General features: G+C 49.4%; 4 protein-coding genes and 1 non-coding gene across 5 annotated transcripts; 2 read left to right on the top strand and 3 right to left on the bottom strand.

Moving 5' to 3' along the window:
• The first annotated feature begins 13,463 nt into the window (after nucleotides 1-13,463).
• Nucleotides 13,464-14,708, top strand: LOC127574747 (G-protein coupled bile acid receptor 1-like). Its single transcript, XM_052024029.1, has 2 exons — nucleotides 13,464-13,500; nucleotides 13,582-14,708. Exons 1-2 carry the CDS (start codon nucleotides 13,464-13,466, stop codon nucleotides 14,706-14,708), a joined length of 1,164 nt encoding a protein of 387 aa, XP_051879989.1.
• Nucleotides 14,709-39,997: 25,289 nt separating this feature from the next.
• On the bottom strand, nucleotides 39,998-62,878 carry LOC127569718 (keratin, type II cytoskeletal 8-like). Its single transcript, XM_052014533.1, has 8 exons — nucleotides 62,648-62,878; nucleotides 57,905-58,174; nucleotides 56,939-57,034; nucleotides 53,977-54,141; nucleotides 48,798-48,923; nucleotides 47,816-48,036; nucleotides 43,867-43,955; nucleotides 39,998-40,966 (listed from the first exon to the last, which is right to left on the bottom strand). The coding sequence occupies exons 1-8, from the start codon at nucleotides 62,840-62,842 to the stop codon at nucleotides 40,962-40,964; spliced, it is 1,167 nt and encodes a 388-aa protein (XP_051870493.1). The 5' UTR covers nucleotides 62,843-62,878; the 3' UTR covers nucleotides 39,998-40,961.
• A 224-nt stretch (nucleotides 62,879-63,102) lies between these two features.
• Nucleotides 63,103-80,323, top strand: LOC127574698 (keratin, type I cytoskeletal 18-like). Its single transcript, XM_052023985.1, has 10 exons — nucleotides 63,103-63,364; nucleotides 63,465-64,144; nucleotides 64,396-64,566; nucleotides 68,989-69,071; nucleotides 70,367-70,523; nucleotides 73,196-73,360; nucleotides 74,100-74,225; nucleotides 75,754-75,968; nucleotides 77,010-77,053; nucleotides 79,678-80,323. The coding sequence occupies exons 2-10, from the start codon at nucleotides 63,899-63,901 to the stop codon at nucleotides 80,094-80,096; spliced, it is 1,626 nt and encodes a 541-aa protein (XP_051879945.1). The 5' UTR covers nucleotides 63,103-63,364; nucleotides 63,465-63,898; the 3' UTR covers nucleotides 80,097-80,323.
• Nucleotides 80,324-90,231: 9,908 nt separating this feature from the next.
• arpc2 (actin related protein 2/3 complex, subunit 2) lies at nucleotides 90,232-123,649 on the bottom strand. The gene is made up of 10 exons (XM_052014846.1): nucleotides 123,431-123,649; nucleotides 121,297-121,331; nucleotides 120,342-120,454; nucleotides 106,895-106,940; nucleotides 104,372-104,558; nucleotides 102,495-102,588; nucleotides 98,856-98,982; nucleotides 97,209-97,309; nucleotides 95,125-95,225; nucleotides 90,232-90,634 (listed from the first exon to the last, which is right to left on the bottom strand). Exons 1-10 carry the CDS (start codon nucleotides 123,502-123,504, stop codon nucleotides 90,610-90,612), a joined length of 903 nt encoding a protein of 300 aa, XP_051870806.1. The 5' UTR covers nucleotides 123,505-123,649; the 3' UTR covers nucleotides 90,232-90,609.
• LOC127579017 (small nucleolar RNA SNORD89) lies at nucleotides 90,933-91,043 on the bottom strand. Its single transcript, XR_007957627.1, has one exon. It is a non-coding gene; the product is annotated as a small nucleolar RNA SNORD89 (small nucleolar RNA).
• Nucleotides 123,650-126,064: the final 2,415 nt, after the last annotated feature.

The following is a 126,064-nucleotide window of genomic DNA, read 5'->3' as shown; positions in this document are numbered from 1 at the left end:
AACCCGGGTCGCTGGTGCTGTAATGGTGTTACCCACTCCCCTGATGTACTTATTTTTCAAGTATTTATCCAATTCTGGCTCGAAAGTTCCTTTTGAATCTGCTTCCAGTACCCCCTCAGGAGATGCATTCCAGGTCTCAAGGACTTATTGTATGTAAAATAGTCTCCTCTTGTCCCCTCAACTTTATTTGCTCATCATCTTCAATCTCTGTTCTCTAGTCTACTGGAAATGTATTTTTTCATTTATTCTGCCAAAGCCTTCATTACACTGAACACACCTTAAATCTCCCCATCAATCTTCTCAGCTTTAAGGAAAACAGTCCCAGCTTCCCCAGTCTCCCAATGTCAGTGAGGCTCCTCATCCTTGAGTAAATCTCCTGAGCATCCATTGTACATTGTAGGCCCAGTATTCACCAGAATATTCCACCTGTGAGATAACCCAGTTTAGCCTCCCGGCTTTTGTACTCTTGCTCTATTGATAAGATATCTTTATTAGTCACATGTACATCAAAACACACAGTGAAATACATCTTTGTGTAGAGTGTTCTGGGGACAGTCTGCAAGAGTCACCACGCTTCCAGCACCAACATAGCATACCCACAACTTCCTAACCCGTACGTCTTTGGAATGTGGGAGGAAACCGGAGCACCCGGAGGAAACCCACGCAGACAAGGGGAGAACGTACAAACTCCTCACAGACAGCGGCCGCAATTGAACCCGGGTCGCTGGCGCTGTAACAGTGTTACGCTATTACAAGGATTCCTGTTGATTTTTTTTTGTTTTGAAAGCTTTCTGAACTTGTGCTACCATTGTGATAGATTGTGGGACATTCTCAGCCTTTTAAAACTACTATTTAGTTCCCAATGTCTCCCTTCAATTTTCCCGCCAATATTATCTGTTAACCATCTGCCCTCAGTGTGCACAGTTCCTAGTCTTTCTCTGTCCTCCTGACATCTGTTACTGTCCCTTCATGTTTATTATGTCTGAGTTTTGTATCTTCAACCAACTTTGAAATTATGAGCAAGCCAAGCTACTAATGTACATCAAAGCGAGGAGTGGGTCTTTAATCATTCCCCAAGGGATGCCACTGTATTTCCCAGAAACATTCACCACGTCTATTTTCTATCTGTTGATCAGGTTTGTATCATACCATTGCTGTTCCAGAAATTCCATGTATTTTAATTTTACAACAGTAAAATTCCATTTAACCCAGTCCGCGCAGGACTTTTGTGATGATGCACTAGCAGATTTTCCACTAATCATGATTTTACAGACCTCGATCATATCCCCCTTACCCTGCTCTGCTCCAGGGCAAACAGACCTAGGCTCTCCTGCCTGAAACGCACCATCTAAGGCAACATCCTGGTGAATCTCCTCTGCATCCTCTCCAGTACTGTCACATTTTTCCTATAGTGTGGTGACCAGAACTGTTGCAGTGCTCCAGCTGAGGTTAATGTTTTATAAAGTTGGAACATAACCTCCCTGCTCTTGTATTCAATGCCCTGACTAATGGAGGTGAACATCCCATGTGCTGCCTTTATCTTTGCTGCCATCTTCAAGGATGAAACAAAATACTCTGCAGATGCCGGAACCTGGAGCAATACACAAAATGTGCGGGAGGAACTCAGCAGGTCAGGCAGCATCAATGGAGGGGAATAAACAGTCGACGTTTCAGGCTGAGACCCTTCATCAGGACTGGAAAGGAAGAGAGTGAGAAGCTGGGGGAGGGAGAGGAGCACACGCAGGCAGGGGATAGGTAAGTTCAGGTGAAAGGCGAGTTCAGGTGAGGGGGAAGGTAGGGGGGGAGGGGGAGAAGCTGTAATAAACTGAGAGGTGATAGGTAGAAGAGGCCAAGGGCTGAGGAAGAAGGAATCCGGTAGAAGAGGACAGTGGACCATGGAATAAAGGATAGGGAAGGAGAGGAGATGGGCAGGTCATCAAGGTGGGGGAAGGGAGCCTCAGGAATAAGGGAAGACAAAGGAGTGGGGGGGGGGGGGGAAGAAAAGGAAGGGGAGGGGTTATCAGAAGTTAGAGAAAGCGATGTTGAGGCCGTCAGGTTGGAGACTCCCAAGGCGGAAGATGAGGTGTTGTGTCTCCAACCTGCGTCTGCCCTCAACGTGGCAGTAGAGGAGGCTGTGGATGGACATGTCAGTGTGGGAGTGCGATGTGAAATTGGAGTGGGCAGCCACCGGGAAGTCCTGGCTGTTGCAGAGGACGGAGCGAAGGTGCTTGACAAAGTGTTCACCCAATCTGTGTCGGTATTCACGGAAGGGGAGCAACGAGAGAGGGTCACTCAAGGATCTTTGGATGTACACCGGTGTCCTGTTCATCAATACTCTTTGGGACCCTAACACTGATGGTACGTCCTAGATTCATTAATACTTCCAAAATGCATAACCTTGCATTTATTAAACTCCATCTAGCATTTCCCTGCCCATTTGACTAACTCATTGGTATCAGCCTGTAGTCCAAGTCTGTCCTCCACACTGTCAACAGCTTCACCAATCTTGGTGCCACCTGTGAACTTGCTGATCATTTCTTCTATATCCACATCCAAGTTGCTTGTGGGTATCACTGCAATGTTGAAAAGACACTTGGACAGGTACATGGACAGAAAAGGTTTCGAGGGATATGAGCCAAACGCAGGCAAATGGGGTTAGCTTGGATAGACATCTTGGTCAGCATAGGCGAGTTAGGTCAAAGGGCCTGTTTCCATGCTGTTGAATTCTGTCTGTATGACTCTGTTCACATATATTGCAAACTGCAAGGGTCCCACTACCAACCCCTGTGGAAATCGTAGTCAAGGCATCCAATCACAAAAGCAACCCTTTCCCTCCATAGACGCTGCTTGACCACTGAATTCCTCCAGCACTTTGTTTTCTGCTCCAGATTCCAGCGTTTGCAGTCTCCTGTGTCTCCTCTACCATTTACCAACTTGCTGTAGATCCCATGGGCCCAGACCAGTCTCCCATGTGGGACCTTGTCAAATACCCTACCGGAGTCCATGTTGGGATTGGTTTATTATTGTCACTTGTACCGAGGTACAGTGAAAAACTTGTCTTGCATACCGATCGTACAGGTCAATTCATTACACAGTGCATTGAGGTAGTACAAGGTGAAACAATAACAGAATGCAGAATAAAGTGTTACAGTTACAGAGAAAGTACAGTGCAGGCAGACAAAAAGGTGTAAGGCCATAACGAGGTAGATTGTCAGGTCAAGAGCCCATCTTATCGTACTAGGGAACCGTTCAATAGTCTTATAACAGCAGGATAGAAACTGTCCTTAAGCCTGGTGGTGTGTGTTTTCAGGCTTTTGTATCTTCTGCCCAATGGGAGAGGGGAGAAGAGAGAATGTCCAGGGTGGGTGGGGTCTTTGATTATGTTGGCGGCTTTACTGAGGCAGTGAGGTATAGACAGAGTCCATGGAGGGGAAGCTAGTTTCCGTGATGTGCTGAGCTGTGTCCACAACTCTCTGCAGTTTCTCATGGTCCCGGGCAGAGTAATTGCCATACCAAGCTGTGATGCATCCAGAGAGGATGCTTTCTATGGTGCATCGATAAAAGTTGGCAAGTGTCAAAGGGGACATGCCAAATTTCTTTAGCCTCCCGAGGAAGTAGAGGTACTGGTGAGCTTTCTTGGCCATGGACCAGGACAGGCTATTGGTGATGTTCACTCCTAGGAACTTGAAGCTCTCAACCCTCTCGACCTCAGCACCGTTAATGTACACAGGACCATGTGCACCGCGCCCCTTCCTGAAATCAATGACCAGCTCTTTCGTTTTGCTGACACTGAGGGAAAGGTTGTTGTCATGACATGAAAACCACATTTACTGCGCAGTCCTCATCCACACACTTTGTTACCTCTTCAAAAAGTTCAACCAGATTGGTTAGACAAGATCTGCCCTTGACAGACCATGCTGCCTATCTCTGATTGGTCCCTGCCTTTCCAAGTGATTAATCCTGTCCTTCAAAATTTTTTCCAATAATTTCCCTACCACTGATGTTAGGCTCACAGATCTATAATTACCAGGCTTTTTCCTGTGGCCCCGTTGAAAAGGGGACAACATTTGCCATTCTCCAGTCATCAGCTATCTCGTTTATAGCCAGCGAAGATTTAAAAATCTCAGCAAGTGCCCCAGAAATCTCACTGTCAGCAAGTCAAAAGAGCTGGTCACTGACTAAAGGAAAGGGGGCGGTGCACATGCTCCAGTTTACATCAGCGGCATTGAGGTCGAGAGGGTTGAGAGCTTCAAGTTCCTGGAGTGAACATCCCCAATAGCCTGTCCTGGTCTAACCACGTAGACACCACGGCCAAGAAAGCTCACCAACGCCTCTACTTCCTCAGGAGGCTAAAGAAATTTGGCGTGTCCCCTCTGACACTCACCAACTTTTGTCGATGCACCATAGAAAGCATCACGGCTTGGTATGGCAACTGCTCTGTCTGTGACCGCAAGAAACTGCAGAGGGTTGTGGACACAGCTCAGCACGTCACGGAAACCAGCCTCCCTTCCACTGGCTCCAGCTACCCTTCTCGCTGCCTCAGTAAAGCAGCCAGCATAATCAAAGACCCCACCCACCTTGGACATTTTCTCTCCTGTCCCCTCCTATGGGGTAGAAGATACAAAAGCCTGAGGGCATGTACCACTGGGCTCAAGGACAGCTTCTATCCCGCTGTTATAAGACTATTGAACAGTCCCCTGGTACGATAAGATGGACTCTTGACCTCAGAGACTATGCTATGGCCCTGCACTTATTGTCTGTAACTGTGAAACGGGAGGATCCGGTACAGAGAGTCGTGCAGTGCTGGTCTGAGGAAATAGATGAGCTTCTACATGACTGCTTTGAGACAGTGGACCGGTCCATGTTCAAAGACTCAGCTGCCAGCCTTGATGAGTATGTCACCACCATCACAGACTTTATCAGCAAGTGTGTTGAGGACTGTGTACCAAAGAGGACAATTCAGGTGTTCCCAAACCAGAAACCATGGATGAACCGGGAGATCCACTCCCTACCGAAGTCAAGGACTGCTGCATTCAAATCAGGTGATCCTGACCTTTACAATAAATCGAGATATGACCTCCGGTAAGCTTTCAGAGATGCCATGAGACAATACTGGTCCCAGACCAGCCGTCAGTTGTGGCAGGGCTTACATGCTATAACAGGCTACAAAATGAAGTCGGGCTGCATCGTCAACAACAGCACATCCCTTCCCGATGAGATTAATGCATTCCATGCATGTTTTGAACAGAAGGGAAGTGGATTGTCACCACCCACCCTGACAGCCTCCAATGACTCTGAACCCATCGTCCCTGTCGAGGATGCAAGGTAAGTCTTCAGAGAGTGAACACAAGGAAAGCATCTAGCCCAGACGGTGTCTCTGGCCGAGTGCTCAGATCTTGTGCTGATCAGCTGGCGGGGGTATTTGCAGACATATTCAACCTCTCCCTGCTTCAATCTCAGGTTCCCTCCTGTTTTAAGAAGACCACTGTCATCCTGATGCCATAGAAAAGCAAGGTAACATGCCTCAATGACTACCGACCAGTGGCTCTGACATCCACCATCATGAAGTGCTTCGAGAGGCTGGTCATGGCACACATCAACTCCAGCCTCCCAGACAACCTCAACCCACTGCAATTCACCTACCACTGTAACAGGTCTACAGTGGATGCCAACTCCCTGCCCCTACACTCAGCTCTGGAGCATCTGGACAGTAAAGACACCTACATTAGACTATTGTTTATTGACTACAGCGCCGCCTTCAATACTATAATTCCAAGCAAACACATTAGCAAACTCTGAGACCTAGGACTCAACACCTCCCTCTGTAACTGGATCCTTGACTTCCTGACCAACAGACCGCAATCAGTGAGGATAGGCAGCAATACCTCTGGCATGATTACTCTCAACACTGATGCCCCACAAAGCTGCATCCTCGGCCATCTACTCCCTATATACTCATAGCTGCATGGCCACATTCTGCTCTAAATCCATCTCCAAGTTTGCAGATGATACCACCGTAGTAGGCCATATCTCAAATAACACTGAGTCGGAGTACAGGAAGGAATAGAGAGCTTAGTGACATGGTGTCATGACAACAACCTTTCCCTCAATGTCAGCAAAACAAAAGAGCTGGTCATTGACTTCAGGAAAGGGGGCGGTGTACATGCACCTGTCTACATCAATGGTGCTGAGGTCAAGAGGGTTGAGAGCTTCAAGTTCCTTGGAGTGAACATCATCAATAGCTTGTTCTGTTCCAACCACATAGATGCCACGACCAAGAAAGCTCACCAGCACCTCTACTTCCTCAGGAGGCTAAAGAAATTTGGCATATCCCCTTTGACACTTGCCAACTTTTATCGATACACCATAGAAAGCATCCTATCTGGATGCATCACGACTTGGTATAGCAACTGCTCTGCCCGGGACCATGAGAAACTGCAGAGAGTTGTGGACACAGCCCAGCACATCATGGAAACAAGCCTCCCTTCATGGACTCTGTCTTTACCTCCCACTGCACCCTCTCTAAAGCTTCCACATCCTTTCTATAATGAGGCGACCAGAACTGAACACAACACTCCAAGTGTGGTCTGACCAGAGTTCTATAGAGCTGCAACATCACCTCGCAGCTCTTGAACTCAATACCTCAACTAATGAAGGCCAACACTCCATACGCCTTCTTAACAACCCTATTGACCTGCGTGGCAACCTTGAGGGATCCATGGATGTGAACCCCAAGATCCCTCTGTTCCTCCACACTGCTAAGATTTCGGCCACTAACCTTGTATTCTGCCTTCGAATTCGATCTTTCGAAGTGTATCACTTCACACTTATCTGGGTTGAACTCCATCTGCCACTTCTCAGCCCAGCTCTGCATCCTATCAATATCCTGTTGTAATCTGCAGCAACCTTCTACACTATCCACAACACCACCAACCTTTGTATCATCAGCAAATGCACTAACCCACCCTTCCACATCCTCATCCAAGTCATTTATAAAAATCACAAAGAGCAGGGGTCCCAGAACACATCCCTGTGGAACACCACCGGTCACCGACCTCCAGGCAGAATACGCTCCATCTGCCAAGATACAGGAGCCTGAGGGCATATACCACAAGGCTCAAGAACAGCTTTATCCCACTGTGATAAGACCATTGAATGGTTCCCTTATATGATGAGATGGACTCATGACTTCACAATTTACCCTGTTATAACATTGCACCTTATTGTCTACCTGCAATGCACTTCCTGTAGCTGTGACACATTACTCTGTATTCTGTTGTTGTTTTTACCTTGTACAGCCTCAATGCACTGTGTAATGAATTGATCTGTATGAACGGTATGTACAGCAAGTTTTTCACTGTACCTCAATACAAGTGACAATAATAAACCAATACCAATTCCAATACTTTATTCTGCATTCTGTTATTGTTTCACCTTATACTACCTCAATGCACTGTGTAATGAATTGATCTGTATGAACAGTATGCAAGACAAGTTTTTCACTGTACCTTGGTACATGTGACAATAATAAATCAATTTACCAATTTTATTCTTTTGACCTTAATATAAAACATCTTTGGATTTACTTTAATTCTGTCTTCCAGTGACATTTCTTGACCCCACTTTGCCTTCTCAAAATCCTTTTTAAGTGTCTCTCTCTGCTTTTATCTTATTAAATTGGTTTATTATCTTCACCTGTACTGAGATACAGTGAAAAGCTTTGTTTGCATGCCATCCAGACAGATCATTCCATACATAAGTACATAGCATTACAGAATATAGTGTTACAGTTACAGAGAGAGTGCAGTGCAGGCAAACAAATAAAGTGCAAGGGCCACAGTGAGGTAGATTGGGAGATCAAGAACTCAACTTTGAGAGGTCCAGTCAAGAGTCTAATAACAACGGGATAGAAGCTGTCCTTGAGCCTGGTGGTACGTGCTTTCACGTATGTTCTGTCCGATGGGAGAGGGGCAATGTCCAGGGTGGGAGGGGTCTTTGATCACGTTGACTGCTTTCCCATTATTGTAACGTGGCTTTTTCCTCCCTCATCCATCCTTCCGCCCCACCCTCGTGTTCCTGATTATTCTCCGCCCCGAAGCCATCTTTGTTTTTGCTTAGGACTTGAGACTAGGAACTTCCAACTGACATTTATCTCTGCAAGCTGTTTCTGCTTTGTCACTTTTGGGGAGTTCTATAAATATTTAAGTTCAGAGTTCTGCAGTCCAATCTGATAACAAAATCTTGCTCCATAAAAGGTCTGAATTCTGCTGTGCTGGTGGATGATGGAGTGACTCTGACCTATTTCCTGAAGGAATGTGTCCCACCGGTGTGGTCCAAGATATATTGTGTATGGCTAATAGCAAGTCAGAGCACTGGCATTTGTTTTTCTACTTTCTAATGTTCATTCTTTCTGATCCTGTAAGATAATCCACAATGCTGTCTTGCAGTCAACTGATCAATTTAACTGTTTGCACTCCTGTTCATTCTGAGTTCACTGTTACCAAATCCATATCTAGAATGTTATCTAGAAATTCCCATCCACAAAATCCAGGCTAATTCCATTCCAACTATTGGTGTACAAGTCCATTGATCTCTGAAGATGACAGCGCAGGTAGATAAGGTGATGAAGAGGGTATACAGGAGAGCCTTCATAGAATATAAGAGCTAGGAGGTCCGATTCATACAGCACGGAAACAGGCCCTTCGGCCCAACTCATCCATGCCGAGAGTGTTGCCCAGTGAGCTAGTCCCATCTGCCCGCATTTGGCCCATAGCCCTCTAAACCTCTCCTATCCATGGACTTATCTAGATGGCTTTTAAACATTGCTGATGTGCCCACCTCAACCACTATTTCTGGCAGCTCATTCCAAATATGCTCCACCCTTTGTGTGAAGAAGCTGCCCCTGATGTCCCTTTTAAATCTCTCGCTTCTGATCTTAAACCTATGCCCTCTTGTTTTTAGCTCCCCCTCCCTGGGAAAAAGACTGTGTGCTTTCACCCTGTCGGTGCCCCTCATGGTCTTATACACCTCGATCAGGTCACCCCTCAATCTCCTACAGTCCAGGGAATAAAGTCCTAGTCAATGCAACCTCTCCTTGTAACTCAGGCTCCCAAGTCCAGGCAACATCCTGGTAAATCTTTTCTGCACTCTTTCTAGTTTAATAACATCTTTCCTATAACAGGGCGACCAAAACTGTACACAGTGATCCAAGTTCACAGAGTACGCAGTACTCCAAGTTTTAAGAGATAAGATATCTTTATTAGTCACATATAAATGGAAACACACAGTGAAATGCACCTTTTGCGTAGAGTGTTCTGGGGGCAGCTCGCAAGTGTCGCCACGCTTCCGGCGCCAACATAGCATGCCCACAACTTCCTAACCCATACGGCTTTGGAATGTGGGAGGAAACCGGAGCACCCTGAGGAAACCCACGCAGTCACAGGGAGAACGTACAAACTCCTTCCAGACAGCAGCCGGAATTGAACCCAGGTCACTGACGCTGTAAAGCGTTACGCTAACTGCTACATTACCGTCCCTGCCCAAGTTCACAGAGTACACAGTACTCCAAGTTCACAGAGTACACAGTACTCCAAGTTCACATAGTACGCGTACTCCGTATGCAGTACTCCCATTTCACAGAGTACACGAACTCTGTACACAGTACTCGAAGTTCACAGAGTACAAAGTACTCCAAGTATAAAAGAGTACGCGTATGCAGTACTCGAAGGTCATGATACAACTTTACGAAGTTGGGCCAAAGGGTCTGTTTCTCTGCTGTAGAACTCTGACTCTAAAACTTCAGTCAGGCCACATCTGGAGCACTGTGTACGGTTCTGGTCACCACACTGTAGGAAGAATGTGACTGCACTGGAGAGGGTGCAGAGGAGATTCACCAGGATGTTGCCTGGGATGGAGAGTTTCAGCGGAATTGAATACAAGGTAAGGAGGTAATGCTACAGTTACAGAAGGCATTGGTGAGACCACATCTGGACTACTATGCACAGTGTTGTTCTTATTTAAGGAGGGTCACCAAGTATGGGACATAGGTGTAAGATAAATAGGAGGTCATTTAAAACCTCAGTGTGCAGAAATGTCTTCTTTCAGAGGGTGGTGAATCTCTGGAATTCTCTGAACTGCACTTTCTCTGTAACTGTGATTCTGTATCGTTTTCCCTTGTACTACCTCAATGCACTGTGTGATGAACTTATCTGTATGAATGGTATGCAAGTTTTTCACTGTACCTCGCTACAAGTGACAGTAATAAACCAATTCCAATCCTAATTCCCCCAAGGGTGGCGGAGACCAGATCATATTTAAGGTGGGGACAGATAAATGTTTGAAAGAGTGAGGAATTGAGGGTTCTGGGGAACTGGCACAGAAGAGGAGTTGAGGCCATGATGATATTGAATGGTCGGGTAGGCTTGAGGGGCCGAGTGGCCTACTCCTCCTACTTTCTCCTGTTCGTATGATGTTGGAGACACGAGACTGCAGAGGCTGGAATATGAGGCAAAGAATAAACTGATGGAGGAAGTCAGCAGGTCAGGCAGCATCTGTGGAGGCAGAGGGATGGTTGATGTTTCAAGTTGAGACCTTGCATCAGGGCTGAGAGTGTAGAGGGGAGGTAGAGGTGAGAGGGTGGGGTGAGATGGGGGCTACCGGGTTATAGGTGGAACTAGATAAGGGAGGGGTGATAGGCAGATGGAGCCAGGTGGGGGAGGGGATAGGAGGGGTGAACCAGGGCAGAAGATACCCAGGTAAGATAAGATAAGATCTTTATTAGTCACATGTACATCAAAACACACAGTGAAATGCATCTTTTGCGTAGAGTGTTCTGGGGGCAGCCCGCAAGTGTCGCCACACTTCTGGCGCCAATGTAGCACGCCCAACTTGTACGTCGTTGGAATGTGGGAGGAAACCGGAGCACCCGGAGGAAACCCACGCAGACACGGGGAGAACGTACAAACTCCTTACAGACAGCGGCCGGAATTGAACCCGGGTCACTGGCGCTGTAATAGCGTCGCGCTAACCGCTACAGTATGTGGGTGATTGGCAGATGGAAGCAGGTGGGGGAGGGTGATGGTTCTGGGTAGTGAGGGGTTTGGGAGGAATGGAAAAGGTGGACAAAGGGAGAGAGATCTTCGGTGGACCAGTGGGACTGGGAAGGAAACACAGGAGGAGGATACCTGAAATTGGAACATTCAATGTTCATACCATTGGGCTGTAGGACACCCAGGCAGAATATGAGGTGCTGTTCTTGTTTGTACTTGGCCTCACCATGGCAGTGGAGGACAGTCAGGTTGGTGTGGGAGCAGGAGAAGGAGTGGGGGTTGAGGATGGTGCTGTGATACATGTGCTCGGTCTACGGTTGGTCTCACTGGTGTAGAGGAGGCCATATTGTGGGCACCAGATCAGTCGGCGGGGTTGGAGGAGGTGCAGGTGAATCTCTGCCTCAGCTGGAAGGGCCCTGGATAGCGGTGAAGGAGGAGGTGTAGGGGCAGGTGTCCCACCTCCTAATGTCCCAGGAGAATGGGAGGGGTGGGTGGGGAGGGATGACTGGACCAGGGAGTCACAGAGGGACTAGTGGAAAGCAGAAAGCAGGGGGTTGGGGGGGGGGGATGTGACTGGTGGTGGTGGGAATGCCGAAGGAATATGGGGGCTAGTGGTGTGAAAGCTCAGGACCAAAGGAACTCTGTTCTGTCTTGGGAGGTGGGGGCGGAGGGGTGGGGGGCAGAGGAGAGGGAAGTGGAAGAGATACATGTGGGGGCTTCATCAGCTACAGGAGAGGGGAACCCACCTTCCCCGAAGCAGGAGGACATTTCAGAAAACTTCCCGAAAAGGGAGAGAAGTGTCAGAAAATAGTCCAGGTGAATCTGAGGGCAGGGTGGAGGTTGGTGGCAAAAGTGATGATGTGGACACATCATCTCTGTTTGTGGAGCCTACAGCCCTGTGGCACAGATGTTGAATGTTCCAGTTTCAGGAAACTCACTCCCCTGTGCTCCTTTCTCACTCCCAGACTCCTCCCCCTCCTCCACCTCGTCCCATCTGCCTATCCCCTACATACCTACCTACCTGGGCTTCTCCCTTGATTCACCTTTTACCTCTTCATCAGCCCCGCTTCCCACCTATCCCGAGAGAGGGTGGAGCTGTGGATGTCGTCTATATGGACTTCGGTGGGGCGTTTGACGGGGTCCCACATAATTGGTTGATCAAGAGGGTTTGGATGCGGGGGTCAGTGGAGAATTGGCTGTGTGGATCCAGAGCTGTCTTGCCCATGGAGGACAAAGAGGGTGGTGGTTGAGGGGACTTATTTGGGCTGGAGGCCTGTGGGTAGTGGTGTTCTGCAGGGATCTGTGCTGGGACCCCTGCTGTCTGTGATTACGTGGATGACCTGGATGTGTACGTTGATGGGTGGGTTGGTGGGTTTGCGAATGGTGCCAGGATTGGTAGAGTAGTGAACAGTGTAGAAGACTGGTGACGGATACATTGTGATATGGGTCGGTTGCAGATGTGGGCGGGGAGGTGGCGGGTGGAGTTTAGCCCGAATGAGTGTGAGGTGTTACATCTTGGTAGGACTAATGTCAAGAGGCAGTACACTCTTGAGGGCAGGACCCTTGGTGGTGTTGACGAGCAGAGGGACCTTGGGGTGCAGGTCCATGGCTCATTGAAGGTGGCTACACAGGTGGGTGGGGTGGTTGGGAGGGCTTCAGGAATGCTTGCTTTCGTTGGTTGAGGTGTTGAGTGTAGGAGTTGAGAGGTTGTGGTTAGGCCGCATTTAGAGTATTGCGTGCAGTTCTGGTCACCTCACTATAGGAAGGATGTCGAGGCTTTAGAGAGGGTGCAGAGGAGGTTTACCAGGATGCTGCCTGGATTAGAGGACTTGTGGTATCAGGAGAGGCTGGACAAACTTGGGCTCTTTTCTCTGGAGTGGCAGAGGCTGAGGGGTGATCTGTTGAAAGTGTATAAAATTATGAGGGGCATAGATAGGGTGGACAAGCAATATCTTTTTCCCATGATTGAGCGATCCAATACCAGAGGGCATGCATTTAAGGTGAGGGGGGTAGGATCAGAACAGACGTGAGGGGAACTCTTTTTTACTGAGAGAGTGGTGGATGCCTGGAATGCGTTGCCTGATAGGGTGGTGGAGGCAAATTCATTGGGGGCTTTTAAGAGGGGCTTGGATGGGCACATGAATGAGAGGAAAATAGAGGGATATGAGCATTCTGTAGGTAGGAGGGATTAGCTACCTGGGGACAACATTGTGGGCCGAAGGGCCTGTTCTGTGCTGTGCTGTTCTATGTTCTATCCCCTCCCAGCCGTCCCTCTCGCGTCTTGTGATGTTACTGAGTTGGTAGAATGCTCAAGCGGACTGACTCCTGGGTCGAGATATGAAGTGATTGGGAAATATTTAGATTTAGGTTCTTTTAATTTGGAATTTGTTCGTGTTTTTTATTTTGCGCGTCGAGATGACTCTGCGGCACCGAGAGGCAATGCGACGCGGTGGTGGGTTGAACTAACTCCTGACTAATCCCGGCCGCGGAGGCGGGCGGGGTCCGGCTCTGGGGACACGGGGTGTTAACCCAGGGGTGGCCGCAGCGAACCTCCCGGAGGGAGACATCCAGAGACACTCGGCGCAGCGGCTGCGGACCGTGGGACGTGGGTCAGCGGTGGGGAGCTGGACCCCCCCGGCCCGGGACATGAACGGCAGCGGGCTCGGCTGCTCCAACCACTCCGGAGGCTGCCTGACCCCGCACCAGGCGCTCATCCACTGGCTGACGCTGCCCCTCTCCGGCATCATCGTGGCGGGCAACCTGCTGGTCGTGGGGACCCTCCTGGGCAGCAGGAGGACGCACGCCGCCACCGACCGCTTCTTCCTGAGCCTGGCGCTGGCCGACTTGGCGACGGGGGTGGTCCTGCCCTCGGTGCCCGGCCTGGGCTTCGGCCGCCCCCTGGCCCCCCGCCTCTGCTTCTTCGCCCACCTCTTCCCCAACTTCATCCTGTTGTCGCTGATGGCCAACGTGTTGCTGGTTCACTGCGACCGCTACCTCTACATCGCCCGGCCGCTGCGCTACCACCGCGCCTGGCTGCGGCACCGTGCCCCCGCCGCCCTTCTGGCCGTCTGGCTGCTACCCCTCCTCTTCGCCTCGCTGCCGCTGCTGGGCTGGAACCGCTGGCCGGCGTCCGAGCCCCACCACTGCCACTTCAGCCTGGTCTTCCCCCCGGAGTACATCTACCTGGAGGTGTACGGTCTGCTGATACCCGCCATCCTGGCCAGCGGCGCCCTGAACGCCTGTCTCCTCCGGCTAGCCCGCGGGCAGATGCGGGACATCCAGCGGCAGTGCAGGGCGGTGCGGGGAAGGGCCCCGGCGCTGGAGCACCAGCTCAACCTCAGGCTCGCCAAGAGTGTCACGGGCTTCCTCCTCGTCTTCCTGGGCTGCTGGCTGCCTTACATCGTTCACCTGCACGCCCGCTTCCTGGGGCCGGCCGGCGGAGCCCGGGCGCACATCGTCCTGTCCTGCCTCGGGATCTGCAGCGCTGCCCTGCTCCCCTTCGCCCTGGCCCTGGGCAACAGGGAGTACCTGCGGGTCTGGAGCCGAGCCTGCGGCCGGAGGCGTCCCCCGAGCTTGGAGTCGGGCGCTCGCGGGCTTTGCCGTCCGCCCCCGGCCGGACCCGCGGGGTGCGACCCTGCCCCAGACGCGGGCATCGGGTGAGACAAGAAGCCCGGTGTCGCCAGGAGCCCTCGGTACCATCAGGACAATTCTCTCGGGCATCCACCAACAGAGGACACGGCCACCGTCACGTTGTTGGGATCTTGCTGTGCACAGCTTGGGTGTCCTCCTTTGTAATTGCGTGGTCCGGGAGCTCTCGGTGCCATCAGGACAATTCTCTCGGGCATCCGCCAACCGAGGACACGGCCACGGTCACTGTGGATGGATACACGGACGTGAGCAGCCTGGAGGGTCACTGACTGGGTTCAGGTCAATGGGACTGGCGGAATCAAGTTTGGGCACAAACTAGAAGGGCCGAATGGCCGGTTTTCTGTGCTGTAGTGTTCTATGGTTCTATGGTTGTTGGGATCTTGCTGTGTACAACTTGGGTGTAATTGCTTCAATTACTTAAAATCTGAAACTGAGGCAGAATGGTGGGAAGGCTCAGTGGGTCGGTCAGCACCTGCGGAGAGAGGAAGGGAGTTTGTGTTTCAGCTGAGCAACACAATCGATAGCTGCTTCTTCTCCCTCCACAGGCGCTGCCTGACCTGCTGAGTATCTTCAGCGTTTTGTGACTTTCAGGCAGGGTCCGTTCAGGTGCAGTGTGGCGATCGCCAGAGGGAGTGGGACCTACCCTGCGGTAAAATGTTCCAGGCCAATAAAAATCCTGGAGACAATCAGCAGGTCAGGCAGCATCTGTGGGGAGAGGAAGTGTTAACCTGGGGTTCTCCACCTGAAATACTAACTCTGTTTAGCGTCACAGAGTCACACAGCAGGGAAACAGGCCCTTCAGCCCATCTGGTCCATGCTGACCAAGATGCCTATCTAAGCTAGTTCCACTCGCCTGCATTTGGTCCATATCCCTCTAAACCTTTCCTATCCATGTACCTGTCCACGTATGTACCTTTTAAATGTTGTTAATGTACCTGCCTCACCCACTTCCTCAGGCAGCTCGTTCCACATACGGACCACCCTCTGGGTGAAGGTTTCAAGGGCTCTGGGCCAAACGTGGCAGATGGGACCAGCTCGCTGGGCAACACAGTTGGCATGGATGAGATGGGCCAAAGGGCCTGTTTCCGTGCTCTATGACTCTATGTTGCCCCTCAGATCCCCTTTGTTTCTTATTCTCTCTCCACAGACGCTGCCCGACCCATTGAGTGCCTCCAGAATTTTCTGTTACTGTTTTAGATATCCATCATCTGCGTTATTTTGCTTCTGGATGTGTATTTTATTTGTTCATTTCTCTTGAAGTTTTATTTATTGTGATTTGATTTGTTCTGAATTGGACAGGAGCAGATGAGTTTGTTAGTTTTTGTTCCTAGTTTGAAGGGAGATCACTCTCTCAACCTGCCCCTGACTGCTCTGTGTTGTATCAGAGGTTTGGGTATCAACAAGTGAGTCTGTTCCTGGCGTTAATACTTTGTTGCTAATACAATAAAACTCTTTGCATTTCTTCCTGGCTTTCCCCTTTTCCACTTATTGAAATATCCTGTAACCAGGGTAGTACAGCGGGTAGAGCCACTGCCCCACAGCTTCGGTGACCCAGGTTCGATCCTGACCTCCGGTGCTGTCTGTACATGTTCTCCCCGTGACCACGTGGGTTTCCCCCGGGTGCTCTGGTTCCCTCCCACATCACGACGACGTGCGGGTCGGTGGGTTAGTTGGCCTCTGTGAGTTGCCCACAGTGTGTGGGTGAGGGGTAGAATTGATGGGAATGGGGGGGCGGGGTCAGTTTTTTACACAGAGGGTGGTTGATATCTGGACTGTACTGTCAGAAGAGGTGGTGAAATCAGGTACAATTATTGGTGTTGGGATTGGTTTATTATTGTCACTTGTACCGAGGTCCAGTGAAAAACTTGTCTTGCAAACCGATCGTACAGGTCAGTTCATTACACAGTGCAGTTACATTTACAGGTTAAAAAAACAATAACAGAGTAAAGTGTCACAGCTACAGTTACAGTTAGTACATTTAAGAGGCATTTAGACAAGAAAAACTAAAGATAAGATATCGTTATTACTCACACATACATCGAAACACACAGTGAAATGCATCTTTTGCGTAGAGTGTTCTGGGGACAGCCCGCAAGTGTCGCTACGCTACCTAAACCATACGGTAATGTAGCAGTTAGCATAATGCTATTACAGCGCCGGCGACCCCGGTTCAATTCCGGCCACTGTCTGTAAGGAGTTTGTACGTTCTCCCCATGTCTACATGGGTTTCCTCTGGGTGCTCCCATTTCCTCCCACATTCCAAAGACGTACGGGTTAGGAAGTTGTGGGCGTGCTATGTTGGTGCCGGAAGCATGGCGACACTTGCGGGCTGCCCCCAGAGCACTCTGCGCAAAAGATGCATTTTACTGTGTGTTTTGATGTACATGTGACTAACAAAGATCTTGTCTTATCTTTGGAATGTGGGAGGAGCACCTAGAGGAAACCCACGCAGTCACGGGGAGAACGTACAAACTCCTTACGGACAGCGGTGGGAATTGAACCCGGGTCGCTGGTACTTTATTAGCATTACGGACCTAGTGCAGGCAGATATGATCAGTGTAGAGGGACACCAAGGTTTAGTGTGGCTATGGGAGACTGGGGGTTCATTTCGGTGTCTACAACTCTGAGACTCTAATAGATTACAAGGGAAATCAGTCCAGGAATGAGATTACTCTCTGAACTGGTGTAGATTTAATTTATCTTTCACATAAATTCCATAAGAATGTATTTTTATTCTGCATCTCGAATTTTTTTTGTAGTGGTTTGTGAATTCGCTAAGGGTGAATTTTGGTTGTCTGAAATGCAGTGATGTGGGGTACTCTGCACTCAGCAGGTCAGGGTGCATCTGTGAGCAGAGGAACAGTCAGTGTTTCAGGCTGGAGACCCATCGACAGAACTGGGAAGGACACAATGTAATGAATTGTCGCCATTTCAGGTTGAGACCTTGCATCAGGTGCTGATGTAGGATCTTGACCCAAACCGTTGACAATTCTTTAGCCCTCACTGATGCTGCTCGACCCACTGAGTTCCTCCAGCAGATTGTTTTTAACTAGATAACCATGTTTACAGCTTAACCCCATGGTCACCCGGGTTTCCCCTTTCAGAGACATTCCCCTTCCCCACCCTCTCTGCAGAGGGGTCATAGAGTCATAGAGCACTACAGCACAGAAACAGGCCCTTTGGCCCATTTAGTCCATGCTGACCTGATCTTCTGCCTAGTCCCATCTACCTGCACCTGGATCATATCCCTCCAAACCCCTCCCATCTATGGATATATCCAATCTTCTCTTAAATGTTACAATTGAACCCCCATCCACCACTTCCACTGGCAGCTCGTTCCACACTCGTACCACCCTCTGAGTGAAGAAGTTCCCCCTCAGATTCCCCTTAAATATTTCACCTTTCACCCTAAACCTCTAGTTCTAGTCTCACCCAACCTGAGGGGAAAAAGCCTGCATGCATTCACCCTATCTGTACACCTCATAGTTTTGTAAACCTCTATAAGATCTCCCCTTGATGAAAAACATGATGATGCTGGAGGAACTCAGCAGGCCAGGCAGCGTCCGTGGAGAAAGGAAGTCAGAGGTAGCATTGTGTTAAAAAGGAAGAAGTATGGCAGAGCCAAGCTGAGTGGGAAGATGGAAGATTGGGAAATTTTTAAGGTGCAGCAGAATTTAACTAAAAAAGTAATTCACGAAGAAAAAATGAGGTACGAAGGCAAGCTAGCCAGGAATATTAAGGAGGATAGCAAAAGCTTTTTTAGGTATGTGAAGGGAAAGAAGTTAGTTAGGAACAATGTTGGGCCCTTGAATACCGAATCGGGTGAAATTATTACGGGAAACAGGGAGACGGCAGTCGAATTTAGTAAGTACTTTGGATCTGTCTTCATGGGGGAAGATGTAAGAAATCTCCCAGAAGTAAGGATGGACAAAAGGCAGAGGGTGACAGAGGAACTGAAGTGGATTGACATTAGGAAAGAAATGGTGATGGGTAGACTAATGGGGCTGAAGACTAACAAATCCCCAGGTCTAGATGGTCTGCATCCCAGGGTACTAAAGGAGGTGGCTCTAGAAATTGTGGATGCATTGGTGATCATTTTCCGATGTTCCTTAGATTCGGGGTCAGTTCCTGAGGATTGGAGAATGGCTAATGTTATCCCACTTTTTAAGAAAGGAGGGAGGGAGAAAACGGGGAACTATCGTCCAGTTAGCCTAACATCTGTGGTGGGGAAGAAGCTAGACTCCATTATTAAGGATGAAATAGCGGCATATTTGGATAGCAATGATAGGATTGGGTTGAGTCAACATGGATTTACCAAGGGCAAATCATGCTTGACTAATCTACTGGAGTTTTTTGAGGGTGTAACCAGGAAAATAGACGAGGGAGATTCAGTGGATGTTGTATACCTTGACTTTCAGAAGGCATTTGATAAAGTGCCGCACAGGAGATTGGTGGGTAAAATTAGGGCTCATGGAATTGGGGGGCGGGTATTAACATGGATAGAAAACTGGTTGGCGGATAGGAAACAAAGGGTAGGGGTGAATGGATGTTTCTCAGAATGGCAGGCCGTGACTAGTGGGGTGCCACAGGGCTCGGTGCTGGAACCGCAGCTGTTTACGATCTATGTTGATGGTTTAGATGAAGGCATTGTGAATAACATTAGCAAGTTTGCTGATGATACAAAGTTGGGTGGCAGTGCGACATGTGTAGAGGAGGTTAGGAGAATTCAAGGTGATTTGGATAGGTTGGGTAAGTGGGCAGATACTTGGCAGATGAAGTTTAATGTGGATAAGTGTGAGGTTATCCACTTTGGGAGCAGGAACGGGAAGGCGGATTATTATCTGAATGGTGTGGGGTTAGGTAAGGGGGAAATACAAAGGGATCTAGGAGGCCTTGTTCATCAGTCACTGAAAGTGAATGAGCAAGTGCAGCGGCAGTGATGAAGGCTAATGGAATGTTGGCCTGTATTACAAGGGGAATTGAGTACAAAAGCAAAGAGATTCTTTTGCATTTGTACAGGGCCCTGGTGAGACCACTCCTGGAGTATTGTGTACAGTTTTGGTCTCCAGGGTTAAGGAAGGATATCCTGGCTATAGAGGGCGTGCAGCGTAGGTTTACGAGGTTAATTCCGGGGATGTCGGGACTGTTTTATGCTGAGAGGTTGGAGAGACTGGGATTGTACACGCTGGAATTGAGAAGATTGAGAGGGGATCTGATTGAAACATACAGGATTATTAAGGGATTGGACAAGATAGACACAGGAAATATGTTCCAGATGTTGGGGAAGTCCAGGACCAGGGGGCATGATTTAAGAATAAGGGCTAGGCCATTTAGGACAGAGGTGAGGAAAAACTTCTTCTCCCAGAGGGTTGTGAATTTGTGGAATGCACTGCGTCAGAGGGCAGTGGAGGCCAATTCTCTGGGCACTTTCAAGAAGGAGCTAGATAGGTTTCTTATAGATAGGGGAATCAAGGGATATGGGGACAAGGCAGGAACAGGATATTGATTGTTGAGGATCAGCCATGATCTCAAAATGGCGGTGCAGACTCGAAGGGCCGAATGGTCTACTTCTGCTCCTATTGTCTATTGTCTATTGTCTATAAAAGCAGGCGGTCAATGTTTCGGGTCAGGACCCTTCTTCAAGACTGAAGATAGGAAAAGGGGAAGCCCAATATATATGAGGGAAAAGCAGAGCAGCGATAGGTGGACAAAAGAGGCGAGGGCCAAAAGATCTCCCCTCCTTCTCCTGTGCTCCAGGGAATAAAGTCCTAACCTATTCAACATATCCCTATAACTCAGGTCCTCAGGTCCCAGCAACATCGGTGTAAATTTTCTCTGCACTCTTTCAAGCTTATTGATATCTTTCTTGTAGGTAGGTGACCAGAACTGCACACAATACTCTAAATTCAGCCTCTCCAATGTCTTGTACAACTTCAACATAACATCCCAACTTCTGTACTCAATGCTCTGATTTATGGAGGCCAATGTGCCAAAAGCTCTCTTTACAACCCTATCTACCTGCGATGCCACTTTCAAGGAATTACGGATCTGTATTCCCAGGTCCCTCTGTTCTACCGCACACCTCAGAGCCCTACCATTCACCGTGTGAGTCTTACCCTGGTTTGTCCTCCCAAAGTGCATCACCTCACACTTGTCTGCATTAAATTCCATCTGCCACTTTTCTTTGACTTGAGATGTTAATCTCTTCCCACAGATGCCGCCCGAGCAGCTGAGTATTACAAGCATTTTCATTTTCTTTTACAATTCCAGCATCTGCATTTTTTTATTTTCATGGAGGCCTGTTAACCACCTTCTGAAGGGGGTAGAAAGCTGCAGTACTTCAAGGAGAGGCTTAGCTCCACATTCTCAGGATTAGTAGGGATGGGTGTTAGACGCTGGGCTTGCCAGATGTTTCCACCGACTTGCGGGATTGTGCAAGCAGTTTCCGACTTCATTGTTCCAGGGCCACATAACGTCCTGGGAGAACATCAACCCAGGGTGCCTCCGGAAACCGTGAGCTCCCTACCCAAGGACACCCACGCATGGACGTAAGCCCGGAAGATGGGCAGGCAGGCAGACTGGCCGGAACCCTCGACCGCCCACCTCCGGGACCCGTGGATGGCCGGCTTGGCCATGCCCAGCAGAAGACCCACCAGGAGATCCCTAGACTGTCAGTACCGCCCCTCCCACAGTGCGACCCTCCCTCAGTACTGCCCCTCCCACAGTGCGCCACCCTGGATCCTGTGTGCGGCTCCCAGCGGTGGGACATGTATCCATGATCTCCTGACTGCTGCACCACACAGATTCCCATAAACCCTCGGCCGGGTCTGTGAATGACTTCTGTCCATCCCCACTGGCCTTGCGTCTTCCCCGGCTCTGCCGGTACCAGGACCAACGCTCCGTTGGGACTGGAGGAGGATCTGAGTGAAGGGTTTGGGTTCGGATTGGGATGGAACGTTGTCTCCATCCTGGCGGCATGAACATTGAATTCTTCAACTTCCAGTAACATTCTCCGTCCCTTATCTCCCTCCTCCCGATCCGCCAGCCCCCATCGCATTCTCCTTCCCGTCCCCCACCCTCCCCATCTGCCCCTCACCCACACACTCCTCCCACCGGTTCCCCTCCCCACCTCCCTCCCTTTATTCCCTGCTCCACCGTCCTCTCCTGTCAGGTTCCATCATCTTCAGCCCTTTGTCACTTCCACCCATCACCTCCCAGCTCCTGACATTACTCCCACTCTCCCCCCTCCCTCAGCTGCCTATCCCCCCCCCCCCCAGAACCTGGGTCCACCTATCACCTGCCAGCCCCCGCTCCACCCCATCCCTCCACCTCTTTATACCAGCTCTCTCCCCTGGACTGGATCTTTCAGTCCAGATGGAGGGTCTCGACTTGAAACGTCGCCTGTCCATTTCCCTCCACAGATGCTGCCTGACCCGCTGAGTTGCTGTAGTGATTTGTGGGTTGCTCCAGTGTCGGTGAATCCTGGCTCACATGAAGCTGTCATTTGCACACTCACTTCTTCTGGTATCAATCACCCTCCTGGGAACAGCTCATCTCATCCTGGGACACAGCAGACACTGGGAAAGATCCCACTAACATGTCCTTGTGGACTGTATTCTTGCCCTGACAGGAACCAACTCTCCCCCTGTAGAGATTCTGCTCTCCCTGGTCAGGGCACTCCCCACATTCCCAGCCCTGGTTTGAGCTGCTAGGATCTGCTCTGGTCTGGAAGTAGAACAGGAAGGATGTGGAGACTTTGGAGAGGGTACAGGGAAATGAGGTTTACCAGGATGCTGCCTGGATGAGAGGGCATGAGCTATGAGAGGTTGGCAAACTTGGGTTGTTTTCTCTGGAGTGGCAGAGGCTGAGGGGAGACCTGATAGAGGTTTATAAAATTATGAGAGGCACAGATAGGTAGACGGTCAGAATCTCTTTCCCGGGGTAGAAATTGTCCAATACTAGAGGGCGTGCATTTAAGGTGAGAGGGGGAAAGTTCAAAGGAGATGTGCGGGGGGCCAAGTTTTTTACACAGAGAGCGGTGGGTGCCTGGAGTGGGCTGCCAGGGGTGGTGGTGGACGCAGAAACGATAGAAGGTTTAAGAGGCTGTTAGACAGACACGTGAATGTGCAGGGAGCGGAGGGATGTGGAGCACGTGCAGGCAGAAGGGATTTAGTTTAATTTGGCATCGTGTTCGGCACAGAACATGGTGGGCCGAAGGGCCTGTTCCTGTGCTGTACTGTTCTGTGTTCTGGGTTCTATATTCTGTGAAGTGAGGGGGGGTCAAGTCAATTTTAGTGGAATCTTTAGTTTGAGAGGTTTGTTTTATTTTCAAAAATAAACTTTTAAAATAATAAATTTATAATAAAAAAATATACAAAGGAAGAAACCGCAAAAGCAAAAGCTTAACATTCACGTAGTGTAAACTTCCGGGAGTGTAAACTTTAAAGAGAAAAAACACAGCACCATTGCCCCTCATGTAACTCCCTGGGGTGATTCCCCTTTCATTGTTCGAGGGGCTTCCCCACCCCACTCAGCCCCTCCATGTAGGGTAGCGGAAGGAGCCCAGACTGTGGTCCTTCCCTATGGAGCCCTTGCGTTGGCTGCCCTGAGCTACAGTGCGTCCCTCAGCACAGACTCCTGCAGCCGGGACTGTGCTAGTCAGCAGCGTTCCCTCACAGACATCTCCCTGTGCTGGGAAACCAAAAGGCTTCGGCAAACTGTTTGAGAGTGTTGGATTGGAGGAGCTTTGAACGAAGGACAGTTTACCATCTTGTCCAGGACATTTGGGGGTGGAGAATAAAGGCTGGCTCTGTCTGCCATGCATGCGTCACGATAAAAACTGAATACACAACTACCTCAGTACTGGCCCTCCAACCATGCAGTGCCCCCTCCCAACACAATCAGTCCGTCTGACCCAGAGAATTAACAGATTTAAATCTTTTCATCTCATTCCAGCACGTAGCGAGTTGTTCATTCAAGAGACTGCAGACGCTGGAATCTGGAGCGACAAATAATCTGCTGGAGGATCTCAGCGGGTCGAGCAGTGTCTGTTGGGGGAAAGGAAGTATCGATGTTTCGGGTTGAAAACCCTGCACCAGGACTGAGAATGGAGAGGGGGTGGGGGGAGGTGGCCGGTATAGAGAGGAGAGGGGGAGGAGTATGACAGGAGCCCGAGGTGATTGGTGGACTGCGGAGGGGTGAAAGAGGCAGCAAATGGAGATGTAAGGATTAAGAATCAGGAGAGGGTAAATGGACCACCCTTTACCCCGCCTCAGTCCACCAATCAGCTCGGGCTCCTCTCTTGCCCTCCCCCTCTCTCAGTCCTGGAATCGACCCGAAATATCGACACCTCCTTTCCCCCCACAGATGCTGCTCGATCTGCTGAGTTCCTCCAGTAGATTGCTTGTAGTGAATCATTGTTTGAGATGTGAAAAATGTAAATTTTTATCTTTAGTTTCTTGCACTTCCGTTACTTCTCTCTGTTCCTGTTTCTCAATTCTTTGTTTTCCTGCCCTATCGACCCTCTGTGTCTTTCATATTGTCGGTGCAGGAGAGGACTGTTCCTGCTGGTCACCGAGATCTCCGATGTCCCATCTCCCTGTCAGTGTGTCATCGCCAGTGCGATTTATGGGGAAGCAGTGTCCAGGACAAAGTTGATAACAATTAGGTTTCCTGTGTCCCACAGAGAGCATTGTAGTGTTGTGGAGTCCCCACACACCATCAACCATCCATACACGCTCATCCCATTACATAACCCATTATACCGAGGGATTCTGGGGTGCAAGTCCATTGCTCCCTGAAAGAGACAACACAAGTAGATAGGGTGGTAGAGAAGGTGTATGGCACACTTGCCTTCAGCGGCTGGGGCGTTGACTATTAAAGTCAGGAAGGCATGTTGCAGCTGTATAAAACTTTGGTCAGGCCGCACTTGGAGTATTGTGTGCAGTTCTAGTCACCCCATTACAGGAAGGATGTGGAGGCTTTGGAGGGGGTGCAGAAGAGCTTCACGAGGATGCTGCCTGGATTAGTGAATATTAGTTGTAAGGAGAGGTTGGACAAACTTGGCTTGTTTTCTCTGGAGTGTCAGAGGCTGAGGGGAGACCTGATAGAGGTTTGTAAAATTATGAGGGGCTTAGATAGGGTGCATTATCAGAGTTTTATCCCCAGGATAAAAATGTCAAATACTTAAGGGCATACTGTAGGTTTAAGAACATTGAACATAGAACATAGAAAACCTACAGCACAATACAGGCCCTTCGGCCCACAAAGCTGTGCCGAACATGTCCCTACCCTAGAAATTACTAGGCTTACCCATAGCCCTCCATGTACCTATCCAACAGTCTCTTAAAAGACCCTATCGTATCCGCCTCCACCACCGTTGCCGGCAGCCCATTCCACACACTCACCACTCTCTGAGTAAAAAAACTTACCCCTGACATCTCCTCTGTACCTACTCCCCAGCACCTTAAACCTGTGTCCTCTTGTGGCCACCATTTCAGCCCTGGGAAAAAGCCTCTGACTATCCACATGATCAATGCCTCTCATCATCTGATACACCTCTATCAGGTCCCCCCTCATCCTCCTTTGCTCCAAGGAGAAAAGGCCGAGTTCCCTCAACCTGCTTTCATAAGGCCTGCTCCCCAATCCAGGCAGCATCCTTGTAAATCTCTTCTGCACCCTTTCTATGGCTTCCACATCCTTCCTGTAGTGAGGTGACCAGAACTGAGCACAATACTCCAAGTGGGGTCTGACCAGGGATCTATATACCTACAACAATACCTCTCGGCTCCTAAATTCAATTCCACGATTGATGAAGGACAATACACCATATGCCGCCTTAACCACAGAGTCAACCTGCACAGCCGCTTTGAGCGTCCTATGGACTCGGACCCCAAGATCCCTCTGATCCTTCACACTGCCAAGAGTCCTACCATTAAGACTATATTCTGCCATCATATTTGACCTACCAAAATGAACCACTTCACACTTATCTGTGTTGAACTGCATCTGCCACTTCTCAGCCCAACTATCTATATCCTATCTATATCCTGCTGTAACCTCTGACAGCCCTCCAAACTATCCACAACACCCCCAACCTTTGTGTCATCTGCAAACTTACTAACCCATCCTTCCACTTCCTAATCGAGTTTGTTTATAAGAATCATAAGAGTAAGGGTCCCAGAACAGGTCCCTGAGGTACACCACTGGTCACCGACCTCCACGCAGAATACGACCCTTCAACAATCTGTGGGCCAGATTGTGTGGGCCAGCCAGTTCTGGATCCACACTGCAATGTCCCCTTGGATCCCATGCCTCCTTACTTTCTCAATAAGCCTTGCATGGGGTACCTTATCAAAACGCCTTGCTGAAATCCATATACACTACATCTACTGCTCTCCCTTCATCGATGTGTTTAGTCACCACCCTGAAAAAAATTCAATCAGGCTCATAAGGCAGGACCTGCCCTTGACAAAGCCATGCTGACTATTCCTAATCATATTATACCTCTCCAAATGTTCATAAATCCTGCCTCTCAGGATCTTCTCCATCAGCTTACCAACCACTGAGGCAAGACTCACTGGTCTATAATTTCCTGGGCTATCCCTACTTCCCCTTCTTGAATAAGGGAACAACATCCACAACCCTCCAATCTACCGGAACCCTCTCCCGTCTCCATCGACGAGGCAAAGATCATCATCAAAGTCTCCGCAATCTCCTCCCTCGCCTCCCACAGCAGCCTGGGGTACATCTCATCCGGTCCCGGCGACTTATAGTCCAACTTGATGTTTTCCAAAAGTTTCAGCACCTCTTTCTTCCTAATATCTACATGCTCAAGCTTTTCAGGCTGCTGCGAGTCCCCACTACAATCCCCCAGATCTTTTTCCGTGGTGAATACTGACGATAAAGTATTCATTAAGTACCTCCGCTATTTCTTCTGGATCCATACACACTTTCGCACTGCTGCACTTGATAGGCCCTATCCTTTCACGTCTTATCCTCTTATTCTTCACATACTTGTAGAACGCCTTGGGGTTTTCCTTAATCCTGCCTGCCAAGGCCTTCTCATGTCCCCTTCTGGCTCTCCTAATCTCTTTCTTAAGCTCCTTCCTGTTATCCTTATACTCTTCCAGATCTCTCACATTACCTAGCTCTCTGTACCTTTTGTATGCTTTTCTTTTCCTTTTGACTAGATTTATTATAGCCTTTGTACACCACGGTTCCTGTATCCTCTTGTGACTCCCCTGTCTCATCGGAACATGTCTGTGCAGAAGTCCACACAAATATCCCTGAATATTTGCCACATTTCTTCCGTACTTTTCCCAGAGAACATCTGTTCCCAATTTAATCTTCCAATTTCCTGCCTGAGAGCCTCATAATTCCCTTTACTCCAAGTTAACACCTTTCTAGTCTGTCTGTTCCTATCCCTCTCCAGTGCTAACGTAAAGGAGATAAAATTATGATCACTGTCACCAAAATGTTCACCCACTGAGAGATCTGACACCTGACCAGGTTCATTTCCCAATATCAAATCAAGCACAGCCTCTCCTCTTGTAGGTCTATCTACATATTGTGTCAAGAATCCTTCCTGAACACACCTAACAAACTCCACCCCATCCAAACCCCTCACTGTCTGGAGATGTCAGTCGATGTTTGGGAAATTAAAATCCCCCATCACAACAACTCTGTTATTTTCACACCTTTCTAGGATCTGCTTGCCTATCTGCTCCTCAATAACCCTGTCACTATTGGGTGGCCTATAAAAAACACCCAGTAGTTATTGACACCTTCCTGTTCCTAACCTCCACCCACAGAGACTCCATAGACAATCCCTCCACAACGTCCACCTTTTCCGCAGCCATGACACTATCTCTGATCAACAGTGCCACTCCCCCTCTTTTGCGTCCCTCCCTGTCCTTTCTGAAACACCTAAAACCCGGCACTTGAATCAACCATCCCAGCCCCGGAGCCATCCAAGTCTCCGTAATGGCCACCACATCATAGCTCCAAGTATTGATCCAAGCTCTAAGCTCATCTGCCTTGTTCACAACACTCCTTGCGTTAAAATAGACACATCTCAAGCCTGTCTGAGCACGTCCCTACTCTATCACCTGCCTATTGTACCTACTACTAGCTTCCTCTATTTGAGAGCCAAACACCTCTTCCCCAGTCTCTCCAGTTCGGATCCCACCCCCCAACAATTCTAGTTTAAACTCTCCCCAGCAGCCTTAGCAAACCTCCCCGCCAGTATGTTGGTCCCCCTGGGATTCAAGTGCAACCCGTCCTCTTTGAACAGGTCATAAGAGGCCCCAATGATCCAGAAAACTGAATCCCTGCTCCTTACTCCAATCTCTCAGCCATGCATTTAACCTCCTCCTCATTCTGTTCCTATACCCACTGTCACCTAGCACAGGCAGTAATCCGGAAATTACTGCCTTTGAGGTCCTGCTTCTCAGCTTCCTTCCTAATTCTCTATAGTCTTTCTTCAGGACCTCATTCCTTTCCCTACCTATGTCGTTGGTACCAATATGTACATCGACCTCTGGCTGTTCTCCCTCCCCCTTCAGGATATCTTGGACGCGATCTGAAACATCCTGGACCCTGGCACCTGGGAGGCAAACTACCTTCTGAGTTTCTTTCCTGCATCCACAGAATCGCTTGTCTGCCCACTTAACTATAGAGTCCCCATCACTAGTGCCCTCCTCTCTCCTTCCCTACCCATCTGAGCCACTGTTGCTTCCCCTGTTTAAGGTGAGAGGGGGAAAGTTCAAAGGCAGGTTTTTTACACAGAGAGTGATGGGTGTCTGGAACGGGCTGCCAGAAGGTACAACAGCAAAGTTTAAGAGGCATTTAGACAGACCCATGAACAAGCTGGGAATGGAGGGATTCAGATCATGTGCAGGCTGAGTTTAATTTGGTATCATCAGTTTTGAAGGGCCTGTTCCTGTGCTGCAGTGATCTATGTTTCCACGTTTGACCCAGGGGAATCCCATGCATCACAAGGGGAACGTGGATGCTCTGCATCGACAGCATCGGAGGTCGGGATTGAACCCAGGTCTCTGGAGCCGTGAGGCAGCAACACTACCTGCTGCAGCACCGTGCTGCCCACATCTGCCTGGTGTAATCACCGGAGCTGGCGAAATGCAACATGTTCCACATAGTCTGCTGTGACTGGGGCTGTGACGTGGTCGAGGATGGAAACCAGTGGGGGTGACTCACAGCCCTGTTGCTACTGGGAACTCTCCGTCACTGCTGGTTGGGATCTCGCAAACCTCGTGGACAGTGAGATGTACCAGATGCCATTGCTGGGTCTGAGCAGTTTCGGAGCGTGGGATTGTGAGCAGACCAGTCTCTCCCTCCCGGGTCCCGTCTGAACTTCAGGGGCTCCAGCCCTGAGTGGATAGTTCACCTTCTGTCTCACAACACACGAGGCCATTTGCTCCATCAAGTCTATCAACTTACAACAATCTCATTAGTCCCGTTCCCCCACCGACTTCCCCGCCCCCCCGCCGGTAGATTTTACAGAATGCCATTTGGCCCATCATGTCCAGGATAGTCAAAACCCACGGGCCATTTCCTTTAAAGGGCAAGATGACCTTTCACATCCTTTCCTGCCTGTGAACAACTGTCGTCATAATGAAGGAACGCAGCCTCCAATTTCAACACAGCTGACTTACTAAAACGAGTAACAACTTTGTCATTTTTCAGTGACGTTACACTACAACCCACTGACTCCCAGCCTGTCGCTGGTAAGGATGCCGTTCCTGTTTCTCAGTTCCTCTGTCTCTGCCACATCTGTTCTTGAGGTGAGACCTTCTACTCCATGGACATCTGAGATGTCCTCCATTATCAGAAAACAGGGTTCACCCCCCCCCCCCCTCTGTTACTGACAGAGCCCTCACCACATCTCTTCTGTTTCCTGCACTCTGTCCTTATCCTGTCTCCACCGACAGAACAGTTCCCCTGGTCCCCACCCACCACCCTACCAGCCTCCGCATCCGGCATGTTGTCCTTTGACATTTCCGCCAGCGACAACACGACCCCACCACCAGCCATGTCTTCACAGAATCATAGAACCATAGAACAGTACAGCACAATACAGGGTCTTTGGCTCACAATGTTGTACTGACCTTTAAACCTCGCCTAAGACTATTTAACCCCTTCCTCCCACATATCCCTCTATTTTAAATTCCTCCATATGCTTATCTAGCAATCTCTTGAATTTGACCAATGTACCTGCCTCCACCACCACCCCAGGCAGCACATTCCATGCCCCAACCACTCTCTGGGTAAAAAACACCCTCTGATATCTCCCTTGAACTTCCCACCCATTACTTTAAAGCCATGCCTTCTTGTATTGAACATTGCTGCCCTGGGAAAGAGGCGCTGGCTGTCCACTCTACCTATTCCTCTTAATATTTTGTACACCTCTATCATGTCTCCTCTCATCCTCCTCCTCTCCAATGAGTAAAGCCCTAGCTCCCTTAGTCTCTCCTCATAATGCATACTCTCTAAAGCAGGCAGCATCCTGGTAAATCTCCTCTGCACCCTTTCCAACACCTCCACATCCTTCCTATAATGAGGCGACCAGAACTGGACACAGTGCTGTAAGTGTGGTCTAACCACAGAGTTTTGTAGAGCTGCATCATTACCTCTTCCCCTCTCTGCTTTCTGCAGGGACCACACTCCGAGACTCCCTGGTCCACTCATCCCTCCCTCCCATCCCTCCCTCTCCCCTGTATCCTGTCCCTACACCTCCTCCCTCACCACCATCCAAGGTCCTCAACCACCCTTCCAGGGGAGGCAGACATTCACATACAAATCCCCCGCCGTTATTTGAGGCGTCCTGTGCTCCCGGTGTGACCTCCTCTACCTCGGCGAGACCAGACACAGATTGGGCCACCGTTTTCCCGAGAACTTTCACTCTGTCCACAGTGACTGCCTGGATCTCCTGGTGGCAGCCATTTTAATTCCCCTCCCCATTCCCACACCTGGACCTGTCTGTACTTGGCCTCCTCCACCGCCAGGGTGAAGCTAAACGCAAACTAGAGGAACAGCCCCTCGTATTCCCCCTGGGTTACCTACAACCCGACAGAATGGATAGTGAATTCTCCAGCTTCTGGTAACCGCTCCCCCTGTCCCATTCCTCTCTCCTCCTGATCCACCCAGTTCCTCCGACACCCTCCCCAGCCCCCATCGCCCTCTCTTTCCCCTCTCCCACCCTGTCTCCATCTGCCCGTCACCCACACACCCCTCCCACTGGTTCCCCTCCCCACCTCCCTTTATTCCAGGCTCCACCTTCCCCTCCTATCAGATCCCACCATCTGCAGCCCTCTGTCACCTCCACCTCTTTACACCAGGTCTCTCCCCTCTATCTTTCAGTCTCGATCCAAAAAATTGACTGTCAGTTTCTCCCCAACAGACGCTGCTCGACCCCCTGTTCCTCCAGCAGATTGTGTGTTGCTCCAGATTCCAGTGTCTGCAGTCTCTGGTGTCTCTGTGATTCCATTCGACCACTCTGTCTGCCTCTGCTGTTGCCTTCAGGGGTCCTTGGACTTGTACACCAAGGATCAGCTGTTCCTCAGTACACCCCAGGGTCCTTGTGTAATTCCCAGCCGTATTAGTCACAGAACACAGACCAGTACAGCACAGGAACAGGCCCTTCGGCCCACCATGTCTGTGCCGACTGCGATGCCAAATTAAACTAAGTCCCTTCTGCCTGCAGCTGATCTGTATCCCTCCATTCCCTGCATATTCATGTAAGATAAGATTTCTTTATCAGTCACATGTACATCGAAACACACAGTGAAATGCATCCTTACAGACAGCGGCCGGAATTGAACCCGGGTCGCTGGCGCTGTAATAGCGTCACGCTAACCGTTACACTACCGTGCCTGTCTAAAAGCCTTATAAACACTACTATTGTATCTGCGTCCACCACCACCCCCAGTAGCCTGTTCCAGGCACCCAGCGCTGTGTAAAAAACTTGCCCTGACCATCTCCTTTAAACTTTTCCCTTTTCACATTAAAGCGATACCCTCTGGTGTTTATCCATGGCTGCACATTCACCACCCTTCCAAAATACATCACCTCCCAGTTTTCGGATGTTCAGTACTGTTCAGCTGCAGCTGAAGCCTCCCCCTCACCGTCAACAACCCCGTCAACCTTTGTGCTATCTGCAAGCTTACTAGTTATACCTTCGACATTCACATCCGCATTGTTTATGTATAAATGAACAGAAAGGCTCCTATAGTCCTCAAAGTTGCCACGCGGATCGATAGGGTTGTTAAGAAAGCGCATGGTGTGTTGGCCTTCAGTAGTTGGGGGTTTGAGTTCAGGGACCACGAGGTGATGTTGCAGCTCTACAGAACTCTGGCCAGACCACACCTGGAGTACTGTGTTCAGTCTGGTCACCTCATTATAGGAAGGATGTGGAAGCTTTAGAGAGGGTGCAGAGGAGATTTACCAGGATGCTGCCTGGATTGGAGAGCATATCTTATTAGGATAGGTTGAGTGAGCTAGGGATTTTCTCTTTGGAGCAAAAGGAGGATAAGAGGTGACCTGGTTTTGGTATTGGTTTATTATTGTCAATTGTACCAAGGTACAGTGAAAAACTTGTCTTGCATACCGTTCGTTACAGATCAATTCATTACACAGTGCATTGAGGTAGTACAGAGTAAAAACAATAACAGAATACAGAGTAATGTGTCACAGCTACAGGGAAGTGCATTGCAGGTAGACAATAAGGTGCAAGGTCACAACAAGGTAGATTGTGAGTTCAAGAGTCCATCTCGTCGTATAAGGGAACTTCCAATAGTCTTATCACCGTGGGATAGAAGCTGTCCTTGAGCCTGGTGGTACGTGCTCTCAGGCTCCTGTATCTTCTGCCTGATTGGGAGGGGGGAGAAGAGAGAATGTCCCAGGTAGGTGGGGTCTTTGATTATGCTGGCTGCTTTACCCCGATAGTGAGAGGTATAGACAGAGTCCATAGAGGGGATGCTGGTTTCCGTGATGTGGTGTACAGATGATAAGAGGCAATAGATCCGAGTGGACCAGTCAGAGACTTCTTCCTAGGTGGAAATGGTTAATACAAGGCGGCATAATTTTAAGGTGATTGGAGGAAAGTAGGGGGGGGATGTCAGAGGCAACATTTTTTACACAGTGAGTGGTGGGTGTGTGGAACGCACTGCTGGCAGATGTGGTGGAGGCAGGTACATTAGGAAAATTTAAGAGACTCTTAGATAGACACATTTGGAGATAGAACCAGATGATAAGATAGAACATGAATGATAGAAAATGAAGGGCTATGTGGGAGGGAAGGGTTAGATAGATCTTAGAGCAGGATAAAATGTCAGCACAACATTGTGGGCTGAAGGGCCTGTACTATGCTGTAATGTTCTATGCTCTATGTTCTACACTGGAGATCACAGGCTTCCAATTATCAAAGCAACCTCGACCAACACCCTTGGCCAATTTTGGATCCAAGTTGGGGTCCCTTCATTAAAACTCAGAATATTCAGGCCCCTTCTTCTTATGTCCTCTTCTCGTTACTACCATCGGGGAGGAGGTACAGGAGCCTGAAGACCCACACTCAACGACTCAGGAACAGCTTCTTCCCCTCGCCATCAGATTTCTGAACGGTCCACGAACCCATGAACACTACCTCATTATTCCTTTTTTTGTACTATGTAATTATTTTTTGTAATTTATAGATTTTATGTCTTTCCGCTGTACTTCTGCCGCAAAACAACACATTTCACGTCATGTCAGTGATCATGGAACTAATTCTGATCCCTCTGGGATGGCAAATATTTGTGCATCATCTCCGTCTGCTGGCCGCTCAGAGAGCTGCAGAGAACGGCCAAATTCCAGTTGCCCGGTCACGGAAGAGACGGAATGGAAGGAGACAAGGAGAATGAGGTCGACCTTAACTAACACGTCCTTTATCGAAGGGACCAACCAGCACATCGGGACCTAATACTGAATTTAACAATTTCAGGTAATCTCTCCTTTTACCTACAGAGGAACAAAAAGGGGTAGATACGTTACAGGAAGATATAAGATAAGATTTCTTATCAGTCACATGTACCATCGAAACACATAGTGAAATGCATCTTTTGCGTAGAGTGTTCTGGGGCAGCCCACAAGTGTTGCCACGCAACATAGCACTCCCCACAACTTCCTAACCTGTACGTCTTTGGGAATGTGGGAGGAAACCGGAGCACCTGGAGGAAGCCCACGCAGACACGGGGAGAACGTACAAACTCCTTACAGACAGCGGCCGGAATTGAACCCGGGTCACTGGCGCTGTAATAGAATTACACTAACCGCTACACTACCGTGCCTGCCCTATTGATGATTTGGCAAGAGGAGCAGACCATTGGCCAGATTGAGTGTAATTCTGATATGTGGGAGGGTGGTGCAGTTTGGGAGGACTAGTAAGGGTAGGACCTACACAATGAGTGGTAGGGCTAGCAAGTTAGTGAGGAACAGAGGGACCCTGGTGTACATGTTCAAGCATCTCTGAAGACAGCAGCACAGGTAAATTGGTTTATTATTGTCATGTGTACCGAGGTACAGTGAAAAACTTTGTTTGCATGCCATCCACACAGATCATTTCATCACATCAGTACATTGAGGTAGTACAAGGGAAAACAATAACAGAATGCAGAATAAAGTGTTATAGTTACAGAGAAAGTGCAGTGCAGGCAGACAATAAGGTGCAAGGTCATAACCGAGGTAGATTGTGAGGTCAAGAGTCCCATTTTATCGTACTAGGGGACCATTCAATAGTCTTATACCAGCAGGATAGAGACTGTCCTTGAGCCTGGTGGTACGTACTTTCAGGCTTTTGTATCTTCTGCCCGATGGGAGGGGGGAGCAGAGAGAATGTCCGGGCTGGGTGGGCTCTTTGATTATGCTGGCTGTTTTACTGAGGCAGTGAGGTGTAGACAGAGTCCATGGAGGGGAGGCTGGTTTCTGTGATGTGTTGGGCTGGTTCACAACTCGCTGCAGTTTCTTGTAGTCTTGGGCAGAGCAGTTGCCGAACCAAACTGGGCTACATCTGGATAGGATGCTTTCTATGGTGCATTGATAAAAATTGGTGAGTGTCAAAGGGGATATGCCAAATTTCTTTAGCCTTCTGAGGAAGTAGAGGCACTGGTGAGCTTTCTTGGCCATGGCATATACATGATTTGACCAGGACAGGCTGTTGGTGATGTTCACTCCAAGGAACTTGAATCCCTCGACCTCAGCACCATTGATGTAGACAAGTGCATGTACACCACCCCTTTCCTGAAGTCAATGACCAGATCTTCTGTTTTGTTGACATTGAGGGAAAGGTTGTTGTCATGACACCATGTCCCTAAGCTCTCTATCTCCTTCCTGTACTCTGACTCATCGTTATTTGAGATACGGCCTACAACGGTGGTATCATCTGCAAACTTGTAGATGGAGTTAGAGCAGAATCTGGCCACGTGGTCGTGAGTATATAGGGAGTAGAGTAGGGGGCTGAGGATGCAGCCTTGTGGGTAGATGGTGGTTAAGAAAGCACACTGGAAACTTGCCTTCATGAGTTGGGGCATCGAATATAAGAGCCGAGAGGCCAGGGTCCAACTTTATAAAACATTAGTCAGGCCACAGCAGGAGCACTGTGTGCAGTTCTGGTCTCCACACTGTAGGAAGGCTGTGACTGCACTGGAGAGGGTGCAGAGGGGATTCACCGGGATGTGGCCTGGGATGGAGAGTTTCAGTGATGAGAGAGACTGGGTTTGTCTTCCTTGGAGCAGAGGAGGCTGAGGGGGACCTGAAAGAGGTGCACATGGAACAACACGGAGAGCGCAGAGTGAGAGACCTCTTTTATCGCAGGTGTCTACAACCAGAGGGTTCTGGATTAAGGTGAGAGCTAAGAGATTTAGAAGGAATTTGAGGAAGGAATTTTTCACCCAGGGTGGCTGGAATGTGGATCGGACTGACGAGTGAGGAGGTGGAGTTCTCGGATGCTGTTGAAATTCTGTGGCATAGAAGGCTATGGGTCGAGTGTGGAAAATGGGATCAGGTAATTAAAAACTGAAACTGCTGGTCAGGCAGCGTCTGTGGATGGAGAATCAGAGATGATGCAGTCTGACCTGCTCAGTGTTTACAGCAGCTTCTGTTTTTATTTCAGTTTTTCAGCATCTGCAGTGATTTACATTTCGTAGCATAGGGACAGCATGGGGGTACAGCAGCTTCTGTTTTTATTTCAGTTTTTCAGCATCTGCAGTGATTTACATTTCGTAGCATAGGGACAGCATGGGACAATGGGCCAAAGGGCCTTTACTGTGCCATATGACTTGATGGCCCGAATGGTCTACACTCACACCTTTAACCCGTGCCCTGAGCAAACTGCCTGACATTCTCCATCCAGAGGCAAAGCCACCAACTGCCCTGACCAGCAGGTCTACAAAGTTAATCAACTCTCCCCCAATCCTGTCCTGAACCAGTTCACACCCAACTGTGTGCAGAGTGGAACTCCCTGAATCCAACCACGTCAAAGTCAAGGTCAAGGTCAAGGTCAAGGTCCAGCTTATTGTCAGATGCACAAGTCCATGTGTGCACAGGTGCAATGAAAAACTTACTTGCAGCAGCATCACAGACACAGAGCATCAGGTAAGCAGCATTCACAAGAAAAGCATAAATTAACAACATAAGTTATACAAATTATACAAGAAAGAATTCAATTAGAACAAAAAATTAAAGTCCATTGTGGTGCCAAAGTGGTCCCAGTGTTGCTGTACTGAGGCAGTGATTAGGGGTGTGCCGGTTGGGTCAAGAACCGAATGGTTGAAGGGAAGTCGCTGTTCCTGAACCTGGTGGTGTGGGACTTCAGGCTTCTGTACCTCCTGCCCGATGGGAGCTGTGAGAAGATGGCATGGCCCGGATGGTGGGGATCTTTGATGGTGGATGTTGCCTTCTTGAGGCAGCACCTCCTGTATATACTCCCGATGGTGGGGAGGGATGTGCCCGTGATGTATTGGGCTGAGTCCACTACTCTCTGCAGCTTCTTACGTTCCTGTGCCTTCGAATTGCTGTACCACACCGTGATGCAACCAGTCAGGATACTTTCAACAGCGCATCTGTAGAAGTTTGTTAGAGTGTTGGTGACAAGCTGAACCTCCTTAACCTCGTAAGAAAGTAAAGACACTGGTACACCTTCCTGGTGATTGCATCTATGTGGGCCCAGGGCAACATGTTAACGCCCAGGAATTTAAAGCTGCTGACCCTCTCACCGTCGATCCCCCAGTGTAGACCGGCATGTTCGCCCTCCTTCAGTACAGAAGGTGGTGCCAGAGAGAGGCAACATTTTGCGGGCAGCAGTAACACAGTTATATATCTTGCCAAGTATTTCCTCCGCCCCTGGCTTCATGTTCGACCCCGAGATTTCTGGTGGTGTTTAAGATATATTTTTCAGGTTGTGATTCTCTGTCTGACACGTCTGTAGTCGCTGCAAGTGTCTTGTGTGTCTCTCAACCACTTGCCAGCAGCAAGATTACGTTCCTCTCCCAGCACATCACCTGTTGGTGTTTCCCCTGCCTGATGAGCCTGCAAGCTGTGGTCACAGTCTCAGAAGAAGGGGGTGGACATTCAGTTGTACAAGATGTTGGTGAGACCGCACTTGGAGCACTGTGTACAGTTGTGGTCGCCCTGTTATAGGAAAGATGTCATTAAACTGGAGGGAGAGCAGAAAGGTTTACAAGGATGTTGCCAGGACTCGAGGGCCTGTTATAGGGAGAGGTGGGGCAGGCTAGGTCTTTATTCCTTGGAGTGCAGGAGACTGAGAGCTGACTTATAGAGGTGTGTAAAATCATGAGGGGCAGATGGGGTGAATATGCACAGTCTTTTACCCAGGGTTGGGGAATCAAAAACTAGGTTTAAGGTGAGAGGGGAAAGATTTAGAAGAGACCCGAGGGGCAACTTCTTCACACAGAGGGTGGTGAGTACATTGAACGAGCTGCCAGAGGAAGTGGCTAGGCAGGTACAATAACAACATTTAAAAGATATCTGGATAAGTAGATGGATAGGAAAGGTTTGGAGGGATGTGGGTCAAACGTGGGCAAATAGGACTAGTTTTGTGGGTCGGCATGGACCAGTTGGGCTGAAGGGCCTGTTTCCATGCCCTACAACTCTGTGACAGAGACGAGAAGAAGCTTCTTCACTCAGGGTCTCAACCAAGAGGGCCGGAGAGGCTCAGAGACTATTCGAGACAGAAGTAGACAGTGGGACGTTAAGGTAATCAGTGGATGTGAGGTTCAGGCAGAGTGGTGCTGAGGTAGAAGATCAGAACTGATCTTATTCATTGGAAGAGCAAGCTTGAGGGGCCAGCATCATAGGAGGAGGACATTTGGCCATTGAGTCTGTGCCAGCCCACAGAGGAAGCCCATTCCCCCACTAATTTCTCTGTAGTCCATTATTCCCATCTACTCCTCCAGATTCTATCCCTCACCTATACACTAGGGACAATTTACAGTGGCCAGTTAATGTCTTTGGGATGTGGGGGGGAAACCAGAACTCCCGGGGGAAACCCACGGAGTCACAGGGAGAACGTGCAAACCCCACGCAGACAGCGCCGGAGGTCAGGACTGAACCCAGGTCTCTGGCGCTGTGACCCTGTGTCAATCATGATCCTCCCTCCCTGTCCTTGATGATGTCACTGGTCTGAATGAATCGGTGTGGAGGAACAGCTGAGTCTGCTCACGTTATATCAGCTCTCCAACCTACCTCCTCCACCGCTTCGCAACCGCAGGAGATGCTACACCAATCCCTTCACCTCTTCCCTCCCCACCACCCAGGGGAAGCAGTGATTCACTCGCACTCCTTCCAGTCCAGTGTACTGTGTCCACCATGTGGTCTCCTCTGCACTGGACAAACCACACACAGGTTGGGTGTTTGCTTTGTGGACCACCTTCAGGGGCAACCCTGAGCTTCCCGTTGCCCGCCACTGTAATTCCCAGTCCCACTCCCACACTGACCATCGGTCTGAGGCTCCTGCACTGTTACAATGGGGCACAACGCAAGCTTGAGGAATAGCACCTCTTCTTTTTTGACAAGGTCCTGTATAATTGGTTTATCGAGAAAGTTCGGATGCATGGGGTCAGTGGACAATTGGCTGTGTGGATCCAGAACTGGCTTGCCTGTAGAAGACAAAGGGTGGTGGTTGAAGGGACTTATTCGTGCTGGAGGACTGTGAGTAGTGGTGGTCCACAGGGATCTGTGCTGGGACCTCTGCTGTTTGTGATGTACCTGGAAGAGTATGTTGATGGATGGGTTAGTAAATTTTCAGACGATACCAAGATTGGTGGAGTTGTGAATAGTGTAGAAGACTGGCGACGAATACAGTATGATATAGATCAGTTGCAGATGTGGGCAGAGAAATGGCTGATGGAGTTTAACCGGATAAATGTGCGGCGTTGCATCTTGGTAGGACTAATGTCAAGAGGCAGTACACTCTTAAGGGCAAGACCCTTAACAGTATTGAAGAGCAGAGAGACCTTGGGGTGCAAGTCCATGACTCATTGAAAGTGGCTACACAGGTAGACAGATTGGTTAAGAAGGCTTATGGAATGCTTGCATTTATTAATCAGGGTACTTAGGAGTCAAGAAGTTATGATCCATCTCTATAGAACTCTGGTTAGACCGCATTTAGAGTTGCATGCAATTGTGGTCACCTCACTATAGGAAGGATGTCGAGGCTTTAGAGAGGGTGCTGAGGAGGTTTACTAGGATGCTGCCTGGATTAGAGGGCATGTGCTATCAGGAGCACATGTTTGAATTCAGAGATTTCCGTTCCCTTATCATCACAGACAGAATTACAACCCGGCTTTGTTCTCAACCAGCAACATCTCACCTTTGTCGCCAATTGCTGCATTGATATGTTTCTTTAAAATTGACACACCAAGGAGACCTTTAGTCTGAAGTAGTGCTCAAGGAATACACCTGTTACTCAAGGTACCAGCTAACAACTGACTACCGGAGTCTGGGTACAACACAGAATACAGACCAGTACGGCACAGGAACAGGCCCTTTGGCCCACCATGTCTGCGCTGAACACGATGCCAAATTAAACTAAATCCCTTCTGCCTGCACATGGTTCATATCTGTTGAGTTCCTCCAACAGTTTGCTTTCTGACTGTGGGTCCAGCACTATCCAGAGGGAGATACACAGCTCCGGAGGAGACCCCCTCATGTGAGGGAGAGCTCCACTGAGCATTGACTGAGATCATCTAATGACAACGAGAGAGAGAGAGAGAGAGAGAGAGAGAGAGAGGTTTGTTCAAATTCTTTATTATCCATTACCCACAATGATAAATACGTTTCTCTGTCAGGGAGAGAACATTTCACCAGAAGCATCCAATCCAAAGCCACAGAAATGTGTGTTGTCCCAGCAACAGAAGCACCAATCAAAGAGCCTTGTGCAACATCGAACACCCAGGGCTGAGGTGTGAGGCAAGGAAAGTGGAGGGAGGGGAGACTAGGGGAGTGGAGCCCGAGGAACTGCTGGCTGAGTTTGTAGTGCTGGATGGGATAGACAGAGGGAGGGAGACCAGAGGGATCCCACAGTTTGAGGGACTGAGGGAGGGGGATTCCACAGTTTGAGGGAGAGGGAGTCCCTCAGTTTGAGGGAGGTGGTGTCCCACAGAATGAGGGATGGAGCAAGGGGAAGTCCCAGAGTTTGAGGACTGAGGGAGGGAGAGTACCTCAATTTGAGGGATGGAGGGAGGGGGAGTCCCACAGTATGAGGGACTGAGGGAGGGTGTGTCCCACAGAATGAGGGATGGAGGGAGGGGGTGTCCCACAGTATGAGGGACTGATGAAGGAGTGTCCCACAGTATGAGGGACTGAGGGAGGGGTGACTGAGGAATGGAGTGAAGGGGAACTAAATAAGTAAGAGGTGGTTGAGGACACAGGGAGGAGGGAGTGTGGGTTGGATGAGGAATTGGAGATGAGGATGGGGGCCTGGGGAAGCGGTGCTGGGGATGGAGATGAGCAGATTAGGACTAAGTTAAAGAACGCATGAAAGGCCAGGAGAGTGAGTGTTGAGCATGGTTCTGAGGGCAGAGTTACTGGAGCATCTCCTACACGGCCCAGTGTTGGACTTGAAGTTGGATTCCAATGACCGTCTCGCTGAGGCCAAGCTGTCTGCCGTTGGCGAGGAGGCAGTGTTCCCATGTGTGTGCAGGCCGCGGGATCGTTCCATCCCTTTCAACGCCCTCTTTGGTATCCGAGGAGACATTAATCTAATTGAAAAATAAAAAGTTGTTTATTGATTGGGGATGAAAATGAACCCCTTCCCACTGGCCTGTCCTTGGAGAATAACCCTGGCCTCGGGCTCCTCTTGTCCAGACATATTTCACACCGAGACCGGGTTGGGAATAGATCTGTCTCCAAAAGGCAATGACCTGTTGGGACCTGCAGCCTAGCAGTTGGCTCCAGTTTGGTGAGAAAACACTGAGGAATTGGTTTGGAACCATGAGCAGCTCTTCGTCATTCATAAGCAGGAGTCAGAGGTGAAATGTGAGAGGACAGAGGTGAAAGGTCCCAATGGAATTTGGGACAATGGGACTTGTTCCCCAAGCCCCTCCACCCCAGTGTCTTCCTCACCTTGTGTCTGTTAGAGACAACAATTGACTGATGGGGTGGCCATTATCTCTGTTATTGTTGGATCAGGGGGTTGGGATATGTGGACCCCACCCACCTGGGACATTCTCCCTTCTCTCCTCTTCCATCGGGTAGAAGATACAGGAGCCTGAGGGCACGTACCACCAGGCTCAAGGACAGCTTCTACCCCACCGTGATAAGACTATTGAACGGTTCCCCTATACCATGAGATGGACTCTGACCTCACGATCTACCTTGTTGTGACCTTGCACCTTATTGCACTGCACTTTCTCTGTAGCTGTGACACTTTACTCTGTACTGTTATTGTTTTTACCTGTACTACATCAATGCACTCTGTACTAACCCAATGTAACTGCACTGTGTAATGAATTGACCTGTACGATCAGTTTGTAAGACAAGCTTTTCATTGTACCTCGGTACAAGTGAAATTAATAAACCTTGGTTCTTGGACCTTGGTTCCCACACATCTGAGGACGCACTGTGTTCTCCTGGAGTCTGGCACTGATCGTCAGAAGTAGCTCAAATGGCAACTGTTCTGAACATTAATTGTGATAAAATGGAATCTCTCCCCACCCCCTCCAACTCTCTCTGGAACCCCACCCCCTCAGTCCTGCCACCCCTGCTCAGGTTGGCAGCCCTGTCATGAAGAAAGGTGGGCTATTGGTGATGTCCACTCATAGGAACTTGAAGCTCTCAACCCTCTCGACCTCAGCACCATTGACGTAGACAGGTGCATGTACACCGCCCCCTTTCCTGAAGTCAATGACCAGATCTTTTGTTTTGCTGACATTGAGGGAAAGGTTGTTGCCATGGCACCATGCCAGTAGGTTCTCTATGTGTGAAACAGTGTGGATGGAAGGGAGATCTTGTTAGGGTAATGAGGGAGCTGATCGGGGAAGAAAGATGAAAAGGGGAGATCAGTACCATAGGGTTCATTAAAAAAAGCAACACTCTGTTATAAGAAAAGTATGGGGGAGAATTGAGGGAGGTGCCAAAGGCTTTTAGAAGCAAATATTCCTGGAACGTAGGAGATTGAGGGGTGACCTGATAGAGGTGTATAAGACCATGAGGGGCATAGACAGGGTGAAAGCACACAGTCTTTTTCCCAGGGAGAAGGGGGATATAAAAACAAGAGGGCATAGGTTTAAGATCAGAGGCAAGGGATTTAAAAGGGACATCAGGGGCAGCTTCTTTACGCAATTTGTAACGAGCTGCCAGAAAGCAGGGTTGAGGCGGGCACATTAACGACGTTTAAAAGCCATCTGGATACGTCCGTGGATAGGAAAGGTTTACAGGGCTATGGGCCAAATGCCGGCAGATGGGACCAGCTCGCTGGGCAACACTGTCGGCATGGATGAGTTGGGCCGAAGGGCCTGTTTCTGTGCTGTAAGCCTCTGTGACTCTATTACAGAAATATGAAATAAAAGCAGAGTTATGGTAACACTCCCCAGGTCAGGCAGCATCTGTGGAGACAGAAGAACAGTGACAATGTTTCTGGCCAATGACCTTTCCTCAGTTCTGATGAAAAGCCATTGATCTGAAACATTGATTCTGCTTCTCTCTCCACAGACACAGCTCAGTATTTGAGGCATTCTCTGCTGTTATATGAATGCAAAATGCCTCAATGGCGGGGGGGGGGGGTGAGGGGGTAGGGTGAACTAGTGAACTTGGGGGAAGAGCTGCTGGAGATCTTCAGTATTTGGGAATGGTTTAATTGGGTCAATGCAGAGATGTTTCTAGTTTGGGGTGACCAGAACCATTGGCCGTCAGTCTACAATGGCAATAAATGTGGTCAGGAATTTGGGAGAGAATTCTTTCCCCGGAGGGTGAGGATCTCTCACTGCCTTGGTAAAGCAGCCAACAAGGCTCTGACCTCCCAGCTCCTATATTCTATGAAGGCTCTCCTGTATACTCTCTTCATCTACCTGCGCTGCCATCTTCAGAGATAATGGACTTGTACACCAATAGTTGGAATGGAATTAGCCTGGATTTTGTGGATGGGACATTTTTAGATAACATTCTAGATGTGGATTTGGTAACAGTGAACTCAGAATGAACAGGAGTGCAAACAGTTAAATTGATCAGTTGACTGCAAGACAGCATTGTGGATTATCTTAGAGGATCAGAAAGAATGAGCATAATCAACAACCCCACCCACCCAGGACGTTCTCTCTTCTTCCCCCTCCATTAGGGAGAAGATACAAAAGCCTGAAAGCATGTACCACAGGCTCAAGGATAGCTTCTATAAGACTATTGAACAGTTCCCTAGTACAATAAGAAAGACTCTTGACCTCACAATCTACCTTGTAATGGCCTTGCACCTTATTGTCTGCCTGCACTGCACTTCTCTGTAGCTGTGACACTTTACTCTGCGTTTTACCCTGTACTACCTCAATGCACTGTTGTAATGTATTGACCTATATGGACGGCATGCAAAACAAAGTTTTTCACTGTACCTCAGTACATGTGACAATAATAAACCGATTTACCAAAAGTTGTGAAATGTTTTCACACTTACTGATTCTAAGCTGTGATCTGGTTGAGCTTGTCCTGGGACCAGCCACTGTGTTGACCATCCGGACAGTCCCACTGGTTGGAATGCCATCCCTGGAAGGAATGAGGGAACACAAGGGTAAGGATGGGTACCTGGGGTTCATACTTTGCTCTGAGACCAGTGAAACCTGGGAGTGAGTCAATGCACACAACCCGTCACTTGTCAAGTGAATGATTCCTTGGAATTAATTTAGGGATTGGCGTGTAGAAACTTGTCAGGTTGGGTTAAACTAGAAGGTCCATCAGAACCTGTCATGTGTCATCTGTATCTTACCACAGAGGGGAGTAACGGGGAGTTCAGGTCCATGGTCATCTGGGCAATGTAATGAGGCAGACATGCTTGTTTGTGTCAGGATTACAAATGACCTTGTAGGCAGAGACCCATCTGGTTGACCGACGGCATGTTTGGTATGGCAAGTACTCTGGTCAATACCGCAATAAATTGCAGAGCCCAGTCCTCACGTCAACCAGCCTACCCTCCAGTGACTCCATCTCTACACTTCCCGCTGCTTTGGGAAAGCAGCCAACATAATCAAGGACTCCTCCCAGCCCAGTCATTCTCTCTCCTCCCTTCTCCCATCAGGCAGAAGATACAAAAGCTTCGGAACATTTGCACCAGGCTCAAGGACAGCTTCTATCCTGCTGTTATCAGAGTCTTGAATGGACCTCTTGTAGGATAAAGCTGAACTCTTGATCTCCCAGTCTCCCTCATTGTGGCCCTTGCACTTTATCTGTCTACCTGCACTGCACTTTACCATAGAGCCATAGAACAGTACAGCACAATACAGGCCCTTCGGCACACCATGTTGTGCCGATTTTCAAACCACACCTAAGACTATCTAACCCCTTCCTTCCACATATCCCTCTAACTTAAATTCCTCCATATGCTTATCTAACAATCTCTTGAACTTGACCAACGTATCAGCCTCCACCACCACCCCAGGCAGCACATTCCATGCACCAACCACTCTCTGGGTGAAAAACCTCCCTCTGACATCTCCTTTGAACTTCCCACCCATTATTTAAAGCCATGCCCTCTTGTATTGAGCATTGGTGCCCTGGGAAAGACGCGCTGGCTGTCCACTCTATCTATTCCTCTTAATATTTTGTATACCTCTATCATGTCTCCCCTCATCCTCCTCCTCTCCAATGAGTAAAGCCCTAGCTCCTTTAGTCTCTCCTCATAATCCATACTCTCTAATCCAGGCAGCATCCTGGTAAATCTCCTCTGCACCTTTTCCAACACCTCCACATCCTTCCTTTAATGAGGCGACCAGAACTGGACACAGTAAGTGCGGCCTAACCAGAGTTTTGTAAAGCTGCTTCATTATTTCGCAGCTCTTAAACTCAATCCCATGATTTATGAAAGCTAACATCCCATAAGCTTTCTTAACTACCCTATCCACCTTGAGGCAACTTTCAGTGATCTGTGGATATGAACCCCCAGATCCCTCTGCTCCTCTACACTGCCCAGAATCCTGCCATTTACCTTGTACTCCGCCTTGGAGTTTGTCCTTCCAAAGTGTACCACCTCACACTTCTCTGGATTGAACTCCATCTGCCACTTCTCAGCCCAGCTCTGCATCCTATCAATATCCCTCTGTAAGCTTCGACAGCCCTCCACACTATCCACAACACCGCCGATCTTTGTGTCGTCTGCAAACTTGCTAACCCAGCCTTCCACCCCTCATCTAAGTCGTTAATAAATATCACAAAAAGTAGAGGTCTCAGAACCTATCCCTGTGGGACACCACTAGTCACAGCCCTCCAATCTGAATGCACTCCCTCCACCACAACCCTCTGCTTTCTACAGGCAAGCCAATTCTGAATCCACACGGCCAAGCTTCCCTGGATCCTTTGGCCTCTAACCTTCTGAAGAAGCCTACCATGTGGAACCTTATCAAATGCCTTACCACATAGACCACATCCACTGCACTACCCTCATCAATCTTCCTGGTCACCTCCTCAAAGAACCCTATCAGGCTTGTGAGGCAAGATCTTCCCTTCACAAAGCCATGCTGGCTGTCCCTAATCAGTCCATGATTCTCTAAATGCTCATAGATCCTATCTCTTAGAATCCTTTCCAACAGCTTACCCACCACAGACGTAAGGCTCACTGGTCTGTAATTCCCTGGACTATCCCTACTACCTTTTGAATAAGGGGACAACATTCGCCACCCTCCAATCCTCCGGTACCATTCCTGTGGACAACAAGGACTCAAAGATCCTAACCAACAGTTCAGCAATCTCCTCCCTCGCCTCATGAAGCAGCCTGGGGAATATTCCGTCAGGCCCTGGGGACTTATCTGTCATAATATTTTCTAACAGTTCCAACACATCCTCTCTCTTGATATCTACATACTCTAGAACATTACCCTCACCAACACTGTCCCCAGCATCATCAAGACCCCTCTCCTTGGTGAATACTGAAGAGAAGTATTCATTGAGAACCTCACCCACTTCGACAGCTTCCAGGCACATCCTCCCACCTTTGTCTTTAATCGGACCTACCTTTACTCTAGCCATCCTTCTGCTCTTCATGTACAAGTAAAAAGCCTTGGGATTCTCCTTAACCCTCACTTGCCAAAGCCTTTTCATGTCCCCTTCTCACTCTCCTCAGCCCCTTCTTAAGCTCCTTCCTTGCTACTCTTATATTCCTCACGAGCCCTGTCTGATCCTTGCTGCTTACACCTTATGTATGCTGCCTTCTTCTTCCTAACTAGTTGTTCCACCTCTCTTGTCAACCATGGTTCCTTCACCCCTGCCATTCCTTCTCTGCCTCACCGGGACAAATTTATCCCTAACATCCTGAAAGAGATCCCTGAACCACAACCACATCTGCATAGTAGATTTCCCTTCAAAAATGTCATCCCAATTTACATAGAACATAGAACACTACAGCACCGTTCAGGCCCTTCAGCCCACAATGTTGTACCGACATTTTATCCTGCTCCAGGATCTATCTAACCTTTCCCTTCCACATAGCCCCCTATTTTTCTATCATTCATGTGACTATCTAAGAGTCTCTTAAATGTCCCTAATGTATCTGCCCCCACAACCTCTGTCGGCAGTGCGTTCCACACCCACCACTCTCTGTGTAAAAAACTTACCCCTGACATCCCCCTGTACTTTCCTCCAATCACCTCAAAATTATGCCCCTTCATGATAGCCATTGTTACACTGGGAAAAAGTCTCTGACTGTCCACTCGATCTATGCCTCTTATCATCTTTTACACCTCTATCAAGTCAACGGCAACTGCTCTCCCAGGCCTCATACATGCCTGGTGTGACATATACAATATATATCCTGCAATTGTAACGGAGATGAGAGCTGCTTTTTAACCCCTTTCTCTTTTTCCAAGCGGATTTATGAGGATGTTGCTGGGACTCAAGGGATTAAGTTATGAAGAGAAGTTGAGTAGGTTGGGACTGTTTTCATTGGAATGTAGGAGAATGAGGGGTGATCTTATCGAGGTTCTCTGTAAGTGTGACACTTTATTCTGTGTTCTGTTTTTCTTTTGTACTATCTCGATGTACTTGTGTACGGAATGATCTGTCTGGCTGGCAGATGAAAACTTTTCACTGTACCTCGGTACATGTGACAGTAATAAGATAGGAACAGGGAGGTGCAAAGTTGATGCTCAAAATCTTTAGAAATCAGCTCCAGCAAACCAGAGGAGAGGTCTCCCTCGCCACTTGGAGAGGCGGGGAGAGATGGGGACAGATCTCACCACTCGTTGGGGCAATGCCCATCCCTCAGCCAACTTCACTGATGATAGTTTATCCGATCAAACGGGATCTTGCTGTGCACACATTAAGTCCTACTTTATATCCTTGTCTGTAGGGCTCTGTGGGGCGTCCCGAGGGGTGGGAAAGGCAGGGTGGATAAGGACGCCAGTGCTGGTTGGGTTTACCTCTCCTCCTCTCCGTCCAGGAGTTTTCGGTAGGTGGCGATCTCCATGTCCAGCGCCATGGTGGCGTTCAGCAGCTCCTGGTGCTCGCGCGCCTGATCCGCCAGGTCAGTCTTCACCTTGCGCAGGGCTTCCTGCAGGTCGTTGATGTGGTTCTTGGCATCCTTGATGGCCATCTGACCCCGGTCCTCCACCTCCACAACGTTCGACTCCAGAGATGCTCTCTGCGGGACACCAACATCTCCTCAGGAAGGTTCTCCACACTCCAGGGGCTCCGGGAGACGGAACCATCTCCCGGACACCCCACCGAGCCAAACCCACCACAAAACTCCCCAAACAGCTCCAGAGGAGGACATTCAGCCCATCAGTCCCATCCCTCCAGTTACCCAGGATGCCCCTCTTGACCACTGTCCCAAAAGTACTTTTCTTACCATTTGAAAAACATCTTCCTTTTGAATATTTTCCTTTATTCTACATAAAAATATTAGAAACTGGGTAAATGGAAGCTATTTTATTGACAGTTAAATTATCCTATCAGAGAAGAAGGATCTGTTGATTATCCAATTACCTGTGGGAGGCAGAACCATGAGGATTGATGGGGCTTAACTAATGGTAGTAGAGCTGGAGTGAGATTTTGGGTAACACCCCCACGGTTACAGCCAATCAATCAACACGAGAAAGCCAAGAGCAGGTTTCCTGCTGTCTGATACCTCTGTACACTGGTAAGGAAGTGGGTCAGACACAGAGTGAAGCTCCCTCTACACTGTCCCATCACACACCTCCCGGAGATATATAAAACAAACTTCTCAGAACAAAATAGCTGCAATCTACATTACTAATTTTGGGTTTGGAACCTCTGGCCCATCGTTTAGTGAGGGGAGCCTCAGAAACAAATTATTTGCATCGATGTTGCGTTGCTGCATGGTGCAGCAACTCTGCACCCACGGCCACCCTTCACTAGTCCAGCACCACCTCAGTTCCCTACCTGGTTCTGAAGCCCGTCAATGTCCGACTTCAACCTCTGCAGCACCCGGTTGAGTTCAGCAGCCTCGTTCTTGGTGTTGCGCAGGTCATCGTTCTGTCTGGCTTTGTCATTCTCCAGGTCCTGTAACTGTGCACAGGCAGCATGCAGTCAGCAACGGCGTTACTGACCAGGACAGCCATGTGTGTGTCTGACTGACCACTGGGCCTGCACAGAGAACTGGTTGGTGATTTGAGGTTACAATGCTTTTATAGGGTGTCCTGAGGTAGGAAAAGGCGCTATAAGAATGTAAGTTCCTTCTTGCCCAGAGGGATGACATGTATTTAAGGAAGGTTAAATAAGTTGAAGGAATCCATGAGAAATGGCAGAGCATTGAGTGTAGGAGTTGGGAAGTTATATTGCAGTTATATAAGACATTGGTGAGGTCACACTTGTACTGTGTACAGTTTTGGTCACCCTGTTATAGGAAAGACGTTATTAAACTAGAAAGAGTGCAAAAAAGATTTACCAGGATGTTGCCTGGACTTGGGGGCCTGAGTTACAAGGAGAGGTTGTGTAGACCAGGACTTTATTCCCTGGAGCATAGGAGATTGAGGGGTGACCTGATAGAGGTGTATAAGATCATGAGGGGCATAGACAGGGTGAAAGACACAGTCTTTTTCCCAGGGAGGGGGTGCTAAAAACAAGAGGGCATAGGTTTAAGATCAGAGGCGAGAGATTTAAAAGGGACATCAGGGGCAGCTTCTTCACACAAAGGGTGGTGCGTATTTGGAACGAGCTGCCAGAAACAGTGGTTGAGGCAGGCACATCAGCAACGTTTAAAAGCCATCTAGATAAGTCCATGGATAGGAGAGGTTTAGAGGGCTATGGGCCAAACGCAGGCAGATGGGACCAGCTCGCTGGGCAACAAGTCGGCATGGACGAGATGGGCCGAAGGGCCTGTTTCTGTGCTGTATGACTCTTTGACTCTATTCAGAAGTGTAGAGGAACAGGGCAACCTTGGGATGTTGTCGAGTCACAGGGCACAGGCCCTTCGGCCCATTATGCCCATGACAACCATTGAGTATCCACCTACTCTAATCCAATTAAACAGCACTAGGACCATAACCTTGGCAATTTAAGTGCTCGTCTAGCCCCTGAAATGTTGTGAATGTCTCTGCCTCCACCACCGCCTCAGGCAGTGCATTCCTGATTCCAACTACGCTCTGGGTAAAAAAAAGTCTTCCTCAGATCCCCTGTAAACTTCTTACGCCCTGCCCTAGACCTGTGCTCTCCAGTTTTGGACACCCCTGCTCTGCTCACAGATCCCAGAATGTAGCAATGAACATCAGAGAAGTGGTTAAAAATGCATGGTGGATAATTTCCTGTATTACCTGTGGCACAGAATGTAAAAGTCGGGAGGTTATGCTGGGGCAGTGCATTGGGTAGTGCTACTGTCTCACAGGTTCAATCCCCACCTCCAGCGCTGTCTGTGTGGAGTTTGCACATTCTCCCTGTGACCCTGTGGGTTTCCCCCGGATGCTCTGGTTCCCCCCCACATCCCAACGAAGTGTGGGGTCGGTGGGTTAATTGGCCGCTATAAGTTGCCCCCTTTGTGTGTGGGTGTGTGGTAGAGTCTGCTGGTGGAGTTGATGGGAATGTGGGGAGAATGGGTTACAGGGAAGTAAATGGGGAAGGGGCTTCCTCTGTGGGCCAGCACAGATTTGATGGGCCACATGTCCTCCTATGTTGTAAGGAAATATGGAAATTTGCCCCCTCAGGCTTATTCTCGCACTGAGTAAGATCATAGTTGATCTTCTACCTGGGAGCACTGCGTGCAGTTCTGGTCGCCATGCTATGTGATTCAGCTGGAGAGGGGGCAGAAAGGATTCACGAGGATGTTACCGAGACTGGAGGCCTTGAGTTACAAAGAGAGACGGGACAGGCTGGGACTTTTCTCCCTGGAGCGGAGGAGGCTGAGGGGTGACCTGATAGAGGTTTATAGAATCATGGGGTGTAGATAAGGTGGACGGTCACAGTATTTTTCCCAGGGTAGGGGAGTCTAAAAGTCTCCCTAATACCTTCAGGGATCCATAGGCGTGCGCTCCAAGCTTCTTTGGTTTCCTCCTATTTACTGCTTATTTTCTGCTTCCTTTCCTTCCCCAAGTGCATCACCTCACAGTTCTTTGGATTGAAATCCATTTTTGATTAAAAACAATCTAAAATCTCCAACTTCCTCTCGATCAACCACACAGCCCAGGTTTTGTATCATCTGCTGATGGCTGCAGTCTGGATTGTCGATACATTGCATGAAAGCAAAGCACCTAACATGGAGGTCTGTGGAGCCCCACTGCAAACCGTCTTCCAGTCATTTGAGCACCTGTTGACTGCAAACCTTTGCTTTCTGCTGTGTAGCCGGTCCACAACTAGAGGGCACAGGTTTAAGGTGAGAGGGGAAAGATTTTAAAGGGGACCTGAGGGGTAGGTTTTTCACCCAGAGGGTGGTGGGTGTATGGAACGAGCTGCCAGAGGAAGTGGTTGAGGCAGGGACAATAACATTTAAAAGACATTTGGACAGGTACATGGATAGGAAAGGTTTAGAGGGATAGGGGCAAAACACAGGCAAATGGGACTGGCTCATGTCAGCATGGACAGGTTGGTCCGAAGGGGCTGTTTCTGTGCTCTGTGGCTTTATGACCTCAGCACTACGTTTCTGCAGGAGCCTCACATCCTTTGGCTTCCTATGGAAATATGAGAATACATAAAACTGTACACAACACTAGTTGTACCACAACTTGAGGACAAGAGTCATCCTGGTCACCACATTAAAGGGAAGATGGGATTCAGTGGAGAGTAGATTAATGAGGCGGTAGCTGGGACTGAGAAATGATGGCTTGGAGGAAGGATTGGATTGATGGGGTGGTTGTCTTTGGACCAGAGTTTGATGGGAAACTCGATGAGGTGTATAAAATTATGAGCAGCCAAGACAAGAGTAAACCAAGGGATCTTGGGCTACGTCCATGGCTCATTGAAAGTGGCTACACAGATAGACAGGGTGGTTAAGAAGGCTTGTGGAATGTTTGCTTTCATTAATTGAGGTATTGAGTACAGGAGTCAAGAAGTTATGATCCATCTCTATAGAACTCTGGTCAGGCTGCATTTAGAGTATTGCGTGCAATTCTGGTCACCTCACTATAGGAAGGATGTCGAGGCTTTAGAGAGGGTGCTGAGGAGGTTTACTCGGATGCTGCCTGGATTAGAGGGCATGTGCTATCAGGAGAGGCTGGACAAACTTGGGCTCTTTTCTCTGGAGCGGTGGAGACTGAGGGGTGATCTGTTGGAAGTGTATAAAATTATGAGGGGCATAGATAGGGTGGACAAGCAATATCTTTTACCCATTATTGAGTGATCCAATACCAGAGGGCATGCATTTAAGGTGAGGGGGGTAGGTTCAGAACAGATGTGAGTGGTACGTTTTTTACTGAGAGAGTTGTGGATGCCTGGAATGCGTTGACTGATAGGGTGGTGGAGGCAAATTCATTGGGGGCTTTTAAGAGGGGCTTGGATGGGCACATGAATGAGAGGAAAATAGAGGGATATGGGCATTCTGTAGGTAGGAGGAAATAGCTATGTCAGCACGACATTGTGGGCCGAAGGGCCTGTTCTGTGCTGTACTGTTCTATGTTCTAGTTCCCTCAGCAGAGGGGTCTAAAACAAAGGGAACAGATTTAATGTGGAAGCATTGGAGGGGAGGGGAGGGGAGGAAGCATTTTATCCTCCAGAGAGAGCTCCCATCGGGCAGGAGGTACAGAAGCCTGAAGTCCCACACCACCAGGTTCAGGAACAGCTACTTCCCTTCAACCATTCGGTTCTTGAACCAACCAGCACAACCCTAATCACTCGAGTTTAGTAACACCATGACCACTTTGATCACATTGCACTAAAATGGACTTTTTTTGTTCTAATTGCGTTCTTTCTAACAAAAATTGTGTATAATTTATGTTTAATTTATGGTGTTCTTGCGAGTGCGGCTTATCTGATGCTGTGTGCGCGTGATGCTGCTGCAAGTAAGGTTTGCATTGCACCCGTGCACACACGGACTTGTGCAGATGACAATAAACTCGACTTTGACTTTGACTTTGATGGGGGTCTGGCAGAACGGGTGGGCGAGGCAGATTGTAACAGTGTTTGGATGTGCACCTGTAGAGCTGTCACCTGTGGGTCTGTGGATCAGTGCTGGGTGGTGGGCCAAGACTGGGTGGCTCATTTTCATCTGGCACAGGCATGATGGGCTGAATGGCCTCCTTCTGTATCAAAAGTTTTCTCTGATTCCATCTCTGAGGTGGAGGAGGAGGTGAAGGAGGCGAAGGGGACACTTGCCTTTATTGGCCAGGGCTCAGAATACAAGAGCAGGGGGGCACTGCTGGAACTGTATCAACACCAGTGCGGCCCCAGTGAGATTAATGGGACAGATCTGGTCACTGGGGATGGATCCGGTCTCTGGGGATGGATCCGGTCTCTGGGGAAGGATCCGGTCTCTGGGGAAGGATCCGGTCTCTGGGGACAGACTTGGTCACCGGGGACAGACCTGGTCACTGGAGGCAGTTCTGGTCACCACACCACAGGAAGGATGTGACTGCCCCAGCGAGGACATGGAGGGGATTTATGAGGGTGTTGTCCGGTCTGCAGATTGTGAGGAGAGACTGTCCAGGCTGGGACAGAGGGGTCTGAGGGGAGGTTTCACGGAGGTGTGAACGGTGATGGGAGACCCAGACAGGGTGAACAGGAGGGAGTGATTCCCCCAGCAGAGAGGCTGGTAATTGGGGGAGCGCTCTTGAGTTAATTGGTGGAAAGATTAGAGAGGAACTGAGGAAAATGTTTTCACTCAACGTGCGGGGGGATGGGGGAAGGGTTCTGGAGCTTCCTGTCTGTGGCGGGGGGGGGGGGGGGGGGGCGGGTGGAGGCAAAGAACCTCCCCACATGTAGGTTGTGTTCCCAAGGATCACCAGGGCTGAGGAGAAGGAGGAACTCAGGGTCCAATGTTGGCTGCTGTGGAGATAGCGGGCCGTCTGTGCTGTGAGGCTCCAGGGACCCATGAACGGGAACGAGTTTGGTTAATGAATCTCCACAACAATGATGGTGACTGACAGTGACTGGTGGCGACTCACAGTGACTCACGGTGACTGGTGGTTCAGGGACTCACCATATTCTGGTACCAGGCCTCAGCTTCGGCCTTGTTCCTGGCGGTGATGTCCGCGTGCTGCCGTTTCATGTCCTCGATTACGTTCCGCATGTCCAGCTGCCGATTGTTTTTCACTGTTAAGGTGACGGCCGTGGACTGGATCTGAGACTGAAGCTCCTGGATCTCCTGCAATTTCACAGTTTACAACATCATGCAGACATTGCCACTCAGTGCTTCAACACACACATCATTACCTGGTTGGGAGAGTGAAGCCTCCTCCACACCATCCTGTCACACACTCCCGGGGTCAGACACAGAGTGAAGCTCCCTCTACACCGTCCTGTCACACACTCCCGGGGTCAGACACAGGGTGAAGCTCCCTCCACACCGTCCCATCACACACTCCCGGGTCAGACACAGAGTGAAGCTCCCTCCACACCGTCCCATCACACACTCCCAGGGCAGGACAACACAAGACGTCTGGCCAGTTATATTCCACCTTGAAAAATAAAGGACTGCAGATGCTGGAATCTAGATGAAAAACACGATGATGCTGGAGGAACTCAGCAGGCCAGGCAGCATCCGTGGAGAAAAGTAGGCCGTCAACGTTTTGGGTCAGGACCTCTGTGGAACCATTCCTGTGTCTTCTAAGGAGTTGGTTGATGGGTTTGGCTCTGTGTGGTCTGAGTGTGGAGAGGTCAGGAAGGAGTAGACTTCAGGAAGGGGAAGTCGGGAGAACACACACCAGTCCTCATTGAGGGGTCAGCGGTGGAAAGGGTGAGTAGATTCAAGTTCCTGGACTTCAACATCTCAGAGGATCTATCCTGGGCCCAACACACTGATGTAATCACGAAGAAGGCATGCCAGTGGCTCTACTTCATTAGGAGTTTGAGGAGATTCAGTACGTCACCAAAGACTCTTGCAAATTTCTATAGATGTACGGTGGAGAGCATTCTGACTGGTTGCATCACTGCCTGGTATGGAGGCTCCAATGCACAGGATCAAAAGAGGCTGCAGAGGGTTGTAGACTCAGCCAGCTCCATCACGGGCACAACCCTCCCCACCATCGAGGACATCTTCAAGAGGCGGTGTCTCAAGAAGGTGGCATCTGTCACTGAGGACCATCACCACCCGGGACATGCCTGCTTCTCGTTACTACCATCGGGGAGGAGGTACAGGAGCCTGAAGACCCACACCCAACAATTCAGGAACAGCTTCTTCCCCTCTGCCATCAGATTCCTGAATGGTCCATGAACCCATGAACACTCCCCCGTTATTCCTCTTTTGCACTATTGATTTATTTTTGTATGTCTTTACGTCTTGCACTGCGCTGCTGCCGCAAAACAACAAATTTCAGGACATACGTCACTGATAATAAACCTGATTCTGATGATGTGCTCCTCATGGTCACAGATCCCATCGACCTGTGGAAGATCCGCAAGTGCCAGTGGGTCTTCTCGGCTGTGTCCTCTGCATGGATCAATTGGCAGGAATGTCCTGGATACTTGGTAGGTGAGTGGAGGGAGGCCTCCTTGCCAGTGGAGATGAGACCGTTTGCAAGGAGCACCGTGCACCTCGTCTACCTGGGAGTCTACCTGAACCCCACGGAGGAAACCTGGCTGGTGAACTGGTGGGAGCTGGTGGTGAAAGCCACCGCCCAGCTCAAGCACTGGACAGGACTGTTCCCAGTGCTCTCCCATGGGGGCCGAGTGCTGGTCATACACCATCTGGTGACCTCCATGCTGTGGTACCAGTTGGTCACTTTGGTCCCGCTCCCTTCCTTTCCTGCCAACACCCATAAGAATCTGTTGGATTTCTCCCAGGGCGACGGGCAGCACTGGGTCGCTGCTGTAGTTCTGTCTCCTGACTGAGGGCAGTCAGTCGCTGGTGTGTGTCCGAACCCAGATGGTAACTCTCCACCTTCAGGCCCTGCAGAGCTCCCTGTACGGTGACCGTCCTCCCAGATGCCGGGTGCTGGTGATGTATTTTCCCACCAGGGACACGGCCTTCAGGAGGACACAAAGCTCCTGGCCGCCATGCTCCTCTGCGGGAGTCGCCCGTCTTTTACCAGGACTTCTCAAGAGTCTGGGACAAGGTGCCTCCAGTTCAGGACGATCCCCCACCGGCGGAGGGAGAGGCTCTGTCTGCCAGGGCGGCCGGACCAAGGGACGGTGCGGATGGTGGAGGAGAGAACCGCGTATCAACAGGGACTCATGGTCAACTCCTCCAGGTGTCCTGTCACAGTGGGGTCGAGGGGGCTCGTGAGAGTTCGGCTAATTCTGAGGGACTGAGCCCTGCTCAGCTGGAATTGCTTGTGACTCGGGCATTGAGGCCTTCCTTGGGAGCCCATCTTTAAGTATCTGAAGGGGCTGCTCCTCAAGTTCTGATTACACTTCAGGCCCCACTCTCCTGATCTCTGGGCACCCGGCGCAGAGGAGGCAGTGTGTCGGTCAGGAGACTCCCCCGCACTGTTCCTGGGATTGGCCAAGGTCCAAGCAGCAGGCCAGGGCTGTTTCTGTCTGAGTCGGCTGCCTGCCTGCCCCTCTCCTGACGATGTGTCTGTGCCTGGGTGTCCCTGCAGAGAGAGCACTGGGTGTCCACAGGCTCTCTGGAACTGGTGGCTGCTGTGCGGGCCGGACTGTGTCCTGGGCAGGGAGCGCAGTGGATTAATTTGAAAATTATGCAAATATTTCTGATAATACTGACGTAAATATGTAAATAAACCAATCTTCTTAAAACACAGATACAGGGTAGAGTGTCCTACCCAGAGTCACAGCTAAACCAAGTAGATTAGAATCTCAGAACAGTTTGAACACACAGTTTTGGGATAAGCTTACAAAAAATGATGAAGGAATGGTTAGTCACAGAGTGAAGCTCCCTCTACACCGTCCCATCACACACTCTGTGCCGCCCACCCTGACCTGTGTGTGGGAGGTTCCCAGTCCCCGAGAGCGTTTAAGCTGAGGATTTAACGAGAACCCACCTCGGCATACAGCAGCTTCAGGAACTCGATCAGGTTGGTGAGGTATTCCAGCTTGGATTCTAGCTCCACCTTTTGGAAGTAAGACTCATCCACTTCCTGGCCAATGGATTTTCGGGAGAGAGAAGTGATGAGGCTTTCAGTGACAATGCTCTGGATCTGAACTGTCCCCGTGCCCCCATTAACTGTGGTGTGGACAAGTGTCCACTGGTCCAACAACCCCCGGTAGCTCAGACTAGTGTGTGTTCCATACTCCATCCCTCCCAACCCACCGGGATCTCTCAGCCCCCTCCTCCTCCCCATGGAGTCAATCCAGGCCCCAGACTCCTTCAGCTCTCAACTCAACATCGTTTGACAATCAGACCACAGACAAACCCATGACAGACCCTCTCTATGCCTGATTGACTACAGGTGAACCGTGAACAGTTCTCTCTACGTTCAAATGACTACAGGCAGACTGTGAGAGACTGTCCCTACACCTGACTGACTACAGGTGAACCGTGAACAATTCCCTCTACACCTGACAACAGGCAGACTCTGAAAGACTCTCTCTACACCTGACTACAGGCATACTCTCTCTACACCCAAACGACTACAGGCAGACTCTCTCTATACCTGATTGACCACAGGCAGATCATGAACAGACCCTCTCTACCAACTGACTACAGGCAGACTCTCTCTACACCTGACTGATTGCAGGCAGACTCTCTCTACACCTGACTGACTACAGGCAAATCATGAACAGACCCTCATTACACCCAACTGACTACAGGCAGACTCTCTCTACACCTGATTGACTACAGGCAGACCATGAACAGACCCTCTCTACACCTGGCTGATTGCAGGCAGACTCTCTCTACACTTGACTGCAGGCAGACCATGAACAGACCCTCTCTACACCAGACTGACTACAGGCAGACTCGAACAGTCAGCTGCCACCCCACAGGAGACCAACGGATTAGCACCGACCTTCTTGAGAATCACAAACTCATTCTCCAATGTTGTGCGGGTGTTAATCTCGTCCTCGTACTTCTGCTTGAATTCATCGACCATGCGCTGCGTCTGTGTGATCTGCATCTTCAGCCGGTCTCTCTCCCTCTCCAGGTCAGACAGCTGCTGTTTCAGTTTGCTGCAGAAGAGGTTCACGATCTTGTCGGCATTGGACTTGTAGGTGTCCCCCTGCTGCAGGAGCTCCCAGCGGGTCTGCAACACCTGGTTCTCCTGCTCCAGCCTCCGAACCTGCACAGGGCAAGAAGGGGGCACGACTGACCCTTGACTCCTCCCACCAAATCAGGCCCCAGAGGTGAGCACACTCTCCCTTCAGTGTCCCTGCTTCTTGTCCATTCACACAACCACAGAGTAGTTACTGAACAGAAGGAGGCAGTTCAGCCCATCGAGTATGCTGCTCAAAGAGCAGTCCCATCCACCCACTAATTTCCCCTTGTCATCTACTAGAACCATAGAACCATAGAACAGCACAGAAAACAGGCCGTTCGGCGCTTCTAGTCTGTGCCGAATCTTTATTCCGCTAGTCCCATTGACCTGCATCCAGTCCATAACCCTCCAGACCTCTCCTGTCCATGTATCCATCCAATTTATTCTTAAAACTTAAGAGTGAGCCCGCATTTACCACGTCAGTGGCAGCCCGTTCCACACTCCCACCACTCTCTGAGTGAAGAAGTTTCCCCTAATGTTCCCCCTAAACCTTTCCCCTTTCACCCTGAAGCCATGTCCTCTCGTACTTATCTCTCCTGATCTAGGTGGAAAGAGCCTACTCACATTTACTCTGTCTATGCCCCTCATAATTTTGTAAACCTCTATCAAATCTCCCCTCATTTTTCTGCGCTCCAAGGAATAAAGTCCTAACCTGTTCAATCTTTCCCTGTAACTCAACTCCTGAAGACCCGGCAACATTCTAGTAAATCTCCTCTGCACTCTTTCAGTCTCCCCACACTCTCATCAACTCCAACTGACAAAAGGTGACATTGGTCAAAAAGCACTTTATATAGATATACAATTACGATTTTCTGTACAAAGATAACATTCGTGATTTTATTATCAAAATTAACTTGTGTGTAATAACTCTTAACTCTCCCCTGATTCTGTCAATCACCTACACACCAGGGGCGAGTGACCCACTGACCCCGCACGTCTTTGGGATGTGAGAGGAAATGGGAGTACCCAGGGGAAACCCACGCAGTCACTGGGAGAGCGGGCAAACTCCACGCAGACAGTGCCGGGGCTCAGGATCGAACCCATGTCTTTGTGAGGCAGCTGCACTACGGTGGCACCCATTGGTGTGGGTGTCTTCAGCTGCTGCTCTCCCAGTGCTGGAATCTTCTTCCCAGACCTCTGCCTCAGCAACTCCTGCTTAAAGATGGTCCTCAAATCTTCCTCTATGGACATTCTTGGACATTATTGGTGTGAAGATTCTTCTGACACCTTCCTCTCTTAATGCTGCTCTATAACGGGGATTGTTGTTGAACCTGTAGACCCACAACAGGCTGCAGGAGCTGCCCATCAGAGAGACCCTTTCTGAGCCATAATGTGTGTGTGTGAGCAGGTTGGTTAACTGCAGAGGCTTCATAATATCCCCTCTGACAGTATAACAGGATAACAGCAACTGCTCTGCCTAGGACTGCAAGAAACTGCAGAGAGTTGTGGACACAGCCCAGCGCATCACGGACACCAGCCTCCCCTCCTTGGACTCTGTCTTTACCTCTTGTTGGCTTGGTGAAGCAGCCGGCATAATCAAAGACCCCACCCACCTGGGTCACTCTCTCTTCTCTCCTCTTCCATCGCGTAGAAGGGAGCCTGAGGGCACGTACCACCAGACTTAAGGACAGCTTCTACCCCACTGTGATAAGACTATTGAACGGTTCCCTTATACGATGAGATGGACTCTGACCTCACAATCTACCTTGTGACCTTGCACCTTATTGCACTGCACTTTCTCTGTAGCTGTGACACTTTATTCTGTACTGTTATTGTTTTTACCTGTACTACATCAATGCACTCTGTACTAACCCAATGTAACTGCACTGTGTGATGAATTGACCTGTATGATCAGTATGCAAGACAAGTTTTTCACTGTACCTTGGTACAAGTGACAATAATAAACCAATACCAATACTTGGAGCACTGTGTACAGTTTGGGTCACCTGTTTTTGGAAAGACGTGGTTAAACTGGAAATATTTATGAGGATGTTGCCAAGACTCGAGGGCCTGAGTTATTGGGAGAGGTTGGGCAGGCTCGGTCTTTATTCCTTGGAGCGTAGGAGAATGAAGGGTGATCCTACAGAGGTTTATAAAATCATGAGAGGCACAGATAAGGTGGATGGTAACAGTCTTTTCCCCAGGGGAGGGGAGTCCAAAATGAAGGGGCATAGGTTTAGGGTGAGAGGGGAAAGATTTAAAAGGGTCCCGAGGTGCAACTTTTTCACGCAGAGGTTGGTGAGTGTACGGAACGAGCTGCCAAAGGAAGTGGGTGAGGCAGGTACAACAGTATCATTTAAGAAGCACTCGGATCGGTACATGGAGGGACGGGGCTTAGAGGGATATGGGCCGAATGCAGGAAATTGGGACGAGCTGGGTGGGCACTGTGGTCGGCATGGACTGGTTGGGCCGAAGGGCCTGTATCCGTGCTGCATTGCTCTATGACTCTAACCAATCAATCTTTCAACTCCACAGTAAGTGAGTGAGACTCCAGAGAGGACCATATGGTGGCTGGGAGGTGCTCGACTGTTGCATAGGGGTGGTACTGAGGGAGGGTCACACTGAGAGAGGGCAGTACTGAGGGAGGGGTGGTACTGAGGGAGGGTCACACTGAGAGAGGGGTGGTACTGAGAGAGGGTCACACTGTCCCACTCACGGGATCTTAGCAATTCTTCCATGTTGGTGTGTGTCAGGTCTGAAGGGGGGTGGGGTGGGGTGGAGTGGCAGTGGGGTGGGTCAGTCTAGTCTCTCAGGGACTGCAGTTACACTGAGGTGTATCAGGGGTGGAGATGGGAGCAGGAGTGGCAACTCACTGCTGGGAGCCACACTACCTGGAGCCTGAGGGCACGTACCACAAGGCTTAAGGACAGCTTCTACCCCACTGTGGTAAGACTATTGAACGGTTCCCTTATACTATGAGATGGACTCTGACCTCACAATCTACCTTGTTGTGACCTTGCACCTTATTGCACTGCACTTTCTCTGTAGCTGTGACACTTTACTCTGTACTGTTATTGTTTTTACCTGTACTACATCAATGCACTCTGTACTAACTCAGTGTAACTGCACTGTGTAATGAATTGACCTGTACGATCAGTGTGCAAGACAAGTTTTTCACTGTACCTCGGTACAAGTGACAATAATAAACCAATTCCAATACCAATACCTGGAGACAGAGAAGGGGCGCGTCCTCGGGTCCTGAGGCCAATTAACCAGCCACATTATTTCTAGATTTCCTGATCACATTGAGGGAGACTATTCGGCCCCTGGAGTCTATCTATACCCCCCGCGCTATCTGCCCGTTGACGTTGCTGTTTATGGGATCTTGCTGTGCGCAGCCTGGCTGCACCCAAGTTTTGTTTTTCAATCCAATGTGGAGAAAGGCGCCATGTAAATGCAGCGCCTGCCCGTGTGTTCCCGAGCGCTCGGTACTGGCCGCCCCGGGGATCACCTCCCTGCCCCCGGCCGGCGGGCTGGGCAGAGGCGCTGCCCGCGGTCCCGGCGGGCGGACCCTCTGACCTCCCCGGGAGAGGGAGCGCCGAATCCGCCGCGGAGCCCTCGGCTCTGGGTCTGGGGCGAGCAGATTCCGGGGCTCCGGGCGGTGGGGTCCGTGGGTTTGGGGCCCCCAGAGGACCTGGAACGGGACGGGTCCGTGGTTTAGTGGGTCTCGGGATTTGCGGAGTCCTGGATATTGCGAGTCCCGGGATTTCTGGAACTGGATATTGCGGATGTCGGGATCTTCAGGTCTTGGGATTCTGCGGGTTCTTGGATATTATGGGTCTCGGGATCTGCGGGACTCGGGATTTTGCGGGTTCTTGGATATTATGGGTCTCGGGATCTGCGGGACTCGGGATTTTGCGGGTTCTTGGATATTATGGGTCTCGGGATCTGCGGGACTCGGGATTTTGCGGATTCCTAGATATTGTCGATCTCAGGATTTGCGGCTTCCCGGATTTTACGTGTCCAGGGATTTGCGGGACTGAATATTGCCGTTCACGGGTTTTCCGCCTCTCAGCATTTGCGGGTCCCAGGATCCTACAGGTTCCGGGATATTGCGGATCTGGATATTTGCGGGTCCCGGGATTTACCTGTCCCAAGATTTTGCGGGTCCCGGGATATGGAGGTCCCTGGTTCTGCGGGGCTCTGGATTTGCGGGTCCCAGGATTTTGCGGGTTTCGGGGTTTTTCAGGTCTCTTGTATTCGCGGCTCCCGGCATTTGCGGTCTCTGGATTTTAAGGGTCCATGGATTTTGCGGATCTCGGGATTTGTAGTTCCCGGAACTTGCGGGTCCTGGGATTTTAAAGGTCCCGGGATTTTGCGGATCTCGGTACTTGCGGCTCCCTACATTTTCTGGATCCCGGGATTTGCGGATCCCTGGATATTGCGGATTTCTGGAAGTTGGGCATCCCGGGATTTGCGGTCCCTGGATATTACGGGCCCTGGTATTTTGCGGGGGTCTGGATTTGCGGCTCCCGGTGCAGTGTCGGTGCTGCCCACCTGTCCGATCAGCTCCGAGAAGCGGTTGTTCAGCCCTTTGATATCTTCTTTCTCCTGGTTCCGCACCGCCCGGCCCTGCGCATCCACTTCTACCCGCGGCTCCTCCGGCAGCAGCATGGTGTTGTTGGTGAAGGACCGCGGCACCGTGCGGAGGGTCGGCATCCGCTGCAGCGACTGGCTGCTGTACCGCGACATGGCAACGGGTCCTGAGCTCCACCGCGAGTACCGCCGCTCTGCAGCCTCCGGTCCCTTTAACGGCTCATTTACATGGGCCCCGCCCCCTCGATCTCCCATTGGACGCTGTGAGGGGCGGGGCTCTAATGGGACCGCACCTTTCGCTTATTAATTAGTCTTTGGGAGTTGCAGCGGGCTGCAATTGGACGATAGAACTGTCAGTCATACCAGGACACCAGGGACATATAAGCAGAAGTTCACCTGAGCCCAAGAGGCAGGTGAGAGGTGAGGTGAGGTGAGGTGGACAGCCGAGGTGAGGTGCACAAGGTGTGTGGACAGCCGAGAGGTGCGGTGAACAGGTGAGAGGTGAGGTGCACAAGGTGTGTGGACAGGTGAGAGGCGAGGTGCACAAGGTGTGTGGACAGGTGAGAGGTGAGGTGCACAAGGTGTGTGGACAGGTGTGTGGACAGGTGAGAGGCGAGGTGCACAAGGTGTGTGGACAAGTGAGAGGCGAGGTGCACAAGGTGTGTGGACAGGTGAGAGGTGAGGGTGCACAAGGTGTGTGACAGGTGAGAGGCGAGGTGCACAAGGTGTGTGGACAGGTGAGAGGCGAGGTGCACAAGGTGTGTGGACAGGTGAGGAGGTGAGGTGCACAAGGTGTGTGGACAGGTGAGTCGTACACAGGGGAGATACAGGGGAACAGTTGAAAGAGAAAGAGGGGAGAGAGAGAGACGCGGGCAGAGTGTGCGTGAGAGAGAGGAAGACGCGAGAGAGGAGAGAAAGAGACCAGTAGGAAGGGAGAGATAAAGGGGGAGACGAGAGGGTTTGCAGGAGACAGGCAGAGAGAGGGAGGTGTCTCTGGGCAGAGTCGGAGAGGGGTAGACGGGGAGAGGAGGGTCGCAGATCATCGAGCAACAGGAGCCGGGCAGAGAATGGAAATGTTTGGGGCTAAACTGAACAGGGAAACTCAGTCTTCATGCGCTCGCGAGCTCCAGCAGCCTGGTGAACGGCGTTGTCCCGCGGCGGGCGAGCAGCGCCCGCAGTCTGCAGGGCGACCTGGGCAAGAACGTGCGGCTGATGTCGCACGGTCCGGTGAGCGGGGTCGGTGTGGGCCGGGTGGGGTTCTCGCTGCCGTCCTTCAACCAACAGGACGAGCTGCAGGGGCTGAACCAGCGGCTGGCCAACTACATCAACAAAGTAAAACGCCTGGAGACGGCCAACAAGGAGCTGGACAGCAAGATCAAGGTCCTGCTGGCCAAGAGAGGCACATTGTCCCGGGGACTGGGACTCGTACGAGAAGCCGGTGCTGGACATCTGCAGCAGGTACGTACACCTCTCCCTCCCCTTCCCTGAACGGAAAGCAGAGCATTCCGCAAATACTCAGCAGACCCGTTGGGGAGAGAATCCGAGGGAACATTTCAGGTCCACTGACCTCAATTGGGCAACAAACCATCTGCTGGGGGGACTCAGCGGGTCGAACAGCGTCTGTGGGGGGGGGGGGGAAGGAATTGTCCACGTTTAGGGTTGAAACCCTGCATCAGGACCTGAAACGTTGAAAATTCCTTCCTCCCCAGATGCTGCTCGACCCGCTGAGTGGCTCCGGCAGATGTTGCGTTGCTCCAGATTCCAGCGCCTATAGTCTCCGGTGTGGCTCCGAGTTCCTCCGGCACCTTGTTTCAGGTCGGACCCCGCCCTGGAGATTCCCGGCGTCTGGGGGCTGTTTGGTTAATTCTTTCCCGTTCAATGTGGGTGGACTTGTTTAAATCGTGTGCCCGGCCGCAGCTGGAGGGGAGGGTCCCGTTGTAAATCATTCCCAACAGTAAGCGCCGGTGGTCTGAAACACCGGGTTCGAAATTTACATCATAGAAAATAGATCGATGGATCAGCCCCCCCCCCCCCCGTTGCCCGCAGACCCCCGGGTCCCGGCGCCCCCCCCCCCCTGTTGCCCGCAGACCCCCGGGTCCCGGCGAACCCGGTTACCACACACTCCTGTTTCGGCGCTGTACTAAACACCGAAGATGCTGCGGATATTCAGAAGGGGGAAATCAGCGTCCTCGGAGAGGGATACGGAGTGGATATTTCAGGTGGACTGACATCCTGAGAATCAGCGACAGTTGGAGGTTTGTACTGAAGGGGGGAGTGTCTGTCATCGGGAGCAACTGGAGAAAGACTGACTGAAGTCGTGGTGGTTCTGTCTGAGAGAGGGCGGGGAATCAGAATCAGGGTTATTATCACTGACTTACATGTTGTGAAATGTGCTGTTTTGCGGCAGGAGTACAGTGCAAGATATAAGATTACTATAAATTACAAAATAAATAAATAGTGCAAAAGAGGAAAAACGAGGTAGTGTTCATGGGTTCATGGACCGTTCAGAAATCTGATGGTGGAGGGAGAAGAAGCTGTTCCTGAATCGTTGAGTGTGGGTCTTCAGGCTCCTGTACCTCCTCCCTGATGGTAGTAATGAGAAGAAGGCATGTCCTGGGTGGTGAGGGTCCTCAGTGACGGATGTCACCTTCCTGAGGCACTGCTTCTTGAAGATGTCCTCGATGGTGGGGAGGGTTGTGCCCAAGATGGAGCTGGCTGAGTCTACAACCCTCTGCAGCCTCTTGCGATCCTGAGCATTGGAGCCTCCATAGCAGGCGGTGCTGCAACCAGTCAGGATGCTCTCCACCGCACATCTGTAGAAATTTACAAGAATCTTTGGTGACGTACCAAATCCCCTCAAAACTCCTAGTGAAGTAGAGCTGTTGGCGTGCCTTCTTTGTGATTGTATCAATGTGTTGGGCCCAGGATAGGTCCTCTGAGATGTTGATGCCCAGGAACTTGAATCTACTCACCCTTTCCACCGCTGACCCCTCAATGAAGACTGGTGTGTGTTCTCCTGACCTCCCCCTCCTGAAGTCCACAATCAGTTCCATGGTCTTGCTGACGTTGAGTGTGAGGTTGTTGTTGTGACACCACTGAAGCAGCCGATCTATCTCACTCCTGTACGCCTCCTCATCGCCATCTGACAGTCTGCCAACAACTGTGGTGTCATCAGCAAATGGATATTTCTAAAATCAGGGGACGTGGTTGAAGGTGAGGAGTAAGAGGGTTAGAGGAGATTTGATCATTTTTCTGCCAGCAGGGAGTGGTTAGAATCTGGAAAAGACTGCCCGAGGGGGTGGTGGAAACAGAGTTGGTCAGATAGTTTATTGTTGTCACATTTACTGAGATACAATGAAAAGCTTTTGTCTGCATGCTGTCCAGACAGATAAGATTTCTTTATTAGTCACATGTACATCAAAACACAGTGAAATGCATCTTTTGCGTCGAGTGTTCTGGGGCAGCCACATGTGTCGCCACGCTTCCGGCGCCAACATAGCATAGATCAACATAGATCATTCCTTACATAAGTACATTGGGGTAGTAAAAAGAAACAGAATACAGAGCACAGAACATTGAACAGTACAGCACAGGAACAGACCCTTCAGCCCACCATGTTGTGCTGAACTAATTAAACTAGTAATTAATGCCCGACTAAACGAATCCATTCTGCCCACACAATGTCCATACCCCTCCATTCCCTGCACATTCATGTGCCTATCTGAGAGTCTCTTAAACGCCTGTATTATATTGACCTCCACCACCACTCCTGGCAGCACATTCCAGGCACCCACCACTCCCTTGTGTAAAACAAAAACTTGCCCCACACATCTCCTTTGAACTTACCTTAAATGCATGCCCTTTAGTATTAGACATTACAACCCTGGGAAAAAGATCCCAGCTGTCTGCTCTATCTGTGCCTCTCATATCTTAGAAACTTCGATCAGGTAGATCATGAGATTTGATCATGAGATTCCTTGGCCTCAACCGCTCCAGAGAAAACAACCCAAAGTTGTCTAAATATCTTTATAGCTCATGCCCTCTAATCCAGGCAGCATCCTGGTAAACCTCTTCTGCACCCTGTCCAATGCCTCCACATCTTTCCCATAGTGGGATGACCAAGATGCTGCCAGTGTCAGTTTCCAGCATCTGCAGAACAGTGAGTGGTCTACTTACAAATGAGTTAGCGTCCTGAAAATATAGTGTTGCAGTTACAGAGATAGTACAGAGCAGGGAGACAATAGGTTCTCAAGGGCCACGACGAGGCAGAGACTCTCACATTTGGGAAGCAGCTGGACAAGCACTGAATCACCAAGGCACTGACAGCCACAGACCAAGTGCTGGTAAATGGGATCAGTGTCGATGGATGCTTGATGGTTGGCATGGACGTGGTGGGCCGAAGGGCCTGATTCTGTGCTGAAAGGACTGAAGGTAATTAAGAACGGGGATAAGCGAAGAAGAAGAACGTGAAGCTGTGAGATACAGAAGCTGGAAATCTGAAATAAGACTGTGCTGGAGATACTCGGTGTCAGCTTTCCAGCTTCTGCAGAACAGTGAGAGTGACCTACTTACAAATGAGTCACCGTCCTGAAAATCGACCGTGAGTTGATTTGACCATAAGATATGGGAGCAGAATTCGGCCATTCGGGCCATCAAATCTGCTCCACCATTCAATCATGGCTGATTTTTTTTTCAACCCCATTCTCCTGCCTTCTTCCTGTAACCCTTAACCGCCTTACTGATCAGGAACCTAGCAATCTCTGCCTTAAATACACCCAGTGACTTGGCCTCCACAGCCCTCTGTGGCAATGAATTCCACAGGTTCACTGCCTTCCTTCGGCTGAAGAAATTCCTCCTCATCTCACGTGCCTCAGGAATCTGTTCATAAGTCGGGACATGTTTTTAATGCCAATATCAATGTTCGCTAACCAAGGTTGTACTGAAGTCTTCCGAAGGAAAATTCCAGTGTTAATACTGAAACAATGTGATTTACCTCGTAAAACATAAATATATTAAAATAACAATCAAAGTAGATACAGTAGCAATAAAGTACTTTCAGTACTTCAATTTGTTTTAATTGTAGTTTCAGGCTCACCTGTTGGAACAGCTGCCTCTGGTGATGAGTGGATTGCTCAATTAACAGGGTAGTGCAGATGTTGAGGGTCAGGTGATTAGTGCAGATGTTGAGGGTCAGGTGATTAGTGCAGATGTTGAGGGTTGGGTGATTGGTGCAGGTGTTGAGGGTGCCACAGATGTTGAGGGGGGTCAATAGTGCAGATGTGTGATGTTGAGGGTGGTGCTGATGTTGAGGCTGGTGCAGATGTTTGACGATGGTCCAGATGTTGTATGTTGTTTTTTCAGAGACTTTCTTGATAAGCTGATGAGACGGGCTCTGTCTCACATCCCACCTTCCCGCCGGATCTCTGTGTCCGTTTGTGTGTGGGGGAGTGGGTGTTGTTAAGTTTTTGATCACTTACTTTTGACTAACCTCTCTCCACTGGCGGAGATGGGCAGCTATCCCTAAGTGTCCTTGAATGGAGAGAGTTGTTAGACATTTAAGATTCAACCACGTTGATGGGTCTGGGTCCCAAGTGGGTGAGAGAGGTTAATTTGTCAGGTTGCCTCCTCCGAAGACCATTGGCGAACAGGTGGGTTTGTACGGCACATTTTGTGCTCGTTGTGACTTGTGATTTTTTCCCCAAAATTCCACGTTACCAGTTCAGTTTAATTTCTACAACACCATGCCGGGATTGCAACTTGCATCATTAGTCCAGGACATTGGCTTATTAAAGATGGAATTAAAACCAAAACTGCAGACGCTAGAAAGCTGAAACAAAAGCAGGAAATGCTAGAAGCACTCAGCAGGTCAGGTAGCATCTGTGGAGAGAGAAACGGGTTGATGTTTCAGGTGGTAAACCCTTCGGGTAACAAGTCCAGAAATTTGACCACAGCTCTGCCACTGTCCTTTGGATTGGTGCTGCTGTTTACTGTGTGGTGGTTTCTCAGACTTTGTCCTACAACTGCATTCCTATGTTACCTCAACACACGGAAACCTCCCTCAGAGCTCACGGTGGTGGAGTCAGACAGTGAGTGCGAGGTGTGTGTCACTCACAACCCTGAGCAGATCTACACCACGGACTGCATTGCTGTGAGTCCTGATGAAGTCTCAGCTCGAAACGTTGACTATTCATTTCCCCCTATGGATGCTGCCTGACCTGCTGATTTCCTCCAGCATCTCGTGTTCCCTCGCTGTTGCTTTGTTCTGCCAGATCTGAATGAAGCCATCATGCTTGTCCTTGCAGGTGCAGGACATCAGCATGGATAACGCTGGTCTGACCTTGCAGCTGGACAACTGTGAGTTGGCGTCTGATGACTTCAAAGTGAAGTGAGTATTCGAGGGGACCCAACAGCTGGATGGCTTAGAGTCAGAGAGTCAAGCACAGAACAGGCCCTTCAGCCCAACTCATCCATACTGAACATGTTGTCTATCTGAGCTACTCCCATTTGGCCCATATCCCTCTAAACCTTCCTATCCATGCACCCGTCCAATGTCTTTTAAGCATTGTACCTGCCTCACCCACTTCCCCTGGCAGTTCGTTCCATATACCCACCACCCTCTGCATGAAAAGTTGCCCCTCAGGTCCCCTTTTAAATTTTTCCCCTCTCACCATAAACCTCTGCCTTTGGACTCCTCTACCCCAGAAGACTGTGATCACCCATCTTATATACAGCCCTGATGATTTTATTAAGATAAGATTTCTTTATTAGTCACATGTACATTGAAACACACAGTGAAATACACCTTTGCGTAGAATGTTCTGGGGGCAGCCCGCAAGTGTCATCACGCTTCCGGCGCCAACATAGCATGCCCGCAACTTCCTAACCTGTATGTCTTTGGAATGTGGAAGGAAACCGGAGCACCCGGAGGAAACCCACACAGACACGGGGAGAACGTACAAACTACTTACAGCGACCAGAATTGAACCTGGGTCGCTGGCGCTGTAAAGCGTTATGCTAACCGCTACACTACTGTGCCTGCCGAAAACACCATAAGGTCGCCCTCAGCCTCCTTTGCTCCAGGGAAAACGGTTCCAGCCTGTCCAGTCTCTCCTTATAACTCTGGTCCTCCAGTCCCGGGAACATCCTCGTGGATCCTTTCTGCACCCTCTTCAGCTTAATGACGTTTAAAATGACTGGGGGTTTTCATGGAGTAAATGAAGGGAGACTGTGCAAACGCTTAGTGTTGGTAGAAAGAGAAACACTGTTAATAACCCTTCATTACAACTGGGAAAGAGGCGAGCAGAGCTCATGGAACAAAGGGGTTTGGCAAATGGATAGGAGGGGGTTGGGGGAGAATGTTTCTCCAGGACACTGTTATGATTTGGGAAAAGTTTCCAGGAAAAAGAGTGCTTGAAATATGAATGGAACAGCACAACTTGTAATTCTCCTCAAAGGGGCCAGCATAGATGAAATGGCCAAATGGCCTCCTGGTGTGACTTGAAGTCCTGACCTCTGGATCCGGTGTCTCGGAGACTGGCTCAGTACGGATGGTATGCACTGTGTAATGAATTGACCCGTACGATCGGTTGCAAGACAAGTTTTTCCACTGTACCTTGGTACAAGTGACAAAAATAAACCAACACCGATTCCAGTTCCAACCCGGTGATCCTTGGTTCTCAGGTGGCAGTCAGAGCTGGACCTGAGGCAGTCTGTGGAACAGGACCTCAATGGGCTGCGGAAAATCCTGGAAGAAACCACGTGGGTCGTGGGCAAGCTGGAGGCACAGATCGAGGCCATGAATGAGGAGCTGGGTTACCTCCGCAAGAACCATCAGGAGGTAAAAGGATTTGGTGTGACCTGGGTTTTGATCGCGACCTTCTGGCGCTGTCTATGTGGAGTCCTGCACATTCACCCTGTGACCGCGTGGGTTTCCCCCAGGTGCTCCGGTTTCCTCCCACGTTCCAACGATGTGCGGGTTGGTGGGATAATTGGCTGCTGTGAATTGCCCCAGGTGCGTGGGTGGGCGGTAGAATCTGGGAGAACTGAGGGGAATGTGGGGAGAATAAAATGGGATCAGTGCTTGATAGTCAGCATGGACTCGGTGGGCCAAAGGGTCCTTCTGTGCTGTATGACTCTCTCGCTAAGTACATGAAGCATCTCCATGGTTGTAATTGATTGGCACCTCCTTAATGTAAAGGGGATAGATGGGGCAGAGCTCAGGAAGGATTCCTGACACAGTATGTGTACAGGCTGACTAGAGAGGCATACTGGACCTGGTACTGGGCGATGAGCCTGATCAGGGTTCAGATCTCTTGGTGGGAGAGCATTTTGGAAACAGTGACCATAACTCCTTGACCTTTACCATAGCCTTGGAGAGGGATAGGAGCAGACGATATGGGAAAGTATTTAATTGGGGAGCAGGAATTATGATGCTATTAGACAGGAACTTGGGAGTGTAAATTGGGAACAGATATTCTTGGGGAAGTGCACAGTGGAAATGTGGAGGTTGTTTAGGGAGTACTTGCATGGGGTTCTGGATAGGTTTGTCCTATTGAGGCAGGGTAAGGATGGTCGAGTGAAGGAACCGTGGTTGATAAGAGACGTAGAATATCTTGTCAAGAGGAAGAAAGAACCTTACCTGAGGTCCAGAAAGCATGGGTCAGACAGGGCTCTGGAGAGTTACAAGGAAGTGAGGAACGATCTTAAGAATGGACTTGGGAGAGTTAGAAGGGAACATGACAAGGCCTTGGTGAGTAGGATCAAGGCAGCAGCAGTACAGTGCAAGACATAAACTACTATAACTTACCAATAAATAAATCGTGCAAAAAAGCAATAACGAGGTAGTGTTCACGGGTTCATGGACCGTTCAGAAATCTGATGGCGGAGGGGAAGAAGCTGTTCCTGAATCGTTGAGTGTGGGTTTTCAGGCTCCTGTACCTTCTCCCCGATGGTAGTAACGAGAAGAGGGCATGTCCTGGGTGGTGAGCGTCCTCAGTGACAGATGCCACCTTCTTGAGACACCGCCTCTTGAAGATGTCCTCGATGGTGGGGAGGGTTGCGCCCAAGATGGAGCTGGCTGAGTCTACAACCCTCTGCAGCCTCTTGTGATCCTGTGCATTGGAGCCTCCACAGCAGGCAGTGATGCAACCAGTCAGAATGCTCTCCACCGTACATCTGTAGAAATTTGGACGATAACGAACCTGAAACCCTGGGTTGGTGGCTGTGGGTTGGGTATTGTTCAGGAGCCCCCTTTGAACTTTTCCTCATTTGTGGAATCTAAAGCTTTTCAAGCCTGAGAGATTGTGGCAAAACTGGGCTGGAAGTGTCTGTGTGAAGGTTGAGCAGTGAGAGGTATCCGGGGGAGGTTATAAGCGCTCAGAGTACGTGGGAGATGGAGATGCAGGATCCTTGATCCAGAGGCACAGGTTTGAAAACGTTCATGTTAACTTATGTTTGTCATGTGTGATGTACTGAGCTGCTGCTGCAGATGTCTGACTTTCATGGCATTTATACCCTGGGGTATGACTGCCCATGTCAATAAACCTAGAACCATAGAACACTACAGCACAGTAAACAGGTCATTCGGCCCTTCTAGTCTGTGCCAAAACTTTATTCCGCTAGTCCCGTTGACCTGGACCCAGTCCATAACCCTCCAGAACCTCTCCAGTCCATGTACCTATCCAATTTATTCTTAAAACTTAAGAGTGAGCCCGCATTTACCACATCAGATGGCAGCCCGTTCCACACTCCCACCACTCTCTGAGTGAGTTCCCCCTAATGTTCTCCCTAAACCTTTCCCCTTTCACCCTAAAGCCATGTCCTCTTGTACTTATCTCTCCTAATCTAGGTGGAAAGAGCCTACTTGCATTAACTCTGTCTATGCCCCTCATGATTTTGTAAACCCTCTATCAAATCTCCCTCATTCTTCTGCGCTCCAAGCTTGAACTTGAACGAGCTCCATTTTGCCCAGACGGATCTTGATGGCCGAGCAGCCTTCTCATGGAGTTATACAGCACAGAAACAGGCCCTTCAGCCCAACTGGTCCATGCTGACCAAGATGTCCCAGCAAGCTCGTCCCATTTGCCAGCATTTGGCCATAACCTTCTAAACCTTTCCCATCCATGTACCCTGTCCAACTGTTTTTTAAAGTTGTCATTGTACCTTCCTCAACCTCTTCCTCTGGCAGCTTATTCCATGTACATACCACTCTTTGTGTAAAAAAAAAGTTGTCCCTCAAGTTCCTATTAAATCTCTCCCTCTCACCTTAAACCCATGCCCTCTAGGTTTTGATTCCCAACTCTGGAACAAGACCGTGTGCACTCACCCTATCTGTGCCCCTCATGATTTTACACACCTCTATAAGGTCACCCCTCAGTCTCCTACACCCCAAGGAATAAAGTCCTGGCCTGTCCAACCTCTCCCTATAACTCAGTCCCTCGAGTCCTGGCAGCATCCTCATGAATCTTTGCTGCACATCTGTGCTGTGAAGTTCTGCCTTTGTCCACACAGGAAGTGGACGATCTCAGAAAACAGATTTCGAATTCCAATATCTCGGTGGAGCTTGAAAAGTCCGAAGAAGAGGACCTGGGACAAGTGATTAACAAGATCCGTGAGGAATATCAGGCCCTGGCTGACCAGAACAAGAAGGAAGCGGAGGAATGTTACAGGAAGAAGGTAACAGGCATGAGGTGATGGTGTTTCAGTCTCCTGAGCGCAGTCACTGGTTGTATCAACGGGTCAGAGGGAGAGGGGCTGGTAATGGGTGGAGGTTTAATATCACAGGTGTTACAGGTGAGTAATTGGTTTATTATTGCTACACGTACCAAGATACATGAAAAGCTTTTGTCTGCAAACCATCCAGACAGATCATTTCCATACATGAGTACATCAAGGTGGTACAAAAGTAAAAAAATACAGAATGCAGAATATAGTGTTACAGAGAGTGCAGTGCAGGTGGACAATAAAACTGCAGGGGCCACGACGAGGGAGATTGGGAGATCAAGAGTTCATTTTTATTGTACTAGGGGACCGCTCAATAGTCTTATAACAGCGGGATAGAAGCTGTCCTTGAGCCTGGTGGTACGTGCTTTCAGGCTTTTGTATCTTCTGCCCGATGGGAGGGGGGAGAAGAGAGCATGTCCAGGGTGGTTGGGGTCTTTGATTATGCTGGTTGCTTTACGGATGCAGCGAGAAGTGTAGACAGTCCATGGAGGAGAGGCTGGTTTCCGTGATAGATGGGTGAGTGTGTGAGAATAAGTTTGAGGAAGTTATGTGGGGAAGATGCAGAGAAGTTGTGTGTGAACAAGGTTGTGGGTGTGGGTGAGAGACTGAGTGTGTGTGTGAGAGTGAGTGTGTGTGTATAGCTGATTGTGACCTGGGCAGTAACGTTTGCCCCCATCTCCTTATTTCCCAGTTCGATGCCGCCTCCCTTGAGGTCTCGAAGAACAACGAGGCTCTGCAAGCAGCGAAGCAAAATGTCACCGAGCTCCGACGTCAGATTAAAAACCTGGAGGTGGAGCATCGCACCCTGGGAGCCACGGTACTGACAGCACCAGACAGAATCACTCACACACTCACCTTCAAACACAGACACACACCATCAGACACACCCTGACACACACATGGACATGCACACACACACCTTCAAACACAGACACATACCATCATACACACCTTGACACACACACACACGCACACACACAATCATATACACCACCACACCATCTTACATGTACCCACACACTATTTACTGATCACATAATGACACGTATACACACATGCACTTACCCCTCCGTCACACACTCAGGCATATTCACCACCCCTCATCATCCACTGACACTTTATCAGACACACATGCTCCCCACACGTGCACACACACAAGTGCGCACACAACAACACATGTACCCACCCTCCACACATGCATATACACACATTGACACACACACAGACATTATACACGGACATATCCGTCACATAAACCTTTCCTCTGACATTCACTCCTACACAAACACCGTTGCACTAACACTCACGGACATTCTTACACACCCGCTCACGTGTGCATTTCATCACTGGGGTTTCCTCTCCCAATAAGCAGCCATTCCCTTGCCTGGGATATACGGATTTCTGGTAGGATTTTCCACAGCTCGGACCAGCGGACGGTTATCCGAGTTCAGCAGCTGGTGGGTTTTGGAGATCACTCTGTGGTGGGGTGGGTGTCTGCACCCTTGGCTGCCACTGGCTGATTGCTTCAGTACTAACCTGCTGCCTCTGGCAGCGGCCTTATCCCAGTATGTCACGGTGTGGACTGTGGGGAGAAGCTGGTGAACGAGGCCGACAGCCTCGCCCTTGTCCTGCGCCCCTCACCAATGTCTGAGTCCTGTCCTGGGTCTGATCTCCCTGGAGCAGAGGGGGTTACCACGGGACATGAGAAGAAGTATTTAAAATTGAGTGGTATAGATAGGGTAGACTGCAGGAAAACTTTGCCCTTATTAGAGGTGGATAAAGCTAGAGGACATAGGTTTAGGGTAAGCGGGGGTCTGAGGGTTACCTTCTTTACCCAGAGAGTGGGGAGTACCTGCAGCACTGTCTGAGAGTGGTGGAAGCAGAGTCACTAACAGCACCTAGTACGTGTCTCGATGAGTACGTGACGTGGCCAGGTATAGAAGGCTACGGGTCGAGTGCTGGGAGACAGTAGTGTAGCGGTTAGCGTAATGCTATTACAGCGCCAGTGACCTGGGTTCAATTCCCGCCACTGTCTGTAAGGAGTTTGTACGTTCTCCCCGTGTCTGCGTGGGTTTCCTCCGGGTGCTCCGGTTTCCTCCCACATTCCAAAGACGTACGGGTTAGGAAGTTGTGAGTGTGCTATGTTGGCGCCAGAAGCGTGGCGACACTTGCGGGCTGCCCCCAGAACACTCTACGCAAAAGATGCATCTCACTGTGTGTTTCGATGTACATGTGACAGATAGTAAGATATTTATCATATCATCTTAATGTGGGTCGGTGTGGACATGATGGGCCAATGGCCTGTTCCCTGATGGATAATTCACTGACTGTAACTACCCGGACAGATCCAGTCCCTGGAGGACACCCTGCAGGACACCGAGGACCGGGTGAACATGGAAGTCCAGACCCTGAACAACACCATCAGCAGCCTGGAACAGCAGCTGGCCAAACTCCGGGCCGACCTGACGAACCGGGGAGTGGAAGTACCAGACCTGCTCAACACCAAGATGAGGCTGCAGGCGGAGATCGACACCTACCGGAAGCTTCTGGAGGGAGATGGGTAACATCAGCTGGGCTGTTATACCCTGACCCAGGGTCCCAGGTGGGGGGAGGGGTTTGTGGGGAGGACTGGAGGCAGGTCCAACTGGGAACTTGGTCAGAGAGGGTGGCTGGATTGATTATACATGGGGCTAGAGTGAAACCGAAGGCCCGTTCGGCCTCCTTCCCTGCTGTAACCATTCCGTGTCCGTGTGATTCCAACGCCCACCCCCACGGGGAAAGTTTCCTCCCGCATGTGACCACAGCCAGATGTGGAAGCAGCTGTCTGAGCTGGGGTCCCTGGGGAAGAGTAGGCTGGCAATGGTAATGTCTGAAGGGGCACTGTCATTTTTTTTATTCAACCACCAGGGGAGGTGGGAAACAGGAGGAGTGAGAAAACATCGAACACTACAGCACAGTACAGGCCCTTCGGCCCACAATGTTGTCCTGCTCTAAGATCTATCTAACCCTTCCCTCCCACATAGCCCCCTATTTCTCTATCATTCATGTGTCTATCTAAGTCTCTTAAATGTCCCTAATGTATCTGTCCCCACAACCTCTGCCGGCAGTGCGTTCCACACACCCCACCACTCTCTGTGTAAAAAAAAAAACTTACCCCTGACATCCCCCTTATACCTTCCTCCAATCACCTTAAAATTATGTCCCCTCGTGTTAGCCATTGTCGCCCTGGGAAAAAGTCTCTGACTGTCCACTTGATCTATGCCTCTTGTACACCTCTATCAAGTCACCTCTCATCCTCCTCTCTAAGAGAAAAGCCCGAGCTCACTCAAACCTCTCCTTAAAGGGATACTCTGAGGTGCAGCACAATGACAACGATCTGGGATGAAGCAGTAAAACTGTGCCTCAAATAGAGTGGATTCTGGCAGGCAAAGGATTACGGGCATTATTTACCACCATTGATGTCCAATTGCTGGCAAGGTTGACTCATGACAGGTGGGATGGAGGGGGAAGTTAGTGATTCTCAAACTGGGTGGATGGTTACCCTTAGTAGCTCAGGGAAGTCGATGGCCCCTCTGTGCTTAAACATGTTTCTGTTTTCCAGATTAAGTCAATCAGACCACTTAAGATCAACTCCAGGCACTGGAGGTTAGTCTGATGCACAGAGAACGTGGCACAGCTACCATGGGACCGAGGCTGAGGGTGTCGATAACTTATTCACTGTTGGAGGGAACCACAGATAGAAACAATTTGGGTCCTCCCAGAGCTTCCACTAGAAACCTTTCACTAATGTAAACAGACAATAGAAACAAAATAAGGGTATATTAGGGAAATAATCTCCTGGGACCAGGTGATTTTGTTGTCCTGTAATAGGTGAAGAAATTGCAGATGGGCTGGAGAGTGCGCACGCACTTAGGATGGGGTGTGAAAGTTGCAAACCTCACTTTGTTAAGCAGCAATGAAGTGGGAGAACAAGGGCAGCCAGGAATAGGCCAGGTAATTACAGGCCAGGTAATTACAGGCCAGGGAGTCTAACATCAGTCGTAGGTCAGGCACGGTAGTGTAGCGGTTAGTGTAACGCTATTACAGCACCAGCAACATGGGTTCAATTCCCGCCGATGTCTGTAAGGAGTTTGTACGTTCTCCCCGTGTCTGCGTGGGTTTCCTCCGGGTGCTCCGGTTTCCTCCCACATTCCAAAGACGGACAGGTTAGGAAGTTGTGGGCGTGCTGTGTTGGCGCCGGAATCGTGGCGACACTTGCGGGCTGCCCCCAGCACACTCTATGCAAAAGATGCATTTCACTGTGAATTTACATATGTAAAGGCAGGGATTGATCGGGGATAGTCAGCACTGATTTGTTGGTGGACACCCTGCCCGACTAATTTGTTCGTTTTTGAAATGTATTGATGAGAGCACTGTGCTTGATGTAGTTTGCATATTTTTCCTTGGAGCATAGGAGACTGTAGGGTGATTTTATTGGAGGTGTATAAAATCATGAGGGGCATAGATAGCCTGAATGCACACTGTCTGTTTCCCAGGGTGGGGGAATCAAGAACTAGAGGGCATAGGTTTAAGGTGAGAGGGGAGAGATTTGAAGGGCACCTGAGGGGCAACTTTTTCACACAGAGGGTCCTGTGTATATGGAACTAGCTGCCAGAGGAAGTGGTTGAGGCAGGTTCAATTACAATATTGAAAAGGCACTGGACAGATAAATGGATAAGAAAAGTTTCGAGGGATATGGGCAAATGGGAAGAACTTAGGTGGGAATCTTGGTCGGCATGGACCAGTTGGGCTGAAGGGCCTGTTTCTGTGCTGTACTGCTCTCTGATTCTATCAGTCAGGCCTTTGGCAATGTCCCACATGTAAGCATAGTCCAAAGGATTAGAGCTCATGGGATCCAAGGAAAATTGGCAAATTGGATCCAAAATTGGCTTGGTAATAGGAGACAGAGGCTGACAGTTGCCTTCGTGGTATGAAGCCTGTGAACAGTAATGTACCACAAGGACCCTTTTATACATCAGTGACATGGATGTAAGTTTACAAGGTACGGTTAGTAAGTTTGCAGATGACATGAAAATGGTGTTGCTGATAGTGAGGAGAGTAGCCTTAAGCTGCAGAATAATGTTAATCATCTGGTAAATTGGGCAGGTTGATGGTAGAAGGAATTTAATTCTAATAAATGTGATGTGATTCACTTTGGAATGTTTGATAATAGTAAGTATATTAGGGAGTATTAAAGGGACAGTGGGAGTTTGGTGTCCATAGATCCCTAATGGTGTCAAAGTCAAGTTTATTGTCATCTGCACAGGTCCATGTGTGCACAGGTGCAATGAAAAACTTACCTGCAGCAGCATCACAGGCACAGAGCATCAGATAAGCAGCGTTCACATAAATTATATCCAATTTTTACAAGAAAGAACAAACAAAAAACAAAGTCCATTTTAGTGCAAAGTAATCAAAGTGGTCCCAGTGTTGCTGTACTGAGGCAGTGATTAGGGTTGTGCCGGTTGGTTCAAGAACCGAATGGTTTGAAGGGAAGTAGCTGTTCCTGAACCTGGTGGTGTGGGTTCAGGCTTCTGTACCTCCTGCCCGATGGGAGCTGCGAGAAGATGGCATGGCCCGGATGGTGGGGGTCTTTGATGGATGTTGCCTTGTTGAGGCAGCACCTCATGTAGATACTCCCGATGGTGGTATCTACAGCATAAGTAGATAAGGTGGTGAGGAAGGCAAATGGGATACTTGCCTTCATTAACCATGGAATGGAAGAGTAAGCAGGTTATGGTCCAACTTTATAAAACATTGGTTAGGCAACAGCTGGAGAGACTGGACAGGCTGGGACTGTTTCCCTGGAGCAAAGGAGGCTGAGGGGTGACCTGATAAGAGGTTTATAAAATCATGAGGGGCACAGATAAGGTCGATGGTCACAGTCTTTTCCCCAGGGCAGGGGAGTCCAAAACTTGAGGGCACGGATTTAAGGTGAGAGGGGGAAGATTTGAAAGGGACCTGCGGGGGGGCAGGTTTTTCACACAGAGGGTGGTGGGGATATGGAACGAGCTGCCAGAGGAAGTGGATGAGGCAGGTACCATGACAACATTTAACAGACACTTGGACAGGTACATGGGTAGGAAAGGTTTAGAGGGATGTGGGCCAAATGCAGGCAAATGGGACCAGCTCAGGAAGGCACCTTGGTCGGTATGGATGAGTTGGGCCGAGGGTCTGTTTGTGTGCTGTGTCACTCTGTGACTCTAATTCTCTGTTTGAATCCATTACAGAGCCGAGGAAAAATGCTAAGAAAGTCATCATCATTTCCCAGAAACTTGTGGACGGGAGGTTGTTTCTGAGAAGCAAGAATCAGAAGAAGTTCTGGATTGAAAATCTGGGCAGAATTTGGGGGAAAACATTCAAAAGATTTGGAGCTAATACTCTTGGGAGGGGACTGTCTGGTGATCCTGTCTGTCGGGTGGGGCGCAAGGGTCAGCTGTGGACTGGGGAGGCGGGTGCCATTTGGGTGAAGGAGCAGAGGGTGTGGCTGTACCCACGTGTTCCCAATGCTTCCTTCAGCCCCAAGGGGGCTGAGCTGTTGAAGAGTGATCCAAACACCATTCTCAGTGTCACTGAACTGATCTCACGGGTACCTCTCGGGAACACTTGCTTGGTTTGGGATGGCATTTTGTGTGGGCAGGGATTTTGATGTGAGGGTGGCGCTCCCTGAAATGCTCAGGTCTTGGCTCTGTGCTTGTGATTGGTCTATTCATTGGATACTTGCTGGATTTCTTGAAAGTTTAAGCATAATTCTGTCTAAAGCAATAAGACGCCTCGATACAAATGTGGGGAGGGAGATGTGGGAATCTGATCTTGTGATTGTAATGGTGTTTATTTCTCTAAATAATGTATTAAAGGATTCTGCTTGCAACCTCCCATTTGGTGTAGACTGAACATCATTTACAAGTCTAAGGCACAGAAAGAGGCCATTCAGCCCAACTGATCTGTGCTGGTATTTATGCTATATTCTATTTCCATTGCTCTTCTGAGCTCCAGATCTTTATGTTTAAGTTCAAGTTTATTGTCATGGGCAGACATGCCCAGGGTATAAATGCCATGAAAATCAGCTTTTTGCTGCAGCTTAGTGCATTACATTATGAAGGCAAATATAAGTTAACATAGATTAACATAAGTTATACATAACTTACATGTGTTAAATAAACAAATTAAACATAATGACACTAGTGCAAGTTGAGAGGAAAAAGAATTAGAGTCTGAGGTAGTGTCAGGGTTTTTCAGGTGGGCTCAAGAACCTGAGGGCAGTGGGGAAGATGCTGTTGTTGAACCTTGAGATGTGGGTCTTCAGGCTCCTGTACCTCCTGCCTGATGGCAGTATCCAGAAGAGGGCATGTCCTGGGTGGTGGGGGTCCTTATGATGGAGGTCGCCTTCCTATCTCCTTTGTGTATCTAGATCTGTCTACACTTCTCACTGCCTTGGTAAAGCAGCTGGCATAATCAAAGACCCCACCCACCCCAGACATTCTCTCTTTTCCCCCCTCCTATTGGGCAGAAGATACAAAAGTCTGAAAGCACGTACCACCAGGCTCAGGGACAGCTTCTATCCTGCTGTTATAAGACTATTGAATGGTTCCCTAGTATGATAAGATTGACTCTTGACCTCACAATCTACCTCATTATGACCTTGCACCTTATTGTCTACTAGCACTGCACTTTCTCTGTAGTTGTGACACTTTACTCTTCATTGTGTTATTGTTTTCCCTTGTACTACCTCAATGCACTGTGTAATGAATTGATCTGTATGGACAGTAGGCAAGACAAGTTTTTCACTGTACCTCGGTCCATGTGACAGTAATAAACCAATTCCAATTCAGATCCATCTCAGCATTTCACCTGAACCATTCCTCGTCAGACTGAGTTCCATATTCTCTTCACTTCACTTAAAGAGATTTCTCTTGAATTCACAAGTAAGTTTATCATTGACTACCTTATGGTGTTGGTTCTTTTGAAAAACTAACTTTTACTGTGGACAAAGAAATTTGAGTATGCTAAGATTTCAAAAAGGTATCTGAAAAGGTACATCAAAGGTTTATACAGAAAATACAAACTCATGGTGAATGGGGTAATATATGGACATGAATATATTGGTTGGTTAACAGGAAACAGAGAGTTGGCATAAATGAGTTTCTCTGGCTAGAAAGCTAAGGAGAGGTGTGCTGCTGGGATTGGCACTGGGGCCTCAACGTTGAACAATTGACGTAGATGTTTTGGGCACTAAAGGTTTGGTTGCTGGCTAATAGCGCCAAGTAGGTAGGAAATTAAATTTGAAGAGAACAAGAGGGTCAACAGAAGGATATAGAAGTGAGTGGTCAAAGACGTGGCAAATGGAACATGAGAAATTGTAAAAAGTTTTATCTAAAGTGTCAGAGATTGCTGATCTCAGAGACACAGATGGATCTGGGTGTCTTAGTGCGTGGTTCACAAAATCAGAATCAGGTTCATTATCACTGACTTACATGACGTGAAATGTGTTGTTTTGAGGCAGCAGTACAGTGCAAAGACATAAAATTATTATAAATTACAAAAATAAATAAATAGTGCAAAAAAGGAATAACGAGGCAGTGTTCATGGACCGTTCAGAAATCTGATGGCGGAGGGGAAGAAGCTGTTCCTGAATCGCTGAGTGTGGGTCTTCAGGCTCCTGTACCTCCTCCCCGATGGTAGTAATGACAAGAGGGCACGTCCCACCACTGTTTACCCACCACTCTCTGTGTGAAGAGGTTGCCCCTCAGGTCCCTTTTCAATCTTACCCCTCTCATCTTAAACCTACATCCTCTAGTTTTTGATTCCCTTTCCCTGGGAAAAGACTATGTGCATTCATCCCGTCTATGCCCCTCATGGTTTTATACACTTCCTCAGAGTCACCCCTCAGTAACCTGCACTCCAAGCCTGCCTAACCTCTCCCTATAGCTCAGGTCCTTGAGTCCTGGCAACATTCTCGTAAATCTTCATTTTTTTTTCAGCTTAACTACATCTCTTCTGTAACAGGGTAACCAAAACTATACATGAGTTGTGGACACAGCCCAACCCATCACGCAAACCAACCTCCCCTCCCATTGATGTTGTCTACACTTCCTGCTGCCTTGGGAGAGCAGCCAACATAATCAGGGACCGCTCCCGCCCTGGACATTCTCTCTTCTCCCCCCTCCTGTCAGGCAGAAGATTCAAAAGCCTGAGAATACGTACCACCAGGCTCAAGGACAGCTTGTATCCTGCTGCTACCAAACTCTTGAATGGACCTTTCATGGGCTAAGAGATGAACTCTTGATCTCCCAATCTACTTTGTTGTGGCCCTTGCACATTACTGTCTACCTGCACTGCACTCTCTCTGGAACTGTGACATGATATTCTGCATTCTGTTTTCTTTTCTACCATTTCCACCTCTGTTTTCTACGTGCATCACCATTTTCAGGGAACCGTGTACTTGTATTCCTAGGTCCCTCTGTTCTACAACACTCCCCAGGGCCCTACCGTTCACTGTGAAAGTCCTGCCCTGGTTTGACTTCTCAAAGTGCAGCACCCTGCACCTATCTGAACTGACCACCATTTGCCGTTCCTCGGCCCACTTACCCAGCTGATCAAGATCCCTTCGTGATTTTTGGCAACCTCCTTCACTGTCAATGACACCGCCTATTTTAGCACCATCTGTAAACTTACTAACCATGCCCTGAACATTCTCATCTACCTATCACCCTATCACCTGTGCTATGTATCACCCGCCAGCTCTTGCTCCACCCCTTCCCCTCAACACTTCATACCGGCTCTCTCCCCTCTTTCCAGTCCTGATGAAGGGTCTCGACCCAAAATGTCGACTGTCCATCTCCCTCCACAGATGCTGCCCGACCCGCTGAGTTCCTCCAGCATTTTGTGTGTTGGTCCAGATTTCCAGCGTCTGCAGTCCCTTGTGTGTGGATTCTCATCCAAACTGTTTATATAAATGATGAGTATTCAAGAATGTTATTATGTTGGAAGCAGTTCAGAGATTAACTAGACTAATACCTGGCATAAGTAGGTTGTTGCATGGAGAGGGTTAGGTAGGCCAGGCTTGTATCCACTGGAATTTAGAACTGAGAGGGGACTAGAGAGTCTTGACAGTGTGGACGTGGAGAGGATTTTTATTTTTGTAGCAGAATCTATACAAGGCATCATTGATTAAAAATAATGGTCATCCATTTTAGAAACTAGCAGTTTTTTTTCCAGAGGAGACGTGCGGGTAACTGTAAGTTTTTTTTACACATAGAGTGGTGGGGGCCTGGAATGTGCTGCCGGGGTGGTGGTGGAGGCAGATACAATAGAGGGGTTTAAAAGGCTCTTAGATGGTCACATGAATGTGCAGAGGAGATGGACATTGTGTAGGGAGAAGTTTAGTTAGGCTTTTTCCCCGAGGCTGTCAGGCTCCTGAATACCCTGGAGACAGTTTCAGACAAAAGCCCTGCTTTGCACAACAGCGTATAAGAACTTTGGCCACTGCTGACCATGTTTATACAATTAGTGCAACACACTGAGTTCTGTATTTTCTTCATCCAACTTGGTTTTGCACTAACCCTGCACTCAATTTGTATTCTGTATATACCGTTTTTTGCACTATTTGTAGTTGCACAATTTTTTTGTCTGTGTTTATTGTATGTCTTCTGTTCTATGTATGTCCTCTGTTGTGTGAGTCTGGGGGAAATGACATTTCGTTCCTCCATGTGTTTTTACAGCATATGTCATTAATCCAGTAATGTTATATAGCATATAGCATTAATACAAGAGCTGGTTATTGACTTCAGGAAAGGGGGTGGTGTACATGTACCTGTTTACATCAATGGTGCTGAGGTCGAGAGGGTTGAGAGCTTCAAGTTCCCGGGAGTGAACATCACCAACAGCCTGTCCTAGTCAAATCACCTAGATGCCATGGCCAAGAAAGCTCTCCAGTGCCTCTACTTCCTCAGGAGGCTAAAGAAATTTGGTTTGTCCCCTTTAACTTTCACCAACTTTTACCAATGCACCATAGAAAGCATCCTATCTGGATGCATCACAGCTTGGTACGGCAACTGCTCTGCCCAGGACCGCAAGAAACTGCAGAGAGTTGTGGACACAGCCCAGCGCATCATGGACACCAGCCTCCCCTCCTTGGACTCTGTCTTTACCTCTCGCTGTCTTGGTGAAGCAGCCAGCATAATCAAAGACCCCACCCACCCAGGACATTCTCTCTTCTCTTCCATCGGTTAGAAGATACAGGAGCCTGAGGGCACCTACCACCAGACTTAAGGACAGCTTCTACCCCACTGTGATAAGACTATTGAACGGTTCCCTTATATGATGAGATGGACTATGACCTCACGATCTACCTTGTTGTGACCTTGCACCTTATTGCACTGCACTTTCTCTGTAGCTGTGACATTTTACTCTGTACTGTTACTGTTTTTACCTGTACTACCTCAATGCACTCTGTACTAACTTGATGTAACTGCACTGTGTAATGAATTGACCTGTACGATCGGTTTGTAAGACAAGCTTTCCACTGTACCTCGGTACAAGTGACAATAATAAACCAACACCAATATGGGTGAATGACAATAAAGTAACTTGAACTTACTGGTTCGATTAGTTTGGCACAATACTGTGGGCCTAAGGGCCTGTTCCTGTGATGTACTGTTGTCTGTTCTAGGGTGGCGAGTTGTTGGAACATTCCCAAATCTCCACAGAAACATAATATTTGCATACTTTTAAGGCAGAGTTAGGTTGGTATTTGATATGCAAGGGGTGGAACATCAGCTGGCTGGACAGGAACACAGAGCTGAGGTTAGAACCTAATCAGCAGGTCATGGCTGGAGGGGCTGTTGCTTCCTAATTCCTCCAGCTCTGATCTCGCTCAGTTAGTTGGAACTAACAATGAAGACAGCTTTGTATAAATTCACAAATGAAGTGATGCTCACTGATAAATTCACACTTCCTCTCAATGCTTGACAGAACAGAACTGGCCTTGACTGTAGTCTCACCAGTAGCCTGTCCTGTTCCAATCACGCGGATGCTATGGCCAAGAAAGCTCTACTTCTTCAGAAGGCTAAGGAAATTTGGCATGTCCCTGAGGACGCTTGCCAATTTTTACAGATGCACCATAGAAAGCATCCTATCTGGATGCATCATGGCTTGGTACGGCAACTGATCTGCCCGAGACTGCAAGAAACTGCAGAGAGTTGTGAACACAGCCCAGCCTATCACAGAAACCAGCCTTTCTCCACAGTTCCCGCTGCCTCGGTAAAGCCCCGCTGTCTCAGTAAAGCAGCCAGCATAATCAAAGACCCCACCCACCCCGGACATTCTCTCTTCTCCCCCCTCCCATCGGAAGAAGCTACAAAAGCCCAAAAACATGCAATACCAGGCTCAAGGGCAGCTTCTATAAGGCTCTTGAACTCAATAAGGCTCTGGCACGATAAAGATGGACTCTTGACCTCATAGTCTACCTCATCGTGGCCCTTGCACCTTATTGTCTGTCTGCACTGCACCTTCTCTGTAACTGTGACACTTCACTCTGCATTCTGTTATTGTTTTCCGGTTGTACTGTCTCCATGTACTGATGTATGGAATCATCTGTTTCTATGGCACACAAAGTTTTTCATTGTATAATAATAAACCAATTACAATCACACCGTTGAATGGGCAGCAGTGGTGGGGCCACTGTCTCACAACTCCAGAGACCCAGGTTCAATCCTGACCTCGGGCACGTTCTCCCTGACTGTGTGGGACCAGGTGCACTGGTTTCCTGCCACGTCCCAAAGATGGGTGGGTGGGAATGTTAATTGGCTGCTGTAAACTGCCCCCAGTGTAGCTGAGTGATAGAATTAATGGGCATGTGGGGGGGAAGAATCTTCTGCAGAGAAAATTAGTGGGGAAAACAGAATGAGACTGCTGTGAGCTGGCATTCCCTCAATGGGCCGAATGAGCTCTATTTCCGTCATAAGAGAATGTGAATATTTCGTTGGGCCTTGACCCAAAATGTTGACTGTTCCCTCCACAGATGCTGCCTGACCTGCTGAGTTTTTCCAGCTTGTGTCTTGCTCCAGATCTCACCATCTGCAGTCTCTTGTAGCTTCATCAATCTTTGATTCCCCATCTTGTGTTGTACACGCAGAAAGCTCTGTCTGTGACACAGTGGACAAAGGCTGCAGCCAGATTTCCCACCCACAAACCCTGCCCTCGGCTTCACGGCCAGCCACCTGAACCTGCTCTGATGTACGATTATTAGAAATGGCCTGACAGTTGCCCTCGGTTCCCGAGCAGGTCCTGTCTGATTGCATTACTGGTCTGCACCTCACTATGCAGGAGTGCAGGTACAACACCCCAATCAGAAGGTGCCACACAGTCTGAGATCAAGTGCCTCAAAACAAACCCAGATTTAGTTTGACAATCTGTGGGCAGAACTCAGTGGGTCAAGCAGCATCTGTGGGGGGGGATGGAATTGCAGACAATTCCCCCACAGATGCTGCTCGACCCGCTGAGTTCTTCCAGCAGATTGTTTAAGGTACTCCCACACCACCAGGTTCAGGAACCGCCACTTCCCTACAACCATCAGGTTCTTGAACAGACCTGCACAACCCTAACCCTACCTACCTCAGCAACAGAACACTACGGATTACTACTTGCACTGCTGTTGGCTCATCTCTGATTGTGCCTTTTAGAACATCGAACACTACAGCACAGTACAGGCCCTTCAGCCCACAATGTTGTGCCAACATTTTATCCTGCTCCAAGATCTATCTAACCCTTCCCTCCCACATAGCCCCCCACCCCCATTTCTCTATCATTCATGTGCCTATCAAGTGTCTCTTAAATATTTCTAATGTATCTGTCCCCACAACCTCTGCCGGCAGCACGTTCCATGCACCCATCACTCTTTGTGAAAAAAAACTTACCCCAGACATCCCCCTTATATCTTCCTCCAATCACATTAAAATGATGCACCCTTGTGTTAGCCATTGTCGCCCTAGGAAAAAGTCTCTGACTGTCCACTCGATCTATGCCTCTTATCATCTTGTACACCTCTATCAAGTCACCTCTCATCCTCCTCCTCCTCCAAAGAGAAAAGCCTCACTCAACCTATCCTCATAAGACACGCTCTCCAATCCAGGCAGCATCCTGGTAAATCACCCTTTCTAAAGCTTCCACATCCTTCCAATAATGAGGTGATCAGAACTGAACACAATACTCCAAGTGTAGTCTAACCAGAGTTCTACAGAGCTGCAACATTACCTCAAGGCTCTTGAACTCAATACCCCGACTAATGAAGGCCAACACACCATATACCTTCTTAACAACCCTATCAACATGCGCGACAACCTTGAGGGATCTATGGATGTGGACACCAAGATCCCTCTGTTCCTCCATACTGCTAAGAGTCCTGCCATTAACCTTGTATTCTGCCTTCAAATTTGATCTCCCAAAATGTATCACATCATACTTATGCAGGTTGAAATCCATCTGCCACTTCTCAGCCCGGGTCTGCATTCTATCAATATCCTGTTGTAACCTACAGCAACCTTCTACACTATCCACACCACCACCAACCTTTGTATCATCAGCAGACTTACTAACCCACCCTTCCAGATCCTCATCCAAATCATTTATAAAAATCACAAAGAGCAGGGGTCCCAGAACAGATCCTGCAGAATACCACTGGTCACCGACCTCCAGGCAGAATACACTCCATCTACAACCACCCTTTGTCTTCTATGGGAAGGCCAATTCTGAATCCACACAGCCAAGTCTTCCTGGATCCCATGTCTCCTGACTTTCTGAATGAGCCTTCCATGAGGAACCTTATCAAACGCCTTACTAAAATCCATGTACACCACATCCACTGCTCTACCTTCATCAATGTGCTGTGTCACATCCTCAAAGAATTCAATCAGGTTCGTGAGGCACGACCTGCCCCTCAAAGCCATGCTGACTGTCCCTAATCAGCCTATGCTTCTCCAAATGCCCATAAATCCTGTCTCTAAGAATCTTCTCCAGTAATTTGCCCACCACTGAAGTAAGACTCACTGGTCTGTAATTCCCAGGGTTATCCCTACTCCCTTTCTTAAACAAAGGAACAATGTTTGCTACCCTCCAATCATCTGGCACTACTCCTGTGGCCAGTGAGGATGCAAAGATCATTGCCAAAGGCACAGCAATCTCTGCCCTCACTTCCCGTAATAACCTCGGATTTATCCCGTCTGGCCCCGGTGACTTATCTATCCTGATGCTTTTCAGAAGTTTCAGCACACCCTCTTTCCTCACGTCGACATGTACTAGCGTATCAGCCTGTTGTACACCATCCTCACAATCGTTAAGGTCTCTCTCACTGGTAAATATTGAAGCAAAGTGTTCATTAAGGACCTCCCCTACCTCTTCCAACTCCAGGTACATGTTTCCTCTTTTAATCCCTGATCGGTCCTACCCTCACTCTAGTTATCCTCCTATTCTTTACATACATGTAGAAGGCCTTGGGGTTCCTACCTAGCTCCCTATATTCCCTCTTCAGGACCTCGTCTCTTTTCCCACCTGTCACTGGTACCAATATGTACCATGACCTCTGGCTGTTCACCCTCCCCCTTCAGAATGCTGTGGACCCGATCCGAGACGTCCCTGACCCTGGCACCAGGGAGGCAACACACCATCCGGGAGCCTCTTTCACATCCACAGAATCTCCTGTCTGCCCCCCTTACTATGGAATCCCCTGTTACTACCACCCTCCCCTTCTCCCCCCTTCCCTTCTGCACCACACGACCAGGCTCAGTGCCAGAGACCTGGTCACTGCAGCTTTCCCCGGCAGGTCGTCTCCCCAACAGTGTCCAAAGCGGTATACCACATGGGTACTCTGCACTACCTACCTATTCTCCATCCTTCTGACAGTCACCCAGCTAGCTGCCTCCTGCAGCCTTGGAGTGACTGCCTCCCTGTAGCTCTTCTCTAAGTACTCTTCATGCTGCAGGAGCCAAAGGTCATCCAGCTGCAGCTCCAGTTCCCTAACACTGTCTGTAAGGAGCTGCAGCTGGATGCACCTCGTGCAGATGTAGCTATCAGGGAGACTAGAGGTCTCCCAGAACTCCCACATCTCACAAGCTGAACACACCACTGACCCTGGAGCAATTCTCACTACTCTGGTCCTGGTAGTAATGGGAACACCAAAGCAAACAAAGAAAGCAACTTACCAGAGACTTACCTTCACCTCTTCTCACCGAAGCCTCTTGAACCAAAGCCCCAGTCCCCACTCTAACACCAGCCCACTCACACAATGGCCGCTCTGCTTATACCTGCCTTCCCTTTATTTGCTGCTGTTAATAAGCCAATCAACTGGTAACAATTTGCAAATGTGCCTCGTTTAGACTCTTGCAAGGTGAAACTCAGAAACACATGCACAGAGACTCACCTCTTTTTAAAGCTCCCACTTCCAAATTCCAACCCTGCAAGGTGAAACAAGCAGAGACTCACCTCTTCTTTTGTACTAATATTTTTGCAGACATTTTTTAAACCTCTTCACTGTGTTGTCTAATTTCTGATCGATGTGTTGCCTGTACCTACGTGCCTGTGATGCTGCCACAAGGTTTTCGTTGCACCTGTACTTCACCGTACTTGTGCACAGGGCAATAAACTCAATCTGCACCCTACCTGCCCTCCTGCTGAAACAAGAAACTTTTTATCTGCAGTGTTATTGCCTCTCACCGAGTGTTTTTTTTTAAAAATCTCACCCACATAATAAAACTAAACCAGGATCAAAATGAACTGCAGACAGGCAAGTGTGACATACAAAAAGTTTATTGATTTGGAAGTGCGACAGTCTCAGCCAGCGCTGCTGCACAGTTCAGGGGTGGGTGGAACATACTGAATCAAGATGTTATGGGCCATGGGAAGGAACAGCAAAATGTTAGAAGACAGCGCCTGAAAGAGTTTTTATTCCATTGGAAGGGTCCCGGGGCACCATGAAGCAGAAAATCAATACAAGGGCAGCTTGTGAAATAATCACGGGAATGAAATATTTCCAGGAATGCACAGGGAAGGGTCCCACTGACATCGGCGATGGTTGTGCCTGTTGTGTGTGTGTGGGGGGGGGGGGGAAGAGGTTGGGGGGGAGGAGGGGCTCACGGGCTCTCCACACCGATCAATGGCCGCTGGCTTTATTATCGGGCTGTAAAGGTCTTCCCCCTGTGGACAGAGCAGGACAATTAGAACAGGACAACTGCCCGTCCCGTCCCCTGCGCCCTCTTACACCCGTCCCCACCTCTCACACACCACTGACACCTCCTCCCCCCCCCAAGTGATCTGCCCACCACAACACACTCCCACACACAGGATACCCAATGTCACTCTCTGTCCCAAACCAGGCAACACTGCAGGTTGCTGGGATTGAGGGTCCCCCTTCACTGTGCAGGGGGTGGGATCTGTGGAGAGATCCCCCTACATTGCTGGGTTTTGGGGGTCCGCAGTGTCACCGCTCACAGTGCTTGAGGTCAGACAGCTTCGCTTCAAGGGGTCCTGTCATTGTGCCCTTGCCGAGAACCAACTGCTGGCAGCAGCACTGCAATTCGGCCTTTTACTGTCATCATCCCTACAGCACAGACAACAGGGGGACCCCCTCCCCAACCACCCCCCCCCCCCCCCCGGCGACAGGGGAGCCCTCCCCAACCCCCCCCCCACACAGCGACAGGGGAGCCCCTCCCCAACCACCCCCCCACACAGCGACAGGGGAGCCCCTCCCCAACCACCTCCCCCTCCCACCCCCCACCCCCGGGTGACGGGGTACCCCAACCCTAGCAACAGGGGGATCTCCCCTCCCCAACCCCCCCCAGGCAATGGGGGGACCCCCTCCCCAAACCCCCTGGTACATGACCCATTCTCCACCCTGGCAGTCATTTGACAGAGCCAGCGACAGGCTCCACCCCCCGTGTCCCCAACCCACCTGGTTTCCAGCTCCTTTCCCCCTGGGTTCCAGCCTCCCCATGGTCTGGGTGACCCCCAAGAGCCATGGTAACGGAGTATTCCGGGCGTCGCAGTGACGAGGACGTGGTGGGCTGACTCCACACAGGGCAGGGCGGGGAGGAGGAGATCACGGACCACCCAACAGTGACAGTGAACAGGTGTGTGGCTGGCACTGAGGGACGTGCTGCCAAGGCTCTGGGGGAAGCAGGCACAGAGAGGGGGGCAGGCAGAGAGACCCCTGCCCCTCCCATAGAGCTCCAAACCAAGAGCTGTACAGACTGTGGGCGGGGGGGGGGCAGGACCTCGAGTCGGACACAGCCCCAACTCCCACCCACCCGGGAGTGGGAGAGGAGGGGAGAGTCAGCCTCAGACACCTGATCCATTCACCCCGACATACAGGAAAACTGACCGCCTCCTCCTGACCAACCCCAGCCACGCCACTCTCCCCGTTCCCCGCCCACACGTGACCACAACACACCCTGGCAAGCGAGACGGTCAGAAAACACAGCCTGTCCCCGACAGACAAACTGAGTCTGCGATCAACAGCAGAGCCCGTGAACACATGCACCACATCTCAAAGGGCCCTGTTGTCTGGACTTCGTTCACAGCCCCTCTCTCCACCCCACCGGTTGTATGGTTTGGGAGGGATTCAGTGTGACGCTTTCACTGTAAAGGGCAGACCCTGCTCTCAATTACAGGGGAGAACTTATTCCTTTGCAGTGACTCGGAATCTAATTGCAGGCTGCCCCCAGAACACTATGCAAAAAAGATGCATTTCACTGTGTTTCAATGTACATGTGACTAATAAAGAAATCTGATCTTCATTCTCTCTCCTCCGCAGCTCTGCACTGGAGAACAGCAGCAGGGACACACTCTGGCACACATAGTGGGGAACCACAATCTCTATGCTGGGACCCTGACCTCTCTACCATGCGAGACACTACACTGGTGAGCTGGTTACTGGCTCTCCCTGGATCACTCACGCGTGTATCTATCAGAAGACCTGACTCTCCTGGACTGCACTGCGCTCTCTGTCCACTCCCTATGCACTGTGGCGACTGGACTATCGCCAAAGGCACTTTGCTGTAAAAAGCTGAAGTACTGTCTGTCACGGAAACACCTAGGGACAAAGGAGAGATGAAAGCAGCTAAACACAAAGCAACACTCCCACAGCAGAAAGGAAACCATCCCATAACTAGGCAAATACTTGTCAGAGGGAGTGCAGCAAAGATTCACCCTCGGTCTGCCTGAGGAGAGATTGGGCAAGCTCGGCCTCCAGAGTTCAGAAGAATGACTGCAGTGAATTGTGCAAAGTTTATAAAGGCCTTGAGTAGATCAGGGAGGAGGATTTCTCTGGGTGAAGAGTCCTCAACCAGGGTTCACTGCTTCAAAACAACTGGGCTATTTTGGACTGAAACGTGGAGAAATTTTGTCAGTTTTAAGGAGGGGAACCTTCACAATTCTCTACTCCGAAGCCTCAGTCATTGATCACATTCAGTAGAGAGACAGATTGATTCCTCTAATATCCAGACGTCTCTGGATACGGGACTAGGGTAGTAAAGGCAGAGGTAGATCAGCCACAATGTTTTTGAGTGGCAGAGCAGGAGACTCCTGTTCCATTACTTGTGTTCTTAATTGTGGCATAAAGTCCTGGTGGGGGCGGGTCTGTCACTGTATAACACCGGGGTACGGTACTGGTGGGGGCGGGTCTGTCGCTGTATAACACCGGGGTACGGTACCGGTGGGGACAGGTCTGTCGCTGTATAACACCGGGGTACGGTACTGGTGGGGACAGGTCTGTCGCTGTATAACACCGGGGTATGGTACTGGTGGGGACGGGTCTGTCGCTGTATAACACCGGGGTACGGTACCGGTGGGGACGGGTCTGTCGCTGTATAACACCGGGGTACGGTACCTGTGGAACTGGTTTTGAGCAACATGAGTGAGCACAGAAGACATGCAAAGCAGAATTCAAATGACATACAAAGTGCTTTTTGATGAAGTCCTGGTGCACAAATAAATTCAGATGCAAAAGAGGCTGGCAAGGTTCCAGAAATGACAAAAGGTGCTACTGTCCAGGCAGGTGGGGCAGCTGATCAGCTGCTCACACCTGTCGGGGGAGATCAACGCCTGGAGAGGTGGTGGGGCAGGGGACGGACAGCACCCACTGGCTCTAATACTCATGGGAGGCACACAGGGAAGGAAGGGAATTCACTGGGGGAAGGTCTGGATGGGCACACAATACTCCAGCAACCGACAGGATGGAGTCAGGCGCAAAGGAAAATGATCGACTCACCCCATCCCTCACGTCGAGATCTCCCAGTGACATTCAGCCCCAGGTGAGGGGCTGTGCCTGAGCTCGGACCCGTCAGACCTCTGAGCAGTGCCAGGTCCTCAGTGTCTCAGTGGGCACGAGGAGGGAGATACACACCTGGTGACCACCAGCTTCAGGTTCAGTGACAGCAGGACCCACCGATCTCAAGGATCTGAGAGAATCACCGGTGATCCCCACCAGCACCCCTCCCCCAGGAACCATTCCCCACCCACGAGCCCAATGGGCAAGGTTCAGCACGTGGCACACTGATGCCCAGACCCCTGGTCCTTTAGCCACAGCTGGGGGAGCCACTGAACACAATGGCAGGCTCCCCACTGGTTTCACACACATGGCCAGCTGCATTGAACCCAAATCCCCTGCTCCGACTGCCCCCAAGGACTGGATCTGGCCACCAACACACAGAGCAGTGGTGGCAGAGTGGTGTAGCGGGTAGAGCCACTGCCTCACAGTTCCAGGTTCGATCCCGACCTAGGGTCCTCTGTGTGTGGAGTTTGCACCTCCTCCCTGTGACCCATGTGGGTTTCCCCCCGGGATACTCCGGTTTCCTCCCACATCCCAATGATGTGCGGGGTCAGTAGGTTAATTGCTCCCCCCCCAGTGTGTGGGTGAGGGGTAGAAGCTGGGGGGAGTTGATGGGAATGTGGGGAGAATTAACACAGGATGAGTGGAGATGGGTGATTGACGGTCAGCAGGGATGCAATGGGCTGAAGGGCCTGTTTCCGAGCTGTGCCACCCCCATGTCTGACCAGAAGTGGGTTGGTCTGCTGGTGACACCACTCTCATGGATTTCTGCAGCCTCCGTGTGTTGGATAAGTCAGTTTCACAGCTTCCCCATGAGTTATCCAGGAACCGCTGCACTCTTGTTGCAGCCAAGTTTAATGCGACATGCAGGTTGGGAGCACTTATCGACAAGGCACAAACTTAACAGATCACTAGACTTTAGAACTATTCAGCAGTTTAACTACAATGGTGTCTATTAACTAAAAGCAAATTAATTTACCGCAAAGCCTTATAAACAGCAACCTTTGTAACACAGGCTGACTCATTAAAGCAGGAACCGTGACATGGACCATTTGGGTTGCAGCCCGCTTCCCTTTCAGTCTGTCGTGTTACTTCTCTGAACTGTTGCATTATTCTTCCCTCAGGCTCTCAGTTCCCCTCAGCAGCCTAACTGTACCAAAGAACACAAAGACCAGACCCTCCCTCAGACAAGGAACAAAGCAGGGAAGAGACGGACTACCCCAGGTTTGGAGGGGCTTGTCCTTGGACGGCCGGACCAAGTGATGACTTGCACTCTCTTCCCCCATTTTTTAACCCGGCGATCCAGATGGTGCACACTGTGAAACTGTGGCCCCTCCCCTGCACCCCTCCCCGTACTTACGACATGGTCTTCATTTCCTTCTTCTCACTTTCAGGCCGTGCGCGGTTCAGCACCTTGAGGAAGTCCGAGGTCTTGGCCCTCATGCGGGTGTGGATGTAAGCCTGACAACAACACGGTGACACGTCAGCTCCCCTCCAACAGGACCATCGCGGAGGGTCAGTGTTACCATTCCCAGGGCGAGTGGAACCAGCCACTCTCCTCTGACAACGGGGTGGTCGGTGGGAGAAGGGGAGGTGGGACCAGCGCACGCGTCGCTTCCAGAAAGCAGGGCCGGGGATGCACCCAGTTTGTAAACCTCAAAGTATGTCCCAGCTCCAGAGACCAGGGTTCGATCCTGACCTCTGACACCCAAGGGGCAAATTCTTCATGCAAAGGGTGGTGGGTATATAGAACAAGCTGCCAGAGGAAGTGGTTGAGGCAGGTACAATGACAATATTTAAAAGACACTTGGATAGGTACATGGATAGGAAAGATTTAGGGATATGGGCCAAACATGGGCAAATGGGACTGGCTTAGATGGGCATCTTGGTTGGCATGGACCGGTTGGGCCAAAGGGCCTGTGTCTGTGCTGTATGACTATGGATACAAGCCCAGTAAAGGTCCTTAGATCTGCTTCTTACGCATAAACATACTTGTGTCATTGAGACAAGCGATATCGTTGACACTACTGCAGTTGCAGGCTCACCACAGCCCTCAAGGGAGCTCCCACAAGGGAGAAATCACTTTATTGGGAGTAGTCTATAAGCCCCCAAATAGCCACCAGGTCACTGAGGAGCAGATAAGTAGGCAGATTTTGGAAAGGTGCAAAAAATAACAGGGTTGTTTTCATGGGTTACTTCAACTTTCCCAGTATTGATTGGCACTCCCTTAATGCAAAAGGTTTAGATGGGCAGAATTTGTTCAGTGTGTACAGGAAGGATTCCTGACACAGTTTGTAGACAGGCTGACTAGCAGAGAGGCCATGGTGGATCTGGTACTAGGCACCGAACCTGGTCAGGTGACAGACCTCAGTGGGCGAACATTTTGGGGATAGTGACCACAACTCCCTGACCTTTGGACAAGGATAGGAGCAGACATTATGGGAAAGTATTTAATTGGGGGAGAGCAAATTACAATGGTAGTAGGCAGGAGAAGTGTAAATTGGGAACAGATGTTCTCAAGGAAATGCACTGCAGAAATGTGGAGGTTGTTTAGGGACCACTTGTATGGGGTTCTAGGTAGGATTGTTCCACTGAGACCGGGAAAGGATGGTAGGGGGAAGGAACCGTGGTTAACAAGAGAGGTGGAAGGTTTAGTCAAGAGGAAGCGTATTTACAAGAGGCATAAATAGGGTAGACAGTCAGAATCTGTTCACCAGGGTAGAAATGTCAAACACCAGAGGATGTGTTTTTAAGGTGGTGGTGGGGGGGGGGGATAGAGTTTAAAGGCAACCTGAGGGGCAAGTTTTTTTTTTTACGCAGAGTGGTAGGTGCCTGGAATGGGTTACCGGGGCAGGAGTGGAAGCAGGCAGTTTGGTGGAGTTTAAGAGGCTTTTAGATAAACACATGAATATGAAGGGAATGGAGGGATGTGGATGATACACAGGAGGAGGACATTTAGTATAAGTTGGCATCAAGATCAGCACAACATGGTGGGCCGAATGGCCTGTCCGGTGCCGGACAGTTCTATGTTCGAGAATCACACCCACTTAAGTACCTGGAATTTCAGTTTCCAGCCTTGGGCACATGACGACAACATTTATCACACCACACTCATTACCTTCATTTGTGCCACCAGATCAACTCCCTTATTATGAAAGCTGAGTTCAGGTAACTTTAATTCTGACTTGTTTCCATCCCGCCCTCCCGAGTCCACACACTTACCCTTCTCACTCTGCTCATCGTTACCAGTTTCCTATTGTGCACTGTTATCCTGTCCCTTCTTTCCAGATTCCTAAATTTCCCCTTACCCTGCCTGTTTGCATTAACAACTAAATGAAGCAGCAGGTCATAAACAGAAATGAGACACCTTCCACTCTGTGAGGAGAGCAGCATTTACACCAGGCCCAGGGTACGCTGGAACATAACGGCTGCTCTGTCACTCACCTTGGAACACTTGATGTGGTAATGCAGGTAATCCCTGAAGGTGTGAATCAGGTTGATGGTGTTATCACGGGTGCTGGGGTTGGTGTGACGAGGGAACAGCACTAGTAAAGGAAAAAGAAAGATGAATGTTAAATGTGGCTTGGAGCGAGGAGGGTAGGAAACACAGCTCCCAGCCCGGACGTCAGCCCACAACACAAGCAGACGGTCCAACCAACCAAAACAGGCAAAGCTCATCTGAAAGGTCTTCGACTTGAGACGTTAACCATTTCTCTCTCCACAGATGCTGACTGTTTTCAACATTTGTTTTTATTTCAAAGCTCACCTAAAGATTTACAAACTCCCAAGGTGTTGAATGTTACACAAAACATTATTAGGTGCTTTGAATGTTCGGAATGATTTGCACATTTGAAAAGACCAGCCTAGTTTTGGGTGAGAATATTTCACTGGGCAGAACCAGCTGAAGGCTGACTTAGACCACTGGACTCACAGCACTTCCACAAGAGGACCAGCCACTTACTTTACCTCAGAGAACACTGAATAGAGGACTCATCAGTCAGGGCACTGAGTATAGGAGTTAGGACTTATCTTGCAGTTGTACAAGACATTGGTGAGACTGCACTTGAAGAATTGTGTACAGTTGTGGTCACCCTGTTATAAGAAAGATGTCATTAAGCTGGAAAAAGTGCAAAGAAGATTTATGAGAATATTGCCAGGACTCAAGGGCCCGAGTTATAGGGAGAGGTTGGGCAGGATAGGACTCTATTCCTTGGAGTGTAGGAGACTAAGGACAGGCACAGTAGTGTAGAGGTTAGCGTAACGCTTCACAGTGCCGGTGACCCGGGTTCAATTCTGGCCGCTGTCTGTAAGGAGTTTGTACGTTCTCCCTGGGTCTGTGCGAGTTTCCTCTGGGTGCTCCGGTTTCCTCCCACATTCGAAAGATGTATAGGTTAGGAAGTTGTGGGCGTGCTATGTTGGCGCTGGAAGTGTGGCGACACTTGCGGGCTGCCCCCAGAACACTCGACGCAAAAGATGCATTTCACTGTGCGTTTTGATGTACACGTGACTAGTAAAGATATCTTATCTTATACAAATATATAAAATCATGAGGGGTATAGATAGGGTGAATGCACACAGTCTTTTTCCCAGGGAAGGGGAGTCAAAAACTAGAGGGCACAGGTTTAAGTATTTAAAAGGAATCTGAGGGGCAACTTCTTCACACAGAGGGTGGTGGGTATGTGGAATGAGCTGCCAGAGGAAGTGGTTGAGGCAGGTACAATAGCAAAATTTAAAAGGTACTTGGACAGATACATGGATTGGAAAGGTTTAGAGGAATATGGGCCAAATGGGACTAGCTTGGATGGGCATCATGGACGAGGTGGGCCGAAGGGCCTGTTTCCGTGCTGTATAACTGTGTCTCCACAATGTACTTGCCAGAGATATGATTTAAAGGTACTAAATTTAGGAAGCACGAGGATCCCTGGGGAAGTGATTTAATAAAAGAATATCCTCCCTTTGATTTTTGTTCCCATTTATTTAATTGTCCTCTCTTTGAATCTCTCATCATTAATTCCCCCTCGCTCAGGTCTTCCCACCGCCCCCACCATTCGCTGCTCGGTGGGAATGGACAGGCTGGGAGCGGGCACTTACCGAAGGTGATGTAGCCGATGTTGTCACCCACAGCCGCATCAGTGTCCTTCAGCTCCAGGGGCGGCTCTCGATGGCTGAACAGCACCTGGGGCGCGGTGTGGCTTGCTCTCCGACCTTCTTTGAACTCCTTAGAAATGCACAAGAACAAAATACATCAGCTGTGGCAAGAAACTCTGAGCCAATTACTGAACATAAACCAATACACACATCATTGGGAACACGCTGGAATCCGTTATTAAACTCAAGAGCTGTACAGCACAGAGACAGGCCCTGCTGTCCATGCTGCCTGTTGTACCCATCTATACTAAGCCCATTTACCCATACTGTCCATAACCTTTATGCCTTGACGATTCAAGTACTTGTCTAGATGAGTCTTCAATGTTCCTACCTCGTTCGCCTTTTCAGGCAACATGCTCCAGACTTCAACCATCTTGTGTGGAAAAATCCCCCCCAAGATCCCCTCTAAACCTCCCATCGCCTTAAACCTGTCTTCTTGCATTAGACACCCTCACCATGGGGAAAAAAGATTTTTACTTTCTACCCTTTCTATCCCCCTCATGATTTTGTACACCTCTATCAGGTCACCCCTCAGCCTCCTCTGCTCCAGGGAAAACAAACCCAGCTTGGCCAATCACTCCCGATAACCCTGATGCTGTAATCCAGGCAACATCCTGGTGAATCTCCTCTGCACCGTCTCCAGTGCAGTCACATCCTTCCTCTAGTGTGGTGACCAGAACTGCACACATTACTCCAGATGTGGCCTGACCAATGTTTTATAAAGTTGTAACATGATGTCCTAGCTCTTATATTCTATTTAAGGTAACAACAGGGCACTTAGAAAATCACAAGGCAATCAAACTGAATCAACGTGGTTTTATGAAAGGCGAAATCACATTTGACCAATTCATTGAAATGTTTAATACTAGAAGGCATGCATTTAATGTGAGAGGGGACAAATTCAAAGGAGATGTGTGGGGTAAGTTTATAGACACACACACACACACACACACACACACACACACACACACACAGGCACATGGAAATGCAGAGAATGAAGGGAGATGGACATTCTGTAGGCAGAAGGGACTAGTTAGGCTTTTAATTACTAACTGAATTAGTTTGGCACAACATCGTGGGTAAAAGGGCCAGTTCCTGTCCTATGTTTGCGCTCTTTGATAAACAGGGTGGATAATGGTGAACACGCAGATGTAGTGTATTGGGATTTTCAGGAGGCATAAGGTGCCATGTAAAAAGGTACTGTACAAGAGTGCAGGGGTTGGGGTAATACCCCAGCATGGATAGGGTGTCAGCTAATAGAAAGTCAGGATAAAGGGGTCATTTTGGGATTGGCAATTTTTAACTAGTAGAGTGCCAAGGGATCAGTACTGGGACCTCGACCATTTACATTCTCCATGAAGGGAACAAGTACCACTACCAAAGGGACATAGATTCAGTGAGGGGCAGGAGGATGGTAGATGGAGTATACTGTGGGAAAGTGGGAGTTATCCACTTTGGAAGGAAGACAAACTGGATTGTAAATGGAGCAAGAATACAAAACATTATGGGACAAAGGGATAAGGATGTCCTGGTACATGAACATAAAGGTTGACAGATGCAGCAAGTAACTAGGAAAGATCTTACTGGAAGGGACATGGATTATCAAACAGTAAAGTTTTAACAAAACTTTAGAGGGTGCACAGCATAGTTTTGGTCTTCATATTTACAGAGGGATATATTTGCAGTGGAGGCAGTGTAGAGAAGGTTCACTGGTTTAACTGGAAGGGCGATGTATGGAGAGCAAATCAGAATCAGGTTTGTTATCACTGACATATGTGGTGAAATTTGTTGTTTTGTGGCAGCAGTACAGTGCGAGACAAAGACATAAAAATTACTATAAGTTACTAAAATAAATAAATAGTGCAAAAGAGGAATAATGAGGCAGTGTTCATGGATTTTGAGGGCAGAGGGGAAGAAGCTGTTCCTGAGTGTGGGTCTTCAGGCTCCTGTACCTCCTTCCCGATGGTAGTAACGAGAAGAGGGCGTGTCCCGGGTGGTGAAGGTCCTTAATAATGGATGCCACCTTCTTGAAGATGTCCTCGATGATGGGCAGAGTTGAGCCCATGATGGATCAGGCTGAGCCTACAACCCTCTGCAGCCTCTTTTGATCCTACATATTGAAGCCTCCACACCAGGTGGTGATGCAACCAGTCAGAATGCTCTCCACCGGACATCTGTAGAAATTTGCAAGTCTTTGGTGACAGACCAAATCTCCTCAAACTCCGAACGAAGTAGAGCCACTCGCATGCCTTCTTCATGATTGCATCAATGTGTCAGGCCCAGGATAAATACCGAGATGTTGACACCGAGGAACTTGAAGCTGCTCACCCTTTCCACTGCTGATCCCTCAGTGAGGACTGGTGTGTGTTCTCCCGACTTCCCCTTCCTGAAGTCCACAATCAATTTCTTGGTCTTGCTGACGTTGAGTGTGAAGTTGTTGTTGTGACATCACTGAACCAGCTGCTCTCTCACTCCTGTACGCCTCTTCGTCACCATCTGAGATTCTGCCAACAACAGTGGTGTCATCGGCAAATATATAGATGGCGTTTGAGCTGTGCCTAGCCACACAATCATGAGTGTAGAGAGAGTAGAGCAGTGGGCTAAGCACGCATCCTTGAGGTGCACCTGTGTTGACTGTCAGTGAGGAGGAGATCTTACTACCAATCCGCACCGACTGTGGTCTCCCGATAAGGAAGTTGAGGATCCAGTTGCAGACGGAGGTACAGAGACCCAGGTTTTGAAGCCTGTTGAGCCTATTCACTCTGAAGCAGCACAGGGGTCAGTCTCACAGCTTCAGTGACCTGGATTCAATCCCAACCTCAAGTCTAGTTTGTGTGGATTTTTCACATTCTCCTTGTGACTGTGTGGATTTCCCTCAGGTGCTCCAGTTTCCTCCCACAATCCATTTGAGTTGGTAGGTTAATTGGCTTCCTTAAATTGCCCCCAGTGTAGACAATTAATGTAAGATTAGTGTAAAAGTTGGTGATTGATGGTCAGCAATGGACTCTGGACTGAAGGGCCTGTGTTCGTGCTGTATGATCCTATAAACAGAATGCTGAAAATACCTAGCAGGTCAGGCAGCGCCTGTGGAGAGTTAATGTTACAGATGGATGACCTGGCCAGTTGGACACAAATTAGAAAGACTGGTTATCCAAAATTGTTGAATCCAATTGAGGACTGCAACATGTTTAGATAGATGAGCAGCTGTGCCTTAAGCTTACGTGCAACAGGTTAATAAAATTTAGATACAGAACAAAGGCTATGAATATGAAGTGATTGTCACATCAGTTACCCACTGCAAATTAAACATATGAGAATCTATGCTCACAGTTTTGGAACCAATCTGGCTCACGGCCCAAGGAAACAATGCTGGCTGCTTCAGAAGTTTCAAGTTACAGCCAGTAGTTAATAAAAGGAAGGAGAAAGGGGAAGATGGTTTGATGGTAAACAGGTGCAGGTTGACTCACTCAATGGGTGAATTAAATGAGTCTACAACTATTCTCTAGTGATAGGTCTGTGTGGGAGGGTGCAGTGAGCATGGACTGTGCTGTCAGGTGTAATTAGTGCACCTTGTTTGCTTACCTGCATGAAGACCTTCCCAATCACAACATCATCATCGTCCTTGAACACCGTGCTGAAGACCACCGTCACTCGGTCCTTTTTGGCCTCCACATACCTGCAAGATGAGTGAAACATTGGTCAAATTACTGGACAACGGTGGAACCAACCGTCCGGTGGTGAGACCACACTGGACATCAGAACCTGCCAGGGGAAGGGCTGAGTTTTGACAGTGCAGGAGCTGTGCTTACAGTGAGTGACCCAGGACAAACAAATGGCAGAATTCTTCTGCTCTGTACTGCAAGCGTTTGAAACTGTAGCCAGTGGATATCCAAAAGCAATTCCACCCTGACAGGTGACAATGCTGATCAAAGGTTGTGGTAGCCAACCAAGTCCAATCTGTAGGAAAACCAGGATTAACATTTCACTTCAACCTGAACTATTAACTGTTTCCTCACCTGCAGAATGGTTCCAGCATTTTCTTTTTTTATTCCTAATCTCCACCGTCTAATTCATTCCATTTATTGCAGATGACTCTGCCTCCTGTTCGCTGAATGTTATGGTGCTGAAGAGCAGTAGTACTCAATTGACTTGTATTGGTGTTTGAAAATTTCATAAACATCTCCAGAATTTAGTCACGCTTGTGGTTTATCCTCCTGAGGATAGAGAGCACAGGAGCAGGCCCTTCGGCCCACCGTCTGTGCCGACCATGATGCCAGCCTAACTAATCCCATCTGCCCACATGATCCATATCCCTCCATTCCCTGCCTGCCCATGTCTAAATTCCCCTTTAAAGTTGTTATCATATCTGCCTCCACCACCTCTCGTGGCAGCATGTTCCAGGCACCCACCACTCTAAAAAAAATTCTTGCCTCGTAAATCTCCTTTAAATTTCCCCCTCTCATCTTAAAGCTATGCCCTTTAGTGTTTGACATTTCCACCCAGGGAAAAAGACTATCTACGCCTCTCATAATTTTCTATCAGGATTCACCTCAGCCTCCAACATGCCAGAAAAAAAAAATTTCCAGTTTGTCTAACCTAATACACTCCGATCCAGGCAACATCTTGGTGAATGTGAGTCATAGAGTAGTACAACATGGGAACAGGCCCCTTGGCCCAACTGGTCCATGCTGACCAAGATTCCCATCTAAGCCAGTCCCATTTGCCTGCATTTGGCCCATATCCCTCTAAACCTTCCCTATCCACAGACCTGTCCAAGTATTTTTTGAAGTGTCTCCTGCACCTGCTCCAAAGCCTCCACGTCCCTCCTGTAACGGGGTGACCAGAACTGCACACAACACTCCAAAGGTGACCTGACCAAAGTCTTATACAGCTGCAACTTAACTTCCTGACTTTTATGCTCAATGCCCTGACCAATGAAGGCAAGCATGCCGTAGGCACTCTTTGCCACCCTATCCAGGTATTGCCACCTTCAGGAAGCTAGGGACTTGATAGGGGAACAGAGCTGCCCTGAAAATCCCCCTGCACCTGGAGGAGAAGAGGTGGCGTTAAGGTGCTCCCCATCCCTTGGGCCATGGGACCCAAAACACATCCGTCAGATGACCATCCACTGCATAAAACTAGACAAGTGGACACATTAAACTGAGGACCCACTGGACAGCGTTGCATGGAGAAGGAGCAAGGCAGTAAACCAACAGGCCGGAACAGATGAGGGCAATGGGAAGACCAGGATCCTTCAAAGGATCATGGAAAGGGTCAGGAAGACGAACAGGCAGGCCTGACCGATTATTGGGAACTAGTCTGCAGAGAAATGTCTCCCAGAGCATCGCCCAAACCCTCCCCTGCCCTCCAAACAGACTCCCCCACATCCCAAACAATTCCTCCACTGTCCATCCCCTAACACCCAGACACCCCCCACCTCCAGCTGCCAAAGCACTCACAGGGTCTCATCGTCACGGTAATGAATCAGGGCTCGCTTCTCTCCCTCCTTTCCCTCTGCCTGGAAGTTGAAGTACTTCTCGAAGACGGAGGCGAAGCAGTTCCTCTTCAGCATGCCAGCCTGGTGCACCACCTCCGCCTTGTTGGGTGGAATGCTCTCCAGGTCAAACAGCAGAGACACGTTGTACCCTGCAAAGGACAGAGATGTCTCAGAATGGTTGCAACCCATGACAGAAGACCAGAACCATACTCTGTCCAAGATCTACCATATCTGCTTTTCAATTTTATAGAGTCACACAGCACGGAAACAGACCCTTCGGCTTAACTCTTCCATGCCAACCAAGATGCCCATCCAAGCCGGTCCCATTTGCCTGCATTTGGCCCATATCCCTCTAAACCTTCCCTATCCATGTACCCGTCCAAATGTCTTTTAAACATTGTAATCGCACCTACTTCCTCTGGCAGCTTGTTCCATATACCCACCATTCTCTGCAAGAAGTTGCCCCTCAAGGTCCATTTTAAATCTTTCCCCTCTCACCCTAAAGCTACGCACCCTAGTTTTTGATTTCATAACCCTGGGATAAAGCCTGTGATCATTCACCCTATCTGTGCCCCTCATGGTTTTATACACCTCTATAAGGTCACTCAGATCCCTTTGAACATCAACATAACTGATCTCTCACCATTTAGCAAATGGAGAGACAGGAGACTGCAGATGCTGAAATCTGGAGTAACAATCTGCTGGAGGAACTCGGTGGGTCAAGCAGTATCTGTGGGGGGGTGGGGGGGGGGGGAGAGGAATTTCGAGAGGAAACCCTGCATCAGGCATCCTGGATAGCATGCAGAAGTTGGGCCAAAGGGCCTGTTTCCGTGCTGTCTTACTCTAGGACTCTATAAACTTGAAACTCCCTGCACGGTTTTGACCTGAGATGTTGACAATTCCCTTCCCCCACAGATACTGAGTTCCTCCAAATTGTGTGTTGCACCATCTAACAAATAGAGTATTCTTTTCTATTTTATGATGCCTCCCAAGGGCAAACAGCCACCCAAGTTCACTCAAGAAGCAAGGCCACCCAGGTAGTGGTACCATCAGAATGGCTGCAGCTTTGTGACAATGTTTAAGGAACCTGAGAGAGACAGGGTTGTTCACCCATGGTAACTGCAGGTTAAAAGCCTAATTAACCTAAATGTCCATCCACAGGAGAGCAGGTACCAGCGGAGCCCAGGAGACTGGGGCTCTGTGTCAGTAAACAGGTGTTCTTACATTGACAGAGAGATGAGCCTAATGACAACACGTGAAGTAATCCCATTTAAACAGACACTTTACACCAGTTATTAAATTAGTCCACACCCGGTGTACAAACAGGATACAGAACAGGAGCAGCTGTATACACAGTTCCAGACAAGTCACGAGGAAGTGATCACATCAGCCTCATGTGGCACTTTTGACTAATTGTGTTGCAGGGCACACCTCAACAGGGACTGCAAGTTAAAGATCAGATTGAACAGAAGGTCAGTTCAAAGATCATAGAGGGCTATGGGTAAGCCTAGTAATTTCTAGGGTAGGGACACGTTCAGCACAGCTTTGTGGGCCGAAGGGCCTGAATTGTGCTGTAATTGTTCTATGTCCTATCACCACTGCAGTTTAACGTCATACCTGTACTACATCAATGCACTCTGTACTAACTCAATGCAACTGTACTGTGTAATGAATTGGTCTGTACGATCGGTTTGTAAGACAAGCTTTTCACTGTACCTCGGTACAAGTGACAATAATAAACCAATACCAATACCACCATTCCACTGAACAGCAGCCCCTCCCCAGGGTCAAACATCTCAGAGAGGTGCTTGGTTGATTTCTTCAACCCCAACTCAACACATCACGGAAACCAGCCTTCCCTCCACGGACTGTGTCTACACTTCTCGCTGCCTCAGTAAAGCAGCCACCCACCCCGGACATTCTCTCTCCTCCCCCCGCCATCAGGCAGAAGATACAAAAGCCTGAAAGCACATACCACCAGGTTCAAGGACAGCTTCTATCCCGCTGTTATAAGACTATTGAATGGTTCCCTAGTACAATAAGATGGACTCATGACCTCACAATCTACCTCTTTATGGCCTTGCACCTTATTGTCTGCCTGAACTGCACTTTCTCTGTAACTGTAACACTTTATTCTGCATTCTGTTATTGCTTTTCCCGTGTACTACTGCAATGCACTGTTGTGATGAAATGATCTGTATGAATGGCACGCAAAACAAAGTTTTTCCACTGTATCTCAGTACATGTGACAATAATAAACCAATTTACCAATGCTGCAGATACTGCGACAAATACCCCCACCCATTCGCTGTGGCCTGGGTGAGCTCATCCCATAACTACAGGTCCCAGAGTCAAGATCAGTCACTGTTTTAAACTGCCAAGTCACTGGATTCTGTTCACAGAAGCAAAACTTTAAGCTGTGGACACTGGGGCTTCACCCAATGCATGTGCAGATACACAATTCATTTCAAAGGAAGCAGGTTACCTGGTTCAGGAGCCACAAGGTAAGAGCCGTACACTCGCTTCAGTAACTGCAGGGACAGAGCACAAAATTAATGACCAAAGGAAGCAATTTGTATGATCAAAACCTCTAAACTAATATCAAGACACCAAATGTACAGGCCCAAAGACTGGGCAAGTCCTAGGCAATCAAAGAAACCAAAATCTCCTGCATCATCCATTCTCCTCCCCTGGATGTAACCAGAAGGTTAATGACCTTCAATCATCCTGTGGTATTCCCGACCTGGGAGTGTTTGACGGGACAGGTTTGAAAATGCCAGTCTATCAGGCTTTGGTGAGCAGGGTTAAGGAGAATCCCAAGGCTTTTTTCTCGTACATGAAGAGCAGAAGGATGAAGAGAGTAAAGGTAGGTCCAATTAGAAGCAAAGGCAAGAAGATGTGCCTGGAAGCTGTGGAAGTGGGTGAGGTTCTCAATGAATACTTCTCTTCAGTATTCACCAAGAAGGGTCTTGATGACGCTGAGGGCAGTGTTGGTAAGGGTCATGTTCTAGAATATGTAGATATCAAGAGAGAGGATGTCTTGGAGCTGTTAGAAAATATTAGGACAGATAAGTCCCCGGGACCTGACAGAATATTCCCCAGGCTGCTTCGTGAGGCGAGGGAGGAGATTGCTGAACCGTTGGTTAGGATCTTTGAGTCCTCGTTGTCCACAGGATTGGAGGATGGCAAATGTCCCCTTAATCAAAAAAAAAGGTAGTAGGGATAGTCCAGGGAATTACAGACCAGTGAGCCTTACGTCTGTGGTGGGTAAGCTGTTAGAAAGGATTCTAAGAGAGAGGATCTATGAGCATTTAGAGAATCATGGACTAATTAGGGACAGCCAGCATGGCTTTGTGAAGGGAAGATCTTGCCTCACTAGCCTGATAGAGTTCTTTGAGGTGGTGACCAGGAAGATTGATGAGGGTATTGTAGTAGATGTGGTCTACATGGATTTTAGTAAGGCGTTTGACAAGGTTCCGCATGGTAGGCTTCTTCAGAAGGTCAGAGGCCAAGGGATCCAGGGAGGCTTGGCCGTGTGGATTCAGAATTGGCTTGCCTGTAGAAAGCAGAGGGTTGTGGTGGAGGGAGTGCATTCAGATTGGAGGGCTGTGACTAGTGGTGTCCCACAGGGATAGGTTCTGAGACCTCTACTTTTTGTGATATTTATTAACGACTTAGATGAGGGGGTGGAAGGCTGGGTTAGCAAGTTTGCAGACGACACAAAGGTCGGTGGTGTTGTGGATAGTGTGGAGGGCTGTCGAAGCTTACAGAGGGATATTGATAGGATGCAGAGCTGGGCTGAGAAGTGGCAGATGGAGTTCAATCCAGAGAAGTGTGAGGTGGTACACTTTGGAAGGATTAACTCCAAGGCAGAGTACAAGGTTAATGGCAGCATTCTAAGGAGTGTCGAGGAGCAGAGGGATCTGGGGGTTCATATCCACAAATCACTGAAAGTTGCCTCACAGGTGGATAGGGTAGTTAAGAAAGCTTATGGGATGTTAGCTTTCATAAGTTGTGGATCGAGTTTAAGAGCTGCAAGGTAATGATGCATCTCTACAAAACTCTGGTTAGACCACACTTGTGTCCAGTTCTGGTTGCCTCATTATAGGAAGGATGTGGAGGCATTGGAAAGGGTGCAGAGGAGATTTACCAGGATGCTGCCTGGATTAGAGAGTATGGATTATGAGGAGAGACTAAAGGAGCTAGGGCTTTACTCATTGGAGAGGAGGAGGATGAGGGGAGACATGATAGAGGTATACAAAATATTAAGAGGAATAGATAGAGTGGACAGCCAGAACCTCTTTCCCAGGGCACCAATGCTCAATACAAGAGGACATGGTTATAAGGTAGCGGGTGGGAAGTTCAAGGGAGATATCAGAGGGAGGTTTTTCACCCAGAGAGTGGTTGGTCCATGGAATGCGCTGCCTGGGGTGGTGGTAGAGGCTGATACATTGGTCAAGTTCAAGAGATTGTTAGATAAGCATATGGAGGAATTTATTTTAAATAGAGGGATACGTGGGAGGAAAGGGTTAGATAGTCTTAGGCGTGGTTTAAAGGTTGGCACGACATGGTGGGCCGAAGGGCCTGTATTGTTCTATGATTCTATCATTAGGGAAGTGGTAGCGGGTCTCTAAGGAAATATCAATAGGTCTGAACAGAATGGGAAAGGTAAATCATAACTGACAAATTGAGGAGTAGCAGCTAGCAGAACAGATCATGGTGAACCAGTTCCTTTGCTGTAGCTGGACTTGGGCCTTCAACAAGGCATCACACAAAATTTAAGCTCAAAGTGACTGGAGGGCAACGTTGTGCCGTGATTGAGGATTGATTAGCTGTAACCAGACAAAGGTCATTTTCATGCTGTGGGCTGTAACTGTTGGGGTGCTGCAGGGGTCGGTGCTCACTATCGACATCAATGGTTCAGACAATGAGATCAAGTGTAACATACCTAAAGCTGGGCTGCAATATGGGTTGTGAGGGAGATGCGTGGTGGCTTCAGGGAGATAATAGAAAGCATCCTATCAGGATGTATCATGGCTTGGTATGGCAACTGCTCTGCCCAAGACTGCAAGAAGCTGCAGAGAGTTGTGGAAACAGCCCAGCGCATTACGGGCACCAGTCTCCCCGCCTTGGACTCTGTCTTTACCTCTCGTTGTCTTGGTGTAGCAGCCAGCATAATCAAAGACCCCACCCACCCGGGACATTCTCTCTTCTCTCCTCTTCCATCAGGTAGAAGATACAGGAGCCTGAGGGCACGTACCACCAGACTTAAGGACAGCTTCTACCCCACTGTGATAAGACTATTGAACGGTTCCCTTATACAATGAGATGGACTCTGACCTCACGATCTACCTTGTGACCTTGCACCTTATTGCACTGCACTTTCTCTGTAGCTGTGACACTTTACTCTGTACTGTTATTGTTTTTACCTGTACTACATCAATGTACTAACTCAATGTAACTGCACTGTGTAATGAATTGACCTGCATGATCGATTTTTAAGAAAAGTTTTTCCACTGTACCTCGGTACAAGTGACAATAATAAACCAACACCGAAATGGACAAGAATGCAATGTGAATCCATTCACATCTTTCCACTTTGGTGGAAAGAAATAGAAAAGCAGAGTGAAAGGTGTTGGTTTTCAGAGGGACATGGGTGTCCTCGTAAATCACTGAGAGTTATTGAACAGCTACAGCAAACAATTAGGTAGTCGAACAGTACATTGTAAAAGGATTTGATTAAAGACGCTGGCAATCACAAAAAGCCCTGGTGAGACGGCACCTGGAGTACTGCGCACAAGTCTGGTCTCCCTACCCAAGGAAGAACATACACGCGATCGAGGGTGACACAGTGGGTAATGCAGAGGTCTCACGACTGCAGCAACCTGGGTTTGATCCTGACTTCAGGTGCAGTAGAGTTTGTATGTTTTCCCTGCGATTGCATGGGTTCCCTGGGCGCTCTGGTTTTCTCCCACATCCCAAAGGTGAGCAGGTTGGTAGGTTAGTTGGCTGCTGTAAATTGCACCCAGTGTGTGGGTGGTAGGAGAGTAAGGGGACCTGAATAGCACATGGGAAAGGCCATCCTGAAATGGGTGGGGGAATGGGATTGTTCTACCCAGCCAGCATAGACCAGATGGGCCGAATCACCTCCTTCTATGTTGTAAGGAAATACAGCACATAACTAATGCTTCCCAGATTGATTTTATGGAAGGGATGGTGGGGGTGGGGGGAGGGCTGTCCCGTGAAGCAGGCAGGGGCTGTACATTCTAGTGTTGAGAAGAATGAAAGGCGTCATCATTGAAACTTGTAAGAATTCTTTTTTTTTAAGAACAGTGCTTGGGTAGAGGTTGAGCTGATGTTTCTCTGGCTATGGGTCTAGAATCAGTGGTTGAGAAGAAATTTCTTCCTCAGAGATGGGCGATTCTTAGAAGTTTTAGAGAACTGTCAGCCTTGAACACTGGGTGTATTCAAGACAAAAACTGATAAGATTATTAGATAATAAGGCACTGAGTTTTGGAGCTGGGACGTGATGTGGCAGTTGTACAAGACATTTGTGAGGCCGTACCTGGAGTATCGTGTTCTGTTATAAGAGGTCATTAAGCCGAAAAAAGTGCAAAAAAGATTTACGAGGATGTTGCCAGGACTCGAGGGTCTGAGTTACAGGGAGAGGTTGGGCAGGCTAGGACTCCTTGGAGCGTAGGAGATTGAAGGGTGACCTTATAGAGGGGTATAAAATCATGAGGGGAGTAGATAGGGTGAATGCACTCAATCCTCGGGGTTGGGGAATCAAAAACTAGAGGGTACAGGCTTAAAGTGAGAGGGGAAAGGTTTAAAAGGGACCCAAAGGGCAACAATGCAGAGAGTGGTGGGTATCTACAGTCATACAGCACGAAACAGGCCCTTTGGTCCAACTCATCCATGCCGACTGTGTTGCCCAGCGAGCTAGTCCCATCCGCCCGAGTTTGGCCCATAGCCCTCTCAACCTCTCCTGTCCATGTACTTATCTAGATGCCAGAGGAAGTGGGTGAGGCAGGTACACTAATAACATTTAAAGAGACATTTGGACAGGTACACAGATAGGAAAGGTTTAGAGCAATACGGGCCAAACACAGGCAAATGGGACTAGTTTAGATGGACAACTTGGTCACCATGGACCAGCTGGGGGGAAAGGGCCTTTTTCCGTGTTGTACTACTCCATGACTGACAAGGAACTTGAGGAATATGGGGTTAGCGCTGGAAAGTGGCGTGGAGGTAAATCATCAGCTGTGATCTTGTTGAATGGTGGTGCAGGGTTTGAGGGGCCTCTCCTTCCATTGCTGGTATTCTGAGTGCCAGAACTGGGCAGGTTGGGGGGGGGGGGGGGTGGGGAGGGCAGGGGGGTAAAGTAGGAAGCGTACTGGGAAGACTAATATAGAAATTGAGTCAGCACTTCCTGCTTCTCGAAGTGCACAGTGAAATACCATAAAAGGATTAGTCAAGACTGCACTGTGCTCAGCTCCTGACCACACCAACCACAAGCTGCGACTCGCTGCACACTACAAGCCCAGCCAGCGTTCCTGAAACATCCTTCCCTTGCAGCTGAAGCTCACAACATTTAACAAAGCCCATCCCTCATGGGGGAGGCCTCCACACTGAAGCAATCAGCAATATCCCCACTCCCCCCCAACATCTGAGTACGAGCCCCTCTGACCAAAGGCACCCCCAAACACAGGTGGGACACTGATACTGGGGCATACCCAATATTCAGGTGTGGCTGTCACACTGTCAACCCCCACACATTCTAGAAGGGCACCAGTACTCCAACAGGAATCTTCCTCACCGTCCCCCCGACACCTCCCAAAGGCAAACCCCTCCTGAAACCAAAGGCATTCTGCAGACAGTGGGTGGGTGGGTGAGGAAAGTTTTGGAAGCAAGGTGATTAATTAGCTGTAAAAGAACAATGAGACCCAGGCAACAAACGGATCAGTCTTTCCTGATCTGGGAACTAATTCTGTGGAACTGACACTAACTACCAGTGAATGACCTGTATGCTTTGTAAGAATGGAGACAGGTAACCACAGCAGCACTTAAACCTTTCAAACAGAATCAGTTTTTACTGTTGGTAGAGTTGGCACATCTACTTCAAGTAATTGTGTACAGAGTTATAGAGATCCAGCACAGAAACAGGCCCTTCGGCCCAACTGGTCCATGCTGACCAAGATGCCCATTCAAGCTCCTCCCAATTGCCAGCATTTGGTCCATATCCCTCTAACCCTTTCCTATCCATGTACCTGTCCAAGTGTCTTTTAAATGTTATTGAACCTGATTCAACCACTTCCTCTGGCAGCTCATCCCACACAGACACACCCCTTGTAAAAATGCTGCCCCTCAAGTTCCCGTTAAATCTTTCCCCTCTCATCTGCTTTAATCCACTTTATTCTCCTCACATTCTCATCGACTCCCCCCATATTCCACCCCTCATCTAAACACTGGGGGCAATTTACAGTGGCCAATAAACCCACCAACCCCCACGTCTTTGGGATGTGGAAGAAACACAGGGAGAACGTGCAAACTCCACACAGACAGCACCTAAGGGCAGGGTTGAACCCAAGAGCAGGGAGAGAAGTTCATACATCCCAGATCGGCATAGACTGAGGGAATTATATGACTTTCCTTTTAATGTTTGGAACATGGGTGTCGTTGGCAAGGCCCAGCATTTATTTCCCACCTCTAACTGCCCTCGAAGGGAGTGGGGAGTCACCTTGCTGAGCGACTGTAGTTCTTCCGCAGAACTCCTATTGCTACTGGGGAGGGAGCTCCAGGGTTTAGACCCAGCAGAAAACCATGGATGAACTGGGAGATCCACTCCCTACTGAAGGAGAGGACAGCTGCACACAAATCTGGTGATCCTGATCTGTACAAGAGATCGAGGTATGACCTTCAGAAAGCTATCAGGGATGCCAAGAGACAATACCAACTCAAAATAAGAGTCCCTGACCAGCCACCAGTTATGGCAAGGCTTACATGTCATAACAGGCTACAAGACGAAGTCGGGCTGCATAGCTAACAACAGCGCATCCCTTCCTGATAAACTTAACGCATTCTATGCACGTTTTGAACAAAACGGAAGTGGATTGTCACCATCCACCCTGACAGCCACCAACGCACCTGGCCCAGATGGTGTCCTGGGCCATATGCTCAGATCTCGTGCTGATCAGCTGGCAGAAATATTTGCAGACATATTCAACCTCTCCCTGCTTCAATCTCAGGTTCCCTCCTGTTTTAAGATGACCACTATCATCTCGGTACCAAAGGAAAGCAAGGTAACATGCCTCAATGACTACTGACCAGTGGCTCTGACATCCACCGTCATGAAGTGCTTTGAGAGGCTGGTCATGGCTCGCATCAACTCCAGCCTCCCAGACAACCTGGACCCATTGCAATTCGCCTATCGGCGAAACAGATCTACAGCGGATGCCATCTCCCTGGCCCTACACTCAGCTCTGGAGCATCTGGACAGTAAAGACACCTACGTTAGACTATTGTTTATTGACTACAGCTCTGCCTTCAATAGTATAATTCCAAGCAAGCTTGTCATCAGACTCCGAGACCTAGCACTCAACACCTCCCTCTGTAATAACTGGATCCTTGACTTTCTAACAAACAGACCGCAATCAGTGATGATAGGCAGCAATGCCTCCGGCACGATTATTCTCAACACTGGTGCCCCATAAGGCTGTGTCCTCAGCCCTCTACTCTACTCCCTGTACACTCATGACTGTGTGGCCAGATTCTGCTCTAACTCCATCTACAAGTTTGCAGATGATACCATCGTTGTAGGCCGTATCTCAAACAGCGATGAGTCGGAGTACAGGAAGGAGAGAGCTTAGTGGCGTGGTGTCATGACAACAACCTTTCCCTCAATGTCAACAAAACTAAAGAACTGGTCATTGACTTCAGGAAAGGGGGCAGTGTACATGCACCTGTCTACCTCAATGGTGCTGAGGTCGAGGGGGTTGAGAGCTTCAAGTTCCTGGGAGTGAACATCACCAACAGCCTATCCTGGTCAGATCACGTAGATGCCATGGCCAAGAAAGCTCACCAGTGCCTCTACTTCCTCAAGAGGCTAAAGAAATTTGGTTTGTCCCCTTTGACTCTCACAAACTTTTACCGATGCACCACAGGAATCATCCTATCTGGATGTATCACCGGCTTGGTACAGCAACTGCTCTGCCCAAGACCGCAAGAAGCTGCAGAAAGTTGTGGACACAGCCCAGCGCATCACAGACACCAGCCTCCCCTCCTTAGACTCTGTCTTTACCTCTTGTTGTCTTGGCGAAACAGCCAGCATAATCAAAGACACCACCCACCCGTTCTCTCTTCTCTCCTCTTCCATCGGGTAGAAAATACAGGAGCCTGAGGGCACGTACCACCAGACTTAAGGACAGCTTCTACTCCACTGTGATAAGACTACTGAACATAGAAACATAGAAAAACTACAGCACAATTCAGGCCCTTCGGCCCACAAAGCTGTGCCGAACATGTCCCTACCCTAGAAATTACTAGGCTTACCCATAGCCCTCTATTTTACTCAGTTCCATGTACCGATCTAACAGTCTCTTGAAAGACCCTATCGTATCCGCCTCCACCACCATTTCCGGCAGCCCATTCCACACACTCACCACTCTCTGAGTAAAAAAACTTACCCCTGACATCTCCTCTATATCTACTCCCCAGCACCTTAACCCTATGTCCTCTTGTGGCCACCATTTCAGCCCTGGGGAAAAGCCTCTGACTATCTACCTGATCAATACCTCTCATCATCTTATACACCTCTATCAGGTCCCCTCTCATCCTCCATCTCTGCAAGGAGAAAAGGCCGAGTTCCCTCAGTCTGCTTTCATAAGGCATGCTCCGCATTCCAGGCAGCATCCTTGTAAATCTTCTCTGCACCCTCTCTATGGCTTCCACATCTTTCCTGTAGTGAGGCGACCAGAACTGAGCACAGTACTCCAAGTGGGGTCTGACCAGGGTCCTATAATAGCTCTAACAATACCTCCCGGCTCCTAAATTCAATTCCACAATTGATGAAGGACAATACACCATATGCCCCCTTAACCACAGAGTCAACCTGTGCAGCTGCTTTGAGTGTCCTATGGACTCGGACCCCAAGATCCCTCTGATCCTCCACACTGCCGAGAGTCCTACCATTAAGACTATATTCCGCCAACATACTTGACCTACCAAAATGAACCACTTCACACTTATCTGGGTTGAACTGCATCTGCCACTTCTCAGCCGAACTCTGCATCCTATCTATGTCCCTCTGTAACCTCTGACAGCCCTCCAAACTATCCACAACACCCCCAACCTTTGTGTCATCCGCAAACTTACTAACCCACCCCTCTACTTCCTCATCCAGGTCATTTATAAAAATCACAAAGAGTAAGAGTCCCAGTACAGATCCCTGAGGTACACCACTGGTCACCGACCTCCACGCAGAATATGACCCTTCAACAACCACTCTTTGCCTTCTGTGGGCCAGCTTGTTCTGGATCCACACTGTAATGTCCCCTTGGATCCCATGTCTCCTCACCTTCTCCATAAGCCTTGCATGGGGTACCTTATCAAACACCTTGCTGAAATCCATTTACACTACACCTACTGCTCTCCCTTCATCGATGTGCTTAGTCACATCCTCAAAAAATTCAATCAGGCTCGTAAGGCAGGACCTGCCCTTGACAAAGCCATGCTATTTCTAATCATATTATATCTCTCCAAATGTTCATAAATCCTGCCTCTCAGGATCTTCTCCATCAGCTTACCAAACACAGAGGTAAGACTCACCGGTCTATGATTTCCTGGGCTATCCCTACTCCCTTTCTTGAATAAGGGAACAACATCCGCAACCCTCCAATCTTCTGGAACCTCTCCCGTCTCCATCGATGATGCAAAGATCATCATCAGAGGCTCCGCAATCTCCTCCCTCGCCTCCCACAGCAACCTGGGGTACATCTCATCCGGTCCCAGCGACTTATCTAATTTGATGCTTTCCAAAAGTTTCAGCACCACCTCTTTTCTAATATCTACATGCTCAAGCTTTTCAGGCCACTGCGAGTCCCCACTACAATCCCCCAGATCTTTTTCCGTAGTGAATACTGACGTAAAGTATTCATTAAGTACCTCCGCTATTTCTTCCAGATCCATACACACTTTCCCACTGCTGCACTTGATAGCCCCTATCCTTTCACGTCTTATCCTCTTACTCTTCACATACTTGTAGAATGCCTTGGGGTTTTCCTTAATCCTGCCCGCCAAGGCTTTCTTATGTCCCCTTCTGGCTCTCCTAATCTCTTTCTTAAGTTCCTTCCTTTTAGCCTTGTACTCTTCCAGATCCCTAACATTACCTAGCTCTCTGTACCTTTTGTAAGCTTTTCTTTTCCTTTTGACTAGATTTATTATAGCTTTCATACACCACGGTTCCTGTATCCTCTCGTGACTCCACTGTCTCATCGGAACATGTCTATGCAGAACTCCACACAACTACCCCCTGAATATTTGCCACATATCTTCCGTATTTTTCCCAGAGAACATCTGTTCCCAATTTAATCTTCCAATTTCCTGCCTGAGAGCCTCATAATTCCTTTTACTCCAAGTAAACACCTTTCTAGTCTGTCTGTTCCTATCCCTCTCCAGTGCTAACGTAAAGGAGATAGAATTATGATCACTATCACCAAAATGTTCACCCACTGAGAGATCTGACACCTGACCAGGTTCATTTCCCAATATCAAATCAAGCACAGCCTCTCCTCTTGTAGGTCTATCTACATACTGTGTCAAGAACCCTTCCTGAACACACCTTTACGAACTCCACCCAATCGAAACCCCTCACTGTCTGGAGATGCCAGTCGATGTTTGGGAAATTAAAATCCCCCATCACAACAACTCTGTTATTCTCACACCTTTCTAGGATCTGCTTGCCTATCTGCTCCTCAATAACCCTGTCACTATTGGGTGGCCTATAAAAAACACCCAGTAGTTATTGACACCTTCCTGTTCCTGACCTCCACCCACAGAGACTCCATAGGCAATCCCTCTACGACATCCACCTTTTCCGCAGCCGTGACACTATCTCTGATCAACAGTGCCACTCTCCCACCTCTTTTGCCTCCCTCCCTGTCCTTCCTGAAACACCTAAAACCCGGCACTTAAATCAATCATTCCAGCCCCGGAGCCATCCAAGTCTCCGTAATGGCCACTGCATCATAGCTCCAAGTATTGATCCAAGCTCTAAGCTCATCCACTTTGTTCACAACACTCCTTGCGTTAAAATAGACACATCTCAAGCCTGTCTGAGCTCGTCCCTTCTCTATCACCTGCCTGTGGTACTTACTCCTAGCTTCCTCTATCTGAGAGCCAAACACCTCTTCCCCAGTTTCTCCAGTACGGATCCCACCCCCCAACAATTCTAGTTTAAACTCTCCCCAGTAGCCTTAGCAAACCTCCCCGCCAGTATGTTGGTCCCCCTGGGATTCAAGTGCAACCCATTCGCTTTGAACAGGTCATACCTGCCCCAAAAGAGGACCCAATGATCCAGAAAACTGAATCCCTGCTCCTTACTCCAATCCCTCAGTCACGCATTTAACCTCCTCCTCATTCTGTTCCTATACCCACTGTCGCTTAGCACAGGCAGTAATCTGGAAATTACTACCTTTGAGGTCCTGCTTCTCAACTTCCTTCCTAATTCTCTATAGTCTCTTTTCAGGACCTCATTCCTTTCCCTACCTATGTCGTTAGTACCAACATGTACCACGACCTCTGGCTGTTCTCCCTCCCCCTTCAGGATATCTTGGACGCGATCTGAAACATCCCGGACCCTGGCACCTGGGAGGCAAACTACCTTCTGAGTTTCTTTCCTGCGTCCACAGAATTGCTTGTCTGCCCACTTAATTATAGAGTCTCCCATCACCAGTGCCCTCCTCTCTCCTTCCCTACCCATCTGAGCCACAGGGCTGGGCTCTGTGCCAGAGACACTGCCACTGTTGCTTCCCCCAGGTAGGCTATCTCCCCCAACAGTACTCAAACAGGAGTACTTATTGTGAAGGGGTACAGCCACAGGGGTACCCTCTAGTACCTGACTCTTCCCCTTCCTCCTCCTGACTGTGACCCAATTGCCTGATTCCGATGGTCCCGGTGTGACCACCTGCCTACAACTCCTCTCTATCACCTCCTCACTCTCCCTGACCAGACGAAGGTCATCAAGCTGCATCTCCAGTTCCCTAACACGGTCCCTCAGGAGCTGCAGCTCGACACACTGGGCGCAGACATAGCCTTCCCGGAGGCAGGGAGACTCCGGGAACTCCCACATCTGACGTTGAGTACAGGAAACCGCACTCATACTCCTTCCTTAACTCAAGTCACCTACCTTTCCTCGCCCTTTTACGCCAAAGCCCCTGAGCCAAAGCCCAGAACACTCTGCTACTCGCTCCGACGCTGCCCGCTGGATATGGAATGGTTCCCTTATACAATGAGATGGACTATGACCTCATGATCTACCTTGTTGTGACCTTGCACCTTATTGCACTGCACTTTCTCTGTAGCTCTGACACTTGGTACTGTTATTGTTTTTACCTGTACTACATCAATGCACTCTGCACTAACTCAATGTAACTGCACTGTGTAATGAATTGACCTGTACGATCGGTTTGTAAGACAAGCTTTTCACTGTACCTCAGTACAAGTGACAATAATAAACCAATACACTTCCATGGGAACGTTGTACACATACCACCAGGCTCAAGGACAGCTTCTATCCTGCTGTTATATGACGATTGAATGGTTCCCTGGTATAATAAGAGGGACTCTACACTTCACAATCTACCTCGTTATGACCCTTGCACCTTATTGTCTGCCTGCACTGCACTTTCTCTGTAACTGTAATACTTTATTCTGCATTCTGTGATTGTTTTACCTTGTACTACCTCACTGCACCGTGTAATGAATTGACCTGTACGATCGGTGTGCAAGACAAGTTTTTCACTGTACCTCGGTACAAGTGACAATAATAAACCAATTCCAATTCGACTAGAGAGGAACTTGCATTTGGGAATATTTCCACACCTGCTGCCCTTGTGTTTCTAGATAAGAGACCATGGTAATCATCATGTCTGCAGCAGCTGGATGAGGTCAAGGATGTTATCTCGTCTGCCAGCTGTGTCCTTCAGGACTCATGATGGAGTTCCCCAGCCACTCTTGGTGACCTGGCTCCTCTCGGTGCTTCCTCCAAGCATTGATCAACGGGGAGGAGCTCCTGTTCATCAGCTGAGGGAGGGCAGTGGGTGGTGATCAGGAGCAGGTTTCCTCACCCATGTTTAACCTGATGACACGAGATTTCTGGGGCCTGGAGTCAATGCTGACGATCCCCGGGACCACTCTTCCCAGGGTTGGGGAATCAAGAACTAGAGGGCAGGCCCAAAACAAAATGTGACTGGCCAATGGTTTAAACAAAAAAAGTAGAGGATGGCCACAGTCTTTTTCCCAGGGTAGGGGAGTCTAAAACTAGAGGACACTTTTATCTCAAGAACTAGAGGGGATAGGTTTAAGGTGAGAGGGGAGAGATTTAATAGGAACACGAGGGGCGGCTTTTCTTTTTACACAGAAGGTGGTATGTATGTGGAACGAACTGCCAGAGGAAGTGGTTGAGGCAGGTACAGTGACAACTTTTAAAAGACAATTGGACAGGTCCATGGGTTGGAAAGGTTTAGAAGGTTATGGGCCAAATGCTGGCAAATGGAACTAGCTAGGATGGGGCATCTGGGTGGGCCTGGACCAGTTGGGCTGAAGGGCCCGTTTCTGTGCTATGTAACTATGACTCAAACCCTACTCTTTAATTAAAGACTAAGAGACAGCCACGTATCTCATTCCGTGAGCATCACTGTGCCAGTCTCACTCACCTCGTCTGCCCCATGATCCTGCAGTTCTTTGTAGAACTTCAGGGCAATGCTGACCATCACCTTGGTCTTATCCCCATTCGGGTTGGAAATGTGGTAGAGGACCCCATCGAAATCTGCAGGCAGAAACAAGCAGGGACATCAGGAAGGAATATCGTGACACCAGTCACCTGTCAGGCGATAGTCTCCCGTGGGTAACTCTGCTCCTACGGACAGCCTGTCTCCCAGTCACAGCAGAGAGAATCACTATTGGATGCAGGAATCGCTGACAATGCCAGCATTTACTCTCCATTCCGAATTACCCCTTCCCCAAAGTGGCTGCTGGGTCAGAGCCAACTTCAAGGACAGGGCTGGAGCTACTTATTAAAGTAGTAGACAACCAGATGGGTTTTTACATCAGTCTAGTATTGCTGGTCACTGTTACTAGAACATAGAACATTACAGCACAGTACAGGCCCTTGGGCCCACAATGTTGTGCCAACATTTTATCCTGCTCTAAGATCTACCTAACCCTTCCCTCCCACATAGCCCTCCATTTTTCTATCATTCATGTGTCTGTCTAAGAGTTTTTAGTTTTTGAGGTTATTTAATCAATTGAAACTAAATTCCTCAATTGATGAGATGCAAGCTCAGGAAACCAGCTCAGTAACTGGGGTCTGTGGATACTGGGTCAGCAATCAATGTTATCCTGAATTCTAGTGCAGTAGCGGGAGACAAGATGACCAATGCCAGGCACCTGAAAGAATGCCCTACCACAGACAAAGCACCGAACGGTCTTTAAAGGCGAGGACAATCTGCTCCAGTATTTGGTTCTGATCACTGCCCATCATCAGAACAGTCAGCAAGATGGAAGCCAAACACGAGGCTGGAGCAGCCATGCATGTATCCTTGCCGATGGAGCCACCAAACCCCGCTGTTTAGATCAGTCTATGGTTCATGTTAATGAGCAATAGCTTACCTGCAAAAGTCACTTCCACTGTGTCAGGTTTATTGCTGTAAAGAATAACAGGGAGGCAGTTATGATATGTAATTCCTTTGTGACAAGCCACAGACTCTCCCCTTCCCCAAACACACCATGGGCCGGGTAGAAACCACCATGTTGACATTGCTTTGCTGTTATTTGGTGCGGTACGTGTAGACAAGTAGGATCTGGTGTAATGAGTACTCTCCATTCACCAAACATGGGCAGTGCTACCTGGAAAAGCTTTGGTTCATTTTTTCCGCCCCTCCCCTCCTCGTTTCCAAAACCCTTGACCCTGTCCGGTTCCACCTGCCCATCACCCCCACACACACACATCCACCTGGGCTGCTTCTCCTTGGCTTTCTCATCCCCTGCATCACCCCCACCCCCGGCTCCACCAGCACTCTTTATACTGGCTATTTCCCCTCTACGCTCAGTCCTGATGCAGCACCTTGACCCAAAATCTCAACCCTTTACCTCCACAGATGCTGCCTGACCCACTGAGTTCTTCCAGCAGTTGGTCAGCTGCTTGGAATACCCTGACATTGTTACACTCTCACTTCTAACCCCCTTTCCTGACTTCTAACCTGCCTCAATTGTTTGCTTCTGTCTGTCTCCAGTGGTTGGTACAATGTGAAAGGGAGGCTTGATCAAGTTTCCTCCCTCAAAATACACACGAAAAGGACAGGCTTGGACTGGACTGCTGATTCCACAGTGGTTCTGCCTCCCTCCCCCCACCCACCCATCCCCCTCCCTTCCTGCTCCCTACCCCCCTCCCTGCTTCCGACCCCAACTCCACCTCTACCTCCCCTCTCTTCCTCCACATCCCCCTGCTCTTCCCTCCTCCCCTCACTCCCTCTCCCCTCCCCTCCACCCTCCCCCTCTACCCCCTCCCTCCCCAACCTCTCCACCCTCCCCCTCTACCCCCCTCCCTCCCCCACCTCTCCACCCTCCCCCTCTACCCCCCTCCCTCCCCCACCACTCCACCCTCCCTCCTCTCCCCTCCTCCCCCTCCCTCCCCCTCCCCTCCCTCTCCTCCCCCTCCCTCTCCCCCTCACCCCTCCTCCCTCACCCCCTCCCCCCCCCTCCCTCACCCCCTCCCCTCCCCCTCCCTCACCCCCTCCCCTCCCCCTCCCTCCCTCACCCCCTCCCCTCCTCTCCCTCCCTCACCCCTCCTCCCCCTCAATCACCCCCCTCCCTCTCCTCTCCCTCCCTCACCCCCCTCCCCCTCCCTCCCTCACCCCCCTCCCTCTCCTCCCTCACCCCCTCCCCCCCTCACCCCCCTCCCCTCCCTCACCCCCCCATACCCTCCCTCTCCTCCCCAACACCCTCCCTCTCCTCCCCCCAACACCCCCCTCCCTCACCCCCAACACCCTCCCCCTCCCTCACCCCCCCAACACCCTCCCTCTCCTCCCCCCTCCCACCCCCCCAACACCCTCCCTCTCCTCCCCCCTCCCACCCCCCCAACACCCTCCCTCTCCTCCCCCCTCCCACCCCCCCAACACCCTCCCTCTCCTCTCCTCCCCCCCTCCCCTCCCCCCTCCTCCTCCCCTCCCCCCTCCTCCTCCTCTCCTCCCCCCCTCCCCCTCCTCCTCCCCCCCTCCTCCTCCCCTCCCCTCCCCCCTCCTCCTCCCCTCCTCCTCTCCTCCCCCTCCTCCTCCCCCCCCTCCCCCCCTCCCCTCCCCTCCCCCCCTCCCCTCCCCCCCCTCCCCTCCCCCCCCTCCCCTCCCCTCCCCTCTCCTCCCCCCCTCCCCTCCCCTCTCCTCCCCCCCTCCCCTCCCCTCTCCTCCCCCCCTCCCCCCTCCCCCTCCTCCTCCCCTCTCCCCCCTCCCCTCTCCCCTCCCCTCTCCTCCCCCCCTCCCCTCCCCCCCTCTCCCCCCCCCTCCCCTCCCCTCTCCCCCCTCTCCCCCCTCTCCCCCCCCTCCCCCTCCTCCTCCCCTCTCCCCCCTCCCCCCCCTCCCCCCCCTCCCCTCCCCTCTCCTCCCCCCCTCCCCTCCCCTCTCCTCCCCCCCTCCCCTCCCCTCTCCTCCCCCCCTCCCCTCTCCTCTCCTCCCCCCCTCCCCTCCCCTCTCCTCCTCCCCCCCCCCTCCCCCCCTCCCCTCCTCTCCTCCCCCCCCCCCCCCCCCCTCACCCCGCCAGCGCGTTCTCCAGCTTCAGGCTGAGCGTCTCCTCCACGATGCGGTTGTTGATCTCCAGCAGGATCATGGTGACGGCGGGACCGGGACCGGCGGCTCTGGGGTTCAGCGGGGCTCGGGACCGGGTTCAGCGGGACCGGGACCGGCGGCTCTCGGACACTCCCCAAAATCCAGGCCCTGGACTACAGGCCGCAAACACTTCCGGCTCGAAGACCCCAGGCAGGTGCCCGCGTCGCGCCTGACGCGCCGGTTCATGTCACGTGACCCACGTTCGGGCATAGGGCCCTGTCACCACCGCGGCGCATTCTGGGATGGATGGACCGCCATGGAAGGGAACGGGGCGGGAAACCCTCCTGGGACACCCAGTCGAAGTGAAGTTTATTGTTCTGTGACCAGGTCTGTCCCCAGTGACCAGAACTGACCCAGTGAGAGCACTGGGGCCTCACTGGTGCTGATATAGTTAGAATCATAGAACAGTGCGGCGCAATACAGGCCCTTCGGCCCACAATGTTGTGCCGACCTTTAAACCTCGCCTAAGGCTATCTAACCCCTTCCTCCCACATATCCCTCTGTTTTAAATTCCTCCATATGCTTATCTAACAATCTCTTGAATTTGACCAATGTACCTGCCTCCACCACCGCCCCAGGCAGCGCATTCCACGCCCCAAACACTCTCTGGGTGAAAAAAACCTCCCTCTGATATCTCCCTTGAACTTCCCACCCATTACCTTAAAGCCATGCCCTCTTGTATTGAGCATTGGTGCCCTGGGAAAGAGGCACTGGCTGTCCACTCTATCTATTCCTCTTAATATTTTGTACACCTCTCTCACGTCTCCCCTCATCCTCCTTCTCTCCAAAGAGTAAAGCCCTAGTTCCAACAGGGTCTCCCTGCTCTTGTATTCTGAACCTCAGCCAATAAAGTCAAGTGTCCTGTTCGCCTCCTTCACCTCCTGCTCCGTAAACTGAGCTAAACAACGGGGTTTGGCGGCTCCATCGGCAAGGATACATGCATGGCTGCTCCAGCCTCGTGTTTGGCTTCCATCTTGCTGACTGTACTGACAACAGGCAGTGATCAGAACCAAATACTGGAGCAGATTGTCCTTGCCTGCATGATGGGGAGGGATGTGCCCATGATGTATTAGGCAGAGTCCACTACTCTCTGCAGCTTCTTATGTTCCTGTGCATTGGAACTGCCGTACCAGACCATGATGCAACCAGTCAGAGACAAATAGATAAGGAAACAGGACAAAGTGGAGGGTGAATATGAACATTCATGCAAAACTAAAATACTAAGCACTTTAAAAAAAAAAGCAATAATTAATATTTGGCTTGCTTTAATTTATTGCAAAAAGTTTAATATGTTCTTCAAGCTTATTTAATCTATTTCGGTTCTTGTCACTTGATTCCTATAGATAGCAAAACAAAACCTCTGCCTTGGAAATAAGAGCAGGACAAGAACAGGCCCTCAGCCCATGAAATGGCTGACATTCTAATGGTTCCCCTGCATGTTTTGTTTATTGCTGGGTGTGGCATCCACTTATTGCACATTGCCAAATGAGTTACAGAAGCTCTTGGTGAAAACCGTTTCACCATAGGTAAGGAGTCACGTTCAGGCATAGGCTAATAAGTGACAAGTAACATTTGCTCCATGAACATGCCAGGCAATGTCTGCCTCCAATGAAAGAGAATCTAACCACAGGAACTTTGACATTCAATGGCATTACTACCTTAAAGATCATGCAGAGCAAGTTTTTTTTACACAGAGAGTGGTGGGTACCTGGAATGTCCTGCCAGGGGTGATGGTGGAGGCAGATACAATAGAGGCTATTCGATCGGCACATGAATATGCAGAGAATGGAGGTATATGGACCATGTGCAGACAGAAGGCAATTGTTTAATTGGGCGTCATTAGGTTAATTAGTTTGGCACAGCATTGTGGGCCAAAGGCCTGGTCCTGTGCTGTATGTTCTACGTTCTATCCTGAGCTCAGCACTGATGAGAAAATCAACTGAAACAGCTACATAAATATCATGGCTCGGGTGCTGACCCCCAGGGTGTTGATGGTAGGGGATTCAGCAATAGCAATATCATTGAAAGTCAAAGATAGGTGGTTAGTTTTGGCGCTAGACATTGCCTGGCACTTTTGTGGTGCAAATGTTATTTGCCACTTATCAGCCCATGCCTAAATGTTGTCTGTGTTCTGGTGGCTGCTGGTATTTGCTGAGGTGATGTCACTGGAATTGAAAACTATATAATCATCAGTACATATCCCCACCACTGACCTTATACTGATAAGATTTCTTTATTAGTCACATGTACATTGAAACACACAGTGAAATGCATCTTTTGCGTAGTGTGTGCTGGGGGCAGCCCGCAAGTGTCGCCACACTTCCGGCACCAACATAGCATGCCCACAACTTCCTAACCCGTATGTCTTTGGAATGTGGGAGGAAACCAGAGCACCTGGAGGAAACCCATGCAGACACGGGGAGAATGTACAAACTCCTTACAGACTGTGGCCAGAATTGAACCTGGGTCGCTGGCGCTGTAAAGCGTTATGCTAACCGCTACACTACTGTGCTGGAAGGGAGGTTAGAGAAGAAGTGGCTGAAGATGTTTGGGCCCAAGAC

The sequence above is a fragment of the Pristis pectinata genome, chromosome 1, assembly GCF_009764475.1.
Source record: "Pristis pectinata isolate sPriPec2 chromosome 1, sPriPec2.1.pri, whole genome shotgun sequence".
Lineage (NCBI taxonomy): Eukaryota > Metazoa > Chordata > Chondrichthyes > Rhinopristiformes > Pristidae > Pristis > Pristis pectinata.
The sequence above is the reverse complement of the archived record's forward strand: the minus strand, read 5'-3'. Positions and strand labels throughout refer to the sequence as shown.

What these genes read in the sequence shown, in the direction of transcription:
- LOC127569718 (XM_052014533.1), bottom strand. Translation starts at nt 62,842, where the DNA reads ATGTCGCGGTACAGCAGCCAGTCGCTGCAGCGGATGCCGACCCTCCGC. An exon ending in AGTTTGTGATTCTCAAGAAG is followed by an intron (nt 57,035 to 57,904) that starts GTCGGTGCTAAT and finishes TCCATTGGCCAG; the next exon opens with GAAGTGGATGAGTCTTACTT. An exon ending in CTGGACGGAGAGGAGGAGAG is followed by an intron (nt 43,956 to 47,815) that starts GTAAACCCAACC and finishes CATTCCTTCCAG; the next exon opens with GGATGGCATTCCAACCAGTG.
- arpc2 (XM_052014846.1), bottom strand. Translation starts at nt 123,504, where the DNA reads ATGATCCTGCTGGAGATCAACAACCGCATCGTGGAGGAGACGCTCAGC. An exon ending in ACCACATCAAGTGTTCCAAG is followed by an intron (nt 95,226 to 97,208) that starts GTGAGTGACAGA and finishes TGTTGTTGTCAG; the next exon opens with GCTTACATCCACACCCGCAT. An exon ending in AAGGAAATGAAGACCATGTC is followed by an intron (nt 90,635 to 95,124) that starts GTAAGTACGGGG and finishes CTCTGTCCACAG; the next exon opens with GGGGAAGACCTTTACAGCCC.
- LOC127574698 (XM_052023985.1), top strand. Translation starts at nt 63,899, where the DNA reads ATGTCGCACGGTCCGGTGAGCGGGGTCGGTGTGGGCCGGGTGGGGTTC. An exon ending in AGGAATGTTACAGGAAGAAG is followed by an intron (nt 73,361 to 74,099) that starts GTAACAGGCATG and finishes CTTATTTCCCAG; the next exon opens with TTCGATGCCGCCTCCCTTGA. An exon ending in AAGCTTCTGGAGGGAGATGG is followed by an intron (nt 75,969 to 77,009) that starts GTAACATCAGCT and finishes TCTGTTTTCCAG; the next exon opens with ATTAAGTCAATCAGACCACT.
- LOC127574747 (XM_052024029.1), top strand. Translation starts at nt 13,464, where the DNA reads ATGACTCTGCGGCACCGAGAGGCAATGCGACGCGGTG. An exon ending in AGAGGCAATGCGACGCGGTG is followed by an intron (nt 13,501 to 13,581) that starts GTGGGTTGAACT and finishes GTGTTAACCCAG; the next exon opens with GGGTGGCCGCAGCGAACCTC.